This window comes from Tachysurus vachellii, chromosome 5, assembly GCF_030014155.1.
Source record: "Tachysurus vachellii isolate PV-2020 chromosome 5, HZAU_Pvac_v1, whole genome shotgun sequence".
NCBI classification, from domain to species: Eukaryota; Metazoa; Chordata; class Actinopteri; order Siluriformes; family Bagridae; genus Tachysurus; species Tachysurus vachellii.
In genome coordinates, this window is record NC_083464.1 from 22,987,101 (window position 1) to 23,127,500 (window position 140,400).

The 140,400-nt window shown below is 38.9% G+C and overlaps 4 protein-coding genes across 7 annotated transcripts in view; 3 read left to right on the forward strand and 1 right to left on the reverse strand.

Annotated features, from left to right (window-relative positions):
* si:dkeyp-69b9.3 (proline-rich protein 36) overlaps positions 1 to 6,153 on the forward strand; it is a 12,865-nt gene extending 6,712 nt beyond the window's left edge. For 3 of the 4 annotated variants that reach the window (XM_060870543.1, XM_060870545.1, XM_060870547.1), the window contains exons 8-15: positions 720 to 860; positions 1,710 to 2,014; positions 2,870 to 3,011; positions 3,092 to 3,517; positions 3,625 to 3,720; positions 3,896 to 4,039; positions 4,154 to 4,208; positions 4,378 to 6,153. In XM_060870543.1, the coding sequence (XP_060726526.1) occupies positions 720 to 860; positions 1,710 to 2,014; positions 2,870 to 3,011; positions 3,092 to 3,517; positions 3,625 to 3,720; positions 3,896 to 4,039; positions 4,154 to 4,208; positions 4,378 to 4,799 (1,731 nt within the window). In that variant the 3' untranslated portion in view covers positions 4,800 to 6,153. The remainder of the gene's footprint in view (positions 1 to 719; positions 861 to 1,709; positions 2,015 to 2,869; positions 3,012 to 3,091; positions 3,518 to 3,624; positions 3,721 to 3,895; positions 4,040 to 4,153; positions 4,209 to 4,377) is intronic. The other variant, XM_060870544.1, reaches the window with a different exon arrangement.
* A 13,244-nt stretch (positions 6,154 to 19,397) lies between these two features.
* pitpnc1b (phosphatidylinositol transfer protein cytoplasmic 1b) lies at positions 19,398 to 30,892 on the reverse strand. The gene is made up of 10 exons (XM_060870548.1): positions 30,391 to 30,892; positions 28,727 to 28,875; positions 27,159 to 27,247; positions 26,306 to 26,313; positions 26,078 to 26,149; positions 24,621 to 24,713; positions 22,372 to 22,527; positions 22,205 to 22,268; positions 21,692 to 21,778; positions 19,398 to 20,902 (listed from the first exon to the last, which is right to left on the reverse strand). Exons 1-10 carry the CDS (start codon positions 30,436 to 30,438, stop codon positions 20,739 to 20,741), a joined length of 930 nt encoding a protein of 309 aa, XP_060726531.1. The 5' UTR covers positions 30,439 to 30,892; the 3' UTR covers positions 19,398 to 20,738.
* A 19,658-nt stretch (positions 30,893 to 50,550) lies between these two features.
* On the forward strand, positions 50,551 to 121,550 carry LOC132846037 (glutamate receptor ionotropic, NMDA 2D). The gene is made up of 15 exons (XM_060870549.1): positions 50,551 to 50,663; positions 67,318 to 67,664; positions 68,662 to 68,868; positions 69,861 to 70,127; positions 74,792 to 75,120; positions 77,409 to 77,523; positions 87,435 to 87,640; positions 91,210 to 91,378; positions 102,051 to 102,204; positions 102,591 to 102,716; positions 103,206 to 103,435; positions 109,017 to 109,177; positions 112,109 to 112,296; positions 115,711 to 115,952; positions 116,304 to 121,550. Exons 2-15 carry the CDS (start codon positions 67,377 to 67,379, stop codon positions 119,463 to 119,465), a joined length of 5,844 nt encoding a protein of 1,947 aa, XP_060726532.1. The 5' UTR covers positions 50,551 to 50,663; positions 67,318 to 67,376; the 3' UTR covers positions 119,466 to 121,550.
* Positions 121,551 to 139,327: 17,777 nt separating this feature from the next.
* prkcg (protein kinase C, gamma) overlaps positions 139,328 to 140,400 on the forward strand; it is a 24,893-nt gene continuing 23,820 nt past the window's right edge. The window contains exons 1-2 of the mRNA XM_060869307.1: positions 139,328 to 139,444; positions 140,280 to 140,400. The exon at positions 140,280 to 140,400 is cut by the window's right edge and continues 303 nt beyond it. The gene's annotated coding sequence lies outside the window, so the exon portion shown is untranslated. The remainder of the gene's footprint in view (positions 139,445 to 140,279) is intronic.

A 140,400-nucleotide genomic window follows, 5' to 3' on the forward strand; every position in this document is an offset into this window, starting at 1 on the left:
GTGCCTCGGGGGTTTCCTCCGGGTACTCCGGTTTCCTCCCCCGGTCCAAAGACATGCATGGTAGGTTGATTGGCATCTCTGGAAAAATTGTCCCTAGTGTGTGATTGCGTGAGTGAATGTGTGTGTGTGTGCCCTGCGATGGGTTGGCACTCCGTCCAGGGTGTATCCTGTCTTGATGCCCGATGACGCCTGAGATAGGCACAGGCTCCCCGTGACCCGAGGTAGTTCGGATAAGCGGTAGAAGATGAATGAATGATAACGTAAATGTTCTGAAATCAAAAATTTTGACCAAGTGTAAACACGTTCATTTTTAACATGCCGTGATAGAATCGTTGCAACTTAAAAATCTAAACGCCTCTGGAAAGAAAGGTTTTAAAGATATCATTTCATTCTATTTGTCTATTATTGCATATTATTTTTAGCATAATAAGGATTTAAGGATTAATCACAACACACAACACATACTATGATAGGAAAATAATTAACAATTGAATTGTGTAATTCAGCAAGATATACATTTATTCAGTGAATTAGGATATTGTTGATTTATATATCATGTAAAAAAAACATCATTTAACAAAATGGTTTTAGTTTATTTTTTTATTCGTATTTCTTGATCTCAAGTGGGATTCAGACCTTTGATCCTTGTTTTGAAGAGGAAAAATGAAAACAAGTGAAACTCAATTATAGTTTAAAAACTAATTTTGTTCCTCTTGCAGCAGTGTGGTTCAGCTTTGCTCCCAGGAACTGAGGGCATCACGGAGTCAGTGACCATGACAGTGGCAGGGTCAAACTCCATGGCAATGACTGGAAGACCCAAAGGAGTGTATGTGTCCTCTCAGACTTCGCTGCTGCCAAAGGTACAGACTCACATCATGATTGGAGCAGGGATATGAAATGCTTGAATGCCCTGGAAATGTGGATTGAGAAAAACGTGTACTAAGCACTTGAATGTGTTTAATTTTGGATCAATAAATGACACATTAGTTTATTAAGTAAATGTTATGTAAGCAAATCTTAAAATGTTGTGTTGTTACTAACTCCAAAAAACAAAAAAATGAATTTTGCCACTAAAATGGAATTTTGTCACTCCACAGAAGTGGTTCACGGCTCATTTGATAATAGACACTCAGGGCTTTAAACAATTTGTTGTTTTTCATAAGTACTTCTGTTTGTACCATCATAGAAAAGCTTTTGAGAAAAAAAAAAAGTTTTTTCAACACTGATATTACTATCTTCAAAGTAAATAATGATATAAAACTGTTAAGCTGTTGTTTTACCACTAAAAATCTGTGTACGGTTATCCAGCAGAGGTAAAAACATCTCACACTGAAAGCCAACAGTGTTCTGACTAATTTTATATCATACTTGCAGCGATAATTCATAAATAATTAATTTGTTTATACTGATTGAAAATTTTTAATGGAAGTTGATTTCCATTCAAATGAAACACCAGTGCACTGGCAAAAAGGGTTAAAGGTTATAATTATTATTAGTTGTTCAGATCAGATCTGATTTAACTGCAGCCTGACTAAATACAACTCAATTGATTTTTTTTTTTACAATTGCATGGAAGTATAAAGTTGTTTTCTTGTTTTGTTCCAATTGGCCTGTTTACGTTTTTCTCCATTTAATATTACCAATAATTATGTATTTCCTTTCTTCCTTTCGGCTTTCTTTCTATTCTTTCGGCTGTGTTGCTCTATCAGACAGCTCAGTGCCTAACCCCAACTACTCATTCCATTCTCGGAGGGTCTTTATCCTCACCACGTCCTCCACGGCCACGGAAACCTCGTGACTGTAAGCCTAAAATGAGGAAGCTGAAGTACCACCAGTACATACCCCCAGACCAACGGGGCAACACTGGAGGCAATTCTGGGAACAATTCCCAAAAGAACAGCACCACTCAAGCTCAGCCAATTGATCCTGCATACTCTCGCCTCCTACACCAACAGCAGGTTTTCCTGCAACTGCAGATACTAAACCAGCAACAACAGCTCGCTGTGACAACCAGGTACATAAAACCGCACATCATCTTACTCTGACAACCTTTATTAGTAGATCATGATGTTCATTAGGGATGGTATATTATATAAATCAAGGTTTCTCCAGTGACTCTGTTTTAGGGGCCCAGATTTTCTATTATATTTGATACTATAAAGAACCAAACAAACCAAAGACATTAAGATAACTTATTTAATTTTAACTAGATCGTAAAAAAATCTGTTGTGTTGATATTATTGCTAGTCATCACAATTATCATACAACAGTAAGGGTGTTATCATATATGGGAACGTTTTCATATGTGTTTCTTCACATTTGTTCACACAGGGCACTAAACAATGTTTCAGACAAAAGTGCTAGTAAATGATATCAACAGTAGGGATTGCCAGTTTAGCCATAGTTACTCTGTGTAATAAAATTTAACATGTAAGTGATGCCTGAGTTTCCATTGCTGCACTACTATATAATGCCAGAAATATAGCCCCTGTTCTGTGAATGTTAAATTCATGAACACGAATACTGTATTTAGTCTCCCATTAGAAATCATTTGAAATGAATGTGTCTGGTAGCATTAAATAGATAGTAAGCTTTGTATGTGTATCAACTGATCCAGTATTTAAAATACTTTTCTGTTCTTAAAAATCCTGTCTGTTGTGCAAGTGAGGAAGTGGCCTACAGTCTAGTGGCAAAACATAACAAGTTAGTAACTGAGGACTTTTAGCTAACTTGCTATTTCTAGTCAGTAGTTGCTAGTAACCAGACTGTTATACATCAATCTACAATAATTATTTGTTTACAATGTAGATTTTGATCTACACAATCATTGTGGTATTATTGATATCCACATCATTTCTTGAATTAACAGTGAGAATCAGGTAGTGACGATTTCCGGAGCTGGACCACAAAGTTGCCTTCAGCCTGCTCCTCCGCAAACAAATGGCACCCTCCTGGAAACAAACTCTGTTCACAAGCTAGATTTACTTCCCCCGAACCTTGACGATCTAACGGTAATAATCTTACCAACTCTCCACCCAAATAAAGAATAGATTATTTCTGAATTATTAAGTGTTTTACTGGTTTCTCACAGGTGTCAGAACTCCGACAGCAGTTACGCAAACGTGGACTCCCGGTCTCTGGCACCAAACCTGCTCTGTTAGAGAGGCTTCGCCCCTTTCAAATGCCCCGTCCCCAGCTAACACCAGCTCCACTTTGCCAGTTAGAAGGGACCCTAGAACCACCTCCACCCCCTAATTTAAGCCCGTCTAGTAGCCCGTCACAAATTTACATCCAACCATCAGCAGTGGTAGAGGAAAGTTTAGCTGGTTCCACTTACTTGACATCCCTGTCTTCTTCTGCGAGCTCAAGTCCAAACCTGCAATCCCCCTCACCTCCAGTTCCTTCCAGTGCTCTCTGGAGGTCAGAGCAGGCAGCAGAGGAGCTGACTGTGGAACTGGAGATGAGAGAGAGGATTCGGAGCAGACCCAGAGGAAAATCTCTCAGAGCAGTCACACCGGCAAGAACAAACACAACTTTCCGCATACATATATCATTTATATATATATAAAATTACAAAGTAATTTTTTACTCATTTGGTGCCTTTGTATCTTATCTCAATTACAGACAAGTGGAGGTTCCCTACACCCCTTCCTGCAACAGGACCAAGGATGTGCCAGAGGGAAACCAGAAACAGAAAGACAGGAAGTGCTGTTTACACAGGTGAGAACAGACTGGCAATAAAATTGCTGAATGTAGAAAGTATATTTATTGCCCCATTTTAATAAAACACCTCTTCAAGCTAAGTTTCAAGCTATGCAACATAACAGTTTATCAGCTTTGGAGATATTCCAGGTATAATTTAAACTGAAATCCCTTGTGCCGCATGGTGTCTCAGCAGGTGTTTTCCTGTCAGCCGTGTGATACAATCTCCCAGGATTTTGAGCTACCGATGCAAATCACAGCTAGCCCAGAGCAAGCTCCACCCCACACTGAACGCAGTCTCGAGGAACTACTGCAGGAGGCCATTCAAAGAGTACAGGTTTGTCCGAGAGAGAGAGAAAGAGAGAGAGAGAGAGAGAGAGAGAGAGAGAGAATGAATAAGAATAATGTGAGAATCTTTTAGTAAAAGCCTGTTATCATCGTTCCATTTCAGATGGATCCCCATGAGTCCATAGATGACATTTTAGAGGAACCTGTTAGCTGTTCTGGTTAGTTTTGCAGCATCTTCTTGGCTTTTAGACATCATATATCACCATGCGGTGCTCCTGAATATCATGGAAATGTTATTTCCATTAATCAAAATATAGTGGAAATGTTATTTCCATTACAATCAACGATTCCTGCAGTTATTCCTGCTGTCATGCTTGTTTTTTTCAGGTAACACAGGTATCACTTCAGAACTCCAGTCATCCATCACCACGCTCTCAGGCTCCTCCCCTGCCCCATCGCCTGACCAACTACAACCTACCCAGCTCAGCTCAAAAGGCGAAAGTGGTCGCTCATCTCCGCTTTGCTCTTCACTTCTATTGGAACTTCCACCCTCCCCTGCCCATTCCCTGCCCCTTGCATCTAACCCTGCCCCTCCCCCTCCCCTCTGCACGACACCTCCTCTAAGTGCGCGTTCCAGAAAGAGGAGGTCAGATGTGCCTGCGTTTGATGCTGCTGATTGGCTGGAATCCCTGTCATCTGGCCTGCACCCTCTCACACCTCCAGTGGCACCTTTCGTGGAAAGCGACTTTGCCCTCGATTCAGACCTGAACATAAGCAGGGTCCTTGACCTGATGGTGGAGCAGTGGTGAGGGACGAGAAAGTGTGCATATGTGGGTGTCTCTGTGCGGGTGTCTGTGTGTGTGTGTGCGTGTGTGCGTGTGTGTGTGTGTGTGTGTGCGTGCGTGAATGCGTGTGTGCATGTGTGTGTAATTGGATGCTTGACGGGTAATTACCCACTGTTCAAATCTTGTCTCCCTGGAGAGGTGACCCCATCTCCATCCTTTCCTTTAATATCCATCCATCTCTGTCCAGTGATATGACCAAACAGATTCTGACTGCTGTTGACTGCAACTCTCTACTCCACGCAATGTCGGGAGAGAGAGAGAGAGAGAGAGAGAGAGAGAGAGAGAGAGAGACCAAGTGAGAGAGAATGCAATGAAGACATTACACACATGTGCATGTGCACACATGCACCATACACTTGTATATATCAAACGAAATAATTCCTGCAGACATATCTACTCCCTCAGCGCCAGACAAACTGTCGGCATGGAGAGGGTGAGTGTCTGCAGGCTCTTTATACATGTTGTGTGTCTTCACAGGGAAGGGCATGCACTCCCTGTGTGTATGCTTTTCTTTGCTGCTTTCTTGTGTGTGTGTATATGGGTTCATGCATACACGTACATGTTCTTTATCCTTTCTGCACACTGTACGGTGCCTTAAGCGACCCCAATGCACTCGTTTCTAGCCATGTCTGCTATTGTACAGTTCTTTCCCTGATTGAAAAATTATCTTTCCATGTTTCTTAATGTATGCATTAATATAGCTGTAATCATTTTAAGGTCTGGCACAGAGTCAAGAAACTCAGTGCAACAATAGCTCCCATAGAGACACTGGGTTAGTATGGAAATGTCTTTAAATACTGTGTTGCTCATTATACTAGGATGTAAAACACCTAAATCTCTCTCCCTTTATTTTTAAAAAAAATCCTATTATAAATAAGGTTGTGAGCTATGAACTCTGAGCTTTGTTCAACTAATTTCTATTTAGAGAACGTATCTAGAAGTCTAGCTCTACCGAGCAACACGATGTAATTAAGGAGAATATTTTCAAATGTTCTATCATCCACAATAGTGTTAATTTTTCAGCAGCCTTTTGCTTAATGTAGTGTGACTTATTCACACTATTACACTTCATAGCAAAGGTTCAATCTGTTTCCCGAAAACCATATTAGCCCTGGGTGTTTCTGTTCCTTTGCTCCTGTTGCTGCTTTCAACAGCAAAGAGTTTTAACCAAACAAATATGAATATAATTTTCAATTTTAATTTATCAGCATATTTATTGAGTAAATTATTCAATCTACACCTTTTTCCTGGTTAACTATTCAGCTGTGTTGTAAATGTTAAGGAAAAAAATTAAAGTCTTAATTGATTTTCCCATCCAGTCCTTTTTGTCTTTTGGATTTTGTTCACAGTAAGCAGAACCACAGAATATGAATATGATAAATATGCCCTAAATAGATGATATTTAACTCATACATCATTGTTTAGAAGCTTACATTTTTCTGGATGCACTTAAAACTTCCAGAACTTAACGTTGCGATAGATTTTTTGAGATGCCCATTATGCATAGATCTACGCTCAAAATCCAATCAGTTTGGCTGGTCTGAAATGAGCCAAGGTAGTCAAGATCACTGAGCTTTCATCTTCCATTCCTGCCCCTCAGGCTCTCAATAATAATTTCACAGCCCATAATATTGCTCTAGAACTTTGGAGTGTCAGCAGCAGGATCTGTCTTTTTATTCACCGTACTTCACATTCTATCAGATTTTACACCCTCTTTCAGTATGGGGGATGAGGTTCTGCCGGCACTTTGCCTCATGTCCACGAAGTTTAATTACATTGGCCAGACTATTTCCTGCAATCACTTTATCTGAGCCTTACATTTCTTGTAGGGTTAAGTTTGCTGTAGTCAGCACTGAAATGTACTTCATCACACTGGTGTCTGGAGATCCAGTTATCATCAACTCATATAGTTAAAATCAAACATTTGGATAAACACGCATAAGTATAAATCCTTCCTAATTTTACACACATTCTGTACATTCCAACATTTATTCAGACCGAGGGCTTAAGTACTTGATAATACTAATTATCCACAGTTTAGCTATTCATACATTATTCATATCTGTCTCCATCATCTTGATAGAGAGGTTCCACCATCTGCATGGATTAATTGAGTTAAAATGTTAATTAGATCCCACTTAACAAAATATGACAAACAAAATCAATATTGTTGAAATCTATACACAAATCTTTCAGGTCGTTAAATACTCATATGGGATCTCAGCCTAAATATTATTGAGATATTGATTCAGCTTGTCCTGTTTACGGGTACAGCTCAGGGAAAATTATATCAAGTACTGTGCATAATTAAATTAAAAAAATAAAATAGAAAAATAAAAATGCAACCATTGCTTTTAGGTTAGGAGAACTATTGGTAAGTTGGTCCAAGCATCTTGTAGAATAGATCACTGTACACTTTAGCTAACTTACTATAGTGTCTGCTGGTAATAGTCTTTAAATATATAGTATTATATTATATTATATATTATACAGTAATCTGTAGACCCATCTGTAGATATATCAACTTTTTGTTTCTATGTGTGTCTCTAAATTTAATCATTTTGGAATGTCTTACAGTCTATATATAGGTGAAATATTAAATAATGCTACCTCTAATACTGACACAGTACAATGTATGCATTTAATGAACTTGCACTTGGCCTCTACCAATAAACAACATGAATTAATCTACCAATTTGGTGCCACTCAGTCTGGTTTTGTAAAGCAACAAAAGTGGCTCCTGCCAATTTCGGCTTTATCCACCCAAATCCTTTCAAACATAACATTTCTATACAATTTAATTAAAGCAGATTTCATTTCCTCACATCTTGCAACTGTTAATAACAAATATATTAGGTCATTTATATTTACATATCCGGCATTTGTCAGATACCCATATCTAGAGCGACTTACAGAAGTGCTTTGAAGTCTCTGTCAATGAATACATCGATACTGGTTCACTAGGTCATGGACTAAGAATACCATCAGTCTAAACTCTGTTGGGAGGTAAGACAGCAAGAAAAACGCAGACTTTTTTCCTTTTTTTTTAATTTTACAAGTGCTAGTTTAAGTACTTCAGAAAGGTCTTTACATGTTGTTTGAAGGCAGTCAGTAACTCAGCTGTTCGGATATCTAAGGGAAGTTCATTCCACACACCTAAGTACCAGAACAGAAGAGTCTTGATGTGGACCTTCCTTGTACCCTGAAAGATGGATCAATTTTTCAAGCTTCAGAGCTCTTGGGTTTAGTTGGTAGAATTCCTTAAATCGGTCTTCTCCAAAATTCCCATTACAAATACAAGTAAATCCCAGAGTGTAAAAATACAAACCAAACAGGATGAATAATCTCAAACACTAGGCGCTTTCAAGAATAACACTCTTACTCCGGTGGAGCTGACATACTCAATAGGGAATAGAAATGAGGCACGGTTTAAAAAAAGTAAGAGTTTTTCGAGTACAAAAGAAAGAAATCAAAATAAGTCAAGCATTTCTCCATCTCAAGGTAGCAGACCATGAGCACTACAATCCAAATGTACTGAAAACGACGGCTTACAAGGTTCTGTGTAATGAAAATCTCAACACCTTCACTTTGCCACTTTATAGAAACGAATACTAAAAAGACACACTTCATGTGTAAAGCAGTAAGAAAGGTGTATGTGTGTATGTGTGTGTGTGTGTGCCTGCAGGCATGTGTCCTTTCCCAGCCTCCCACTGCAGGGAATCTGCTGGGGAACGCACTTTCACTTTGATCGCTGGCAGAAGGTCAGCTTCGTTCGATATTTTCACAGCACATCATGTGCCTGTTTCTCTGCTCCTGTAGCAGGGTGTGTAAGGGGAAGGGGGCCGAGTGTTAATTGCTCCTGCATGATCAGAGACTTAACCGATCTGATCCTGTAAAAACGGACACCGCGGGGTCATATTGTAGCCACTGTGTGTGAATGCTTTGGTATAAAAAAGATCTTAGGCTAATCAACTTTGACACCTTGACATCCAGACATGGAGACAAGAAAAAAAAGCTGGCAAAGTGTGAAAAGATTTTGTTCTTCTAACCTTCAAACTGAGATTTTTCTATTACCTTGAATGATATTAATTTCTACACTGCCCTGGTTATAGTCAGGCACTGAAGAGAGACCACATATCAATGTTTCTCTATCATCTCCTTCTCATTATTGTATCTGATCATGGAGCCTTTAAAGTTTCTGTTGAATCTCACCTGAATACTGAAGAATTGTACCTTCTAAGAACTGCCTCATGAACACCCATAAATTAACCTTCAACACACTTTAGCTACGTTAACACATACGTTTACTATAAAGTCGCAAGTGGGCCTTGCTTCTACTGGTTGCCATAGTAATAATGTTTCTTAGTGGGTGGCGCAATTAGCATTCCGCTCAACAACAGTGAAACATTCTGTAAGTTGAATTGTTGTTTGTATATAAAAATTAGGAGTGTGTATATGCATCATATCATACAAGAGAAAGGAGAAGCTGTGTGTGTTCTTTGCCCTGGATCTCTTTGAAAAGCTATACAGTAGTAGTGATATTAGATATTTTATCATATGCATTTTTAAATTCTAAATTGAATTTTAAATCTCAATTTCTACTTCCAAACTACATGCAACATCTGGCTTCATGTAAAACTGATACTGTGTATGCAGTTACAGGATTCATTTTGATGATTTCTTTGTCGATTGTTATGAAGGGTTCTCATCATGATCGACTCACTGAACCTGATCTTTATTTACGTCATCAATGCATCAGTCTTCTTTTTAAATGAAATTTGAAAGTGTTTTATATCCTTGAAATTCCACCCCATGTGACTCATAATATAACGGTTGAACAGTGGACTGTAAATTTTAATTGGATCGCATTCACCATCTGTCAGATTTCCATCAATTGCTAAACTGCAGAATAAAGACTTCAGTCACTATAATATCTACCAGCAGCCAACTCTCTGAAATAGCACAGCTTGTTATAACACATTTATGCCCCAGTGCTGATGAAGGTTTTATTCTGATTGGACAGAAAGCACTGATTCATCAACAGCTCTGTCAATAGCGCTGGCAGTTATTCAAATCACAGGTTTACATCAAATATGTTATAGTTTCTATGGTAACAGCTTATACAAATGGACTTGAATGATTAAGAGTCAGAGGACAGAGGTGTTGTTAACTTCAAGAGAGAGAAACAATAAAACAGCAGACAAGAAAAACAAGTTAACAAAACAAAAAACAGAGCTTGGTTGTTTGTAGGTGGTGTAATGTGAGTGATAACCGGTACTAACTTGGCTAAATATTTGAATTGTAAATGTTCAGGGTTGGGGGTTCGATTCCCACCTCCACCTTGTGTGTGTGGAGTTTGCATGTTCTCCCCGTGCCTCAGGGGTTTCCTCCGGGTACTCCGGTTTCCTCCCCCGGTCCAAAGACATGCATGGTAGGTGGATGGTGGCATCTCTGGAAAAAAAAATTGTCCGTAGTGTGTGATTGCGTGAGTGAATGTGAGTGTGTGTGTGTGTGCCCTGCGATGGGTTGGCACTCCGTCCAGGGTGTATCCTGCCTTGATGCCCGATGACGCCTGAGATAGGCACAGGCTCCCCGTGACCCGAGAGTTCGGATAAGCGGTAGAAAATGAATGAATGAATGAATGAATGTTGGCAAACAGCTGTGTTATAAGAGGAATAAAGTGAAGTTATTGGAAAACTATCAGCATCTTACTGGTGACAGTAACTCATATTTGTGGCTTCATCGTACCACTCTGTTGTCAGTTTATTTTCTTTGAACAGCATTATTTCATTTCCGTATTATTAAAGAATTTTAGTGAACAATATAGAAAGTCACAAAATGGACATAGGTACATAGGTACACATTGTTACCCAGCATTCATGGGACAAAATGGCACAACTGTGAGCGCTATAGATTTCATTTTTTTCCTCCCCTTCCTTTTTCTTTCTACGTTCCTTTGCCATGCTCTTTTGTTCCTATGCATTCACCCTCTTTATGCAGAGCTTCATTAGCACAAAGGTCAAAGTGTGAAATCAAAATGCATGAATGCGGGCTTTACACCGGAACGCGAGTGTTAGCTGAGCAGAAGCACATTGAACCAGATCTGTTGTCTCTGCTGGGTGCTTGTTTGTACAGGTGGAACCGTGGGAGCCAAATGGACCCAGAGAAAATGAATACATAACGATCATTACTCTACATATGTCAACAGCAGCAAACACCCAAGGTCATTACCACACTTCTGGTCTTATTCTGTTCCTGTCGCCTGGCTCAGTTCTTTTTTTTTTTTTTAGTCTGTCCTAATCCGTTGAATTCAACTGATACAACCCATCCCTTCCTCTTGAGTAGGCTTGAGTTTAATTTGCTGATGCTTCCCGTGGCCTTCTTTAACAATTTTTATAGACCAGACAAAGAGCACTGATATGTATTGAAGAGCAGAGAGGATCAGAGGCAGCAGGAATTTTAGGTTAGATTTAGAGAAGTCACTTGAGTTAATGATAATAAGCTCTTGCAGTATGTAGATTGCAATCTGAATGACATGGTGAGAGAGAGTAATTACAGCCTCAATTAAACAAGAGAATCTCAGATTCAGGTCAAAAGCTCTACAGAAGCATATCTCTGACACACTGTCACTTCATTACTCTCTTGTTTTCTCTCTCTCTCTCTCTCTCTCTCTCTCTCTCTCTCTCTCTCTCTCTCTCTCTCTCTCTCTCTCTCTCCATTCCCTCCTTATTTGTTTCTGTTAGTAAGCTATCTTGCACATCTCTTTCTTCAGTTCTATTTAATGTTTTTATTTTATAGTCCAGACTATCTTGTAGTTTATGGTCCAGTTTAATCTTCCTTCATGCAGCATATATGCTTTCCTCCTCATTGACCTCATTACCTGGTCCTGGTCTGAAGTCATGTTAGGCTGATGGTGAAGACCTTACAGGCGATGTTATAGAGATGAGTATTTGGCCGATGGGGATACAGGTTGTGAATATTTATAGATGCGTAGCTAAAGGAATCTTCTGAAGGTTAGTCTCGCTGGGCTGCAGCATAGGTGCTTGTGGAAAATCTGAACTTTTGCAATGTACACTATGTTTAACCCTTAAATGCATGGATGGCCACACATCAGCATTTCTACACACCAGGGTTAATCAGTAAACCAGCAGTTCAATAATATCACTCACTCACTCACTCACTCACTCATTTTCTACCGCTTATCCAAACTACCTCGGGTCACGGGGAGCCTGTGCCTATCTCAGACATCATCGGGCATCAAGGCAGGATACACCCTGGACGGAGTGCCAACCCATCGCAGGGCACAAACACACACACTCTCATTCACTCACGCAGTCACACACTACGGACAATTTTCCAGAGATGCCAATCAATGCATGTCTTTGGACCGGAGGAAACTGGAGTACCTGGAGGAAACCCCTGAGGCACGGGGAGAACATGCAAACTCCACACACACAAGGCGGAGGTGGGAATCGAACCCCCAACCCTGGAGGTGTGGGCCACTAAGCCACCGTGCCCCCCCCTCAATAATATCAAACAAACAATACAATAATACTGTAAAAAGAATTTACTGACAAGGACCCAAATCTACTTTTATTTTCTTTGACACATTTTTAATGCAAACTGTGTTAAAAAATATATACATGAATACAAATATAGACAGGTTCTTACAATACACTAATATATTTGAGCAATATTGCATGAGCAAAAGTGTGGTGATGTGATGCGTGGCAGTCATGAGCCCATATTCATAAGCCAAAAATTAATATTGAGTAAATGACATTCCCAAATGTTCTGTTTATTCTTTCTCCGCTAGCGTAAAAAGATCACTCACTTTATAGCACATCGGCTACCTTGTAGCACATTGCCTAACTCACTTACGTTGGTTTACATTTGGGTTCTTTAACAGGAATGAATGGTTCTTTAACAGGAATGAATGGTGTCCTGCCTTCTATTTCATCTTCAACTAAATAGGTATTATCTATTAAAGACAAAAGTTACATTAATAAACAGTATTGTTTGCTACGTCTGCTGATGATATGGCTAACTATGCTGTAGTAAATGTTTTGAACACTGAAGTGAAATCTTATATGGTGAACATGAGGTGAAGACGAGCAAAGTGAAACACAGTGGAAGTCTTAGTGAGGTTATAGAAAACAAGTGCTCTTAAAGCTGCTCGCCCAATCAGATTACTGAACTGGAATCTACTGTTATATAATATCACATTGAGTGAAATATAATAATAAATAAGGTTCAATAATTGTTTGTCTATCACATTTAACAGACAGTAATCGGTAAACCTTTTAAAACAGAAAGTTTCAAGAATAAACTGATGAGTCCTAACTGAAAAAAAGAAGAGGTGGAACAGGGAAATTAAGTCATGTGTTTAAGGGAAAACATATGTAGGTATTTAAGGTATTCAAATCATTGAATTGATTTTAAACCACTGTTTATACACACACACAAACACACACACTTTTTATTAGCTTTATTGTAGTTACTGAATAATCCATTGATTTGCTTCAAAAAAAACAAAATAAAGTATAAACTGGAGGCACAGAGGAGCAGTAGCTACTGATGCCTCATAGCTCCAGGCTCCTAAAGCTCCTGCACTCGGCTTACTGTCTGTGCTGAGTTACCCACATTCTCCCTGCGTTCAAAAGGTTTTGTCTCGATTTATCAGGGTTATAAGGTTAAAATTTTTAACATTTGAAAATTAAATTTTTTAAATTAAATTAAATAAAATTTTCCCGCCTCCGCCTTGTGTGTGTGGAGTTTGCATGTTCTCCCTGTGCCTCAGGGGTTTCCACCGGGTACTCCGGTTTCCTCCCCCGGTCCAAAGACATGCATGGTAGGTTGATTGGCATCTCTGGAAAATTGTCCGTAGTGTGTGTGAGTGAGTGAATGAGAGTGTGTGTGTGTGTGTATGTGTGTGTGTGTGTGTGCCCTGCGATGGGTTGGCACTCCGTCCAGGGTGTATCCTGCCTTGATGCCCAATGACGCCTGAGATAGGCACAGGCTCCCCGTGACCCGAGGTAGTTCGGATAAGCGGTAGAAGATGAGTGATGAGTGAGTAAATTTTCCCGCCTCTGCCTTGTGTGTGTGGAGTTTGCATGTTCTCCCTGTGACTCAGGGGTTTCCACCGGGTACTCCGGTTTCCTCCCCCGGTCCAAAGACATGCATGGTAGGTTGATTGGCATCTCTGGAAAATTGTCCGTAGTGTGTGATTGCGTGAGTGAATGAGAGTGTGTGTGTGTGCCCTGCGATGGGTTGGCACTCCGTCCAGGGTGTATCCTGCCTTGATGCCTGATGACGCCTGAGATTGGCACAGGCTCCCTGTGACCCGAGGTAGTTCGGATAAGTGGTAGAAAATGAATGAGTGAGAAAATTAAATTTTTTTTTTTAAAAGTTTGTGTTAAATTGCTGCAAAGTGTGAATGCGCTCAGTGTTCCTGGGATTGGCTCAGGATCCACCATGACCCTGACCACTATAAAGAAGCATTATCAAGATACATAAATGAACCGAGACTTCAGGGGGTTTGGTTTGTTTCAAATTTGTGTCATTTACATCCTTAGATACTGGCTTGTAGTCAATGTTAACATCATAGCAGGAAGCAAGGGACGATAACTTTGCTTATTTTATATATAAGAAAAAAAAAATCACCATTCCTCTTTAGGAGAAAACAAAAAAACACGTTTACATGTGCCTTTTTTTTTTCATTTTAATCGGCCTGTAACAAATAAGCTTGTGCAAATGACTGTGGGACTGATTTGGGTCAGCTTGCAGCATCACCTGTTTCTCTTTCTCTCAGATTTTAATCAACTCTGCTATGGATCATACCACAAGGGCATTAACACAGAGTCAGTGGCTTGTTTACTCGTGGTCATTCTCAGCCTCAGTGCTGAGAGCAGGCCCTCATTAATATGTATGATGTGGGAGTGCAACATGATGTGCATCTGTTAGTATGTGTGCATGCGCCACTTGCATAGGTTACGCATTTGGCTACTTTCCTGAAAGCATAATTCATTCTAATAATAGCGCAAGAGTTCAGCACTAGGTACGGCCTGTGGCAGATTAGGAAACTGATCTTCATCTAGTGAAACCAATTTGCAAATTCATCTAAACCGAGGGAGATTTAACGAGAAAGGATGTGAGATGAAACCAGATCTGATGAAAAAGAATTCTCTCTGCACTTCAGAAGGCAAATACTGGAGCTGGGAGGTGTGAATCTGAATGCAAGAGCTAAGTGTAGGTGATGAAAGGAAAACTGTAAAGGAAATAAAATACAGGACAAAAAAGAAGTGAGAAAAAGATTCTGAAGCAGCTAGCTGATGTCGTTACAGAAGTGCAGGGTGAAAAAAAAGAGGGATGCATGATTGAGCCTTTACAGATAGAACAGTGTGGCATGGGGAAGATTGCATGGGCTGGACGTTTCTTTTCTCTGGCACTCATTACTATTCCTCTCATGTGTGGGGAGGAGAGGCTTTTTGGCTGTTTGTCATAGGGTGAAGTCTCTGTAATGATGCATAATAACTCTCGTGTGGGATTCTGTATGTGTATCTGTGAGTGTGTGTTATGGTGGTTTTGTACGTGTGTACAACAGCATGTGTGTTACTTCTCTCGGTTGCACCCTCATGACCCTACATGCCCATGTGGAGGCATTTAGGTTGTGATGTGCAGCATTGTTGCCTAGCTAAGAGAGACTGTAATTCCGGCTTTGTGGATCAATAAAATGTGTCCTATTAGGAAGCATTGGGATTCATTAGGGAGCATATGTTGCTCTGCAGTGCAGCACTAACTGTGGAATTAATGCCCTGGGTGGGCCAATTAAATTTGGATCCTTTATGGTTGCACTGATTGCCATATTTAGGTTCTGAATTTCAATGAATGCCTTCCAAACATCCCGTCTCTCAGAGGAGTGTGTGAGCTAGTGCTGCCGTGTGTGTGGGGAGCTTGGTTTGCCTACATGTGGAAGTGTGTAAATATGTGGATTTATGCATGATTGAAGAGACGAGATCGGTAATCTAATCTTAAATCATAATTGACCTTTGCAAATGAGCCCACCTGGACTTTTAGAATAATAACAACAATGTTTTTGAAAGATGTCTGCTAGGTCTGGTCCTTAATCATCCATTCTAATATTCACTATTTGAACTCGTAAGTAGAACAACTAGGGCTGTCACTATTAATTGTAGTTGCTAGTAAGTAAATTACGCAGTGCCAGTCAAAAGTTTTTGAGCACCTGGAACTGTGGAATTTATTAACCGGTCACTCATAGATGCTAATGACACTCTAAATGGGTACTTTATAAAAGATTTGAACCATTACAGCATAGATATCAAACTTTAAAACATAAATATGTAATCTTGCTATGGATACATATTTATAATGTGCTCTTTAAAGTAAATCTGCAAAATTTAAATGACTTACTTTAAGGATCCAATCAAAATAAAGTCTACACTTGAAAGCACACACGACGGTAGCGGCAATGAGAGAGATGGAGAGAGATGAGCAGTGTGATAGTGATCGGCATATTATGCAAGACATAAAATGCTATCAGCATTTCACATCTCAACATCCAACCTGAGGAAACATGCACAGGTAATCTGTTAGCTAGCTGAGTTAGCTCGACTACCGGATTGTTTGATGGTTTGAAACTCTAAAATATCAATTAAGATGTTTAGTAGCGATTGCTTATTTTATTAAATACGCATATAGAATAAGTGATATTGCTAGTCATATAACTGCATGAATTACCATGAGCTAGCTAGCTAACTAATGAACCTTGCAAGCTATTTTAACACTGACAGTATTTAGCTAGCTAGCTGAAGCTTATTTTGTATACATACACCTTTATTTATATACAGTTGATAAACAAGGTGGCATTTACTTCAGCATAATAAAAAAGTAAAATATATTAATAATATTAATAAGCTTCATTACTTTTGTCATTTGTGACAGTATAGATAAATTAATTACTCAGGTAGTTTTTCACCTTTACTCAAATAAACTATAACTATAGTAGCAGTATGCTTTCTACTCTTTCCAACACTGATTATATATTAGTGAGCAAAATCCAACCATGCTTGCAGACTTCCTTAAATGCACTGAATTAAAGCACCTGCTTGTTAGCAAACCTTATCCGCAAACCGCCAGTGATGCTGAATGTCTGAAGTGACAAATGACGCCATTTCGTTTCGAATAACATCAATTGAACTCATTAGGGTTGTTTGGTCATTTGGGGTTCTGGCAATATTGGCTTACGGGCATAGCAGAAGTATTTAATTCCCTCCCAACAGCCTTTTTCACCTTAATTTATTTGGCATACAGGTGATCCAGCGATTGCAGTGAACGTGTGTTGGTAAGATGGCAAGTCAATGTGGCAGTGTTTACGCAAATCTCTTTAATTAATCTCATTTATAAACCTGCTGTGAAAGGCTTTTGCAGTGGGGCATCCTTCCTTTGCGGAAGAAGGAAAATGAGGGGGGGAAAAAGCATGTACAGTAGCACAAACATCAGAATACATTTTTAAACATTAGAACATTATAACTAATCAGACACTATACTGTAGCTAATAATGTAGATCAAATTCATGTTAAATCTGCTCTTCTAACCTAGGAAATCACACACTATGTCCGCATGCGGTATCATTTCTCAGGAATTGTAGCTTGTTGAAAGATCGGCCTTCTCTCTATGAATTCCATGTAGCACTGGATACATTTTGCTTTAAGGAACTAGAGAGAGCAGAAAAAGAATTGATGTCTACAGTGAGATGAGATGATACAGATACCGAAGCTGAAAAAAAGCCACCCTGAGATAAAAGAGACAGCTGTAACCGAACTGCATAGACGTGTCTCTATTTCACTTCTGAGGTTTGAAATGACACTGGTGAAACATCAGTTGCCCATTTCCTTTTAATTTAACCTCCGCTTACACACCAAAAAACACATTATTGTTATACATTTAAAAGTAAAAGCACATCTTTGATAAACATGCTCTTCACGTCATATATTTCAGGTATATGATTTCTTCCAAAGGAGAAAGGAGAGGTTTTTTGACACTTTTTACGAGTATATTGTCTTTCAACATCAGTCATTTTCAATCACTATAAACAAATAAATCATTTGATCGCTGGCTTTGAGTGTGAGATGTTTTTATTTCTGTCAGGATAACCTCACATAGAATTTAAGTGGTTGAATTTAAAGCCTTCAAATTTTACATGGGTTTGACATCACCATTTTCTTTCAAGATATAATTTATGTGAATTTTTGTTTTTATATAACTTTTCTATAAATCATTTTCACAAGTAAGTTTAATAAAAAACAGAAATACTCCTGAAAAAATACAAATAATTAAAGCTCTGAGTGTCAACTTTTCATATTTACTCATTTCTAATTTCATAGCCATTAACCACCACTGTGGAGTGGGACATGACAAAGAAATTCATATTCTATTATATTGTAAAAGTCTATATGGTTTAGCTAAGAAAAATATATGGTTTTCTTTTTAAATCAGGGTGAAATAAACAGTAATCGTTCTACATTACTCAAGCATTATTTTAAATATATTTTATTATTATTATTATTATTATTATTATTATTATTATTATTATTATTATTTTTGTTGTTGTTGTATACTCTTACATAATTAAATCTGAAAAAAAAAAACCATACTTTTTTATTTAAAGTTTCAAAACTCAGTCTCTTCTTCTCTCATCTTCTCATCAGTTGAACGAGATTTGGTGCATTTTATTTCCATTTCAGTTTGAAGCATCAGTCAAGTTCCTCAGTGTGGAAAAAAATAATCAAGAATCTTGTCCATTTGTCGCCTGAGGAAACCTGCTCATGCTACACAATGTAGTTAGCGCTATACCTCTCCATGTGATGGATAAGTCACCGGACTGCTGTGTTTAAACTGAGACTCTACATCAGTAAAATATTTCAGTATGCTGAAATATTATTAAGAAAGGAAAGCCTTACATAAAATGTGTCTTCATTGCCTCTCTGGAAGCCAGGAACACCATCTACTTTGAAAAAGCATGTTAAAAAAGGAAGTTTGCTAATTTGCTAAAATTTAGCTGCGATAGCTTGAAAAGTTTTACAAACTAGCAGAGATTCTGGTAGAAACATTTGTAACTGGCAAGGCACTTAGTCAAATGTTAATTAATGGTATATATCGAATATTTTTTTACTTATGTCTAATGTATTAGCAAACTATATAGAGTTTGTCATGAATATGTATATAGGTTCTTTCTAACAGGTTTTTACAGGTTTTACTTTTAATACTTACTTTCAAATAAAAGCAACAATTTTAATTTCACTTGAGTCATTTTTTGGCTGGATATCCATTCATTTGTCTCCAGGAACCACTTTATTGAATGAAGGTCGCACTGGACTCGAGATGGGAGACATCACTCTGGATGAGACAGTCGCAGTTTGGATACTTGCACTTTAATTTGATTAAGATTTCTACACATTACCTTCACTTATTTCTCAATCCTTTCCCAATCCTGTTTAAAAGAATCAGCATAACATAAAGACAAACACAAGTGTTATCCCTGAGTTTCGTTTAGTTTTTTTATTCACATTACAATATTTTTTTTAGATTCACCTACAGCCCGGCCTCATCTACATATCCTAAACATCTTATTTCATATTTGTTTATGTCAGTAGTAAATCAATCACCTAGGCAGCAGATTGTGTAATGTAGGAGTCTCTGTGATTTTTGGCCACTTGATCTTAGGACCAGAATGCAAGGCCCAACACTGTAATTCTTTCCAGGCAGGAACAGCTGGCTAGAGCGCACCCGCATACACATTTGATCTATCACTATAATATTAGAGCTCATACATAAGTCAGAAACTAAGGTGTATTTTTAAAGAACCAATATATTAATCTAGTATTTCCCACTCAACCTAAAGCCATCAATATATAAAAAAATGGTGCAATATTCCTACAAAGAAATTCAGGGAAATGAACGGAACACATACTCCAAAGTGCTTAATATAATTGTCAACTATCTGACTGACACATTATTGTGCATTACTTGTGCAAGTTCAGGAATTGTTATGCAAATCTGTTTACATTGTACACTGCATTTTACATACATTGTACATTTGTACAACAACTAAACTTAGAGCTAATTGTAGGTACTGGGGAAAAATTCTCTCTGCAAAAGCCTTGCACAGGTTAACTGATCATGAAACGAAATGTGTAGGAAGCTGACCGATGTCACCTTCAAACAGATCTAAAGCAGACCTTCCTGGTGCATTGCTGAGTCTCTGCACTGCTATAAGATCTGCTATGTGCACATACATGCAGTGTTACAGAAGGTGTATGACACAAAGTGTCTGTCTAGGTCAATAGAGAAGTGCATGGGAAGGTGTTAGGTTGTGTAAACAGGATAGAACGCTAGCGGGGTTTAGTGTAAAGAACATATGCTTGTCTAAGGTTTTGACCTATTTTTTTTCATAGTCATTCATAGCTGGGAGTCTTAAAGAGAGTAATTGGCCCTGCTTGCTGGACAAGAACGATGGTGATGTCCATCAGAACAACCCCAGCTGCCCTAAGGCATGGATACAGAATAGCTAATGTAGCTAGGAAGCACTGTTCTTGCTGCCATGCTGCCAGTCTGCGTAGTTTCATGTACTGTAGCAGCAGGCCAAACAGATGTGTTTGATCTAGAGGTTTGTCCACACTTTCTCTGATAACTATCATACAATAAGAGAGAACTAGGATCTAGCTAGTTATCATGCTTTGGCAACAGTTAAAAAAAAAAAAAAAACAGATCCCCGACCCACATCTGTGCATAGTATTTTTTTCCCACAATATATCGCTAATGAATAGCTTCAAAAAGGAATAGTATTTGGCTGGACATTTAATTTTAACAGGGAGGACTGTGTGGTTAGTCTGGTGTGGAATTTAATCTCATAGAGCTCCTGAACTTTGAGGAACATGATGATGAAGGGTCTGTAATATCCTCAGTGTTCACCCCCATCTTCTTCAGTGACGACGCATCCATGACCGAGACAGAGCGGGAGAATGAAGGACGCACGCGAGCGACTGAGCCTGCGAATTAGGTGGAGGAGGGAGGAACAAGGGTGTGGAGAAAAATCGACAGAAAAGAGAGTTTTTTTTACAGAGATACTCAAACATTTGCTGCCAAAATGAGAGTGTAACATTCTCTTTAACCCTAATAATGTTCTGCTGCAGTAGTTCTGCTTTTTTTTTAATGCAAAGATGAAAAATGCAGATGCTGGTGTCACACATGGTAGAGAGTGTGTGCAAAAATGGAGTGAAGGGATTTCTCAGTAGTATGGTTAGAGAAAGTTGCAATGGAACTGCTTGACCTAAAGGGGCAGTAGAGGTACAGGCTGCATTCAGTGCTGTCTGCTGATGGTTTTTCATCATGAGCTCAAAGTCAGGGGATATCACCCACTGGACTGTAATTACTGTCAGGATTATCATTAGCACTGCGCGCTGTTGCTCTTTTGCCAACAGAAGGCAGTGGGAGGCTTTGAATGACCCTACACACACACACACACACACACACACTCCAGTAGTGTCATTAGTGTAGCATATCATGAGTTAGATGATTTATGTTGCTTGGATAAAGACCGGGTGAGTTCAGGATCACACTCTTTAGGATCATCACTGCTAAACAAACCCCTCTCCATCATCACTTGCTCTCCGTCCTCCAGTGTCGGCCCTTCCCTCCATCTTGCACACATTCTTCTCTCTGCCTATTTTCTCTGAATCTTCTCCCTTATCCTCAGGCACTCTCCTCATTTCTCTATCACTGTCACTCTTAATCACTCCCCCTCCCCAAATCCTTTTTCCCTTGCTTTGAGATGCTACCTGAGCCACTCATGTCGTTCTTCATCTTCTCGTTCGTCTCTTGCTGCAGCTGCTTCTCGAACTCCCTCACTTCCTCCAGGCTCATCCCTGCCACAACACAAATGCGTAGTCGTGTTAGCCAGACACATACCAGTCCATACCAGCACTTTATATGCAGGCTACACAGCATGAATAAGCTGCATCGTAATGATCTGGACCGCTCATATTAGAGAAAGCTTGTTAAGAAAACGCAGTGTAATTAACCCAAGGGTTAAAATGACCCGCTGAATTTTTTTTTACTTAAAGTATAGTAAGAAAATGTTTTTTTTTTTAAATCAAATTGAAAAACCAATTTAAAAGATAATATTTATATTACTGAATTACAGGTAATGCTTAGGTCATTTTGACCTGTGAGTAGCAAAGAGAAATGAAAGTGGAGATATTAGATAATACATTTTATAAATTGAAAGGGACAGCCTTTGTGAGTGGGAGATCCTGAACATATGGGTTAATAATAGAAAGCTTTATCCTAACCGTGCCACTCGTCTATCCATGCCACTGCCTGTCTGTGTCCCACCAGCAGGATGTCGCGTATATTCTACAGGGAACAAGGAAACATCTTTACACACTGTGATCGCTTATGATAACTGTGCCACATAGACGAGTCGTTAGAAGTAGCTCGGGTTAGCTCAGGTTCCCACCCTGTGGATGAACTCTTCTGTCCGGCCTTGGAACCCGTAGACCTCGAAGCTGCACTGAACTCTCTTGTAGGAGCACATGATGGGATTGGTGCTTTGTCTCCAGCCCTCCAGCAGGGGGCCACGCCCTGTCCTGTCTGACATCCAGATGCTCAGGTCCTGCATGGGTTAGTCAGTCACATACGTGTTACGCACATACACGTGTGCATGCTGTTAGTGTGTCTTTGTCAGATTACAATACAAGGATAGTTTTCTTGTCTAATCTAATAAGAAGGTATGCCCTATGGCCTCATGGTAATTATTCAGACCACCTATGATGCCGTGCCACTCTGTTATAATTAGCTGAATGACTGAGGCTTGTTACTCTGTCTTAACTACCCCTAACTAATTGACAAGATGATTTTGCTTGGGAGATTTATGGCAGTTAAGCACAAGAATAAATCAGAAAGTCTGGTATCACAACACTGTCTGCTGATTTACTTCTCCACATGTCCTCGCAACCTCTACAGTGTGTATGTGCGTTAGTATGTATTTAGCACTTTATGGAGTCCAAATGTCCCTGTAATAATAGGGTTACATGACAGATTTGACCTTGGGTAGACATTGCGATGGTCAGCATGAAGAAAAATGCCTTCCTGTAAAAATTAGAGTTAGGGGTGGGCATAGATTTTTTTAAGAGAAAATCAATTAAAATAAATCATAAAGATAGTAATATAAAGTGTGTGTGTGTGTGTGTGTGTGTGTGTGTGTGCAGGCAGGCTAGAATTGACTTTAGTGTCTGGATTTTAGATCTGTCTCATGGCTCAACAGATTATAGCAGGTTGAACTGCTATGTTTGTGTTTTTGTGTCAGTTTGTGCAGGGACAATATGGCCTGGGACCCAATGTCTATACAAGGATGGGAATTTTATTTACCTTTATTTTACCAGGAAGTCTCATTGAGATCAAAAATCTCTTTTACAAGAGAGACCTGGCCAAGGAATACACTTAAGCACTTTGTTAAAAACACCTACTCATTTGCAATTATCTAATCAGCCAATCATGTATCAGCAGTTTACTACATAAAGTCATGCAGATACGGATCAGCAGCTCTGGGTAATGTTCATATCAACCATCAGAATGAGACAAATACAATCTCAGTGGTTTTGACTGTGGCATGATTGTTGGTGGCTGATATGACTGGTTTGCGTATTTCTATAACTGATGATCTCCTGGGATTTTCACAGACAGCAGACTTTAGAGTTTAGAATGGTGCAATAAATAAAAATACCTTCAGAGAGCAGCTCTGAGGACAGAAATGCCTTGTTGGTGAGAGACGTTAATAGAGAATGACGAGACTGGTTGGAACTGACAGAAAAACAACAGTAACTCAGATAATCAGTCTACTGAACTGTACACGTGTGGTGAGCAGAAAAGCATCTTAGAATAACGCTTAAAACCTTGAGGCAGACGCGCTAAAAAGCAGACGATCACGTCATGTTCCATTTCTTTAATGCGAGAACAGAAAGCTGAGGCTGCATTGGACGCAGACTCACCAAAACTGGACATAAAAACATGGTCTGATGAATCTCAAATTCAGAATCAGAATTTGGCACCAACAGCATGAATCCATGGATCCAACCTGCCTTGTATCTATAGCCCAGGCAGTTGGAGGTGGTGTAATGGTGTGGGGAAAGTTTTCTTGGCACACTTTTGGTTGTTAATACTAATCGATCAATCAATCAATCAAACGTCTCTCAAACTGGCTTCATAAACATGACAATGAGTTCAATGTTCTTCAGAGACATTCACCGTCACTGGATCTAAATCCAGTAGAACACCGTTGGGATGTGTTAGAACAGAAGATTCACAGCATGAAGTTACACCTGAAAAATCTGCAGTGACCGCATGCTGCAATCATATCAACATGGTTTCCAACATCATCTGGAATCTATGCCAAAAAGAATTGAGGCTGTTTTTAGAGCAGAGGGAGCCCCTATTCAGTATTAGTATAGTGTTCCTAATTAGGTGCAGAAGGAGTATATGTGACTGTTTTTACTCTGTAGGGACGTTTGGATGCAGTGTTTATGTAAAAAATACGTAAAGGCAAAAGATTTCCCTCTGGTTATTGAGGATAAGGTTAGGGTTAGACAGCTGTTGGCATGTTGCGTTAATAATTGTGTTCAAGTTCCTTATAAGGGTGGCAAGACAGGTGTGTGTGTGTCTTTGTGTGTGTGTGTGTGTGTGTGTGCGTGTGCGTGCGTGCGTATGTACCTCATCCTTTTTGTAGTATTTTTCAGGAATCGGGTCACTCAATATATCCAAGAACGAGACACTGTCTTTGGGTGTGGGTTTGTCTTCAAACACCTGTACAGATGACATTAGAGAACATGGGCACATGATCTTTGAAATGGCAAAGCGGCAGCATAGCATGACAGGGGTGAGAGTGAAAGCCACACTCATTTAACACCCTCACAAGGGGTCTGTGAACTGAAACCCAGCATCCAAATGTGCTGGAGCGTTTGTTTTTACTGGGTCATGCCAAAATTGTAAAGCAAAATGCAAACATGGACAAACTGGAAGTTAGACGAAACAGAAGAATGGTGTGCAGACATGCAGAACCACACCATAATAACTTGAAATGAAACGATCACTAGTCTCGTTGTAACACCTAAGCCAAAAGATCAACTGTAGAACTGTTCTCTAACACACCCTTTGGCATGACACTGTGTGAAAAACATACGATGACAAAAGGCAGCCTGCTGCAGTCAAAGCCAGTGATTTATGCAAACTACTGCAGGCGAAGGGAACTTTGCCCAAGTCTGCTCACCTTGCAATTGAGAGCGAGCCACAGAGGGAGCAAAGGAGGAGCGGCCTCGGCTCTGCAGCGCAGCAGGTGCCTTTTACAGCAGCCAGGATGAAAGCGAGGAGAGCTGGACAGGATAAAAACAAGCAGCGTGGGATTCTGTCATCAGTGACTACTGCAATATGAGTCCCTGTGTACAAGACTCTGACCTGCCTCCTCCTCTTTTAATTCATTTTTTATTCTGCCTTCTGCCTAGACTCTCTCTCTCTTTCTCTCTCTCTGACTGTCTCACTGTCTGTGTCTCTCTCCTGCTGGAGTGTTGATTCAGTGTTTGCTCTTGCTCTTGTCGGCTGTGTTGACATTTTTCATGTGTGTTGTTTCCCATTATCCTGTCTCAAGCATTTGTGAACTTGTGTGTTTATCTGCTGGAGCATTTTTGTAAGCGGGCTGAGGGAACGTCTGGGTGTGTCTATTTGTGGGAAGATCTGGAGTGATGGCATGGTGGCAGGCTGGGACTTGTACAGCCCTAATTTACATGGCTTAATAAGAGAGGGTACTTTGAAGCCGAGCCAACTTCTTGTCAGTCACAGACTGCATCCAGACAAACGTCAATACTATCCAAACCTGCTTTACTCCCCTACCACACACATGAGCTGCCTTATATTCTAAACAGCAACCTGTGCTTTTCAAGGGAAAATTCTCTTCTAGTAAAACACCTTGATACCTTCCAATCCCACTTGTTCTAGCATCTTCATGATGAAGGTCAGAAGCAGAAATGCTCTTACAAGGACAGCGAGGGTGCAGCGTGGGTTTAAATAGGTAGATGTGCTTTAAAAAAATTGTCACTCACACACACACACACACACACACACACACACACACACACACACACACACACAATGCATATTGTCACCACTGTTCTTACATTATCATTGCTGCCATTGTTGTTCTCGAAGTGTGTCTCGATTTTGATTATCAGCTTGGGAAGGAAGGAGCACTGGGCACAGATATGCAGAGAGAGAGAGAAAGAGAGAGAGAGATAGAGAGAGGGAAGAGAGAAAGACAGAGGGTGTTGGTTATAGTGTAAATTCAGATGGTCAGTGAGTGCATCAGGACTGCATCAGTGTTAAAGTCAGTGTATGAGGCTACTTACTGTGTACTCTGCAGTAAAAACACCAACAGATGCCGGTGGAATAGGAACGAGTGAGGGGAGAAAGGGACAGAGCATTAAGGATTTCTCTGGTGAAGGATAAACACTCTATACACTCAAATCATGCATTTCTTGCAGCGTATATACAGTATAATAAAAATATACAGAGATAAATATACATAGAAACTACTATTATGAATTCCTTAGCCTTGCAGGAGAGAGTTTTATCATAGACACAAAATTATTGCACGCACACACACACACACACACACACACACACACGCTCAAAAACCCATTCAATAAAAGACAAACAGGCAACATCATTCATAATTGCATTTTGGCAAGTATTTTATATCATGCTCTGTCTCTATGATTTAACAAATAGAAAGCACGGTAAACAGAAAAGCTGTGTTTTCCATTAATGAGTTTTTTCATTCAAACTACACACTTGTCTCTTCAAAGACAGTTGAACATTTACTGGAAAATATTAATTCTTGGTGTGTTATGGACATGCAGAAGAGGGTTTAAATAAATTAGCCCCAGTGCACACAAAGTTTCAAGCTGTGTAAACATTTGACATGATTTGTCTGAGCAAGGAAGAAATCAGCCACAGCCTCTACTCCATACTACTGTGTAGATTGTATCACAGCTGTTGGTGGGTCAGTTGTTTTTACATAATCCATAATACGGTCCATGTTAAGCTGTTTGTATACAGCTGCCAAACATTGAGTTAAACTTTTTTTTATGTTTTTCTTCTCTCTGAAGAGAAGGAGTGTTTAACCGTGTCAGCCAATATATCTGTGTATTAAGAGCTATTAACATATGTACATGTATCCCTTGGGTTATTGTTACTAACCTGTGATAGTATATGGGTAGAAATTCCAGGCTTTTTCAGTGACATAGAAGATCAAAGGGACAAACTTCTTCATCCAGGAGGGCAATTTACTAAGATTTAGTGGTTAAAAGGGTTACATGAATGTCATGATTATCAGGTACTTTTATCAGTATTATCATGTTCAAGTTGTCATAGTGGTACAGAGTGTTAAGTACATTAAGGTTGTTAAATGCTGACATACCTTTGACACATAAAACTTTGTAGGCTATAAAATGAACCTTTCACAATAACAGAAAGCAACCCAGAGAGAGAGAGAGAGCGCGAGAGAGAGAGAGAGAGAGAGAGAGAGAGAGAGAGAGAGAGAGAGAGAGAGAGAGAGAGAGAGAGAGCTGTACTCTAATAAATGACAACAGGACAGCTTTGTTACCGCAGGAACAGAGTGATAGATGTAGGAACAGATGTGAGGTGGAGTGAGTGGCATGAAGAAGAAATCTACATGTGGACTGTCATGTCCAAAGCATACTGTTCACTCTTGCACTGATTCTTAAGGGACACACCAACACAACATTTTCTAAAGCCTGAACCGTTCCCATTTCCTAATTATTTCTGCAGTAAAAATAAACACAAGAATTTTTATTCGCTCATTAAGAACATAACGCTTCTGCCTTTTCTAGCACACTGATGGTTTGAAAAGTGTATTCTACTTCTGCCAGTAAAGTCATTTATGTTTTATACTCTCAGCCCCTCGGGACTGTGTGCATGCAGGTTGTGTTTTGTGTGTCCGTGTAGTTCATGTGCAACAGTACTGTTACACTCGGAGTAGGATTACTGTTATATCCTGTAGTCCGGATAAGAGCAGAGTCGAAATATTCTCAAACTGATCGAGCTAAAGTACTTTGCTACACAAATATGTGGCTCTGCAATTATTCACTCATTCTTCACTTACTCCTGATTCAGCATGCATAATCTAAATGCTAATGCCGCTGAAAATGTAGCACTGATTTAATTAGATTTGAAGCCTGAAAAAAAAAAAAACATCATCATCATACGTAGAACTTTAAAAACTGCCGGAATTCAGAGCGATGTTCAATACATGGAGCTGAACTCAGTTTACAGTTGTATTTAATATTGAATTTCATTCAACTGCTACTCAAGCATCCCTGATGAATGATATTTCAAAAAAAAAAAAAGCAAATAAAGTAAAAACACGATTGCAGCAGCTTCCTCCGGCTTTAAGCGCGAGAGGAAATGAGAGTATGAGGTTTGGCTTTAAGACAGCTGCAGATCGCATACCAATTAAACGTGAAAGCTGAATCATTAGGCTTGTGTGCATGTTAAAAACAGGAAGGACCCTATGTTCAGCCTTTATGCTACCTGACAGACCTGATTAAGGCGAGGAAGGAAGGGGTAGAAGAAGGAGCTTTAGCCAGGAAATTTTAAGTGCTGTTAGACCGACACCTCCTCATCTAAGAGATTTGTTTGTTCTTCTAGACACACTGAATGTCATTTTTTTTTTTTACTTGAGGATAAAAAGAAAGTTCATTCAGGAAAGAGGTGATGGCTGAACATCGTGTGTCGTCTTACAGTACCTGGTGAGGTAAATACGCTTCTCTGTGACTTGCCCGGCTCCGTATTTAGGGTGGGTATCAAGCTCGTTCCGGATGACCTCCACACCATCCCCTCCCTCGCTCTGCTCTAGGCTGTGCTTATTGATCATGTACAGCTGACCAATTCTATACTGTATTAAAGACAACACAGACAGAATATATCATTAATTTTACCACTAATATATCATTTCATTTTTTGTGTCATTTTCGTTTCTTCTCTTCTTTCTGCTAATTGCTGGTACTATTCATTTCCCACACAATACTCACACATTACATAGCAAGTCATGGAAATTGTACACCTTACCAATTGTATACCGTATTACACAGAAAAGATATCAATTAACTTTTATGTCTCCTACATCTTGTTTTTCTTCTTTTTTCTCATTATCATTAGTATTGTCTTTCTCGGTAAATACTTACACATTACATAACAAGCTTAGCAATACAAATGATACAGCTGAACAATCCTATACTGTATGAGAGAAACAGAATGTAATTTATAATTTATTTGTGTCATTTTCCATTTTCTGTCTCCCCTTCTTCTTCTTCTTTTTCTTCATGCCAGTTATCATTAGTATTTTCTTTCTAACACAGTACTCACCCATTATATAACAAGTCTTGCCAACACAAATGTGCTATTATTTGTTATGCTAATAAACTTGAACGTGGCTGAATAAAGATACAGTGAGAAAGATTTAAAATTCCTCATTATCCTTCATAGTGTCACGTGATGACAAAAAAAGTGAGCTGTTTTTGTGCTTACAGGAAATGCCCTGACATTTCTGCATAACATACAGTATCTCTTTCATTAATCGAAATCCTCTGCTTACATCATTAAAAACCAGTCTGTCTGCTCTGGAAACACTTTCTTTTTCTTTCATTTGTGCACCTGTACATATTTGGTGCATTGCTGAAGTGTCCTGAATGCTGAAGTGTTTGTCACACTTTGATACTTTCATTTTGATTCCAGCCTTTACACATTCATCGAAATGAAAGAGGGAAGCCCTCTGATTTATCACTTGACTATTTGTTCTGAATCCTTCTCTTAAAAAGCACTCATTAATCATCCTTCCTTCATCAGTCAGCCTCAGTGATGACTACAACAATGCATCAGAGAAGCAATCTTTGCATTTATCTGATACATTGGAACTAAAACCAACCAAACCACCTCTTAGAGCTCCTCTGGATGCCACAGTTGTTTTTAAGCGTGAGCATGAAGCTGGCAGACTTGTTCATCTGGGTGGATGTTCCTATAAAAGCCTGATAGTATCACATAGTGTCCTTTGTTGGTTTGTGGGATTTCTGCTTATAGCCTCTAGTGTTAAACATTTTAACCTGTCGAACTTGTTTAATGAAAGGAAAACACACACACACACACACATACACACACACAGAGCAAAGTAAACTGGTGCTGTTCTTATACAACCTTCCTGGTTTAAAGTTTTACATGTTTCTGGTCAAAGGCTAAAGCTGTTCACTCAGGTCAAGTTACTAACACTGAGTTCATCCTGAGTGAGCAACAAGTACAAAAATATCTTGGCCATTTCTGTGAGTTTACCATGCAAACACACAACGAATTTTGAACTACTGTGCTCGCTCACACACATACATTTCCCACCACGCTCACAACACACTCACACACTTACCTCGTCCACAGTAAGAGGCATGCATATTCTGTACTCTTTCATCAACATGGTGGCGTTACGTTACGTCTGCTTTTGCTGCTGTCTGTCTCGCACTTGCTCTGTTGTGTGCCTGTTTTACCTGCAAACTTTTGTTTGCAGTTGCATCTCAAACAACCACGCTGTGTATTCTAGCTTGCTGTTCAACTCCTCAGTTCTCTCTTCTTTTGTTTCACTTTGTCACTTTATCCAGTTTCTAACATTAATCCTCCCACTCCCCCAGTCAGCTAGCAGCTCTGTACTTCCTTCTTCTGTGTTTCTCATTCAGCAGACACTGAATGAGAATTAAACGTAACAAGACTGTAACTTAACCCCTTTCACCTTATCCTTATCTCCTGCACTCCTTTTTTCACATGCGCCTTTTCAGTGTCTCTCTTCTGCCACATCTACCTGTGGGATCGTGTTTTGATTTACAACTGCGCTCTGTTCTTTGCTCCACCCATTGGCTCCACAGTGCTTTTAAAGCCCTCTGTATTCCCTTTTTTACTTACTCTACTTCTGAGCTTCCCCTTTTTCCCTCTTCTCCACCCCTCCCCCATTCCTCCACCCCCACCTCGTTTACGTGACTCTTTTACCTGAGGCACAGCATTTTCATATTAACCCACTGACTCGTTCTAAGCTCAACTCCACACACACACACACACACACACACACACATTCCTCAGATTCTCTTGAGTATTTAATCTCTCTTTGTCAGCGTAGATTTTCTATTACCTCCTGAGATCACTCAAAAAGAGTTTGGAAGATGTAACAATTAGTTCTGGTCTTGGAATCTACCTTTTTCTGCTGCACTTACCAAATGAATATAACATAATCGAGGTCTACTTTACCTGCACTTATGTGAATGAACTTACCCAGAAGCAGAATGTTACTAGGTGGCCAGGGCACTAGGGAGATTAACAGCTACTTCAGGTGCAAAAAAAAATAAAAAAACGGTTGGGGGTATATCTGCTGCTTAATGCAGAGGACCCTTATTTTCCACAGCAAACCCATGTGCATACTGTACTCTGGCTGTGTTTGCACTGACACTAAAATGGGGTTTAGGTAAATATTCAGCCCCCTGGGTCGATGCTTGTAACCCCCTTGTAAAACTGCAACCCCTGGTGTTATGCAATATTAATCTCACTATTTGAACTCTATCTTTGTCTGAGATTTACACCAAGATGCATTTTTTTTTCTTTTCTGTTTCTTTTCAATGTCACATGGATAAAGAAACAGTCCTACAGACCTGCTGAGATGGTTATGTAAAATGCACTTTTTCATCAGTACTTCAGATTTCTTAATGGTGCTGTGCCACAGTTTTAACCATCAAAAAAAACAAAAAAAAAACAAAGCAATCTATGGACTATTTTAAGCACAAAAGAATAGAAAGAAAGAAAAAATAATAAATGAAACTTCATGTCTTCATTCAGCACTTGTGTACTTGCTTCACTTTAACAATAGGCATTTTAGAATAATTAAATAACACTTATTTTACTTTTAGGTGAGTGAAAATCAGCCCTGGAGCATTTCACAGCTCAACATCTAACCTACAGAAATATGAACATTAGCTAGCTGTGTGAGCTGGACTAGCTCTAGCCCAGGGGTCGGCAACCCGCGGCTCCGGAGCCGCAAGTGGCTCTTTCATACCACTGCTGCGGCTCCCTGTAGATTTGGAAAATAAATATTTCATTTAAATTTATTTTATTTTAGTTAGTTTAAAAAAAATGAAATTCTAAGATTATGCTCTTGTAACATTAAAATAAACCGTGTTTAATTTTTTTTGTCGCTCAAAATATGCGTCATATTTTGTTTTTCTCAAAATCAGCTTTCCTCCGTGGTGGACAAAATACACAAGTCTCTATGTGCGAACACCTAAGAGACAGATTCCAAGGGACCGTCTGTAAAGTGCAAAACCCGAAAAGCGAATACAAAAAAACCAGTCAATAACTTCACTGTAATGTCACCAAATTCAGATCACACATCACTGATGTCCTGATAGTTATACTACAACACTTATTTGGGAGAAATGTGTTTTTGTATCATTTTTTATGATTTTTCATAATAAAAAAAAAATCAATGACTTCACAGTACAGTGTATTACAGTGAAGTTATTGACTGTTTTTTAGTTTTCGCTTTTCGGGTTTTTGCACTTTGCAGACGGTCCCTTGGAATCTGTTTCTCAGCCGTTTGCACATAGAGACTTATGTATTTTGTCCACCGCGGAGGAAAGCTGATTTTGAGGAAAAACTGGGTTGTAGCTGTTTCTCTACATTACTACTATAAAAAAAAGAGGTGTTATTTGTGTAGTAACAGCGTTTAGTTCAGAAGTTATTGACTCGGGAAACTCCAATCTGTGAATATGCGGCCAACTTTACTTAAGAGTTAAAATTTTGATGTTATGAATACGAAGAGGACTCAATTAGACATTGAACATTTTATTTGAAAGTAACCTTCAACCCAGCGTCTTTTTGTTAAGGTTCAAACTGTTCAAAATATTTTTGTTTGCTTGCAGAAATAAAATTTCGTTTACTCGGTAGCAGTTCATTGATTTCATAAATGCAACACACTACAGTTTTTTCTATACTTTCCATAAAGGTAAAAAACGATATATGCAGTGTTATCTTCATTTTAGATGTCAAAAGGGTTTTGTGGCTCCCTGTGATTTTTTTTTTTCTGTGGGAAACAGGTCCAAATGGCTCTTTGGGTGTTTAAGGTTGCCGATCCCTGATCTAGCCAAAATGAACTATTAATAATACTTCAACGCACGGCTCTCAAGTGTCACACATTGAGCGTGACAGTCCCTCATTTCGGTCTTTTGTCACGCTCTCCCGCCACACATCGTATTTGTCACGCAGAAAAACTTACTATTTATCATATATTTAATATGCCGCAGCGCCCAAAATGTATCAGTCCGCACCGCTGTCTCTATCTCTATGGAACCGGGCAAGAATCAAGCGCGTCTCCCCTGGAGTTCTTAATCGAGCCTGACACTTATCAGCCAATCAAAAAAGAGGCTACACAATAGCCAATCAGAAAATAGCACTATTGTATCTGGGTAAGATTTAACGCAACAACCAATGAAAATGGCTGGGCTTGAGCCGAACTGTTTTAAATGGGAGCCAATTTAAAAACACACACACACAAATTATTCATTCATTCATTCATCTTCTACCGCTTATCCGAACTACCTCGGGTCACGGGGAGCCTGTGCCTATCTCAGGCGTCATTGGGCATCAAGGCAGGATACACCCTGGACGGAGTGCCAACCCATCACAGGGCACACACACACACTCATTCACTCACGCATTCACACACTACAGACAATTTTCCAGAGATGCCAATAAACCTACCATGCATGTCTTTGGACCGGGGGAGGAAACCGGAGAACCCGGAGGAAACCCCCGAGGCACAGGGAGAACATGCAAACTCCACACACACAAAGTGGAGGTGGGAATCGAACCCCGACCCTGGAGGTGTGAGGCAAACGTGCTAACCACTAAGCCACCATGCCCCCCCCACACACACAAATTAATAAATTGAAATTGAACAAATACTTTGTATTTTGGTTAAAATGTGGTCAGTGATCCTGGTGAAACACAGTTTCCTTTTTCTTTTCTTTTTTTTTTTTTTTTTTGGGGGGGGGGGGGGGGGTGTCAGTGGTCGCTGGGGGTTGGAGATGTCACTCTTGCCTGTCTTCAAAACTTGAGAACCCTGTCAATGTTTGTCAGCTACTGTCTGTTGTGTTCAAGATATCTAAGTTATCTAAAGTTAAGATATCTAAATCATTAGGATCATGCGAAGCTGTAATTTTTGCTAGGCTGCTAATCATGTAGATAGAAACATATCCAAATGAACACGAGCTAGTTAGTTAATGATCCTAGAAAGCTACTGAAAATTGGCTGTTCATTGAATTTCATGTCACTTGTAGTCATTTAGTCAAAGTGACAGCTTCAGTCATTTGATGAATTTTCCTGGTGTCTGTTTACTTTTACTCAAGTAAATTATTATCACACTAGCAGCACTCATGGGAGTTTTTTTTAATTTGTTTGCTTTCCATCAGCATTTCCAGGCAATCTGAGTTTAAATATATTGTTCGCTACTGATATTAATGGAATATCTAACTACACAATACGATAAATCTTAACACTGATAACACTGTTAGGCCTACTGTATATACAGTAGGCTGGTTTCCTAATTTCATTTCAATCGATGATAGCCTTTCTAAATGCTTAAGTAATTGTTAGCCCTTGATCACAGGAAGAAGTTTTCCATTGCAGTTATACCTGAATTTTATATACAATATATGTCATACAAACAATAGGAGTGTGCCACATTTGCCAGCTCCACTCCTACTTCTATCCTGATATGCACTGTTTTCATACTGTTTCAATAGATTCTTCCAGAGTAAGGAGAATGAATAGTGACAAAGGACATCACATGGGACATTGCTTTGCTGCTTTGCCGTCAGTATTAAAAACCTATTCTAAGAAATTTCCATCGGGGGCCCAGCATGATCTCCTCAAGGGTTCCAGTTTAGGGAGCCAAGTTACAGTACAATGTATACACACACACAAATACACATGCACGCACGGATGCACACACTGTGTAGTCGCAATGCAGATGAAAAAATAGCATAAGCCACTGAGGGAAAGTGATTTGAGCAATGTATGATTTCATTGGAAATCTTGCCTCCAATATTCCGACTCCTCTGCAGTTGATACTCTACTTTGTTTCCACCTGTTCAAAGCTGTACTGTAGCTCTCAGAGAGAGAGAGAGAGAGAGAGACAGTCAGAAAAGACTAGTTTTTAGTTCGAACATTGATATGCCATCATGATCAAGCTGGAGAAAAACGATTGATTAAACATCAAGTAAAATATGTCGAAAATAGCAAATCATTTTGCAACTGTATATGAACCTTCTGTAGCTTCTAAAACAATTAAGGTTATCATCAAATATTCATCTGATCCTCTTCATAGCGTAATGAGTAGTTCATCCTTCACTGGATATATGTTTACATTTACAGCATTTGGCAGATGGCCTCATCCAAAACAGCTTACATAAATTTCATGTTTTTTTTATATTATGGTTTTCTGCTTCAGTTTGCTTTGTTTCACTGGACAGAGAAACAAGGGGACATTTGAAACTTGAACGTGTGTTTGCATAGAATGGCATTCAAATGCTTATTCAAATGGAAGGCATGCTGATCATTTTGTGTGACTATACCTGTGCAGGAAGTCTACAGGGTGAAAGCTTGTGGTCCTATAGTGATAAGTTCATTTGTTATGATATCTCTGTGATTTCTGTGTGTTTTTTATCGTCCTTTAAAGGCATAACACTGATAAATGTTGTAACATTTATGTTGTCACACAGTCATTTTTTTCCTTGACTGACGTTATAAATATATCACATGTGCTCAAGCAAATTTGACCGTTAGATCAGAAAAGTATCCAAACTTGCTTAATCTAAAATGATGAATGCTCCATGAACGTCTTTAGTGCCAAGGTGCCATTAGCGATGGTAATTTTACACTAATGAGTTTCCTGTGTATTTGATCGTTAGCTGTCATCAAGACGAGTCAGTAATCAAGGTGCAATAGCTGAACAGAGTGAAGACTTGCAAAGTTTGAAGGGCACGACTATAGAGTGTCCAATGGACTTTTGTTAACTTTCAAACAAACAGGACAACGGTGCAGACATAACAGAGGCCAATTTTAATGTTCAATGAAAAATCCCTTTTTGGCATTGAAAAAGCTACCAAGTACAAATGAAAGAAGATTGAAAGAAGGTGCTTCCAACAGTCATTAACAATATAAAATTTTTTTAGCTGTATTTCATTCCATTTGCACAAGTTCCCATGATGATGATAACAGCTTTCAGTTTCTATCGAGCATATTTCACACTGGTCAAATCAATCCTCTTATCGTTTTAAATACATTTATGTTATTGACATAACAAGGCTCCAGCATGCATTTATTATATGATACAAGTTTAACACAGTCAAACAACCTTTAATGTAATTGTTAAAGTGGCAGCCAGAGGCAATTCTGCTGTATGTGGAATGTAATTTTGTGGCACCTCACAGCTGATCTGATTATTCAGTGTAATTTATCTCTCTGCAGTGCTCCATCCTCCCCTTGTCCCATTCTTGATTAAGGGCTACTTCTAGTCTCTTCTAGTCTCTACCACATCAGGCCACAGAATGAGGCACACTTCTTCTGTGACTGAAATAAAGTATATCAGAGAGACAAGGAAATATTCTGTGCAGCTAAATATTCTGTAGGTTACAAGCAATTAATGAAGTTTATATGAGCTAACTGACTTTTAGTGCATGACAACCACAGAGAGATTAATTACCCCTTCCCTCACATTAGCCGTTGACCAAGACTTGCCTCAGCCATTACTCCTAGGATAGCTAATTTAACTTCGCAAGTGCCAGATGTCCTAATATCCTGCTTAATCCATGAAATGTGTTTAAACTTTAAAAAGCCACTCAAGTCACACGTGTGCTGTTAACAACTCTCAATCAGCCAGATGGCATACAATTTATTTCCATGTAGAATATGTTAAATCACTTAAAACAGGTTAGATAGCAAAAACAAACAAATCAAACAACAAGAAATGTGACCTGCCTTGTCTTGCATAAAAAAATTTCCTGTACCGGATGCATTACTGAGCCTTTGATAAAGTATAACAGTACACGTGTATACTATACAGTATACTGAACTTGCATCTATAAAAAATGTACAACAAAGGTTGTTCCTCATAGTAGCATAAATAAAACATGACAGGGCATGCTGTTATAGGAAAATAATCACAGTGATTTGTTTGTGTTCGCAACTGCTGTTTGCGATGCAGCTTTAAAGCCGTTGTACCTTTTCATGTAAAGGACATCCATCTGATTATGTAGAAAAGAGAAGAAGCTACAGAAAAATCTGTCAAATCGGGGAATTGGGTGAGCATTTACAATGCAATGTCAAATATCTGCAAACATAAAACAGATTTGGTAAGCGCAATTTTTAAGCTGCCATATGCGCATGCAATGTTAGCTCAGTGTAACAAGGTACAGGTCAGTCTTATCAGCTAGGGCTGGGCAGCTTAGTAGCTTAACTTTAAGCACCTGCCCTTCTTAAGATCTCTGTGCAGCCTAGGTAATAGCCCCATCAGACCCTCACGTTGTAATTGTTTCTGACTCCACTGGATTGGTCATCTCCAGACTCTTCCTGGCAACTGATGCTTTCTTTCTTTCTTTCTTTCTTTCTTTCTTTCTTTCTTTCTTTCTTTCTTTCTTTCTTTCTTTCTTTCTGTCATTTTTTTTATCCATTGATCTCAGTCTTCACTACACTGTTGATGATGATCTTCCTCTGGTCTCTTGTGCATTTAGCATTTCATCTCTGGACTTTGCTGACCCTGTCCCTGATGTAATCATGAAAAAGGTGAGACCAGCTTTCCCAGGAAAAAGCTATGGACCCTACAGCTCATATAATAATCTGAAGGCTAACACATTGTGACCTCAAAGGCAGTTTCCTTAGTCTTCTACCTATTGGTTGGTATACAGTAGAGTTCTTTTCTTCCATCTCTAGTTAAGGAGTGTTGAACAGGTGTCTGTAGTCGCTGCTAACACATCTATACCCAATTTTCTTTGAGGTTTTTTTGAGCTTCTTTATTTGCTCGTGGTTCTGCCTGGTTCTTCAGGTTTTATCCTACTAGTGGTTATAATGTACTGATCCATTATTTTCTGAATCTCAAAGTGTATTCACATAGTAGTGCTATGTGTTCCATAATTTTTTTAGCGGCGAATATATTGTTATTGTTGTTGTTGTTGCTGTTGCCCTAGGGTTACCGGTTCTGCATATTTAATACCATGTTGCAAATTCCTAAAATTCACTACATAAGCTTCAGAATTATTCTATAAACAGTTTCCTTTTTGCTGCTTAACATTTTACTTTAAAACATTTTGGTTAACAAATATGACCTTCACACTCATATGTGGTTGTACTTTATTCTATTGCCACAAAGTTGCCACCAAAACATTTTATAGAATTTCTTCTATAATATAAGAGTTTCCCTTCACTGGAACTAAGAGGTCCGAACCTGTTCCAGCATGACAAAAATCAAGGTCCATGAAGGCATGGTTTGTCAAGCTTGGAGTAGAAGAACTCAAGTGGCCTGCACAGATCTCTGATCTCAACCCCAATGAACAGACCTCCTCGTCTGACATCAGTGCTTGACCTCACTAATGCTTTTCTGGCTGAATGCACAAATCCGCACAGCTGTGGTACAACATCTAGTGGAAAACCTTCGCAAAAGAGTGGAAGTTATTATAACTGCAAAAGGGGACTAAATCAGGACTGGAATATTAAGCACATATGGGTGTGATGGCAAAGTGCTCCTGCTTCTGCAGTTATTTATGTATGTAGCCACTCACAATATTTTCTTATAAACTTGTTAAAGTCGACATTACAGTGAACTTTATAGCAGTCAGGGTCGTTTTGGATCGAGACATGGCACACAGTGAGAATATATCCTGAATGGAAGACTGACCCATTGCTAGGCACCATGCACACACATTCATCGAGTTTCAATTTACAGTAAACAATTCAACTACCAGCATGTTTTGATAGGTAGGAAAAAAACAGAGGTGATTCATTTGGACACATGGAAAACATGCAAATCACAGACAGTAACCTGAGCTCAAGATCAAATCCGCACCTACTGTATGGAGCTATGAGGTGGCAATATTACCTGCTGCTGCTGTGTTGTCTTGGCCTTAGCTGGTCCTATTTCAGGGTTCCCACTCTTTTTCAGAGATCATTTTCCAGGACTTTTCCAGGACATTTCAAATTTAGGAAAAAAAGACAAGGATCACAGATTCACGGCCTAAAGTAGTATGTTCTTCTCTCCAGAAGTCTTAAAAACAACGTACACTTTATGGCTATTACTTAACTATAAAATTAGAAAAACACCAGATACCCACACACAGAGCTCTTTCAAACGAGTCATTCAAAATACGTATTCATTTAGGAATAAAGAAAATGACGGTATTTATGATGATATTCACTTTCACGAACCATTCGTTAATAAATGCCTACTCAAAGAAACGCCATTGTATGTTGCTAAAAAGGAAGTGACAGGAGTGATCCTATGGTTAGTGAAGGATAGAAAGGAAGTCACTTAACTTCTTGTTTAGTGAACTGTTGCAAAAATCAATATCACATTTGCAAACGTGTTTTTAAGTTTATATAAGTAAACCTATTATAGGTTACCAGCCTTCGCCTTACTGTATATGTTTACAACACTAGTCTGTGCTGCACTTTGAGCATGCAAATAATTGTTCAATGTATGCTTCACTGTGCATCCCGTCAGTAGAATATCTAATTTTGACTTCTTACAGTATATCGCCCATAAAACAGGTTTCGGGGACTGTGTGGATGGATTACTTTTAAAGACAATTTGTCATGTGAATGAAATTTCAACAGTTATAAAATAAAAAGGCCGCACATATTAATACCCTTTCCTTTCTCAGGCCAATGCCGTCATGCATGCTTTAGTTTGCTGTGCATTCCCCTTGCACATGATATTCAGATTAACAAGGTTGATATAACATGCTTACCCGTCACCATTTGCTGAAAACATTCGAGCACTTAAACCATTCCTAGCACCTGAAACCGCCAACACAAGACAGCGTCATCCGTCACAGCGAGATTAAACAGCATAACAAAAAAACGTCAAAACTCAGCGTCCCTGAACAGAGCGCTTTCTGTTACTAACGTTAATTGTTTCGACCAGTTGTAAACTGTTCTTTAAATGATCAAGAACATTTATAATAATAATTTAATAATTAAGATAATAAAGTAAATAAAAATAAATAAAAATAAAATAATAGTTTTCCAGGACAACAAGATTTTTTCCAGGACAATTTATGTTTTCTCTCATTTTCCATGTGTTTTCCAGGACTGGAACATTGGTCATTCATTTTCCAGGATTTCCAGGTTTTCCAGGACGCGTGGGAACCCTGTATTTACTAAAATACAATCAAATAAATAATCCAGAACGATTTACTCATCTTTTAACCTGAAGTGTGTTGACCTTTTTTTGTACGTATACTGGATTCATGCTGACAATTTGTCTCTGTTGCTAAATATTTTCAGCAAAACAATAATACTATTGCGATTATACAAGAGCTTTAATCATGCTATATTAAAAGTAATGATTCTGGTTTAATTTAAATTCAAGTTGTTGTCAGTTTTACTTCAGTACCAGAGTTAAAGTAATTTATATTAAATATAATTTGTATTTTCAGATAGAATCCAGTATATCAGATTTTTATTCTTGTATTTTTATATTTTAACAAAAAAAACCCAACTTTTTCTATGAATTGCTTTTATACAGTATAAAAAAAGTTAGTTAGGCAAGCATATATGTAAAGATTAAATCAAAGGAAATGGAAATGTACAGATGGAAAAATATACAGATGACAGATGGCTTACATTTCAATCCAGGATGTTCTTTATCAGATCCAAATGATATCATTTCTCGTGAGTCATTCTACTTTTGTAAGTGTGTGAATGTTTTTAAAGAGACAGAAACTCTTACAGTAACATGATAGAAAAGTACATCCTATTCCGAATGACTTAACTGTATGTTAGAAATTTCTTGATTGTTATATTTTAATTAGGATTCAAATAAAAGTTTACCTTGGAATAAATTGATTGGATTTAAACCCACTTCAGCAAATGTATAGTAAATAAGAAATGCCTTGAAAAAAGCTTCCAACATAATTTACTGTATGGCACTATAGATTTTTATATAATTTATTTTATAATTGTACTTTTTTTTCAGTACAGTACATGAATTTTACTGACTTTGCCTTTTACTTCTTACAGTAAGGATTGTTGCATTTTTGACATACAGAAGATGCTGCTGAATATATAGTTTCTTGTTTTTACCTCATATTTACTTTCCCGATGTTTGGAATTTTGAAGTCCTTCTGGGAACAATTTCATGGTGCTGCAATAGCTATACACAAGTTACAGAAAAGATTTATTAGCATAAGATCTTCCAGCATACATATGAATCTCGATCAACAGAATAACCTGATTTTATTCCAAATATCCCTGTCCTCATTTTCATATACTACAGAAGTATTTTGTTTAGCAGTATGTGGTCTAAACTTTACGTGATCCATCATAGCAACAGCAAAAATACATGGGCATGCATACACAGTACAATATATTCAGATGTTTACAGATGTCCTTGTCGGTGTAGATACCAAGGTGTGTGCAGAGATTAAACATTAGCAGTACAGTAGCATCTGTTGGAGACTTTCGATGTGGCATCAAAGTGGCATTGTCTTTCGGAAAAGTTTCTAGTTTCTGCATTGCCGTAGCTCATCTGTAGTAATTTGCTACAGCACAGAACAGCATATTGCTCAAGTGTATAGTGTGTAAAAATAATCTGGCTTCGGGCTGGATTTATTGCTATCATGTTGCAGACTGCCTCTGGACGCAATGCTAGCACAAGAATTTCATGGGTTTTCCAGAAGCAGCTGCACTTGAGCCTTGAATCTCCATCCAAATTTCTAAACCGTGGCTAGATTAGTGGAAATCTCACCACCAATGGACTCTAAACCATTTTGGTGGACAAGGTTTGGTGGATGCTTGGGGACCATTACTTCTCCACATGGGCCATCTAACACTTAAATGTCATGATTAAGAAATGAATGAATGCACCAGTGCACATTGCATCACATTCTGGAGAATTCCGCTTTTCTATTTTGTGGCAACTTTGGGGAAGACACTTGTTTTAGTTTTGCCCCAAAAGCGGATGTGTTCCCTTTTGATACTGGTTTCTCTCAAGGTTTCTTCCTTCTGCTGTTTCAGGGAGTTTTTTCTTGTCACTCTTGCCCCTGGCTTTCTCATTAGTGATCTGGATGTAGACCTGGATTGCTATACAATTAAAATTTAATGTAATTGAATGGAACTTGTTTGAGAATTGCATACTTTCAGTGAATGACGCAAAGTCTTTATACTTTAAACGCTTTGTTAATGGAGGCGTGGGAGAACTTGAATAGCTTGTAGCCTAGTATTCATCCCCAAGTAATGAATGCACTGTGTTAAATTTGTGTTCCTTATATAGACTGAGATTGACTGGCATACCTACCAGACGATAGTGTTCACAGAATGGGAGGAGCTGGAGTCACCACAATCCTGACCTGAATGAAGCAGTTTCTGAAGATGGTTAAATGAATTGAACTTGTTTGACAATTGCATACTTTCTGTAAATGATGGAAAGCCTTTACTTTAATTGCTCGTTAATGTAGAAGCGGAAGAACTTGAATAGCTTGTAGCCTTAAGTCCACGTAATGCCTTGGAGTAAATTTGTGTCTCCTAAGTCAGACTGAGTACCCAGTGTAACCAGGATAGGAGGATCTGGATTCAACACAACCCTGACATAATCCTGCATAAAGTAGTTCTTGAAAATTGATTGAATAAATGAAAAAAAGAATGAATGACATGTTTGCAAGCCAGACTTTATTGCCCAACATTAGTGCATGAGCTCATAAATGCTCTTATGGAACAGACTCAAACTAAATCAGCACTGAAATCTAATATTATTAAATATTATCAAATTAAATTGTATAGTGTTCTTGAACTTTGCTTTATGGGATCACTTACTGAGGAATGCTAAAACTATTATGTCCTGAAGGAACAAAGACAGACTCTCCCAAATCCTCTGAAAAACTTTTTTTTATTTCCTTTCCTTATATCATGTCCAGTGAGACAGTATTCCCACCTGTTTTTAAAAAGAATAATTTATGCATGTATCCTAGTTTCATGAATATGAATAATTATTAGCCTGATATGCATGTATTATATTGGTTCACTTAAGAGATACATTATGAATGTAGTTTTGCCATGGTGATGCACTTTGTTGCTCGTTTGTGAATCATCGGGGATAATGCCGGCTTCTTTTTATGCTTGTAAAGAATCCAAATGAGGCTTGCTTTTAGCATTCCCTGTTCATTTAGTAAAAACAGTAAGTCTGGTGGTTGAAGAGAAAAGGTTCATCATCAGCGCTCTAAGGGACATAAAGTTCATGATCCAGTGTATGCAAAAAAAGGTTTGGAAAAGTTAATTTATTCGAGACAGGGAATAAAGGACACCATAATAGATTAGCTACATTCTGGGCTGAGGCCTACTTTATTTCCTTCTCTAACTGCAATGGAATAAATTCCATTGTCACTGCATCTACGTGTGAGAGACGAGAACCTATGGGGTGGCAGCTCACAGCTCACTCTCTCTCCATCTCCCTCTTGTTTCTCCCTTACTTCATTATTAGCTTCCCTCTGTGTTCACCAAGATCCTGTCACTTTTATCCATTACTAATGCAAGATGCTATATCCTGGTCTGCATAACTAATCATCCAAAGGTCTGTGCTTTTAAAACAATTCCACTGAGAAATGTGTCAACTAAAAGGAAATCCAGTTTAGAATTTTCCCTGTTTGATTAGAATGGCATCGTGGGATTGGGGGACAATGAAGTTTCATATAATCCCTTTAACTGCTCAGGAGTGTATAACATACATCCAGTGTCTCCACCTGTAAAGTGTCACTGTTACAGCAGAAATGTTTTGCCATTGGTTTCAACCAGGGAAATGGCATCAGTCTGCACCTTGAGCATTTGTCACACTTGCAGCATTGGGGGAAATAGGCAAGTAGATTTATCAGTCAGGATGCACTTGTTCTTGGCAGAAACACATGGCAGCTCACTCTAAAGTATGGAAGTTACATCAGTTGTTATACACTCACTGGCTACTTTCATAAAGGTCTGTGCCCATGCTCATTCACACAATTATCCAATCAGCCATTCATGGAGTGGCAGCACTAGTCAAGAGCTTCTGTTAATGTTCATATCAACATCAGAATGAGTAAAGAAAATGTCATCTCAGGAACTGTGGCATGGTCGTTGGTGCCAGACGGGCCGGTTCTCCTGGGATTTTCAAATCCAATACTCTCAAGAGTTTACAGAGAATGGTGTGAGGAAAAAAACACTATCCATTGAGTGGCAGTTCTGAAAAGGGAAAAGTCTTGTTGATGAAAGAGTTCAGGGGAAAATGTGAAGCCTGGGTTGAGTTTACAAAAGGTCTATGGTCACTTACGTAGATAACCACTCCTTACAACTGTTTTAAGCAGAAAAGCAAGTAAGAACATGCAAAATGTAGAACTATAAAGCACATAAGATACAACAGCAAAAGACCACATTGTATTCCACTTCGGTTAGCCAAGAACATGAATCTGAGGCTATAATGGGCACAGAAGCTTGAAACTGAAACATGACAGATTGCTTTTTTTGTAGGTTTTTGTAAGGCATTGTGTATCTTTTAGTGGCATTACACACGATTGTTCTTTCTAACACCCTACTAATGTACTATTTAGTCTTTTAGATGGTACTCTATCATCTATTTGATTAATTTACATAATCTTTAGTAGATAGTGCATATATTTAGTATTTGGTGCATTTCACAGATACAGGTACAATTACTCATAGTTACTCATTCATTACACTTACAAGGCATTATCGAGACTCATATAAATTCATCATCTAATGACAGGAAAAAAAAAATAGTTGTCATATCAGAATGACCAAAAATGCACATTATTGTGCATAAGCATAATCTGTGTGCTTAAATTGAAATATTAAATTTTTCTGCATGCTTGCAAGTCTAGTCTGTAGGCTAGGATATTTATAGCATGAATTCTAAGCAAAGCAGGAAGCTGTGTTTACGAAGTTTCATTGAGTACCTGGCTAAAAAGTGAATTTATATTTTTTTATTACATGATTTTGTAATTGACAGGTTCATTTGAATACACGCTGTAGGCGTGCGAAGTTAGAGGCTCATACTGTGTGCAGTGTAACCTTAGGATGAATGTGAAAATGGCTGTGCTCTTATAAACCCCAGTTATGTCTCAAGTTCAGCCATTCTGTTTAAAATAGGGTACATTTAATTTTGTGAGACTTTTTCAATCTTTCTTTGTTTCTTGCTCTCTTTTACTACCTAAGCAAGCCTTGCTCTGTATCTGTATACACTCCCAAAGCAAAATGGATCTTTCACTATCAGTATTGACTCATCTGTTGTGCTTTGAGCAGTTCCTCAAACAGCAGAAAACACACACACACACACACACACACACACACACACACACACACACACACACACACACACACACACAGGGCAGTATTATTGAAATGCGTATTAACATGTGCTTTGCCTAATAAGCAGTGCAATATCAGAATCTACTACAATGTGCTGTTCTTGTGGTCTGTAGGCAGGTGGAGGTGTAAGGGGTGGGTATTAATGTTTGGGGTCCTCGGGATACTTGAGGTGGTGTAGTGTGATGAATTCTTGAATGAAGCCCAATGTTAAGAGTCGGTAAAAGACCAATCTGTCAAAAAAACATCGAGCGAAGAATTCTCTAACTGAATATCTAAATATCAGCCAAGCTTATATGGGTATCACTATATCCACTAATGATAATGGATCAGAAGTGTCTTCTCGAATTATGCTTCCCACCTTTCAGAGGTAAACTGGGGACTTTGGGAAAGCAAATTTTGGTTGAAGGGAAGGTGAACACAGCAATTAAACAATACCGTGGCTGTTGATTGCTCATCCAGCCATTCTCTCTTTTTTGCTCTATCTTTCTCTCTCTCTTTCTCTCTCTCCTCCACACACACACACTAGTGATGTCTAATGGATTTGTTCAGTGAAAGAGACAGGGAAAATGTAAAGGTCCATTATGCGACAGGCTTGGCCGAATTTCGTCAGCTGGGCTGCATCACAGAGCATGTGAAATACCTCAGTAACAGAAGACCTTCTGAAAAACATTGATTGTTCATGTTGATAGGAATCTGTGATCTGGAATACAGTGTCAGGAGCTCTAGATTTGTTGTCGTTTAATTATTGATTTTTAGATCCCACATTGTGCCTATAAAAACAAGAGGAAATGAAAATCCTTTGAACTTTACAGTTAAAAAAGGGAGGGATTTTTTTATACAGTCCTAATAAATAAAACTGTGCTATATCGACCTTCACAGTGTTTCCAGTTGTAAACAAACACTGCAGGAATTCATTAGTTTACTGTATTAACACTTGGTGTTTATTCATTTCTTGATTTTATTCATTTTTTTCTGTAGAGTCTGTAGATTTTTTTTTCCACACTGAAACACAACACAGAGCCTCATGCACAGAACAGCTGCATCCTTTACAATTTGCTTTACAATAAGGACTATTTTATTGATTGCATTGTGCTTCTCATTGCATAGCCTGTTATTTGGAAACTTTGATTTCTGTAGTTTTATGCTTTAGAATTTATTCGACAACTACTTAATTAGCTAGTTTTAAAGTTTTAAACTAGGCTACAAAACAACAAGATGCACACTTGAGGTGGAAAACATCTTTTGTTAATAACAAGAACGGCATTTTGATATACAAATGCCATGATGCATAAGGCATTTGTAATAAAGAATGAATAGCTATCAACTGCTGTGGACAATTGGCCATTTTCAGCCATACAATATTTTCAAGTGAAATTGGAAAAAAGGTCCACTTCAACAACTAACATTCCCACCTAGTATCATCTACACATTTTGACATTAGACTTCTTAAGAAGTCTAAAATTTAGCTTTTTGTGCATTTCTGAACATCATTCCAGTTGGTACCTAATACTGTTGTCCAGTCCACCAGTACCCGGTCCTCCAAGGCCTTCACTGTCCCAATCCGTAAGCAAAGTCTTGGGCTGGTCCTGATCCAAACAAATAGTAAAATCCAACACACCTCTCTGTTCCTGTTGACTGCTTATGCTTACAACCACTTTTTTTTATCCGTGAATTCTAAGTGAATTCCTCTAATCCCAAGCTAGCACTGGCCTGTGCTTCTGCTCCTTACATGGCCCTATTTCTAATCTGCAGAGATAAAAGTATTCAGTGGTATTTTTGGCTTTGCTGGTCCAGAGTTTCAACTTGCTCTTTTAACGAAGACATTCCTTCCCCTGCTTTCTTTGGTTGCATGCCATACCACCCAAGGGTTTCATAAAACTCAGTTTCATCACATTACTGGCATATAGTCTGACAGCTCACTTCTATATTATCTGCCTGTAAGTTTAGTTCCATTTCTGAATCCTCTGTACTGTCTGTCCCAGAGTTCACCACCAGTTCACCACCTGGAGTCCTGGACTGATCTATGGGGGTGCTGCTTACTCTGATCACAAGCCTACTCAACTGGCCTGTGGCACTTTAGTCTTCCAAGCCTCCATTGCTAGTATAATCTGTTCACCTTGCAGGAACTTTGTCCAAAGCACAGCCTAGCCTTGTCTTCTTCTGGCACCTCCAGGTTTGGGCGTTCATTTCCTGCCTCTGCCTTGTCTGTGTGGAGTTTGTATGTCCTCCCTGTGCTTCAGAGATTTTTTTTCCATGTACTCTGGTTTCCTTCCCCAGTCCAAAGAAATCTGTGATGTGAGAGTGTGTGTGAATTTGTGCCATGTGATGGGCTGACACCCCATCCAGCATATTCCAAGTCCTCTGGGATAGGCTCCAGGCTCCCCACAACCCTGTGTAGGATAAATGGGAAAGAAAATGAATGGATGGATGGATATATAGTCAAGGTTGATACAAAGCTTATCCTTGGAACAGTGGATAAGAGGCTGGAACACACAATGCACACACATTGGAACACTAATTCACACCTAATTTCATTTTTGAGTAGCCAGTCCCCCCACCTGCATGTTTTTTAAAGATGGAGATTTGGAGGAAACCAAAGAGCCCAGAGGAAATCCTCACAGATACTTAAAGGAAATGTAAAAGTCTGCTCATACACATTGTCCAGGAGAATATAAATTTGTCTTAGATGGGACCAGGGGGAAGTGCATCAACCTGCCAGGTAGCTAAGAATTTTTTCTTGTTTGGTTAAGTGCATTTGTGTTTTGAGCTGTTGTGTGAGCAAACGTCTGGAATGCCTACACTCTCAGAAATAAAGGTACAAAACTGTACTTTTCCTTTTTACTGTAATGGTACCATCAAGGGTACATTATTTGTTTCTTTCACCTATAAATGTGTATGTAGTGTGCCTTTAAAAATAATTCCTGAAACATAATTGTAACTTTAAGAACAGTGATTAAACCTTTAAAATTTTTCTATAAAAGCCAAATTAAAAGACACACCACATCAGATTTTCATGTAAGATATATACTACAGAAACAAAAAATGTTCCCTTGACTGTATCACACCAGCCACAAGAGAAAATACGGGAAAAGTCACAAGTAAACTATCTTTCTTTTTAAGAGTGTAAAATTCCCCGTGGACTGTTTGGAATGATTTGAAATTAAAATAAATTTTTAGATTATCTCAAATTATAACACAGGCAAATACTGTAGCATCATTGTAGCCTATATACTGTAAGCTTTATAGTTTGAACAGTCTGTAACCCTTGCATTTTTTTTTTTTTAACAAAGTGGTAAAATCAAAGATATTTACACTCCACTCCACTTAATTAGGAAACTTTGTACACATGCTCATTTATGCAATCACGTGGAAGCACCATAATACATAAAGCCATGTCAATACAGGCCAAGAGCTACAGGTAATGTTCACATTAAACATCAGAACGGAGGAAAATATGATCTCTTTGACTTTAACTGTGACATGGTGGCAGCTAGATGAGCTGGTTGGAGTATTTCAGAAACTGCTCATCTCCTGGGATTTTCACACACAACAGTCTCTTGAATCTTCACAGAAATCCTGCAAAATGCAAAAAAAAATAAAAAAAATAAATCCTGTGAGTGGAGCATCCGCAGTCTGAAACATCTTGATGATGAGAGAGATCAGGGGAAAATGACCAGAATGGTCTGAGCTGTCAGGAAATCTATAGTAACTGAAATACAGTAAGCAAGCTTTACAACTGTGCTGAGCAGAAAAGCAACACATCAATCTGTGTGGTGGATGAACTACAACAGCAGGATACTATGAGGGTTTTCATGCCTGTTCTCCAAGAACATTGATCTGAGGCTATCATGGGCAAAGACTCACACAAATTGTAGAGCTGAAGTCTGCAAAAAAGATTTGGTGATTTGTTTCGACAAGCCTGTTCTCATGATCACCTCAGATTCCTGTAGACTCTGAAGCCTGTTGTGGTCTTCTTCAATACGATCATAAAGATAAATAATTAAAAAATAGAAAATAATATAAATAATTATATGAGTTATTATACCCTTGAACCAATATGGCTGAATTCTTCTGACCTCGTTTATCAGCAAGGTATTTCCACCCCACAGAATGTTTTTTTTATTTTTCTCACCTTTCTGTGTAAACTCTAAAAACTGTTGTTTGTAAGTCCCAGGCGATGATCAGTTACTGATATAATCAAAAACAGCACACCTGGCATCAACATCTATGCCTCGATCAAAGTCACAGAGATCCCACTTTCTCCCCATTATGTTGATTGATGTGACATTACCTGAAGCTCTTGACCTGTATCTGTTTGACTTTTTGTGCATTTTTGCTGCTTGCCACATGATTGGCTGACTAGATAACTGATTAACTAAGCAGGTGTAGAGGTGGTCATATGAAAATGAATGGTGGATGTGGTGGAGATGCACTTCTCAAACAATTAACGTTTAACTCGCCAAAAAAATGGTCGGTCGATTCAATCTGGCAACCCTGCAGGAGAGTGTCTGCGCAGAGGGGACGAGACGGATGAGGGGGTGATGGAGAAGGCTGAGGGTTTCTAGTAAATATTTATATTGTTTTATGATACACGAAGGCGAACGGTGATGGTGAAGCAGTGAGAAAGGGGGAAAGAACGCCAGCCAACCGGTTAGTATTATTACTGCACGCCGCTAAGTTTAGCATTCAACACGTGTCGCTTGTGATGGAGAGAGAGAGAGAGAGAGAGAGAGAGAGAGAGAGAGAGAGAGAGGTTTGATGGTTGCTAGGTGACCGGGTGCATATACTGAATTTTAACAAAAGAGCTGGGAAAAGAGAGAGAGAGAGAGAGGGGAGAGAGGAGAGAGAGGAGAGGATAGGGGGAGCGAGAGAGAGGGAGAGAGTAAGTGAGCTCGCGAAAATTGAATCCATGTAGAATCTGTGTGTAGATGCATTTGCCGGGGGAGAACACGCCAAAAGGGATATAGCCCGAGGAAGATGATGTGAAGAGAACGGAGGGCCGAGAGGAGAGAGAGAGAGGGGGACAGGCGCGTGAAAACCGCAGTAAGTAGCCCACATCTGTAACAAACACAACGTCGCTCTGCGGGATGAGGTGTTTTTTAAGCGTCTTTGCGCGCGCTGGAAACGGGCGCACGGCGCGTCTTTGACGGACACTGTTGCGGTATTTGATGGGAATGCGCGTGCGGGTGCGGGAACACGTATGTCTGAAAGAGACGTGAGAGGTTGACTGGTGCGGGATGGAGTGGTGGAAGAGAGCCGGCTCGCGTGGGGCTTTGACCCTTATGTCATTGCCGTGCGCTCGCTCATAGGCCATAAGAACTATGACTTTTTTTTTTTTTTTTACACATCTCTCGTAGCACACACATGGGCATGCACCAGCCGCGCGCGCGCATGTTTGCAGCATGTTTGCAGGAGACACTGAGACAAGCAGAGACACTCAGTCTGTGAGCTCAATTGATGAATGCATGAAAGAAAACAGCATATGTATAACAATATCCATGGAATATTGAAGACTGTTTTAAAATTCTGCCTCTCTGGCCGTTTGAACATTAGCAGCAAGAGCAAGAGCAGAAGCAACAGCAGCACGCAGCCTTTGGTCGTAGTGCGCTGTCAGCCCGCATCTCTCCAGTCTCCAGTCGCGTAAACTGCGGCTTTATCAATTTCACGGAACGCAGCTGTCGATAAAGCTCTCACTTGTGCGCTGCACACAGCAGGGTTTCTAACACCAAGAAGAATTTGATATACTTACACTTGACCATAAATAATATACATCCAGACTGTTCAAGTGCATACAAATGTGATCATCTCCAGTGTCCATGGCTGCATGATTTGGATTGGAATTGCAGAACACTGAGCCAGATTCATTAGACTATATGTCCATGCTGATTAGTTGATAGGCCAACGTTTCTTCTTGTCACGTGATTTGAGAGAACCGCAGCAAGTGGATTAACTAAAATCATTGGAGTGAAGGCCTTCATCATTCTATCATCCTCAGTAACTTTGCATCTCTCCACTCCGAGCTTGGGTTATACAAAATGAAAATATTGATTTTTTTAAGGACATTTTTAATCAAAAGAAAACGAATGCTCAGTCTCTCAGCAGGCTTGACATACAACAGGTCTGTACTGTACTCAGCCACTTGTACTGTGGAGCCCTTGCAGTGGCCTCCTTTAGGAGATTAGTGTTACTGCAGAGTTTAATCATTCCACAATCCTAACCACTTCATCAACTCTATCAGATGTTGTATATTGATTGGAACTAAACTCTACACTTTGGAACTAAACTCTACACTGGCAGATATCCAGGAGGAGGTTTGTTTCCTCATCGGTGTATATAATGTCTATACACAGGTTAAAAAATTGTACGCTGGTTATAAGGTCTCAAAGCATGCCAATATAATTAGCATATATGGCCTTTGATCTAAAATATAATTTGCCAAGGAACTCTATATACTCTTCGGCAAGTGAACAAATCACTGTTGTTTGTTACATCTCACTCAAATACACCAGAAATAAATCTGTATTTGTTCTTTAAAAGCAAATCTTTTAAATAAAAGTAAGCGATACACACAGGCATTGCTGCATTAATATTATGCAGCTATTGCCGCTCATGTGTTGCCATCCGTGTCAATAGAGCGTCTCTCCGTCAGTCTCTCAGCTGTTTTTCCAGGAGCAAGAACAGAGAGAGTAAAAGGAGACAATGAGAGTGGTGTAGTGATGGTGTAGAATGTAAAAATGTAAAAATCGAATACACATATAATCAGGGAGATGTGGCAGTAGCATAGTGAGGTTCGGATGCAGTCTTATAGCTAGGGGAAGGGGGGAAGAGTGGATGGAGTAAATGGCAGGATGGAGAACAGTGTGAAAGAAATCAACAGTGGAGAAACAGAAAGAATGAGAGAGGAGTAAGCGAGAGGAAGATGAGGGAAAATGGGAAGCGGGGGGAAGAAGGGACAGCTGGAATTGAGTGTCTGAGGCCAAACATGGTTGGAGGGCTCAGATTGTGAGATGAGAGAAAGTGGATTCACTGTTTCTGTTTGTCTTTGCCTTCCTACCTTCTTTTCACCTCTCTTTTTTTAAATATTTTTTTTTACGGTCTGCCTTTTTTTCCTCTGTAATGCTTATCCTCCTTTATATCTATCTCCTTTATTCTCTCCTCTCCTATTCTTCCAGCACCTCACTGCCTGTCTCTTTCAATCCCCATCATATATCTATCTATCTATCTATCTATCTATCTATCTATCTATCTATCTATCTATCTATCTATCTATCTATCTATCTATCTATCAGTCTGTCTACTCAAGTCTGTGCACACTTTGATCGAATAACACTGCTAATATTTCCAGCCCACCCCAAACTCCATTGGCTTTCTTGTTTCCCTCCTTCTGTATCCCCTGTTCACTTAAATGTGACTAATTAAGGTAAAGCTCGTTAACACTGTACATCAATTAGTCTTTAACGAGATCAGAGACCAGTGTTTGAAGGAGATTACAGTGCTCCCTTCTCTGCCGGCTCCTGTGTGGTTTTGGTCAGGGCCGCAATGATAAACACGGTGCTAATTCACATTAGACCACGGACACACACACAAAACCCTAAGCACGTTTGCACAGTGACACTGTTTTTGGCAGTACATAGTATTCTTAGAGAGAAAGGCAGTGAGAAGAAAAGAGAAAATTGGGAGAGGAAATGTGTGGTGTCATTTGATGATGAATGGGATCTGAAAATGGAAACATAAAGTGTTAATTTAAAAATGAGCTGCAAATGTTTGCTTTGGGAGAGAGTGACACTTGACGGCATCCTGCTCTCCTCAGCCATGAGTTTCTACAGGAAGCCGTCTCTCCCCCATCTCCACGGTTACCGTAACCACGGATATTTCTGTCCATGTCCACTACGGTCATGTACGTACAGTAACCAGGGAAAACCCTCTTAGAGTCCCTTCGCTTCTAAAAACACTTTATGCGATTGAATCGGAAGGGATTTAATTAAAAACGAGCTCATCATTTCCTTACATTCCATCGAAACCTACAGCTGCAGGCTCTTTACACACGCCAATAACCACGGTGTGATTTAAATTGTATGAGTACACCTCTGTCTAATTAGATTAGTTGTCATGAGTGCATGTATTTGATTCGATGCAGATACAAGTTGTATGTTTAATGAACATTGCATTGCAGCCTAAAGGGGCCTTTATCATTTTTTTATTTATGGATTTGATTTCACTGACAGGTAAAGGCTAGACGTGAACATGACAGGCCCTGTGTTATGAGGTGTTTTCTTTCTTTCTTTCTTTCTTTCTTTCTTTCTTTCTTTCTTTCTTTCTTTCTTTCTTTCTTTCTTTCCTTTTTAACTCAAAAAAAAAAAAAAATAATAATAACCAGTATGCCTTAATAAGGACTAAGAAAAAAAAAAAGAACATTTATCTACATTTATGTAACAAAAAAAAAAATACTAGGCTGCTAGTTATGTATTTCAGATGTAAGCAATATGTATTTCATATGAGTCAATCTTTCAGAAGGAAGATATAGCATGCTTTAAACAAGTGCATCAGTACATGGGTCTTGCAGGATTCATCCAAAAAAAAAGCAACTCAATTGACATTCATTGCCATATAAGTGTTTTCATTCAGTCATGATTAGTAACTACCTGGTCAGCGTTGTAGGGGTTTAAATTACTAGCTACTAGTTAGTTTTTAATATGGGAAATGAAACCCAATTTTTTGTTTTAGGGAATACTGCGGGCAAGTGCATACACAAATGCTGACTGCACAAGCTGAACAAAATCATCCGCACATCAATAACTGAGACTAATTATGAACGCGATTTGTACAGATGAAGTTGAGGAATGGTCAGACCCAGCAATGACAAACCATGCTGACAGTGCTGGCATTTCTATTCGTTTCTTTTTTCTTTTTTTAATTTTTCCTATATTTTCTTTCCAATTTAGTTTTGCCTGTCCCCTGCTTGAGAACTCTCCCTTATCACATTGACAACTACAGTACCAACTGGGGAGGGTGGGGCAAACACGTGCTTTCTTCAAGACATGCAAAGCTAAATGGCACATTTTTTTTTTGCTGCTTATGCTGTGTTACAGGGCAGTAAAACGCCATCGGAGGAATATTCCGAATCTTCTGTGCTCAAGAGTATCTGCCTGGTTGGAACACTGTATTTTGAACATCTGTACATAATGGGGATCATCCATGAGAATGGGGAAAAATGTTATCTCGGTGATGTAAGACCCAATAATTGTTACTGCCAGGCTGGTTTGAGTATTTCTTTAAATTTTAATTTCCTTGGATTTTCATTTGCAACAGTTTTTAGGGTTTACTCAGAGTGGCACTATAGAGAAAAAAATCCAGACAGCACTGGTACTGCATATGGAAATGCCTTGTTGAGGATAGAGCTAAATAGCCAGGTAGATAGAGTTCATGCTGACATAAAGGCTACAGTAAAGCAGATATCCACTCTGTACATTTCTGTTGAGCAGAAAAGCATCTCAGAATGCATGACATATCGCAGATGAGCTACAGTACAACAACAGAAGACCACGTCATGTTCCACGTCTGTGAAAACCCGTTTGAGTGTTGTAGCTGATCTTGTGCATCCCTTCACGATCACAACTCACCATCTTCTAATGGTTACTTCCAGCATGATAAAGCACCATGTCACAAAGCAAAAATAATCTCAAACTGGTCTCATGAATATGATAATGCGTTCAGTGATCTTCAGTCACTTTCTCAGTAGAATCCAATACAACACCTTAGCGGTAGAACAGGAGCTTCACAGCATAAAATATATGCAGGAATTGTGTGATGTAGTTATGTCAACATGGACCAGAATCTCAAAGGAACGTTTCTAGCATCTTGTGGAATTCATGTCATGAAGAGTAGAGTCTGTTTCGAGAGGCTCGATAGATTTCTGCAAATGGCTAGTGTCTCCCTGATTGACAGAGGAGACAGTGTATACCTATTTATAACTAAGTATACGTATTTATACTCTTTATAAACACCTACACGCCTGTTCATTACTTCCATCATCCATGCTGTTTATCAGCCAATCATGTGACAGCTAGAGATTAGAGATAAGAGATTCAGTTGCCTCTGTGACTTTGACCATGGCTTGGATGTTGGCTCCAGATGGGCTTGTTTAAATATTTTAGAAGCTGCTGATCTTCTGGGATTTTCACACACACACACAACAGTCTCCAGAGTTTATACAGAATGGTGCAGGAAAAAAAAAGAATCCAGAGAGTGGCAGTTCTGGGGGTGGAAACGCTGTTGAAATGAAACATCAGAATAGAATGGGAAGACCTGTTGAGTTGACAGGATGTCTACAGTAACTCAAATAAACACTCACAGCCACGGTGAACAGTAAAGTGTCTCACATGGCACAAGTCAGACCCATGCATATGGTCTACAACAGAAGAAGAGCACATCGTCTCAGAGAAAAGTGAAGCTGCAGTGAGCACAGTTTCACCTTAACTGAACACGAAACTGAACTAGTCTTAGTGGATTAAGAAAATCCTTTATTGTTGAGCACTGATCAGGTCACGTTGTGCACTGATCTGGTCAAGCTTGTGAGTCTTGTCCTCAGTGAAAAGCTGTAGTCACTCACTCATCTTCTACCGCTTATCCGAACTACCTCGGGTCACGGGGAGCCTGTGACTATCTCAGGCATCATCGGGCAGCAAGGCAGGATACACCCTGGACGGAGTGCCAACCCATCGCAGGGCACACACACACACACACACACACACACACACACTCATTCACTCACGCAATCACACACTACGGACAATTTTCCAGAGATGCCAATCAACCTACCATGCATGTCTTTGGACCGGGGGAGGAAACCGGAGTACCCGGAGGAAACCCCCGAGGCACGGGGAGAACATGCAAACTCCACACACACAAGGCGGAGGTGGGAATTGAACCCCAAACCTTGGAGGTGTGAGGCGAACGTGCTAACCACTAAGTCACCGTGCCCCCCAAAAGCTGTAGTATGAGATTGAAAATGAATTTGCACCCAACATTTTTTAAACTAACTTTGCGACATTGCTATTGACGTCCAATAACTATAAATATTTAACTACTTGCATCCTGGAAATTGTGTGGGATTCCATTCTCTTGTTTGTACTTAAGCAGTTATACATAGTCATGGGTGAAAATGGTCCATTACCTCATTTTATGGTTTGTATGATTTAGTGGCTGTGTAAGTTAATAATAACGATACTACTACAAATAATGGAAGTTTAGGTTTAGCAGCTTAACTCATAAATGGACCCGAGTGGGAACATTTCTTACTGGAAAACTGAAGCCTTTAATGTGTTTCATGAATCTTCTTTATTCCATTGTTGTTGTTTTTTTGCCTAGTGATATTAATAGCTACTCTCCTTTATGTGCATACGCAGGACTTGTCACTTTCTTACATTCCCTTTCATCTGGCAGTTATGCTACACCTTTAACAATTCTTTTCAAATATGCAGATCAATTGTACACGTCTGGAAACCTGTGAGCCAGATTGCTCGCAAGAATGAATAACATAGCGAGGTTGGAGTGCAGGGTATTCAGTCTCCTGTGTGTCAGAATGTTAATCGCAGTTGTCAGAAATGCGCGTGTCGGACCAAAGGTTCCCGTGACGGTTTCCTTGTTATGATAATGACACCAGTGTGCGGACATTGACCTTTAATAATGACCGTGTCTGACAAAGTGTTGGATTTCCTTGGAGCACCATACTAACACAAACTAGGCTATATGTCATAAGCTTCGTTTGAGTGTGTGTTTGGAGTGTGTGTGACTCCACTACTACTACAGCATGTGTCTGTATCACACTAAATTGAAGTTCCTATACCTACAGTAGGTCTGTCACTTAATACATGTTGAAATTTGTCTGCTGAGTAAAGTTTATGCTGCCATTTTGTTCGTAGAGCTCCAGACTCGTGTGAAAGTCTGGGTGTTTACATATGCATGGTTTTGTGTACATGTACATCTAAATCATATATTACATGCTGATGGGAGCCTCCATCTGTTCATCTGTGCAGGTGTATTGGTATTTGTGGGTGCATGCCATGGAAGGTACAGGGTAAGATGACAGCTGTGTGTGTGTGTGTGTATGTGTGTTCAGGTATGCATGTGTGTGCTAGTGCCCATGAAGTGTGTGTCGACGTGCACAGTGTGAATCCAGTCTTGTTTTTTGCCACACGGTGTGCGTAAGGATTTGGCAGATGTGTGAAAGCATGAGTGTGTATGGATACATGACTGAATTTTGAGTAGTCGCTTTATACCAGTGGTCACCACTGATAATGTACAAAGAGGATCCGCAAATGGATCCAGTTTACTTGAGGGATTTCCCCAGACGTCCTGCTTCTTTGTGAAGTGTGTGTGGTGCGCCGAATACAAAAATACGCACAGGGTTTTGGTGCTTTGTGTGTTTTGACCCAAGGGGAAAATGTGTGTGTTTACCATATGCTCACGATCCATCTCCTCAGTTAATCCTAACATTCTTCTAAAGCTGTGGTGTACAGATGTGTTCGAAATCAGACATATGCTCTAAAGGTAATAAATGAAATATAGATTTCTATGTGATTATCAATGTCTTGAATTCCTTCTCTACAAAGTAAACGTTTCAAAATGGCCCAGAATAATGGAAAAGCTTCATTTAATAGAACATTAACCATAAAACATTTTCACTTGACTAGACCGTTGTCGGTGCATGATAAACATTTAAATATAGTCTGATTTCTGACTCCTCATCAAACCAAATTACTTTCTTGGGATTGGAAAGCTTACAAAGCATCGTGACTCTTCTAAAGGGACTCATTCCATAACTGTTAAACAAATATCTCCTAGCTATCTCCTTTTTTAAACACATATTATGCAGTTATACAAAAACAATACACACCTTCTGTTCATTCAGATTTGACCATTCAATTGTGCTTTGGAATAGCAGTAATTAACTAAGGATAATGTTTTTTTAATAGATAATACAAGCTCATCATCGCTCTAGGAAGTTCTGTTGTTCTGTTGTCATCTCTCAGGGTAAGAGGCAAGTATACTACAAGACTCTTCTCTGTTCTGGCACCAAGGTGGTGGAATGAACTTCCTCTAGAGGTCCAGACAGCTGAGTCACTGGCTATTTTCAAGCGGCGGTTGAAGACCTACTTATTCAGGGAACACTTCAACTAGCACTTCTTTCCCTATCTTTTGCATTTAAAAAAAAATAAACAAACAAACAAAAAAAAACACCTTTGACACTTTTTCATTGAAACTTTGAACAAATGTTTTAAACTCATGGTATCTTAAGTATGTAACTTAGCATTAATGTATTCAATGCTAGAGATTTAAGCACTTATGTACGTCGCTCTGGATAAGGGCATCTGCCAAATGCTGTAAATGTAAATGTAAATATATTGAGCCTCGATGTTCTGTAAATAACCCACAAGGAAGGGTTTCCAAACAAAGTATGCTCTTTAATGCCAAATGAGTCTATAAACCTTTATGTAGATGGAACCAGACTAATGCGGTTCAACATTTTAATGCAATATCACTATTTTATCACAAATTATGAATGAGATTTGATCAGAACTGGAGATAAACAGTATCGCAGCATTGCAAGGATTTAAGTGCTAACTCGTTTCTGTAGTTTCTGTTCTTTCTATTCCCTCAAAGTTTGAATACCACTGAGTCAAAACAACTGCAAATTCATTTCTAGCCACAGATGACCTGGAGCATATTGTTTAAATGATCTATCTCTTTGGATACTATATATATATATATATATATATATATATATATATATATATATATATATATATATATATATATATATATATATTTAAGCACTCTTCTTAACCTTATATATTTTAAAGAAAACATTTATGACTTTATTTTGTAAGCTTTTTGTTTGTAACTCGTTATCAGTCTGGACATCTAGATCTTTAACTGTTTAAGAATATGTAAGACTTTTTCTGTAAAGGCATGTTTCAATGTGTTTTATTCCTCTTATACTTTATTTTATATATACTTTTTATACTATATTTCATTTTTAATTCCACTTCATGTTACAGGACATCTGCAAGACAAGTTATTTCTTCTTACTCACGTTAGAGAGCCAGGAATATTCGCTTCTTCTCATCAGCTTCTGTATTTTTCTCTCAAATGCAGCTTGATATGTTTCCACGATACTGAAAAGCCTTGTGTCTGAGAAAGGTACAGCTACAGATACAGCTAGAAAAAGCACATTAAAATAAACCTGTTGCTTTGCAACTGGAACTACTGTCTGTGACTTTAAAGGAAACGATTTAACATCTACAGAGTCAGGAATTCAACAATACTATGCTATAATATTCAGTTATTCATCTTAAACCACATTAGTCAGTCATTGTTCTAAATGATTCTGTAACTTATAGGAAAGGTGTGAAGCTTGAAGAGTGAGAGATGTAAGTCTGGATAAAGAAATTGATCCCAAGAGGGGATTAAATGGGTTAAAATGTGTTTATACTACAGACCGACCCGCTCCTGCAGCATGCAGTACCGACCTGTGAACTTGCAAGCCGGACCAGCTGCGTTCATTTTTGCCCACAAGCTCAGCACATAGTCTAGCACCCAGCACCTACTGCCAAATAGCTGCGTAGTGCAGATCTGCCCCGTCGAAGCTTCTACAGAGCCAACTACCCGCTAATAGAGGTGTTCGGGAAGCCATTCATCATCGCTGCGCTTCTGAAAAGCAGCCAGCTTTGTAAGAATGGAGTAGAAAATGGGACGCAGCCATGGATGTTTGTGAATGGGGCTAAGCAGAGGTGGATATGCAGCTGGCAATAGTGAAATACGCTACAGTGAAATTTGTGCTGTAATTGGAGGTCAAATGAAAAGACTCTATACCTTTAAATGGAACAGAATGGTGATTAGATCAAACCAAATAGAAAAGTAAATTAAAGAAAATTAAATTAGAGTCAATGGATGGCTTAGGAGAGTGAAGGGAGAAGAGGTTTTTTTTTTTAATGGAGGTTTGCAAATTTTTTTTTTTTATTTATGTGAGTGGAAAACTTGATATTTTTAAAGGTTTTGTGCTTTTCCTAATGAGACTATTTTAATATGTTTTTGTAAATGGGTCAAAGCAACCAGTTGGATTAGATGGACTCTGTGAGACACAGAGAGACAGGAACAGCATGTTAAGATTCTGGCCTTTACTGTACATTTGTTCACTCAAGTAGCTTTTAGAGTTAGTGCTAAAGAGACAGATGAGAAAAGAAAAACAGAGCAAAGAGACTCTTTGTAAATGGGTTGAGCATGAAGTGTCCTCAACTCTGCTAGCGAATATAATCTGAAGAAGATGATGAAATGAGAGTGACGAAATTTTTATATTTTGACCCTAAAACAAAGCAGCTATGATTCTTAGTATAGTTCATCATTGTTTGTTTCAAAAAAGTTGCACAAAATGAAATGTTTTTCCCACGTAAATAAAGGTAAGTTTAAAAAAAAAAAAGTAATACCTAAAATAAAAACAGGGCTGCAGGTTGGTTTAATTGAGTAACTTACTGTATTTTGCTCTGCAGTACTTTCATGCAAATTCATACATTTCCAGAAAAATGTAATCAAAACCAGAAGCTCTGATAAAAATCCGTTCAGTCTTTGTTACTCGCTTCTGATCCCACTGGACAGAGCGTGATTAATTTGACTTTGATCCAGAACCATTTAATGGCATGGTGCAGTATGCAAACATCTTAGAATAATAATTCCATCGTGCACCTCACATACGCTTTAAAATCAGCCTGGAAACCTAGTTCTTAAAGAAACAAGCAAACATCAGCCTAATCACTACGGTGTAATAAGGTCCGAGCGAATGAAAGGATTTCTGAGGTAGTTTACTTCCTCATATCAAATTCTGTCACATCTGTTAATTTCATAGTTATTCAATGTCATTCATTCATTCATCTTCTACCGCTTATCCGAACTACCTCGGGTCACGGGGAGCCTGTGCCTATCTCAGGCGTCATCGGGCATCAAGGCAGGATACACCCTGGACGGAGTGCCAACCCATCACAGGGCACACACACACACACACACACTCATTCACTCACACAATCACACAATCACACACTAGGGACAATTTTCCAGAGATGCCAATCAACCTACCATGCATGTCTTTGGACCGGAGGAGGAAACCGGAGTACCCGGAGGAAACCCCCAAGGCACGGGGAGAACATGCAAACTCCACACACACAAGGTGGAGGCGGGAATCGAACCCCAACCCTGGAGGTGTGAGGCGAACGTGCTAACCACTAAGCCACCGTGACCCCCTTATTCAATGTCTTCAATCTAAATTTCTTAGAAGAATCTTTTAAGTGTCACGATAATAGGTTACAGCTCCATAATTGCACCGAAATGTACTGATGTCAAATGTATGAATTTCATTATTTTATCCAATGGCTGTTGAGTAATTCAGTAATCTTTCAGAGCTCAGAGAGGGAAAAAAGCAGTACGAATATAAGAGGCATTTATTAGTAAGGCTCCAGGACCAGTTCACTGTGCTAGCGAGTGAAGCAAGTGTCTGGGTAAGAGCACTACAGACGAAAGGAGGGAGACCGTATATTCATCCCTGTTACACCACTGCAATTATGTAATTCACTGGAGGTGATAAGATTACAACCGAGAGCTGTGTATACAGTATACGGGCTGGCTTGCCAAAGCGTATTTGCTTTTAATATTTAAATGTCTCATGTTACCTCTGTTGGCTGTTGTGTGAGGGCTGCCTCTTAATGATCGTTACTGAAATGCACTCGGAAGCACATCTGCACTAAGCTGGACGGTGCTTCTTACTGAATAATGTATGAATGAATGATTTTGAAGTGTCTTACATAGTCTTAGCCTTTGCTGAAACCACACATGAGAAGTGGTCTCTGAGATACTATGACAACAGACATCAGTGGCGAGGTGATTTTACACCGTGAAAAGAAGTAAAAAAAAAAGAAAAAAAGGAAGCAATAATATAGCTTTGGCTTTGTTGCTAAGATTACAGCTCCTGCTTTGTGCGCTGTGCTGTAATTGAAGTTCACTCCAGCTCTGCATCATGCTAGTCCCCTTATATTTCTGATAATAGATTGAACAGTGTATAAATAGTGCATGCAAGTTTCATGTACAGCGGGGCAGAACAATGATTTTTCTTTAACGCTGTCTGAGCACATAATTGATGGCATGGTCGTTTGTCAGATGAAGTAGTCGAGATGAGGCGGTCATCAGGGTGTGGGCGCGATGCTTTATGACAGGTGTTTACACCCGCACAGTGGGGAGAAACACAAGTACTGCTGCACCCTGGCAGTCGTGTGCTGCTGAAGATCCGCTCGTGCTGCCAGCCATAACGAGCACCAGGCGAATCAAGATCCAGACGGCCTGAGTGTGTTTGATTGTGTGTGTGCGCTTTCAGGTGTTTTACATTTGCATAATGCACATCAGCTTGAGTCTGTACAGTATGCATGAGATTATGAGTGTGTGTGTGTGTGTGTGTGTGTGTGTGCATGAGTGCCTGTGCGTCTGTATAAGCTCATGCATGCATAATGTGTTTGTACAAGTGTATGTGTGTGTGTGTTTGTGTGTGTGTGTTTGTGTGTGTGTGTTTGTGTGTGTGTGTGTGTGTGTGTGTGTGTGTGTGTGTGTGTGTGTGTGTGTGTGTGTGAGCCATATTTCTGCACTGGACTGTGATATATACACACCACTTCAAAAATCAGTGTGATCCATCCAGGCTATGTGTGTTTCACTGAATACTGAATATGATCAAAGTAAGAAGCAATTAGCTCCAAACTAGCCATGGAAAATGAATCAGAATTCAGGGTGTTATATTGCAGCGCTGGCTGGCTGTGGGTGGCTTCAAGCATCATGCAGCAATATGAAAGCATGCATTATTGATCATATTGTACAAATAATGATGTGGACTTTCTAACCTTTATTGCTGGGACTATCATGCTATGCAGCGCTTTAGATTTCTGTGGAGTTTTGCCATTTAACAACTACGACAACAACAAATTGTCCAGGTATTGAGGCCTTAATCTTTGTTAGGGATCTAACTATAATAGGATGCAGCTTGGAAACTGTTAGATAATTGTATCATAAATGCCACGAATGGGTCCTGAATGACAATGATGTAGAATGACATTGGAAAGTGTCACAAGCCACATTACATGATTAGAATTGATATTATGTTGGTCATTCACCAAGAGTGGAAATGACACAGAACAAATGAACACAAGCTATTTAACTTCCTATATGGCCTGTTGTTCAGAAATGTAGAGGGGACTCCTCATAAGGATGTAATGCAGAATATGATCATTAAAGGTCTAAAATGGCCTTACATTTGCACGTACTTTGTCACCTACTGTATATATTTTTTTATTGCCAGCAACAAGTCTGTATATGTTACTGAGCTGAATTAAAAAACTAAAAATCTGATACTCTGCATACGTAGCCTGAAGTATGTCTGATATCATCTGTACACTTCTTTCCACCGGTCACAAGTATCCGTACCTTGTACAGTAGGTGGCAATTTGAGTGGCTATTCATACTTATACTATGAATAAGTGATCTTTAAATAAGTTATAGTCTCTTGATGAAAAATGGTGTCCCGACATAAAAAGAAATATTTTTTTATTCTTAAAGTTTTGTTTGAAACAGTGTTGGATAAATGAGACATCCATTCATATTTGCCAACCGTTTGGTTTCTGATTATTTCTGCTTTGTGAGGTTGATTTTGGTTTGAATTTCCTTTCAGTTCAATCAGTTCAACGTTTTGTGATACAAATGTACAGTATGCATTGCTCAGGGGAACATCAAAGTTGAACACACAACAAACACTCGTTTAATATTTAAACACGTAACATTTACTATTTAAATTGCTTTAATATTACCCTATTGCTCATTCGTGATATTATTTCTATTAAACATCAAAATAGAGAAAAATTCATTTAGAACTCATCAATGACTGAGTGTTACATGGTGGTTGGTGCCACTTGCCCTAGTTAGAGTTTTTCAGAACCTGCTGATGTTCTGGGATTTTAGTGATTTTTAAACAAAAACAACTAAAAAAAAACAATAACGAACAACATTTTAGCATACAGAACTACCTTGTTGATAAGAAAGGTCTAAAGAGAATGGTCCGATTGGTTTTAGCTGAATGGAAGGTGATGGTGAATCAATCAATCAATCAATCAATCATCAATTACTCATTATTTACAACTGTGGTAAGCAGAAAAGCATCTTTACATGCACAAAGCATCGAACTTTCAGGTGGATAGACAGCAGCAGCAGAAGGCCATATCACGGTCCACTCTGGTCAGCCATGAACGGGTATCTGGGGCTACTGAGGGCACAGACTCCTTGAAAGTGCACAGTTGTAGATTGTAAAAAAGGCCAGACAACATGTTTCAGTCTGCACTTGTCCAGTTTCAGTTAGTCTGGATCCACGATAGCCTCAGATTCCTGTTCTTGGCTAACAGGACTAGAACCTGTTGTGGTTTTCTGCAGTTGAAGTCAGTCCACCTTCAGTTTCATTGGCATGGTTGTACAGATTAACTGTAGAAATCCTCTGTTAACTCAAACCAGCTCCCCTGTTATCAACAAAGCTTTTCCACCTATAGAAATAGCACTCTTTTTTTCCCCCAGGGTTACTCACATTTTTCTCTTTTCAGATGATTGAACTGAAGCTCTTGAGCATTGCTTTACATGTTGCACTGATTGGATAACTGTGTGAATGGGCAGGTATTCATATTAAAATGGTCAGCATTTGTGTATGGGTAATGTACAGTAGTCACAGTATTGAGCTTTTTGGAAGTCCATCAGTACATGTATTAACCTGTTTTTACTGGAGGTCAAGAAATGTACACGTTTCTTGATGAAGAGTTACTGCCACATGCTTCTGTTTGTTACACATTTATATCGCTGTATATCTGATTCATTTTCTTAGTGACTAACCAAAAGGAAAATTCAATTCAAATTTCAGTTCAAATTTATTTGTATTAGTGTTTTTAACAATGGACATTGTCTCCAAGCAGCTTTACTGAACATAAGAAACATAATATAAAAAGTAGATATATTTAGTATAATATATACTTAATATATTAGACTTGTATTTAAATGTGTTTGTATTTATCCCCAATGAACAAGCCTGAGGTGACTGGGGTGACTGTGGCAAGGAAAAACTCCCTTAGAGGGAAAAGGAAGAAACCTTGAGAAGAACCAGACTCCCATCAGGGATCCCATTCTTATTTGGGGGACACTGGAGGGTGTGATTATAAATATACAGTCTGACAATTGTGTATTGATGAGGAGGTTGTTGTCCTCAAAGACCACATGTAGTTGGCAATACTTCTTGTCCGAACACTTCAAGAAGCAGAGTCCAACTGGAGCTACAATTCATTCCCAAAACCAATTTTTAATTTATTTATTTATTCATATATTTATTTGTTTGTTTGTTTGTTTGTTTATTTATTTATGCTGGAAAGATAATTCTAAAAACTCTGAGATAATTTATAAAAAAATCACTTTTATTATTTTTTATTATACATTGATTATAATACAGTACTTCTAAAACGATTCTTTCAAAATATAAGTAAAGGAAACTTCATTTTAATTCTATTTCTCTTTATGATTACTTACACGGGTTGAAATTTCATTACATTTGAGTTCTCTGACATCACTCACGTTTACTGTAGAAGGCGTCAGTGCTATTTTAAAGGGAAATGGTGTATCTACAGTTTTTTAAAGTACCATTTACCAACTGCTCGATGTGTCTCTTCAACCCGCACCAACCAGCCTCGTATTGCCAGTCACAAACTGCCTAGCCAAAAACTATAGGATTGCTAGTTTGTGTAAGCCAAACATGTTCATTTTTTCTCTAAAGTCATTTCCTCAAAGAAATCAGTAGGTTTAAGCTGAAAAAGAGAGCAAGCAAAGCAAGCAGTGATACAGAGAATACAGAAAATTTGTGGGAATGTTATTTTACTGAGCTCAGTGACCCCAAATGATTGCATTTATACCAAAAGTCATGAGAAACAGAAAGGAAGAGTGTGAAGTGTAGGATAAAACCAAGAGCGGGGGGTGGATGCTGGGCTCAAATTTCAGCACTTTATTTAAATTCAAAACTGATTTGTTAGAGAGTGTGTGTGTATATTTGTGCATACGTATTTGTTTATGAGTCTGTAATATTAACTCCATTTCTTTCTATAAATCAGGTTGCATGTTGTGTAAGTGTGCCACTGAATGTGTGTGTGTGTGTGTGTGTGTGTGTGTGTGTGTGTGTGTGTGTGCAAATATACACGTATTAATATTATTTTAATTAATATTATTTGTTTGCCATAATAACCACAGGTATAATCTATCTGCTACATGCACACAAACACACACATGCACACACATTCATCTCCTTCCAGCACAGCTATATCTGTCTATCAATTTTGGTCTCTTTCTCCATTTCTATTTTTTCCACAGTATTGCTCTATTTCATCCAGTGGCCTGAATAAAAAAGTTAATTTAGCTTTTTTTTTTTTTTTTTATTATTATTCTGGATTATCTTGTACGCACGTTTATCTTGTACGCACACCTCTTTTTTGTTTGTTTTCATACCCAGTCTTTCTGGCTCTTCACCAACCCTTTGGCTGCTAGATCTGACTCTAATCATTTTTTTCTCTCTCCATTTTGCTATTTCTCTCTTTCTTAGGCATTCTCTATTTGCGCCCCCTGCTGCTCCGCTTCTCCTGCCCTCTTTTTTTTGTTGCCATGGTCACAGTACCTGCCCTGCCTCTCCTGTTGGCCCTGGTGGAATGGGTAGGGCCAGCTGTCTCCTCCCCTCACCTCTTGCTCCGCCCCCGAGAGCGTGAGCGAGACCAGGTGGCACCGATGCACTTCAACATTGCAGTGATCCACGCAGGCTCCGTGGCTCAGGACGAGGCGGGAGTGACAGCGGCCGGAGGCAGGGTCCTGTATCCAGGCTTTGGCCGAGTGCACAGCAGCTTCGGAGAGAGTGTTGTCACCAAGTGGGGCTATGTTAATGTCATCTGGCTTCAGGTGGGCTAGGACCTGAAATAGTTTTCTATTATGTGAACAGAAGTACAGTCTCAGCCCAATTTGGAGTTCAGTTGAAAGTTTGAATGTGAATTTGAACAAGGATTTTAATAAAGTTTTCTTTATTGTAGTCAAATTGAAAAAGTTGACCATTTGACATAATGAGGTGTATTGGATCAAATGGTTTCAGATCACAGTGTATACACAGCAGTACATATGTTACTGTATTGCTGTACTGTACTGATATCAGACTCGTTCTGTATGTGCATTAGCTTCCATAATATGCTAATATAGTATAGTTAATATAGGATCGAATAATTATAGTACTGAATATATCGTCGCTGTCAGGCGGAATCCTCGTATCTCCAAAACCGTTATTTTTCAGGAAATTAAAAAAATGCCGTACCGTATCTGCAGTGCACAGGGTTTAGTCCGCGTTGCAGTGGATTGTCTTGCGCTCAATTCCTGTCCTCAGACGAGCACCAGAACTAGCGGGGGTCAAGATTTTTTTTTCTTTGAGCCCAGTGTTTTGAAGACATTTACCTCAGAAGACGTGTTGATTCGTTGCGACTCTTATTAAGGAGAAATATGCCGCGAAGCTCTCCCGCGGAGTGAGGAAGAGGTGGACAGTTGAAGTGTCCAAAGGAGTTATGAGATTTGCACTCAAGCTATTTTCAAGACTTTAGATTGGTTAATAACTTGTAAAAATAACAGACCCACGTGGGGACTGACCAATAGCATCGATATGTGAAAAAATATGAATTTGACCAAATTTGGACATACGAGGTTTCCGCCCGACAGCGACGATATGCAATATCTTTCACTATGCCACTTTATGACTGCACACACTGTTTACTTTTTTTGCACTATGTCTGGTTAGGAGTGTTCTAATATATCGTAAGAAATTGCTTACGAACTCTTTATGCACATAATAATACAAATTGAAACTTGCAAGGTGAATTTAACTATGTACATTAATCTGAAACTGATCTGTTTGCAGGTAAATGACAGTAGTCCCAGGAGCCTTCTCTCCCAACTGTGTGACCTACTGGCATCCAGACCTGTGCAGGGGCTGGTGTACGAGGATGAGAGACCCCTCCCACTGGCTTCGGGCCCACTGTCCCCCATGCTGGAATTCGTCTCGGCCCAGACTGGCCTTCCTATTGTGGCTGTCGGAGGGGGAGCAGGACTGGGCAGAGTGCCACAGGTATGACGAGGGTTATTACTCTAATGGCTAAGAATGTGCTCACAGCAGAATGAAATGATGGGGCTCGCTCCCTAGAGGCTATTTGGATTTTGAAATGAAAATCAACTTCACACAACTCATTGGCTTGAATGAAGTCTTTGTAAATTGAAGTAATCTGGCGAATTGGCTACAGCCACCAATAGTTTGACTGACTTGCTGAACCCTTGCTGTAACATTTAAATGTCTGATGTGGGACTATTTGGCATCGTGTCCGTTGTCGAAAATAAAAACAGTCCCAATAATGATATTGCAAGAGTGACATTGCTTAAAAGCTGATGATATTTGATGGCTGTTGTCTTTTGCATGTGCTAGACCAGCGGAAAAAGATCAATGTTAGATTCGGGTGTGAAGAAACATGTAGAGCTACAATTGTCTATTAGGCTATTTGTCTACAGAGCCACGGAAAATACAATGTGGGACATGCGCTCTCTCATTCTTCTCATCTTAACTACGTTTAAAAACAATCCATACGACTTCTTTAACTTATATTTGAAAAGAATTTTTATTCTTACAAAATATGTATTTTAAAATGATTTAATCTGGAGAAATAGCAAGTTGTAAGGTTTTCCTAACACAGGCCCTGCATGTCACCAGAAATGATATTTAAATCTGTGGGAGATTTGCCCAGCAGCCATTTGAAACCCATTCACAGTTACATTCCCCTTGTTGCTACCTCTCCTTGCTGCAGTGGACTCCTATTTCCGAAACACTTGATGAGAAATTCAATTTCCATGATGATGCAAACTGAAAATGAAGAGACCGTAGTCATGGGAAATGTAGTTCCCCCCTTAATTACTCTGCCAGAGGCTCTATCACCCTGGAGTTAATTGTAGTTAGTGTTATGTAAGAAACACTGTATAAGAAATTCAGTCCCCATGATGCCTTATAGAGGGAATGAATAGAGTGAAGACATGGAAAAGAGTTAGTCATTTTCTCATTTCATCATATTGCAGGAGAGCGGCTCTATCTTCCTGCAGTTTAGCACCTCTACTGCTCTCCAATTAGAAGTGATCTTTGAGGTGCTCGAGGAGTACGATTGGACAGCATTTTCTGTGGTTTCCACACGTCACCATGGCTACCAAGACTTCCTGTCTATGGTCGAAGGTTTGACAGATGGCTCCTTTATTGGCTGGGAGAAGAAGAGTGTGGTGATGCTGAATTTAACCGATGACCCAGGCGGAGTTCGCACACGCAGACTGCTGAAGGAGAACGAGGCGCAGGTAAGAATAAGTGAGAGACATGTTTCCTTCCATTACTTTCTTTCTCACTCACACAGCAGCTAATTCTCCCCCTCTTTATAATATTTTTCCTGTCATTTTGTGACAGTCTATCTATCTATCTGTCTATTCCCCTGTCTCTTTTTCTACTCTGTTTCATTACTTTTCTCCTGTGTCTATTTCTCTTCTACATAGCCTCATCTCGAATTGTGTCTCCTTCTGACCTGGTATCTCTGCTGCCCTTCTCCCATTCTCTGAATCCCGGTCTCTCTAATTCCTTTCTTCTTCATCCTTCATCATTATTGGTTTCCATCAGCCATGCTTCCTGGTTTTGCCCTTTTCCTCTCTGACCTCTCTCTGTCCTTCCTGAGTGCACTCTCTTTCATTTTCTATTTTTCCCCCAATTGTGACCATGGGTTGTTATTGTGTGTCTGTGTGTGTGTATGGTGTGTGAGAGATGTGTGTGTGTGTGTGTGTGTTGTGGGGGGGGTTGCTCACAGGGTTGTTATTGTACTGTGTGGGTCCTGGTACACTGGTGTCAGTGTTAATATAGCTCTGAGCTAGTGGCTCTGCAGCCCAGTGCCTTGTGCATTAGCCTCAGCCAGACCTGCCCGATTTCTTTGGCAGACAGGAGCAGCCAGTGGTCCTCCTCAATTACAGCCATGTGTGTCCTGAACTCACGATTAGACACGCACACACAGTATACATCTGCACAGATATAGACAAGCGAACTAGAGTGTTAAGGATTATAATAGATGCACTTTCCACAGTCTCGAATGCATACCAGCTGCATAACAAGTCTGTATTATACATAAAAAGAATGTATACAAAAGTAGACTTTCTTCCTTTTCGTTATGATTACATGGGTCTGTCTCTGGCTACTTCACTTAGTCCTTATAACTCCAAAACCAATAAAAGATTAACAGTTCAGAATCTTAACTCCTCATTCAATCTCTCCTCCTGTCTCCTCTCTTCTTTCTACAGTCTTTCTGTTGTTCCACTTCTAATCACTCTCCATGGCATTAACTTACTGCCAGAAATTGAGCTCGCCAGAGCTTAATATATTATCAGATTTCCTTCTGCTTTCACACAGACTTCCTTTGCGTGCATGTCCACACTACAGTCTATATCCGTCGCACACTTTGTACACATCCAGTATTGCACACACTCGAACTCATTATGCTCTCGTGTGAGTGTGTCCTGCTGGCATTCGGAACGAGGGCATGCATGTTCAAATCCATTTAGCTTGTTTGCGAGCCTTTTTTACATTTAATTAATTAAATAAAAAAATACAATTAAAAAATAGAAAAATAGAATAGACTTAGAAATAGAAGTAAAATAGAAATAGAATTTACTCACACTCATTCATCTTCTACCGCTTATCCAAACCACCTCGGGTCACGGGGAGCCTGTGCCTATCTCAGGCGTCATTGGGCATCAAGGCAGGATACACCCTGGATGGAGTGCCAACCCATCACAGGGCACACACACACTCTCATTCACTCACGCAATCACACACTACGAACAACTTTCCAGAGATGCCAATCAACCTACCATGCATGTCTTTGGACCGGGGGAGGAAACCGGAGTACCCGGAGGAAACCCCCGAGGCACGGGGAGAACATGCAAACTCCACACACACAAGGTGGAGGTGGGAATCGAACCCCCAACCCTGGAGGTGTGAGGCGAACATGCTAACCACTAAGCCACCGTGCCCCCTAAATAGAATTTAAATAGACTTAAAAAAAAAAAAAAAAGTCTGCAATCAGAATGCGTTCTGGGTAATTACTAAGAAAAAAGTTGTTACTCCCTTACGCTTGCATTAGTAGATTAAGCATCTCAATCTTAAAAGATTAGTTTAATTTGCTGAGAAATTTCTAGTGCTTTTAAACAGAACCTGTTAAGTTCTTATTTCTTGCCATGGAAAAAAAGAACACACTGTTCAGGTGAGTAAAGTGAGGAGATGACTGCTGCTTGTGACAGGGAAATTCTGATACGCAGGATACGCAGGATACGCTAATAAACGTTTAACTTGTCAGATTGTGTATATCACAAGAGTTGACCATTTTCCTGGAAATCTCTTGTAAAGCTTAATTAAGCAAGGAACTATTAAACCCACTCGGTTCCTGGAGGTGATAAATACATGAATCTTATCATTAACATGAATTGGTCTCCCTCCTCTTTATATTCTGAGTCCGTGGGTGTCTGAGACATACTGGGAAGTTCATTTTCCTAAAGTTCACCCTGTCGTTCAGTGATCACTCTTTCAGCTCTAGCCTTTTACTTTCCTTTTCACTTTTTTTGTGTGCCATTACACATTTTAATTACTGACCTGCTGATGATTCTTTTTACTCTGTGTGTACTTTTCAGTGAAGAAAACTTTGATTTGTATTTTTGTTTTTTTAAATCCGTCATAGTTCATAACACCTAGTATTACTTTTCATCTTGGGCGACTTTTAAACTCAAACACTTTCTGGTATTTTTAAACTCATCAGAATGGTAATTGGGGGGCATGGTGGCTTAGTGGTTAGCACGTTCGTCTCACACCTCCAGGGTTGGGGGTTCGATTCCCACCTCCGCCTTGTGTGTGTGGAGTTTGCATGTTCTCCCCGTGCCTCAGGGGTTTCCTCCGGGTACTCCGGTTTCCTCCCCCGGTCCAAAGATATGCATTGATTGGCATCTCTGGAAAATTGTCCGTAGTGTGTGATTGCGTGAGTGAATGAGAGTGTGTGTGTGTGTGTGCCCTGCGATGGGTTGGCACTCCGTCCAGGGTGTATCCTGCCTTGATGCCCGATGACGCCTGAGATAGGCACAGGCTCCCCGTGACCCGAGGTAGTTCGGATAAGCGGTAGAAAATGAGTGAGTGAATGAGAATGGTAATTGGATAATTAATGTGTAACCAGTCATGTTTACTGAGAGCAGCAAAATACTATAATTACCTAGTAGTATAGTATGTAGGACAATAAAGATTATAGCAAAATAGCATAGTTATTGTTTCATTATCCTATTTTTTATTTTCAAATATGTATAATGCAATGGTGATTATTTGTGCAAGCTGGAATCTTACCATACGTCCCATACCCTTGACAACACATTAGCTTACTGTTAATCTCTCAAGTTATCTTGATAGTACATTTGCAAAAAGGTTAGAATAGTTATTCAGTGTGTTGACTGGTGGAATACATTATTTACGTTTGTATAAGACTGAGCATTAGTAAGATTGTTAAAGTTACAGCTGTAATCAGATCTCTGCTGGGAATGCCCTAATCAACACCTGGATGCTGCCATGCTGTCTAGACATGGTCTCTTATAGAGTTGCTATTCTAAGAAAGAAACGAGTATTTAACACTTACATGTGGTACCTCAGTAGTGTCAGCAAATCAAAACTACATGCAAATTATCTTGACATGCCAATCAACCTGATATGGGTTTGGCCTTGTGTAATCAATATGGTAGTTATGTGTCATTTGTAAACGTGCCGGCTCTTTAATGAACGTCTTTTATATAAAGAGCCAGCTGCGTATATACGAGCCAGCGATGGCGTTACTCTTGCAATGTAATTCAATCAAACTGCTTCCATGGAAACGTCTTTTCAACATCTATCCGATTGTGTGTATAAGGGCAGCATGACAGGAGGAGAAAGAGCCGCTGCACTGCCGTTTGTGGAAGATGTACAGTACTTCATAGGGAAACGTGTGTTACAGGTTGATTTCAGTTATCAGAATGAATGCAAATGAATCTGCTTAATGAAGTACAAACTGACAGGCAGGATAACATTAATGCAGGGATGCAAACTGTATTTTTCAGGGCATGTTTATAGTCGGAATTAATTGTTTTCTGATTTAGCAATTATTTACATCAATTCTTAAAGTATTGTTATTTTATTCATTGGACAGCAGAGTAAGATTTCATGGACCAATTTCAGTCATAATTAAGCAAAGAAGAACATTTTTAGAGCATGATTAAAAATGGCAATGAGGCATTAGGGAGCTAAAAGAGTTGGCTGTTATTGGTGAGCTATGCTGAGTGATGTGACTCACTGAAAACAGCTGGAATTCCCATCTCTTCTGTCTGGTTTATTTTGTCAACCAGTCAGAATGCCAGGAGTGATGACTATTTCATTTCTGAAGCTCGTAACCCATGAGAACATCCATATAAAATTTAGCGTTGAGGCTAAGCACTCTTGTGTGAGATCAGGATATGTTCGAAAGCACTTGTATTTTTTTATATGAAAGCTCTGTTGATAACTGGTAACTATGCTAGAGAATCTATTATCTGGATGAAACTGTTATGCTTTGGAAATATGGCAGTAAAGTAATGACATATTCCTCTTATTCCCCACTGGGTCTGTTTTGATTCTCACCATCTTTCTCCCCAGGCACATGCCACCCCCTTTTATGGGCATAATTATTCGTGAGCTGTGACACATGTATGCAAATATCTTCACCCAGCGTTGTTCTTCTTCTCTCATGTTCTGTCTGCTTTTTAAGTCTTTTCTAATTTCCCGAAATCTCTGACCTATTTCTGATCTTCTGTCCTTCCACCACAAATGATCTCTTCCTCACTTCGCTTTGTCTCTGTATTCAATCTGAGTCTCGGTGTATTGACCTCTATGCTCTAACTATTTCTAAATCGCTTACGCTCTTTCTCTTTTCCTCTTCCCCCAGGTCCGACTGCTGTACTGCTCCCAGGAGGAGGCTGAGCAGGTGTTTCACGCAGCGTGGGCTGCTGGGCAGGCTGGTGCATCTCATATGTGGTTTGCTGTCGGCCCGGCGCTGTCTGAGTTGGGTGTGAATGGCCTGCCCAGCCGCCTTTTTGCCGTGAAGCCTCAGGGCTGGAGAGATGAACCACGCAAGCGTATTGCCCGGGGTGTTTCTGTCCTTATTCATGGAGCCATGGCCCTGCGCCAAGACTACGGTGCTACCAGTGGGCCGCACTTTGTCACAAACTGCCAGACAGATGGCAACAGAACTCAGAGGATTCGAGGAAGAATGAAGTAAGGAATAGTTCTGGAAATTACTGATAATTTGAATTTAAGAATGAGCAGTAATTAATAACATTCAGCCAATAGGCTCATATGGCTAACAGTGCATGGTATTTACTCAGATTTCTGGAATTTGTGCCATACATTGCTGGCTTGGTTGCTGTTTTTTGACTGAATTATCCATGTAATCTAAACCAATCTGTTCATCTCTCTCTCTCTCTCTCTCTCTCTCTCTCTCTCTCTCTCTCTCTCTCTCTCTCTCTCTCTCTCTCTCTCTCTCTCTCTCTCTCTCTCTTTACAGATTGTCTGTAAAATTTTACATTATCAAAGCTTTCCTTGAGTAGGCAAATTACTTCCTTTGCCTATAATATCCCTGGGCACATCTTTTAAATATCATCTTGTTTAGCTCAAGGTTCTGTTTAGCATTCAGTTTTGCATGTTTTGTTGCAGTTATAAAAAGAGCTTGTATGGCATATTTAGTAATTAGAGTCTACATAGGATATCCCTGGGCTGCATTACGTCCTCTCTTCTTTCTTTGAAAGAGAGACCAGGGGCAAGAAAACAGTCTGTTCTGACTTTCAACCAGGTCACAGAAACGGAAGACAAGAAACTTGCTCATAGAAGTGAAAACAACACGGGACAGGTGTTAAAGTATAAGTATAGCTCATAAAACTCATGAATATTTTGCATATGGCTGTGATTACAATAAAGATCTACTTGACTTTACTTAACTTGATACGTGAACCTTCTCCAAACTATTGCTGCAAAGTTTGTTGCACACACTTCTACAGAATGCCTTTGTATGCTGTAGCATTACAGATTCCTGTCACTGGTACTGCTAATGTTCCAGCATGACGGTTCCCCAGTGCACAAAGCAAGCTCCATGAAGACATGCTTTGCCAGAGTGGAACACCTTTGAAATAAACTAGATCACTGCCTGCACACCAGGCCTCCTCACCTAACATCACCTCACTCGTGCTCTTGTGGAATGAGCACAAATCCCTACAGACACACTCCAAAATCTATTGGCAAACCTTCGAGGAATAGTGAAGTTTATTATCACATTACAAAGATGGGACACACGATGTCCACAATAAGCATATCGTCGCTGTCGTTCGGAATCCTCGTATCTCCAAAACCGTTATTTTTCAGGAAATGAAAAAAACACTGTACCTTATCTGCAGTGCACAGGGTTTAGTCCGCATTGCAGTGGATTGTCTTGTGCTAAATTCCTGTCCTCAGACGAGCACCAGAACTAGCGGGGGTCAAGATTTTTTTATCTTTGAGCCCAGTGTTTTGAAGACATTTACCTCAGAAGACGTGTTGATTCGTTGCGACTCTTCTTGAGGAGAAATATGCCGCGAAGCTCTCCCGCGGAGTGAGGAAGAGGTGGACAGTTGAAGTGTCCAATGGAGTTGAGTGGAGTCCAATGAGATTTGCGCTCAAGCTATTTTCAAGACTTTAGATTGGTTAATAACTTGTAAAAATAACAGACCCACGTGGGGACTGACCAATAGCATCGATATGTGAAAAAATATGAAATTGACAAAATTTGGGCATACGAGGTTTCCGCCCGACAGCGACGATATGCGACTTTGATGGACAGGTATCCACATACAGATGGCCATATGTTATAACTTGAAATTTGAAATTTGGCCAGTAAATTTATTGTCATTTACTGTAAAAGATAAAAAGGACATATGTTTTAAATCACCCCTAGAAAGACTTGTGTTTAAGGGGAAAATATATATTTAATGATAATATTATTATTAATTATAATATAATTTTAATATGTTTTTTCCATTCTCACTCTTGCTTAAAATATTAGCAATTCCACTATGCATTGTATTTAATGTTTTTTAAATATTCCATTATTTTATTTTATTTTATTTTATTGTACAGCAATGCACTTCTCTAAATGTCCAATTTGCAGTACTATTCTGTAAAATAATAAAACAGCATAAATGCTGTAAATTTGCAGCAATTTCTTTTCACAGTGCAATGCAATGACTCATGACTCCAAGATAGAATTGGACTTGCTTCTGCACATAATACAAATACATAAAGCACTGTAACGTACAATAGCATTTCAGGAAAAGATTCATGCTTAAAGATATACTCTGAAAAATGTTGGATTGGTATGAAAAAGATTAATTTGAGGCAATTATAGAAAATATCACCTTTTATATTTCAGCCTCCGTGAATCCCATTTTAGTGCTGAGGACAGTGTGAATGCAGATCTCCACTACCTCTCTGTTTCTCATTTCCTTCTCTTATTCCCTATCATTTCTCATTTGCAGGTATTTCAGTAACATCACCATGAGTGGGAAGGATTACTCTTTTAATAACGAGGGCTATCTGGCCAACCCCTTTCTGGACGTCATCTCCTACACACCTGGCAGTGGCTGGGAAGACGTAAGAAATAACAAGGGTTTTGTTTTTATATAATCAGCTCAGATCTGTCATAGTACACTGTGGTTTTGGGGTGTTTTATTCTGTGGCTAATTTGTCTTGTGATGCAGTATTCAATGAAGGTTTTTTTTTGAATGTTAAAAGAATTCTGCATACAGTATGATGGTATAAAGAGATGTTCTTTAACTATAATACCTGCCAACAGTGTATCATTAGATTCCTTCTTTGTTCTCAAGCCGAAGTGTTGTGCTGTTGTTGGATAAGTGGGTTTTGCTAGTGATTCTGTGCTGTCAAGGTAAAAAAGGTCCTGATGATTTGAAAGCAACTGTCACCAATGGGGACTGCTGTGAATTTTTTTCCACCAAATAACTGATAAAATCCTCTTGGATATATATTGATCTGTTTTATAAAACAACATCAGGTTTGAATCCTGATGATGAGCCAGCCATCTGCGCCCAGAAATCAAGAGACCGATACTGGCCATGGAATTCTCGCTTTGTCTCTCGCCTGTCACTCACAATACTAATCAATCCCAAGCATTTGTGAGCTAATGCATAGAGAATAGGGAAGATAGTGCTTTCCTCCTATCATGTGATCCTGCACAATTAGCAGGATCCAAAAAGATGGCAAGGTTGACTTCACATGTCTAGACATCAGGTCTCATCCACAAGTGGAGCATCAAGACCAATTTGTTTGTTTATGCTGAGATCAAATCACAAATGAAATATCAGCTTTTATTTCCGAGTATTTATATGTTCATTTGTTAAATAGCATTACTGTATGTATCAGACCACTAAAGTAAAAAGTACTTTTTAAGCAAGTAATATTATTGGAACATGTGACTGACTGAGTGTTATTTACTAACACGTGTGGCCTGTTAGATTGATCGTTTAAACAATTAAAAGCTCTGAAGAGCTACATTCTGCCAATTTAAAGAGAACTGCAACCAAATGTATTGGGAGAAACTTTATCATGTAGCAAGACAGTGATTCAAAACACACTCTTAACTCAACAAAGAAGTTCATCAGGTGGGAAAAGTGAAAGGCTTTAGACTGGCCGAGTCAAGCACCAGGACATTTCACCTCCTGAAGAGAAGAATGAAGGGAGAAACATCCTGAAACAAACAACAAATAAAAGAGGGTGCTGTAAAAGCCTGGAAAACCACCACAAAAAAAAAAAAAAAAACGACAATTCGGCGATGTTAATGACTTGTGCAGTTATCGTAAGCAAGGGACATGCAACCAAATATTGTGTTGCTGTAAGTGTCATTTAATTTATAGCACAAGCAAATGAACTGGCCGTATCATTTTTATAGGTTCATAAGGGACTAAATAGAAACACCAAGAGAGTAGTTTATATTGAAATAGTGTATATGATTTACTCTGTCCTGGTTGTGAAGTAAAAGCATTATTGCACAGAAAGTGAAACCATTGTGCAGTGATGTTTTAGACAATACACTCATTAAAAAGAGAGAGAGAGAAAAAAAAACAAAACACTGTTTCCCAGGGCTCTGAGGCACTCATCAAAAGAGAAACCCATTACAATTAACTGAGAGCAATGCATCATGTATGCTTTGAGCACAAGTGCTGACTGTGTACAGTTGTAATGGAGGCGTACCGATATATTGATCCGTATCAGTGCGTTCTCCATTAGTGTGTATCAATATATGGTATTACTGCAGTCACTTTAAATAACTAAAAAGAAACAAGAAGATCTTTAAGAGAAAACATGCAATGTTAGCAAATCCGAAGCCCTGGTCTTGACTGGTCTTGAGTGCCTGAATGATGACATTTTGTTATTACAGAGGAACTGTAAATACCATCCAGAACGAAAGGAAAACAAAACTTACACCCATCACGTACACCTTGTACAGCGGGATCCAAAAGTCTTAGAGCACATTTTTAAAAAAAATAATACTGGAAAAATAAAACGAAGATTTTTGAATTTTTATATATTTAAAAGAGTGAAAGTAAACATTCGATATTTTATATTCAAGATTCTGCACTATTTTTAAGTCCCCATTTAAATTTCTGGTTAGGATTTAGTGACGTGACATACGACTAAGTATGGTGACCCATACTCAGAATTCGTTCACTGCATTTAACCCATCCAAAGTGCACACACTCAGCAGTGAACACACACACACCATGAACACACACCCGGAGCAGTGGACAGCCATTTATGCTGCGCCGCCCGGGGAGCAGTTGGGGAGGTTCGGTGCCTTGCTCAAGGGCACCTCAGTCATGGCAAGCCCGAGACTCCTGACCTTAGGGTTAGGAGTCAAACTCTCTAACCATTAGGCCGTGTCTAATTAAAAAGGGGACGACCCGAATACTAAGAAACTCTGAGATTCATGTAAATATTTCAAAGATTCTACATTTCTCTCAAGTTGTCAATAATAGAATTCGTAAATTTGTAGAATAATGTAAAATTAGTGGTCTCAGACGTTTCGGACCCTGTTGTATGTGGGTTATACACTATATGTATATATTCTGCAGAATTACTTAGAGAGATTGTCACTGTTGATTCTTACTGTTGGTTGAAAGAATCGTCGTTAAATTCGTCATGATCATGTCATAAATGTATCATAGCAGATGTCACACTCTGTCAGGATGTGTAATGGCACTTTATGTCCAGCTGTCGAGCTGTGTCATGCTATCATTATGTTGATAGGTGACATATTCATTGTCATGACAGCTTACACTACGTCATTATTGTTTTTGAAAAGAATAAAATGTTTACATCATTTGGCAGAAGGCCTAATCCAGAGCAACTTACATACATTTTATTTATACAGCTGAGCAGTTGAGGGTTAGATCTTAGTATTTGTAGCTAACGTCCTTAGCACTGAGCTACCACGTCCTCATTTGAAATTGTTGACCCTTGGCCATTTTAAACATCGTGCAAATCGAATCCTGGCTTATAGTGGGGTTTTTGGCACTATGTTAAAACCGGGTTATCATCGCTCTAAACCTCGCTTTTAACCCCTGATCAAGGAACATTCCATGCTTGTAATTTAGAAGCAGGGTTAGCATGGCTAACATGTGTCAAACATGTACAGTGTGAAACAACACAGTAGTAGAGTGCTACAACTAGATGCTCAGCAATAAACACCCAAACAGAAATTGAACAGTTTTGGCACATATAATGGGAAAACCAGGACGTGGACGGTGAACATCACAGAATTGTGCACCGCACCGTAGGGGAAATATCTTGTTCTGAAAAATTAGCGGAAGTTTTCAGAGAATGCTTGTTCAACTACACAACAAAATAAAAAAAGGCAAAAACAGATTAGAAAGCTGTGAAAGGTAACAATACCTGCTCGGGCACAGAAAGGCAGATCTGTCTTTTTTTCCTCACATCCAAAAGCACGAGACAGGCCTTTATTTAAAGTGGTCGTACACTGCATTTATTCAATCATGGTTGTTGACACCTCAAATATGCAAATTAGACCATTAACCCAGCATTTAGGATTGTACAGCATGAAACATCAGACTGTGAATAGCCAGGGTTTATGGTCTTCTGAAATGCAAGTATGCTGAAGTGTTTAACAAAAACAGGTAAAATAGAGAAAGTGCAGAAAAGTACACAACTCACTTAAAAGTCATTCAAAAAAATCCTTCAGGTTTGAGAGACGAATGAAATGATGAATAAAAGGTGAAGGAAAAACCTACACTCACAATGACTAAATGTGGTTCAATTATTTAATGCTTGATGAAAACTTTTGGCATTTTGGCCTTAAGCCTCAGTGAGCTGAATATAGCAGTCATGTGTAATATGTCAGGTGCTACCTGCAGAGCACATCTCATGGGAGGCAAAGGCAGTAATAACAAATATAGCTAGGAAATTGTCACAAACATTGCAATGTCACTCAGTACAAGATAAAACAGAATGATAAAGTTATAGAGCGGCTGCCATACAGACAAACAAAGACAAAAAAATGTGCATGAAATTCTGGCAACATCTTTACCGTTCAGTAATGTGGTAAACAATACTGCAGCTGGTTTCCACACCCCAAAACACAACTAGAAGTAATATAGAAAAAAATGCAGAAAACAAGAAAAAAAAAATAATTATTTATGCATGCATATTGAATATCTCCTGGTGGCAACAGAAATTTACATTTGATTATGAGACATAAATTCATTTAGATCTTTTTATAAGATCAGACACAGAAGTTTGTCTCTTGTTGATAGAAAAGCTATGCTAATTTGCACTGAGTCCATGTTTACAGACATGAAATTGTATAATTGCACAGTGGAAAGAGCAAATGTAAACACAAGAGCAGTTGTACAAATGACGCAGGTCATACAGTAGGTGGTGCAGTTCTTAATCTCAAGTAAAGATGAGCGCTAAGTGACAAACAGGCACAAACCTCAAGAAAAGCAAGGCTTCCAAGTATAAGCTTTGCTTTTGTAACTTTAATATTAACCTTCGTTCAATAGAACAAACCTGTTCCAGCATGACAATGCCTCTCTGCACAAAGCAAGGTCATTAAGGATATAGTTTGTAGACTTTGGAGTGGATGAACTCAGTTGGCTTGCACGTAGCCCTGACCTCAACCCCATTGAACACCAAAGCTATAATAGAGAGGGTTAAGGTTCTTTCTCAAGGGTCCAGCAGGGGCAGCTTGGCTGTGCTGGGGCTTGTACCCCTGACCTTCCAAGCAACAACCCAGAGTCTGAACAGTCTGAGCCACCACTAGCACTGAACTACTGTAATGCTCTTGTATCTTACAGGACAGAAATTCCTACAGCCACATTCCAAAGTGTAGTGGAAAGGCTTTTAAGGAGAGTGAAGGCAGTTATTGCTGGGAGGGAGGTATAATAATTCACAATAACTGTCCACAAAATTTGATCCGTGTACTGTATATCTTATCTGTATTGACATGTTGGTAGAAATTTTATTAGATCTCTCTATTCTGAACAACAGCAATTTCTTTTTTGCAGAACTGTCAATTACTGGATTCTATTTGTTTTGACATTCTGTGTAAACTCTAGACTCTAAAATCCCATGTGATCTAGAGTTTCTGGAATATTCCCGAGTCCATCTGTTTGTAACAACCATGTCACTACCAGTCACTGAGATCACAAATTTCAAATTCTGAAGTTTCAAGTTAACACCACTGTTGTTCTGCTGCCAAATGACTGGCAAATTGCATCAATGAGAGAGTTGTACAGTTTCCAATATACAGTAGCATTCGATGAGTACATCCTAAAGTGAAAGTGAATCCTAGTGAATAATAGTTAAAACACATATCTTTTTGTGTGCTTGGATGAACCTTGGTCACTTCATTTTACCTTATGTGTGGATTTCTGTTACAGAGTCTGGGTTTATATAGATGGAACCAGTGTGAATGAGACCCCCATTAGTTCAAGGCGTTTTTCACACTTGGCGTGTTTGCTGAGGTCTGAATCCGAGTGCGATTGCTCCTGCTGTCCCAACAGCGTTAGACTGGTTTCAGACTTATCTTATAGGACTCACTGTATTTTTTTTATTATTATTTGGTGCTATAATGCACAATATTGCTCCTTATCTTCTCTATGTTCCACAGCATTCCAATGTCACTCCTACTACACGTGTGCACATCATTGGCTAAAACACATGGAAGTTACTTTACTTCCTGAACACATGTATGAGACCCAAGTATGAGTTGCGCTCACGTTCATAGCAATTGTAGAATAGTTTTTGTGGAACCGAAACTCACACCATCTCCTAAAGGTAGTTTCCGGTCCGGGACTGAGCTGAACTTACCGATCCTCATGTCAGGTTTAACATTACCAATTTTTAATGCAAACTGTGCTCTGTTTTGGTTAAACTGCCAGTGAGAGAGCTCCCTAAGAAATGCCAGTCTAGTCCTTGAATAAGGCGGAACACTGGGTGACTGGAGAACGGTTATAAGCACTGGGTTGGCTTCAGTGGCAAGCCCCAAAGCTAAAGAATGAAGGAACGTGGTGGCTCCTACTGGCCCCAGGCATGCCAAGAGGTCACATATTGATCTCTCACTGTTGCTCATGTACTTCTTGTCAGCTTAGTTTAGATTCCCATGTCTCCAGCTGGTGAACTCAGCATTGATATCAGCCATTAGCCTTTGGCCTATTACAATCCACCCGGAAAATCTCTCCTCCCTGCTCCTTTTCTCTTCCAGCATCCAAAATCATGCCCTGCACTGATTTGAGTACTTTGTTCCAAAAAGCTGGACAAAAGAGCAGACTGGCCCTTCAGATTCTAGGGTTTTGGAGTCTTGAGATTGCCAAAGACAAACTGAATATATCAAGACGTTAACAAACTGATGCAACAGTTGGGCGAGGGTTACATGCTATGTCTCTACAGAGAGTTGTGTTTTATGCTTGAGATTTATTTTAAGATAAGATCTGCAGAGCTCAAGAGCTTCAGATTAGACACCTTAGTGGGAACTCTGGCTCTGAGGTTTTCTATCTCCAACGATCAGTCTTTCTATTTCTAATTCTCATCAAATATTTAGGAAAGTGCTGTAATGTCGGTTTACGAGGGTGTGCTGAGTATAGATGTTTTTCCCTTTCCAATTGTTTTCAGTGCTCTGGTAAAAGTCAAAAGGCCTGCAAACGTTCCTAAATGATTTCCGTAAAATGTATTGTTGATCCTTAGCATAGCCAGTGGTAGCCCTGACACAAATAGGACATTTGTATGCTCTTAACATAGAGCATTAATTCTCTTCTTGTTAGATCTATTCACTAAAGTAGTGTTCAGCCTACTTAGGCAATTATTCTGTCACATAGAGTGTATTCTTAAAACAAAACTGTTCATCAAATTAAAGGATAAAATGTGTAGCTATAAATGGATTTGTCCTTCTCTAGCTCCAAAGCTCATTATGGTAGATCAAATCTGCTGTGGTTGTATTTAGTTTGTTTAAATGCTGTCAGTTTGATTTGTAAGGACTGTTGTGTCTTAAGCATGCCCTGTTTTATCCCCACCATTCCTGGCTCTAAAAGGTGTCGCTCAGAGGGATGGGTGTGTACGGCAGAATGTGTGTATGTGTGTGTGTGTGTGTGTGTGTGTGTGTGTGTGTGCGCTTCACTCTGTGAAAGCATTAGCTATTCCCCAGGGAGAGAGTGTTTGATCATAGCCTGTCTTTTACAACTCTCCCTCCACCTAGGCATAGAGTGAGATTTCTGCAGAGCCACCACTTTGCTGAAATGTGACAGAAAAGTTACAACATCTAATTTTTTCTCTTCCAGATATTAGAACTGAACGATAGAAAGAACGAAAGAAAGAGGAAGAAGCTGTACCGGTAGAAATTATTGAAGAGGTCCACCAAGACATGACACTTCTCATCAGACATATCCACCTCTTGCAGCAGTTTCTTAAATATAAAATGCCTTATACATACACCTCTGCCTTTTCTTACTCAGTGGAACACTCAGCTGAGTGTTAACTGAATGGACGTGAGTCTTGAACTCTTCCTACACAAGATTTTTAAGACGTCTCTCCTTGTCACATTTGCAGACGAAGTCAGAGTCCTACAGTGTTCTGCTTTTTTTGCAGGGTAAACAGAGTTCGAGTAAGACAATTGAATCGGAGAAGACAAGCTGGAATGTATGATCAGACTGACCTGCAGAGAAAGGTTGATGACAGAAGTAAGCAATGGAGGCGTGAAGGTGACAAGCAGGCTGTCAGAAAAAGCTGTTGCTGGGAAATATGGTCTTTCTGTACTGTACCAGGTTTATGTCTGAGGCATTTTTAAATAAGCGGTCACATGTCAGCGCTAAGGCTACAGAATGGCTGTAAGTAAGCAGGACAGTAATGCCCACGCCTACATGCTGGGTTGCTACCGTTTCCCTTTCAATTAACTGTCTCGGCTCTAAGCCCACGCCGTCTTGTACTGAATCCCAAGCAGCAACTGGCCGCCAGGATCTCGTCTACAAATTACACACAACCAACAGTGTTGTGTGCACACCGTCTTAGCTGTGATAGATATATAATAGAGCAGAAGTGCAATTTCAGTGTCAGGGGCAGGTGAATAGCTCTATGGGGATTAAGTGGGGAGCTGCAGAATTACTGATAGCTGTCACTGTGTGTGTAAGTGTCAAGGATAAACCCAGAGGCCAGAGTCAGTCTTCCGGGCTGCGTATGTTGCATTTACGAACAAAACTGCACAAAATATGCTAATTACAAGATGCTGCAAGTGCACAACAAGGCGAATGTAATGAGACATCTGCGATCTCGTTCAGACTAAACGGAACCAAAGCAGAGTTGTTAGAAGTCTTTACTGTTCAGTCTGACTTGCAGTCGACAGCATATTTGACCCATCTTTTTCTGCGAGTGTGATTTACTGAAGGATTGCACTCACTGATGCAAGGTGATGTGCCCCTTCTGCACATCACTGTCACTGATAAGACCCAGCAGTGTGGTGTCATTGGCAGATCTGAGCAATATGACGGCTGCGCTGGTGGAGGTGCAGAGGCTGGAGCGTGAGGCCTGAAGTAATGAGGAAAGCGTGGAGCGTGCAGCATTCACAGCCTGACAGTTTGAAGAGCCTGCATGCCCACACAGTTCCTTCTGGCGCTATAGCATTGTGCTAGCCCACTCATTACCATTGTAATGTTTTTTTGTGTGTAATTGGCCGAGTTGACATTTTACGGCAACCTTCTTGTGAGATTTTTATTTCATAAAATGTTTATTTCACTGCCTAATGATGTTTCAGTATTACACATTTCCTGCATTCATTTGATTTGGACAGTGTTTACAGAAAATTGTTTGGCTAAGGCTTTTTACTGTCTCAAATACATATGCATATACATATAATGAATGCATTATATGTTTTAAAATAATTTAAGTTTGGTTTTATGCAAATTTGCTTTTAGATTGGATTTTTAATAAGATGTCTGGCTTTCTGGGGCAACCATTCAAAGGCTTTTATAAAGCTAATAGTTCTGCATGGAGATCTGTAGGCCAATCAGTCTGTATAGAGATGTGACATTTGTTTGCTGTGCGAATACAAAAGGCTAATTATTATCTAATTAAAATCCAACTGCGCCGAATGGTTATAATATATCTGAGCCTAAATAGATGTCCCATAGGACAGGCAGACCAATCAATACAGACTCTTAGTTGGCTTGTGTGTCTGTTTTTTTATTCCTGTGTGTATATAGTTTATTTGTATAGTGCTTTTAACAATGTGTGTGTGTGCGTGTGTGTTGTTTGCATTGACCATTAAGATGATCATAATGGGAATTAATAAAGCAAACTTAATATAGAGAGGTTCATTAGACTGTAGAAATGAGAATACTCTTAACAACACTGTTGTCTTTAGTAATTGTTACCAGATCACAATCACATGGAAGACAAATTGAAAGTGCTACACTACTTTATTTTGTCTCTGCAAGCAAATGAAATGGCCTTAATGGCACACTTAGTAAATAAAGCCCTCAAGTGTCTCCCTGACCTTTTCCTCTGTTGGCCAGCTCTTAGCTAAAGGCTCCATCTTGCTTCTCAGTGAAAAGCCCCATGCTGCTTCTGCACTAAAGGTCCAAGCCTCTCAGTGAGAGAAGTATGGAGGAGGCAGGGAGTCATTTTTCACTGCCTCAACACGCTCGGCAGGCTTCCCAACATAGAGTGAAGTCATTCTCCTCAATCAACCTGCCTCAATGACACACCAAAATGAGGCAGTTTATAGTAAGGTGTAATGGGGTGGGATGACCTCTGATGTTCATATGAAGGAAAAGTGAATAAAAAGAGTGTTCAAGTCTAGAGCAGGCATTTTTGACGTTTTTGAAAAAAAAAATGCCACTTTGTTCCCAGACAATGAAAAATCTAGAGTTTTGCTTTCTGTCAGCAGATGAACCATGAGTCAAGGCACTAACCAAAGACCTTCTTTTTTACTCATTATCACCTGGTCCTTGACCTTACCTTGTGTTCTCTGTGTGTGGTCTCAGGTAGGATGGTGGGAAAACGGTGTGCTGCGTTTGCGATACCCAGCCTGGTCTCGATACGGTCCCTTCCTGCAGCCTCCTGATGATGCACAGCACCTGAGGGTGGTGACCCTGGAGGAGAGGCCATTCGTCATTGTGGAGCTGGCTGACCCCTCCTCAGGAACCTGCATCAGGGATTCTGTGCCCTGCCGACGACCTCTCAATGCCACGTCAGTATGATACTCAGTCTAACACACCATTACACCATTACTCTTTCCCTAAAAAGCAAGTTTTAGGAGTATTAGTTCCACCAAGAACTGCTTCATCATTTCAACAGTGATCAATTTAGATTTCAAATTACACAAATTACAAATCCTTGCCTTGCTGAAATGTGTAATATTATCCAGTTCATTCCAGCATACATTTTTATAATAGTAAGATATTTTTGTTGTATAATTAGCAAACAGTTAACATGTTAACGTCCACAAAAAATAAACTCAGATTCATTCAATTAATAAAATAAGATGGAAAAATATTTTTAGGTTTCCCATATAAAAATGGTTCAGTAATTTGTATTGTACAAACATGCCTGCCTGTCATTTATTTGCAGAAACTGCTCTGTTTATTTGCTGATTTCTGCATCACATAGCATAAGTTTGTATATATATATATATATAAAATTTTATTTATTTATTTATTTTATTATTCCCTGATGGGAAAGTCGGCATCAACCAAGATTCCAAATTCTATATTTTTATTGTTAAATGCATCACATGCCTATTTTGTTTTTACCTCACAAGAACAAAGGGTAGGGTTAGGGTTAGGGTTAGGGCAACAAACCTGATATGATAAAAATGAAAAACATCAGAAAAAGTAAAGAAATTGCAATAAAAAGTAAGTAAGAATGAAGTAAGTTTTGCAAAACAAAAAAGTAAGAAGTACAATAAAAAGTAAAATACAAATAATACAAAAACAGTTTACAATGTAAGAGAACCCGTATTCAGTATAAACGATTTTTAACAACCGGTTCCATAGTACGCTGTAGTGCAAGTATGCAATTAAAGTGATGAGTATACAATTAAAGTGACAACAATTTTAAAGTGAAAAGTGAGAATTTAGTGTAATTTAATGGGTAAGATTGTCAGAGTTTCTTAGTCCAGTTAATATGAAGTTGGGTAAGGCAGTCTGTTGGAGGATATAGACTGTTCTGAAGTCTGGATGTTCTGACTGTAGTGCTCTGGTACCGCTTGCCAGACTTCATGAGGATAAAGAAATTGTGAATGGGATGGATGGGGACACTGAAGATGTTCCTGGCCCACTTGTATGTCCTGCTATTGAAAATGACCAGTCTGATCATTCATAGCCAAAAACCTTCTCGACCTTCCTTTATTCTGAGTCTTCTTGTTTTTGGTTTGTGGTTAGATGGAGATGTTTGGTGTACTTTAAATAAATTCTATTAATATTCTGCTAGTGTCAGTTTACAGGTGAAATATTATTACAGTAGAAATGAAGTAAGATGAGTACAGGATGAGTTTCTAATGGATAGGAATAGTGAATAATAATGCGGATGCATTCAGGAGCCCACAAGCCCATTAAGAAGCCTTTAAAGCACTGCTTAGAGTCAGGGCTCTTAGTGAGGCAGATATTAACAGGTAAACAACCACAGCAACTGAACAACCATTGCAAAACAGTTTTTTTCCTGCTCACCCAGTCAAAAACAGTAACTGAAAACAATAGCCATATTAATGAATACTGTGAATATTGCTGAATAGTAATGAAATGGAGATTTGATTTATAATGCTGATGTATTTCCTTTTGATACAGTGATAGCTAATAATGTTGGCTAAATCTAAAAAAACAGAAGTTTAGCAAACTGGTTCACAGTTGTCTGATACAGACGCAGTGAAAAAAAGCCATTCGTGAATTGAATAGCATGAATCTGTGCGAAATGTAGTAAAAAAAAAATCGACTATACATCTATCATGTGATCTTATCGATCGTGTTCTTATGCAGCCAAAATTCTGCAAATTATGCAGCAAAAATCTGTAAATGTCTGCAGCTAAAACACAGTGTTCTTGCAACTCCTAATATTAATACTATTAATACTCTGCCACTATTTATTACACGAGTGTTTTCAGTAAATAATAATGGTTGTAGGAAAAAAAGCTGTTTTTCTGTATTCCTTGTACCTGTACTGTAAATATCTGCCTCACTAAGAGCCCTGAGTATCTCAGCTCCCTCTAAGCGGTGCTTTAAAGGCTTCTTAATGGGCTTGTGAGCTCCTGAATGCATCCACATTATTATTCTCTATTCCTATCCATCAGAAACTCATCGTGTAGCTGGAGATTAGGTACTGTAGGTTTTAGCCATGGACAAAACATGAGCAAAGGCAAAGGAACATTGGGCCTGTGCTTTAAAATAATTGAGTGGGGTTGTACGTCTTTTATGACAGTATTCTGAATAGGCTTATGGGTTTGTAAATACATTTGAAGGTAAAACCAGACAGGATTTTCATGAGAATTTTATGTGTCATGATTGCTACAGGAATACGTCAGATCAATCTTCAATAACAGCTAAAAGAAAATAGCTGAGAATGGTAGCAGAGTGGTTAAGTTCGTGTGCTGAGAACCGGATGATTCAAATCCTGTCACTACCGCTGAGCCGTGAATGCTAGATTCCTGCAATACATTCTTCTTTATTTGTAATTTGCTTCAGATATACAGTAAGTGAATGGGTGTAAATAGAAATTGGCTGGCCATTCATGCGCAAAAAAAAAAAAAAATGTAAAAAAATCCCTGGTAAAAATAATTAGGAAATACCAGAAACATTCGTTTTTGCTTTATTCGTTCACGATCAAACTGATTTCCGCAATCTCTTCATTTTAATGAAAAGCCGATCAGAGAAATTATACAAATATGAGTTTCATCCATTGATACAGCATAAGACCAGCAAGCGTTCCTGCAGGGGCAAGTTAAAAAACCTCAAAAGTGGATAATGGCTGGATGTGGCATTTTTTCTTTTCAGACCTGCCACTTCTCCACCGTCGCAGTCAGAATATGATCTCCTCGTTAACCCATTTGTCACCTTTATTTCATTTGTCTCTCATTCTACAGTATCTGTTTCTCACTGTCTTTGGTAGGTAAGAACCAGGCAGGGCTGCACAAGTCCAGGGGCTACATTCACTGCTACTGTTTATCCATCGATCTGTCGCTCTTGTTCCTTCCCTCGTTTTTTTGTATGTTTGCCTTATGGCTGTCCCTACACACCCTCGCTCATCATGTAGCCTGTCAATCTGCTTGAGTGCTTGAGGTATTAATGTGTCTCATGTGGATACTGCCTTATTGCAGGCACACTGACCTGGGGTGTGCGTGCGTGTGTGTGTGTGTGTGTGTGTGTGTGTGTGTGTGTGTGTCCTTGTGAGTGAGTAAACCAGGTTTGCTTATGCATGCTTTCTGCTACTCACTGCTTAATGCCTTTTCATCTCATTATCCTCACCTTCTACTCACCTCTCACTCCATCAGACTTAAACTCCCACCCCCACCTCACCCCACCCACACCAGCCCCAACTCACACCCACCCCACTCGCTCCCTCTCTCTCACGGTCTTGTTTTCTCACATCTTCTTTCTCTCAGTTTCATCCTTCATTTTCCTTTTCCGCTTCTTGGCACTTGGCACAGAAATAATTATTACTGATACGTTTGTGGTTCCTGCAGTACAGTAAAATAATTCAGCCTACTTCCTCTCCGTTTTTCTCACATTTCTCCTGTCTCTTTCTGTTTTTTTTTTTCTGTCGTTACAGGGCTCATCAGGAAGGGGTGACTCCTGTGAAACAGTGCTGCAAAGGCTTCTGCATCGACATCCTCAAGCGTTTGGCCAAGATTGTGGGCTTCACTTATGACCTCTACCTGGTCACCAATGGAAAGCATGGGAAAAAGATTGATGGTGTGTGGAACGGCATGGTTGGAGAGGTAAGGTGTCAGATGGCCCTTGAGTAAATGTTGCGTCTGTAATATTCACCCTGACTGATGTTCTTTTTCACTCAGCTGATGAGAGCTTCTGTTAGGAGACTTTCTAACACTCCTCAGTGGTGTAGTGATGGTACTGTATACTGTGAGGAAGAAATCTAAAATAACTACAATAACTGCACTACCTATCACTATACCTGCGATGTAACAATGGCACCAAAATGTCATGCCCTGGCACCTTGAAACTGGCTGTGAACATTTTAAAACACGATTTAAAATAACTCAAAATATAACCTTGTCTTATACCATACTATCATGAACTTTTATGGCTAAATACATGAAAAAAAGATACTAGACAGAAGATATTATTTATTATATAATCCGACATTTAAAATAGTGTACATACTGTTCATTCCACAGGTAGCACAGATAAAACGGTTCGAATGAAATAATATTTGCATCTACTAAAAAAAAACTTTATGGTAAAATGAAAGGGAAGGAAAGAAAGAAGTGGTGTAATGTGGTCCAACATGAAAGAGAGTTACTGCAACTCCCCCCCCAACCCCCTCCTCCCGTGTTGATTATTTAATGAGAACTGCACACAGTGATGTGTTTTTTTTCTGACAGATATTTACAGCAATTACAATTGATTCATTAATGAACAGCACATTTTGATTTTTAGCTATTTATAGTTATGTGTAATGTTGTGGAACATCCAGAAAACAAGTTCATTTCTGTTATTATTTATAACAGCTATAAATGGTTGCTGCCTCCACTTTCTCTCTCTCTTTCTCTCTCTCTCTCTCTCTCTCTCTCTCTCTCTCTCTCTCTCTCTCTCTCTCTCACTCTCTCACACGCTCTCACATAATATAACAAAAAAAGAAAAAAAAAGAAAAAAAAAAACAGCTTGTCACAAATAATATGCTCCCGAATTTAGAACTTAATGATAAGCTTTAGGGGGTTATAACTTACACAAAAAAGCAGTGAGGTACTGTGAATTTAGTAAAAAGACAAAATTTATTTCTGCCTATAATTTGCGTGAGTAATAATGCATTATAAACGAATGCAATACAGTTCAACAGCCAATTATATGTTTGTTTTAAGAGTCACTGTTGCAATCGTATTAAAATATCAACGATACCCTTTAATAATTAGATGCAACTACAAAGATTTCTATGTTATATATTTTATATATTTATTTTCTATATTTTTAATATATACAAAGGCAAGTGTTGTGTCTTACTGTTTATTTGTGGATAGTAAACGTGAAGCGTATGCACTGTGTACAAGTTGTAGGGCTCTGAGAATGCAACCCTCACACTGTCTGATCAAGTTGATGTGTGCATTTGCGGCTGTGGGTGGGTGATGCTCTGACTTGTTGTGTGTAACGTCTGGAGCTGTGAAGTGTTTAATGCCTGGATTCTCAGCCTGTCACTCTGAAACTGCCACTGAAACACTGTGTCCCCCTTTTAACACACCATGCAGAAGTGTGAACGATGGCTAACACACACAGTCACACACATATACACACACATCTCATTTTTGAACAATTTCGGGATTTGCTTATGCCTACACTTGTTGCGTGCGTGTGAGGAAGATGTAGACGGCTGTTGTTTTGAGAGAGAAGCCCTGCTGCGGTGCTCACACCCCCAAGGGAGGCCTGTTCAAGATGGTTGCTAAGGAATCAGAGCCTTATTTTCCATTTCCTCTGTCACTTTATCTATACTTCTATTTCTCTCTCTCTCTCTCTCTCTCTCTCTCTCTCTTTCTCTCTCTCTCTCTCTCTCTCTCTCTCCCTCTCGGCCTGTCTTCCTTTCTCACATTCTTCACACACCTTTGTTTTCGTATCCAATTTGACTGCTGTTTATCTTTTCCTTCTCTTCCCTAATTTCCCTCTGGCTCTTAATAACAGTCACACAACTGATTCATCACTCTTTCTGCCTCTGGTTAGTCTTATTTGTATTTGAGCAAGACACCAGCATATCAGCTTTTCTTTGCTTACAAAGGTTAAAGGTTATTTTCACTAGCCAGCAGATATTTATGCTCGTGTGTCTGTGTGTGTGTGTGTGTGTGTGTGTGAGAGAGAGAGAGAGAGAGAGAGTCTGTATGCATGATTCGTTGACCTGGAAAGCTCTTCCACGGGGCCTGTATTCTGATCTATTCCTTTTGTATATGCGTATATATTTCACTATACTTTTATTTGAAACATACAGTGGAATATAATTATCTTTCATGATCAGTTGTAAACCAAGTTAAACCAATGATACACTCCTCTATGTTATACGCTATCAAGAAGTTCATGTTTTGAAGCACTTTGTGTTATATCTTTACTGGAGAAAGATTAGAAGGAAAAAAAGTAAAGTGTGCCATCGTACAGGCTGATTAATTTGGCCATTATAATGACATTTGGTTGGTTTGAAGCCTCATACTTTATATTCGCTTGTGTCCCAGTGTCATGACTGTAGTTTTCTTGAAATAAATGGCAGGGGAAGAACTGATCTATATGCTCATGCTGTTAATTAATAGCTCTCTGATGCAAGGGATTTTTCACAGAGAAGATATTTTTTTTAAAGATTTCAGCCTAAAAACTGGGAGTGAGTGGAAATAAAAGATTTTAGAATACAGTACACTTTATATTAGGGACTGAGGGAAAGATTACAACCTGTTATGTCATTTTTCTAGAAACATAACTGAACATACTGCTACTTACTGATAACCTGTCAGCATTTCCCTGAAGGCAGGTTGACACACAGTACCTTAGATACATGCAAGATACAGTCATCTTCTTGGAGGACAGCACGTGAGTCCATCTCTGTGTCTATGTGCACCACGCTTACAATCAATGGCGTAAGTTTGATTTTGACATTGGTGGGGACAACATTCACCGTATTTTGTGCATAAAACTGTTGTTATAAGAATACTTTCTTACTCACATACCGGTAGCCTGAATAATCACGTTGCATATTGCTTCGTACAACGGAATATAGCTGCAGCCTCCTACCTCAACGCATTAGCGAGAAAGACAAAACCAATCAAACAGCGACGTGGGTTAGAGAGGCAGGACTCAAAAAAGACAAAGGCCAATCCTTTTAGAGAGGTGAGTTACAGAGGCGGGATTCATTGCAGGGGGTAGATCTGTTAACCGTCTGTGTTGCACAAGTTGCGCAATTTTTTACAGAACGCCGTTGTAAAATATTTTTCATCTTCTTTAATGATTCTTGGATAAATGTTAAATGAATAAGTAAAAATGCACAAGACACAGACGGACATCAGTGGTTATGTATAAATATATATATATATATATATATATATATATATATATATATATATATATATATATATATATATATATATATATATATATTTATAGGCTTGGTTGAATTATTGCTAGGGACAATTGAGTGTTCCCTGGATATTGGTAGGGACAGGTCCCTACCGTCCCTACCGTCCCTACACAAATCAACGCCCTTGCTTACAATACAAAAAACACAGCACGTTTTAACAATGAATTAGAAATCAACTCTGAGACCTATGGGGTATTTCAAAATATAAAAAACTGACATATGGGTCTTAAAAACTGACATATATTTTCCATAATGTAACTTACAAAAATGCCACCCTCGTTTTCATAACTCCAAAAACTGATCTTTAAAAATCCAAAACTGATCTTTATTGTTTTGTTAGTGCATAACCTTTAGCATATTGTGAAAATTTCCAGTATTAATCACAAAAACTTTGACGATCTTCAAATAACCCCTTAAAATCAGTGACTCAAATAAGAAAGGTGTGTAGTGTGTGTGTCATTACATTTTACATCTCCCCATTCCCTCTTACAGTATGTAAGGTGCATTATGATGTCAGTATTATCACTATTAACTATTAATAATATCATAGTATTTTTGTGATTTACATCATATTTTAAGTCCCACATTGGTGCAGCAGGTAGCATTTCATGGTGTTCCATCTGGGTGTATTCCTCCTTTAATCAGTGTTCCCAGGATTAACTCGGATACTGATGATAAATGTTCAGGCAAAATGAACCTGTCATGCTTGCGTCTTTTTTGGAAAAATACACTTTGGTAGAGTGTTGAACAGTGAGTTTAAAAAGATATATTGAAAGCTTGTGGCTGATTTGGGTTTTTTCTTTGTGGGTTTTTTTCACCAATTTGTCACTGCTACATAATTCTGGTAGTAATTACACTTACTACATAATGCATACATGCAGCTATTGCATCATAAGTCCTCCTGTTAGTTTAGTATAGTTTATTGCATTTTTGTACCACTTATACAACCACTTGTATCGGCTAGGAGTGCCACTAAAAAAGACATGGACTCCACAAGACCTCTAAAGGTGTGCTGTGGTATCTAAGAAGTCTTTATCAGCAGATTTTCCAACACTTTTGTCCCAAAGATGCTCAGTCAGATCAAGGCCAAGTCAACACATGAATTCTTGGTCACGTTCAATTCAAACTATTCAGAATATTCTTTTTCTGTTTGGTAGGCTGCATTATCCAGATAAAAGAGAACACCGCTACTGCTGTTGCCATGATAGGGTGTACTTGGTCTACAACAATATTTATGTAAGTGGTACATGTCAACATAACATCTACAATTGCCAGGACCCAAGGTTTCCCAGCAGAAGAGTAAGAGCAGTAAATGGAGTAAAAGTCATCCACAGGTCTAGCAATATCCCTGGACAACTCGTTGATTGCCTCTTTGGCCACTGCGTGCAACATTGTGGTAACTATGGATATTCAACTGTACATTTCCTCACACATTGCTAATTTGATGCGCTCATTTCTCAAGGTATCTCCTTTACAACATCAGAAGGATTCAGCTATTTTTATTCACACAGGTCACACAGGTGACTACTGCATCTTGCTGTTGGCAGGTCTATTTCTGAGTACAGTTTGACCTTTGCAAATGATCCAAAATGCAGCTGCACGACTTGTTTTCAACTTTCGAAAGCTCTCCCACACCACCCCATTACTGCATTCCTTCCACTGCCTTCCGGTAGCTGCGTGCATCAGATACTGATGCTTGCCGACAAAGCCAAGAATGGACCTGCACCTACTTACCTAAAAGCACCTTATCACTCCAGTGATCGGGTCCTCCAGCACTCAAATGGTCCCACCATCTTTCAGGGTATAAGGTAGGTAGGCATCACGACTCTTCTCTGTTCTGGCATCTAGGTGGTGGAATGAATTTCCCATGACTGTCAGAATAGCTGTCACTAGCTGTCTTCAAATGACGGGTGAACACCTACTGCTTCCTGAAATACTTAAACTAGCGCTTATTTTTTTTAGTTTATATATTAAAAATTGTCTGTGTGCTACATTAGCTGCCAATAGTGTTTTAAACTTATAGTATTCTTAGTCTGTGACCTAGTTACCAATAATAATGTATTTGTGGATAGAGACTTCAAAGCACTTTTATATACATCGTACATTGTACATTGTACATCGCTTTGTATAAAGGAAACTGCCAAGTGCCATCAATGTAAATGTAAGAGTAAGCGGACTTGTAAGTGTGAACAGACTCTTCTGGTAAAAAAAAAAAAAAAAACTATTTGAGTAAAATACAGTACAAATCAGTACAATTTTTTACAAGTCTATAATTTGCAAAACTAACCAGAAATGTTCCATATCTGAGGAATGCATTTAGAAGTATTATATTAACTAACAAATTATATTGAAGTGAACACAACTGTGGTAATCAACAGTTTCTAAAGAAAAGAACTTTAGAACTTTTTAATAGCTTGCTTGCTTTATTTGGTAGCTATATATTTAGCTCTCTATATATATATATATTTATATATATATATATATATATATATATATATATATATATATATATATATATATATATATATATATATATAAGATAAGAGATAAGATAAGATATACCTTTAATTGTCCCACAATGGGGAAATTTCTCTGTTACAGCAGCAAAGAGAAAGAAATATAAATATATAAAAGAATAGAGACATAATATAATATACAGTATATACACAACACAATGTATAAATACAGAGAAGAAAAAAAGAGACCACGAGTAGTAGCAACAGATATATTGCACACAGGTAATATTGCACATTTTTCAAAATTTCTGTTATTGCACATGTTTAAAATGCTTTGTTATTGTTATTATTGCAGTTTGAACAGTAATCAAGTGTGTAATTATGGTGACTGGTTCACTGTGAGCAGCTTATATATATATATATATATATATATATATATATATATATATATATATATATATATATATATATATATAAGGTTCTGAGCTAGTTACTGTAACTTCTAAATGAACCAAGCAAGCTATTAAAACCTAAAGTTCTTTTCTTTATATACTGCTGATTACCACAGTCTAGCATAGAACAAATGTCCTTTTATTTGTAGCGTGGGGCAAAAGGAAAAGAGGTGCAGTCTGCTAAAGCAAGTGCAGGTAATGATGCATTTCCCAGTGACATAGCTGTGCAGTAGGTGCAGAAAGGCAATGAGGCAAACCCCATGAGTGTGGCTCAGGTTCAACAGGTGAGGGGAATCTAGTCTGGTTTGTTGTGCACAGATTCTGCAGCATTGAAACAGAAGGCATCAGTTAGACAAACCCAGAACTCAATACTTACCACTCCAGCTATTTTCTAATTGGCAATTCTCTAGTATTAGAAACGCTTCTGATTGGCTATTGTCCTTTTGGTGTGCTTTGGTCTGCCTCACTTCGTGTCTGTAATAGCGGTGGTTCTAGTATACTGTATACGTATATATATATATATATATATATATATATATATATATATATATATATATATATATATATATATATATATATATATTGGCTTTGCTGGAGCTACCATTGTAGGTAGGCTGTAAAGAGCAGATCATTGAAAACAATATGCTTAGAATTGTGATAGACAAAACAAAGAGTTTTTTTTAAACATTTTTTAACATCACAAGCCATGTTTTGAGATATGCAGGTAATGCAGCGTATACATATTTCAGCGGTTGTTTGTAGACACTCAAAAGTCAGCATATTAAGAGTTTGCATGCGATACAGCATGCTCATAACACAGCCGCTTAATAGTTTAAAGTGATTTCATTGTGCTAGTTTATGTATGCGTGTGAGATTGACAGTGCACTACTTTTATACTTGGTAATCCTGGCTGCATTGAGTCATTTTGTCCAATTCCATTTCCCAAAATTTCTACGCTTCCATAATTTCTACGCTGCTAGTTGAGCGAGTTGACAGGAAAGTGGCGCAGTATTTTCAAGTCATATCAGCGCAGGAGGAATGGAGGAATTCAATTCAAATCGGGTAGCAGTTAAATGTATGACCTCTTTTAAAATGGCCAGGAGAACAAATACAAAAGTGACACACACTCAGACACACACTGTTTATTTAGAGTTTTTATTTAGCGATGTGTGCTTACAGATCTGTTCTACTTCGATGTGTAATGTTGAGGTGTAAAAGTCCTTTTTTTTAGCATATGAAGAAATAACTGTGTAAAAACAAATTTTGATCATTTGTATTTTTTTGCACTTTTATTGGAACATCAATGCTTGTTTAAATGATGAACTCCATTACTTGTGTTTGTTTTCAGATATGAAACATAAAATACTTGTGCTACAACTGTTTGGCCTGTGCTACAAACCTCTGTGCTTTTAACTTCTGTAGCACCAGTGCTATGTGCAAAAAAGTGAACGTACAACTATGCGTAATATTAACATCACTCTGTGAATGCACGGAAATGGAAATTCATCAAGGTTGATTGTTGGCAAATGTATTTAAGTAAAAATTAAAAATACTCAGCTGTAGATATGTAAAGATTTTAGTGGGTTGCATAACTCATTCTACTCTCCCTTGTTTGGGAACATGAGAATTTTATAACCCCGATCAGTGCGTTTGTCAATAGCCCACTTAATGGCTGGAGATATCCTATATAAAGTGTCACACTTTTATTCAGCTGTATTGTGCTTTTAGATAACAGATATTGGCTATTCCTCACCTTAAGAGGCTTGCCCCATCAGCTTCCTGTTGATCTGTAGACCCCAGAACAGTTCTCCCCCGTTGGAATGGTGAGCCACTGTGCAACATGGTTAAAAAAAAAAAAAACACTTCACACAACTGCTGAGATAGAGCTCAACAGACAGTGCCATTTCAGCGCAAAATTTTGAGGACCACAGAAAAGCACATTGCTATGGGGTGGAACGCAGGAATAAAGCGCGGCTGGTGCTTTCTGATCACTGCAGCTGTTCACCCTTTCTGAGTCAGCTCACAAGGATAAAAGGATGGTGCCTGCAGAGAGTGCTGTGTAGTTATTGCTGTCACACTAATGCTGCTGCTTTCCTGTGTTTCTCATACAGAATCATACAACCACGATGGTCCCCCCTCCTGTTTCCAGCTGAGAAGCGAGCCTTGTGCTTTAATTCTAAGAGTTCCTAATTTTCCCACACTTTGTAGCAAATCCCATAGATGACCTCAACCACTGTCACTGACCAAAGGCTGCCATCCTCCTACAATTCTCTTTATTGTCCTCTTCTTGCAGTTTAAAAATATTGTTGAACTGTGCAGCTGCCTCCATGTGTCTCTCTGTTCTGCCTGTTGCGGTTATACCCTTAAGTACTGTATTAGAACATTTCTCCAGAAATTCTTGAATTGATCATTACTTACTTCCATTCTGTTAGGGAACTATCTTCATGTACCTGTACCTGGTGAAACAATTTAAAAAAAATGATTATTTAGTGAGGTGCTAATCTTCAGCTCTAGTGACAGTACTGTTATTCTCTCTGACCACCATTAGTAGTCAGTGATTGGTCCTTTGGGTCTAGGAGCTCCTACTGTACGTTCTGCATTGTGCCTTCTGTCATAAGAAAGTCTTTTCTACAAGCAAGGGCATAGGAGCTGTCTTGTGGCTTATTCAGGTTAAAAGGCCAAGTTTTATTCAGCAGCAGCAGCAGTTGGGGCCAGTCTAACCCTTCCAAAGATCCAGTTATTGGTGTTCTCTGCATTGAGAAATAAAGATGCTAGCTCAGCTTCCCCTGTTAGGAAGGAGGAGGGAAAGAATGTAGAAATTCCATCATCATTGTCTGTCATTAAATGGTAAGGTGATGCCTTTTGTTTTGCCAAGTGTTTTGAAACCTGTTGAGTTTCCTAGAAAATACCAGGTCCTCTATGACCTCCCACAGGCTTTTTACCCCTGGGTTATCTATTATTGTTGGAGAATGCCTTGGATGAGGATGTCCATTTTTTTTTGATGAGAACAGAAATGTTGGCGATTTCAACTGGAGGGAAATAAATAAGAAAGAAAAGTTGATTTTGAGTCAAAGTCTGGGATTTATAGCAGTGGAAGTGGCCAACTCAGGCAGCAGATTTGTGGTCCAAATCAGACATGCTGGCTAGCTCCAATGCTTGTGCCTGTGTTTTCAAGAATATGACCACAGCTCTAATTATGCTCATACAGAAATTGGATCACACAATATAGTGACCCAAAAAGCCCAAACTTCAGTGGTACCTCCAACAAAACAAATATCTAGGCAACTACTTTATGCCTCCCCCAAATCCAGGTTGACTGGATTAGTTTACACACATGACCCATTACAATGCAGTGCAAAAGTAAATGCCTTTGGCAGAATCCACATTGAATCCTTTCATATTGTGTAACAGAGTCTTCACTTCAGAACCATATTATTGCCTTTTCTGGGAGCCCGAGGAGTGGGATTCCCAGATATTTACAAACATACACATCGAGGAAGTGTGTTGACCATGTGAAACAATTTTTGTCCAGTGCCTAAAAACCTAAACATAGTCCTTGCCACAGTATTTTCAGCTGAAGACATGGACTCGAAAAACACCACTGACACTGCCTGTTAAGAGAGGGCTTTCCCACTGGGTTAAGGGGTTCCTCAAATTCTCCTTTCTTTTTTTTAAACATTTGATCTGTGTCTCAGTATAATCTCTAGAGCCAACTAGAAGTCTTTTGCTTGTCCTTTCCATGCTCAAACTTTGGTTTCAGAAACTGCTCTTACCACAAACCTACTGGCTCTACTTTACTGCTCAATCGAATAAGGGGAGTCCTCTGTGAGCACTACTTTGTAGGACGCCTTCTTCAACTTGAAAACCTTCCTCACTGCCGGTGGCTGCTTGTGTGCCCTATGGTTAACATCAAGAAAGGCACCAGGCAGACTTATGGCCTCTTAATGCCTTAAAAAGGCACTCTTTTTTCAATCTTGCACAGGCACTTAACGGCTCATATGTACTTGTGTACTATTATGGCATTTGTACAGAATAATTAATCACTTGTTTCAGGTTGAACTTATTATAAGAAAGACTGCTCTTTCCAGCCTTACTTATTTACCTTAAATTACAGTAAGCCTTGGCAACACAACTGGTATTCAGACATACAGTAGGTCTGTATGTGTTCTGAGCTGGAAAGAAAATACTGCACGAGTATACAGTAGCTTAGACTGGATTCCTTGTGACTGGTAGTATGGTTGTGTAAATTCATACATGAATAATGTATTAACTTTTCACAATTTTTTTGTCTGTCATACGTGTGTGGGCAGTGCAAAATAGTATTAAATAATAGTTATGGGGCTGAACAAATAGAGTGGCAGATGCCACACTGTGGGTCCATTCAGTTAGTCTGTAGGTGTTCAGTTATTCTCCTGTGCTCTAGGTGGTCGATAAGCGTGCGGACATGGCTATCGGCTCCCTCACCATCAATGAGGAGAGGTCAGAGGTCATTGACTTCTCAGTGCCCTTTGTGGAGACAGGAATCAGCGTCATGGTCTCCCGTAGTAATGGCACAGTCTCACCCTCTGCCTTCCTTGGTGAGTACATGTCTTATGATGAAAAACAGTTTTATCACTGCAGGCGTAAACCATTTTTAACACTGTGATGAATGAGTGTACGGATGGCGCATATTGTACAAATCAATCAGACTTAATGTTCCCTATCCTAACAAACTATTTATTTTACTTCAGAGAAATGCAGTAGATAAACATTCCCTTACCAAATGCTACAATTTGTTTTGTTATTAATGGATCTGCGTCTACTTTTACATTACAAGATGCTCTTTATAACCTAATGATCAATACAAATGCAGTTGTATAGATCGGATTCAATGTAGTTCGGCTCTATTTCTGTCCTTTTTTTTTTTGCCTGTTTTTCTCTTTTTCTGTCTCTCTGTCTTGTTTATCTTTCTCTCTCTTCTCAGAGCCATACAGTCCTGCAGTTTGGGTGATGATGTTCGTTATGTGCCTGACTGTGGTAGCAGTGACTGTCTTTATCTTTGAATTTTTTAGTCCAGTTGGATATAACCGCAGTCTGCAGAACGGCAAGAGTGAGTCAAACCCCTGGCTTGCTGGCAGCCATGTTGTTTTCCAGCTCACTCTGCCAGCACATAGACATCTCTATTGCTTTTTAATGGCCATATTTTACATGACTAGCATGCTGACTACGGAGATTAATGAATACATGTATTTGTGCAGCAGAGGAATTCCGAGAAAGACTAATAAGTAAACTCAACTAGCCTTAGCCCTTTTTTTTTTGATCTGTGTTTGATTGCTCTGCACTAGCCGCTGCTGACTTTTCACTCTTCCTCAACCATCATGTATAATAGAAGAGTACAGAAGCTCTGTATACATCCTACTGCTTCTCTGTTCACTTGCTTATTTTCCTTTTGGCAATGTGCAGCTCTTGTTTTATCATCTAATCTAGTGCCCTGCATCCACTTTCTTGCAGTTAAATTAAATAAAGAAGAATAGCAAAGAAATCCAAAAGCTTTTTAAATCTAAGACTTTCTCTAACATTCTCTCTCTCTGACTCCTAGAAGCAGGAGGTTCTAAGTTCACTATAGGAAAGTCCATCTGGCTGCTGTGGGCTTTGGTCTTCAATAATTCTGTGCCCGTGGAGAACCCCAAAGGAACCACCAGTAAGATCATGGTGCTCGTCTGGGCTTTCTTTGCTGTAATCTTTCTTGCCAGCTATACAGCTAACTTGGCGGCCTTCATGATCCAAGAGGAATACATTGACACTGTGTCTGGCCTCAGTGACAAGAAGGTACGTTTGAGTACATGGGTGTGTATGTGTGTGGGTAAAAGAAAAAGCCTTTGAAGGGAGAGTATGTGTGTGCGCGTGCTTGAGTTCATGCTGTTTTCATTATTCAGGGCAGCGCATGGATGTGGAGTGTAGAATCGATTTGGTTCATGCCTATAGAGACTTAAGCAGAAAGAGAAAGAGTGCACTCAATCAGGACAGAAGATTGATAATACCTTTGGGATTGTGTGGATCAAGCCACCTATTGGCACTCAGATAAAAAGGATGCATTCTTTTTTTTAGTAAGGCAAGATATAGTTGAGCTATTAAATAAGCTATATTTTAAGCTATTAAAGTGGTTTTACTGCTGCTGCTTGATGACATCAATTAGCAAATTGCACCAAAGCGATAGGGTTTGAGGTTAAGGTGTTATTTGTGTCTCAGGAAAAGTTGTGCTGTCTTATTTGACGAAGGTGATACGTCATGGGGTCATAACAGTTGATTTTATATTATAAATCCCACAACATAGAAGGCTACCAGTGGTGTATATACAGTAGTGTTTACTTGGGTATAATACATAATGAAAGTACACAAGACATTTGTTTGATATTAAGATATACAACTAAAATAATCTTTTAATTGTTGTTGTTTAAGTGGTGACAGAATGATCCAGGACTCATCTCAGTAGTGAGCAATTTTTTTCTGACCAGATGCATTTTTTTTGTAGCAGGATCCGCGAAATTTTAGAAAGTAGAAAAAAGGCAAATCTGAAAGCACCCTAAAGCATTTCTGAACCAATCTGTAACTAACAACACTATTGGAAGTAAAATCTGTGTTTGTGATTGGCACATTTACACCACTTCACCTCTACTCCAAGAAATACAAAAGATTTTTTTTGCATTTATTGGGTTTTCACTGTAAACACTATTTACTGTATTTTCCTAAGGACAGCTGTGTTAAAATCTGTTATTTACAAATGTTACGCTTTGTTTGTTCTACGAAAATCTTGTTTTATTTATTTATCATCTTTCCATTTCAATTTCAAGTTTTTCCTTACCTTATTTTTGTCTGCTTTTTTGAACGGTTTAGTTGTTTTGTTAAAATTGTCATTAACAATGATCATCTAATTTCATAACCATTTTATGGAAAAGTTTTGAAATTTCATGGTCCATTGTACATAATCTCTTAAGTGCTGACGGTGCAAATAAGCACATATTTGACGGCACTGAATAACATTCAAAAAATGTTTCTAACTCAGGAAACTGTATATAATACTGTATCAAAATGAGTGGTAATCTGATCACAATGGCTAAATCTAGTCCCTTAATTCCATCATACCCATATAACATACTCAAATGTACCTTTATATACATCAAACCTACACTATCTAATTTATGCAAACACTGCCATAATGAGCCAATGCAAGTAAATTATTCTGCAGGCAGTGATCCAAAATAAGAGACAGGAAAGGAAGGAACGAAAGGGATCTCAAAGGTAAAAATGCACAAAAAAAAAAACTTTAAATAATGTCAGCTGAAAATAATGGTCTGAGAGGTTAATTTTTTTAAATGTTTTTTTTTTTTTTTTTTTTTTTTAATTAAATAAGTGGTATATAGGCAGTGTTTGCCCAAAGGCCAAAATATGGTATAAAATTAAGCTCATTTCCAACTTTATTTGCAAATACTTTTTTGTTTATTTTTTTGTTTATAATTCAATGAACACAACCCAAAAGGAAATCAGTCAAAGATCCAAAACATACAATGGCATTCATGTACCTATTGCTCCATGGAAAGATTATACAGTATGAGTGTGATGCTCAGAGTAAGTGCGGTTGCCAAGACATACCAAAGAACAATGTCTGATGTTTGACTGTTTATATTTGTTAAAATTATAATTAAAATGACAGGCAAACCATATAAAATAAATGTACTCTCACAGTGCACTTTATTAGGAGCACAATAGTAATGCTGTGTAGGGCCCAATTTTTCTGTGTAGGGCCCATTTATTCTGCCTACTGTATGTGCAGAAAGTGATGCATATGATCATCATCAGTACTCAGCAACACTCCATAATACTCAACAATACTCAGTACTATTAACAGCCCAAAGTGCGCCAAGAAAACTTTCTTCTGGACTCTTGACAGAAGGCAGGCTGGGTCCATGGAGTCATGCTGTTGGCACCAAATTCTGTCCCCACCATCTGTGAGTCTCAGCAGAAATCAAAATTCATCAGACCAGTCTATATTTTTCCAGTCTTCACCTGTGCAGTTTTGCTGAATCTGTGTCCACTGCAGCCAAAGCTTTCTGTTCTTGATTGAAAGTAGTAGAACATGACATGATCTTCTGCTGGTGAAGCAGTTCCTGTTGCCTTTCTTCCATCTCTTACCATTCTCCTTTGATCTCTTTCATCAATAAGGTGTTACTGTTGGTAGAACTTCTACTTACTCCGTATTTATTTTTCCCTTTGCACCGTTGTGTGTGTGAAAATCCCAGGAAAATCAAAAAAATCACTGAGATCATATTTGTGTGCCATTTTGAGGGTTGATGAACATTACCCAAGGCTGTTGGTCTGTACCTGCATGATTTTATTCATTGCACTGCTGCTATAAAATTGACTGATTATTAAATTGCATGAATGAGTATGTGTACAAGTATTCCTAATAAAGTCCTCAGTGAGTGTATAGTCACAAGAAGGTAATGCCTATACATCTTCACTTGCAAAAGAATCGATCTAATATGTTGGTAGAGCTGAAGCAGAAAGTGAAAGGGGAGACTAGTCCAAAACCAGTATTGTATCAGTATTGTAGGCTGTATCAGTATTGTAGGCTGTAACAGACAGAAAGGAAGTCCTCTATCTTGAAACTAAGGTGACTGTCAAAAGAGACATTTACAATGTAAAGAGGCAGTGAGAAATGAAAATACCCTTATTGCAAGCTTTTGGTTCTAACCACAAACAGTCCAGTCACCAGCTAAAATGGCTGCATGTGCCCTTGTCTAGCCATTGTTTACTTTCTGTCTCAAGTTTATTCTATCTCTCTTACATCTAGAATTTGAAATCTAATTCTAAACTTTTAGAATCTAACAAAATATCCTGCATTAAACATTTCTAGTAATAGCGTCTTTTAATAAACACTATTCTACACATTTCACTCACATTGCTGATGATTTACAGCAGGTTATACAAAATGACATTTAAATCAGTGCAAATAAATTAAACGTATGACCTTATGTTTGTCCAGATCATGAACAAAGCTGATCTGGTCATGCCATGCTTATTGTTTAGGTTCAGCAACAATAGCAATTTTTAACTGACTGAAGGTAATAACTCTGTATAAATAGAAATAGAGATGATGACAGTCCTTTTCCTTAAGGGATCATTTTGGAACAGAGGTAGCTTATTGTCTGGCTGGAATAGAAGGTCTTTCTTGATAAAGACACACATCTTTCAATATGTCAATTTTCCTCTCTTTATGTGTTAACAACCCAAGAAACTGCTCTAAATAGTCTTTTATTGTCAACATTTATTGACGCTCTAACTGAGGCACACTACACTGCCACTTTAATCAATGCTTTTAAACCAGTTGCGTGTGTAAACCTTGCTCTTCCATATTTCACTTCAGTTGCATGCCTGTTGTGAAAACAAAAATATTCTTCATTCATATGAAAAAAAAAGAACAGCCTTAACTGTTAAATAAATTCATATTACAGTGAGATTTTAGACTGTTGGAATATTTCTGTTGAAATAAAATGGTAAATTTTTTTATTAAAACTTTTACATATTTGGTATTTGCATTTAAATAAATAAATAAATAAATAAATAAATAAATAAATAAATAACTCCATCCAGGGTGTATCCTGCCTTGATGCCCGATGACGCCTGAGATAGGCACAGGCTCCCCGTGACCCGAGGTAGTTCGGATAAGCGTTAGAAAATGAATGAATGAATGAATTAATAAATAAATAAATATTAAAAAAAAGAACAATTTGCTTTTGCACTCTGTGATCTCACCTTCCAAAAGAAGGCTCCCTAAGCATGTAAGTGTCTCTTTCCATTATTCACCCTAACCAGAGAGTGACTCATACAGATTATAGAAAAACTCTTATAATTTTCAGAATTGAGTCAACAGCTCATAGGCATACAGTATGTACCATCGCAGTCCTCCTTATCTTTTTACTCTTTAACATCCTTTTGTTTTTTAACCTCGGTAGTGTGAGAAATTGTCTTGTAATGTAACTTGTAATGTCTTGTACATTTCATACGCAGACATAATGGGAATCAGAGTGCGGGTCTTATCCTTTTTATCCTCTGCAGTGTGAGGAATTATGTTATTTTCTGTTTTCTATTTTCAAACACTATACACCTCATCGTGGGACGCATAGCAGGAAGGACAAAAAGATAAATAATTCTGCATCAGACTCTGGGTTCCTTCCAAAAAGAAAAAAGAAAAACCAGCTGTATGAGCAAATATGAGCAGTTTTTGGAGCTAATTCTGCAGGACATAGAGTCAGATAATGATTAAGGGGAGGAAGTGTCTCAACAAGGGAGCCATTTAATTCAATTCTCATCATGAATGGATTTTAAGATGAGCACTCTGAAGCTCAGCAAGTCTCAGCAGCCTTTCAGTTACAAGCAAGAGGGTTGTATACAACCAAGAATGGCCATTTTGAATGGTTCTTGACATGCTATATCATCATACCTGGCTTTGAGCTCCAGTTATTTTTGGTTGATGTAAAAAATAATTCCAGCAACAACCAGCCTTGAGGGGAATATTATTGTTAGGGAGAAGTGCAAAGATGAGACTTAAAACAATTTAGTACTGGGAATTTCTTTCATACTTTTTCAGGGAATCGCTTTCATATCTGAAGTCAACTCCAGACTCATTACCACATTTAATTACTTACACGGTTTAATTACTTAAAGGTCTACAATGGGAATATGACAGAAATCTGGCTTATAACTGCAGCAAATATATACAGTATTAAGAAACAACAGCATGGATTGTGTTCTTTTCTATAAAAACTTGTGTCCTCTGAAATGCTTTTCTGCTCACTGCAGTTGTATAGAGTACTTATTTGAGTTACTATAGACCTCCTGTCAGCTCAGACGAGTCTGATCCTTCTCCTCTGATCTTTCTCATCAAAAAGCTGTTTCAGACTTCAGACCCTCCATTTGCATGATATTTTTTGTTTTCTGTTTGAAGAAGATCAGCCGTTATAGAAATACTCAAAGCAGCCCATCTGATAACAATATCCATACTAGTAACAAAGACACAGAGATCATATTTTTTATACATGTTGATGCTTGATGTGAATATTATATAACAATATATGATTTTATCATTATCTGGTGTCACTTAGATGAAGATTGTTGCCCTATTGAGTCTGGTTCCTCCCAAGGATTTTTCCTAATATTGTCTCAGGCATAATGATTAATAGAAAAGTCCAAGCTCTGTGATTAGCTGACACACTTAACCTCACATAACTTTATAGTTCTCTTATGTTTTTGTGTGCAGTTTTGTTCACACTTATATCCAGTCATCCCTACTCTATATTTGAGCTAATACATACCTCAGTTTTTGTATTTCCTCATGTCTTATTTTCCTCAGTTTCAGCACCCTACTGAACAATATCCGCCCCTGAAGTTTGGAACGGTCCCGAATGGCAGCACAGAGAAGAACATTCGCAGTAATTACCCCGACATGCACCACTACATGATTAAATACAACCAGAAAGGAGTGGAAGAAGCCATCACCAACCTGAAGACGGGGTTTGTGCTGCATCTGTCTTGCTGACTCTTGATATCTTTTTTTCATTTCATCAAACATCCAAATCCATTTCACATCTCGACCTGGAATGCTCTGCAGTTTAAGGTTATTCATTTTGTGATGTGCTTGCACTTTTTCATACTTGTTGCCAGATTCTTTATCTCTTTTTCCTCAAATACCTATGATTTATGCATTCTTTCTCTGTGCGCTCTCTCTCTCTCTCTCTCTCTCTCTCTCTCTCTCTCTCTCTCTCTCTCTCTCTCTCTCATTCACTCATGCTCATAATGTAAAAGCTCTACTCTGTAAATGGCCACCAGTGAGCATCAGATCATGTGACTTTTCACTTTCATGGCCTCAGTTTGTAACAAACAAATTGTCATTTTTTTAAGTCATTGTTAAAATGGCTGGGAAGCTAATTTTGTTAGGCACTTACAAGTGAGACAGAATTGATACACTCCAACACAAAGAGTAACATCTTTACAAGCACACATTGTTCACATTCAGAAATGATTAATGGCAAGTTTCGTACTTAATTTATTTTTGGAGTAGCACCAAAAAAAAACAAATGAAACAACAGCAATGTTACACACACATATTCAAAACCAATAAAAATGTTAATATTTCAAGGCATTATTCATTGCATTTGAAATCATAGACAGGTAAGTAGCTTGGAGTCTTGTTGCTTTCTCCAAAAACAAAGAAAAAAAGAAGGTAAAAAGATCATTTGCACGTAAATGCACTTTATTCAATGTTTTCCTGTAAAAATATATTGCTTTACAGCTTCTCTTAATTATATTAATTATTGCTATAATTGCTGTTATATGAGCATCTTTGGTCTTGGCATTAAAAGAGAAGGTACAAATTTATACAGTAAGCTTGATGATCTAATGTTATACGTTTGGTTATAATTAGTTAAGTGGATAAACTGGTTATTTTGAAATTATAAATTAGTAGTTGATTATGTTAATGTGGTCATCACTTTTTCTGAGTGAAAACGGTACAGTACAAGAACAAACGTGAAGTATTAAAAATAAACCAAGAGCAGAGAGTTTCATACTGTATAGCAACCGTTGAACATCAGTGCAATGGTTAAGTCCTCCGTGCCCTTTTTGTGATGAAATTAAACTATTGGTGTTGCCAAATGTTGTTATTAATGCACTGCCCTCTTGATTGCTCTCAGTTGCACTGAGCTGCTTATTTCTTTTATTGAATGGAGGCTGTGAATGCTTGTACCTGATTATTGTAGAGACTTATTGAAGTGGTTTACAAAAAACACCGCCAGTTGTTCTCAACTTACACCCATGATTTAGTTTAGCTGTTATCAAGTGTGCATGCAGTGTGTTTGTGTGTGTTTGTGTCTGTGACTGTGTGTTCAATAAAGGCCTAATTCTAGAAACTAGAACCTCCCCTGGTTTCTAATGTTAAATAGTAATATTGATTGTATACTGTACACAAGTGGATCCATGTATGTGGATCCAGGGTGACTTGCCATTCCACCGTGACCGTGCAAGATATAAGGATAAAACAGCACTAATCATATGTTTTAAATATATGATCATTTATCCTCATATTCATACACATTTAACTGCTCAGTCCTGGTTGTGGCTTTGGTGGATTTTTAAAGTGGATTACCATTTGTAGCCATTTAATATAGTCAGTCTACTAATCATAACAGTAAACCAGAGAACCTGGTAGAAACCCACATGACAAGGCGAGAACATGTAAAATCTCCATACAAGACACTAACCTGAAAGTGACATAGGGCTAAGTATGGTGACCCATACTCAGAATTCGTTCTCTGCATTTAACCCATCCAAAGTGCACACACACAGCAGTGAACACACACACCATGAACACACACCCAGAGCAGTGGGCAGCCATTTATGCTGTGGCGGCTGGGGATCAGGTGCCTTGCGCAAGGGGACCTCAGTCGTGGCCGGCCCGAGACTTGAACCCACAACCTTAGGGTTAGGAGTAAATCTCTCTAACCATTAGTCCACGACTTCCCCATTGAACTGAGGACCAAACCATGTACAGTAAATATGAGGAAAGGTGTTGACCCATGTTTTACAAACTATTATTAAAACCTGTTTTAAAATATATACTTGAAAGGACACGTCAAAAGAGAAAGAGTTACTGAGTTAAGATAAATCCCTGTCACCTAAGACTGTACTTAAATCATATTGGACGTTTGACATTTACTCCTTGATTTATCATGAACAAAAAGCCCATAAATGATGAAACTTAGATTATGCCACTCTAGAAGTAAAGAGAGAACAAACCACAAGCAAGCACATTATGAAATATTCTCCATTACTCACAATGACTAAGGTGACCAGTACTAAATAATTAAGGAATCTTTTAAACCACTTAGGTGCATGAAATGGATGCCTATGTATGATTCAGTGCCAAGGAATTTGGCTAAAAGTATTCTGAAAGCAAAGTAATGCCAAATGCTGGAAATGTAATGAATAGTATGACTGCCAAGTGAATATCTGGTCAACGATAAAATGGCTAGGGCAAAAAGAAAAAAAGTCCTTGTGAGCCATGTGTTTACCCCCTTTGTGCAAAAGTTAACTACTGTGTTGGTGTGTATCATGTAATACTTCAATTATTACAGTTTATCTTTTGAAGGTGTTTTTTAGTTTATCTTTGCACTACTTACAGTATTTGCAATCAGCTCTCCTTTATGTGTTTAAGGGTCGTTTTTAAGGCCCTTTGCGACACATTTATTGTGTTTTATAATAGTTTAATATAAATGATTTAAATATTGTGAATTGTTAATCATGCTGTGTGGTTTTCCGATGTCCGCCATTTATTTACACTTTTTGTATTTGCTAATAAATCTGAGAAGCAGGAATTTTCACACTGCCTTCTCAGCATTTCCCTTTCTCTCTGTCTATTGCTTCCTCTCTCTCCCTTCCCCCCTGCAGTAAGCTAGATGCATTTATCTATGATGCCGCAGTGCTCAACTACATGGCTCGTAAGGACGAGGGCTGTAAAGTGATGACTATAGGCTCTGGTAAAGTGTTTGCCACTACAGGCTATGGCATTGCCCTCATTAAGAACTCCCGCTGGAAGCGACCACTGGACTTGGCACTGCTGCAGCTGGTGGGCGATGGTAAGAGCCTGACCTTGTGGTTGCACCCAAGTTGAGATAGTTAAAAGAGCTGAATGGATTTCATTCTATGTTGGATTTCATGAAGTTATTGGTTTGGTTTTTTACATAGTAATGCAGGGAAATTTATTATTATATTATTATGTGATCTATGCACTGTTTGTGTAGCTGTGTATGTCAGCGAAGGACCTCAAACTGGTTTATTGGTGTAGATGATTTAGTTGAACAAATCCTCACAGAAAACAAAAAATATATACAAAAAAGCAATAGCTAGCAGCTTATAAACGTAAAACCAAAAAATACAAATATAAAAAACAAAAAGGACGAAAGAGGAACATTGCTACTGCACCCCACTGTCCAGTACTGCTTTCATAGCAATAAGATAGCAATAAGATTTGGCCATTCTTATGGCTACTAAGAGGTTGATGGTTTGCTCACTGTTTTTAATCCTCACTGGCATTCAGTGTACACGTGTGTGTGTCTGTGTGTGTGGTTGTGTGTGTGGTTGTGTGTGTTTGCCAAGTCCCTGCTGTGAGAACATCTCACTGATGCCAGGTCCCATCAGCTAATGCCACAATTAAACAGCTAACCGTGTCATGACATTTCTATATACGAAACGAATTGTGCTGTTTGTATTTTTCTCTCCATTTGTTTATGTGTGATTTCTGTGGTTTTATTTTCTGTGAATCTGCACCCACTTCACTTTTGGAACATTAAAAAGCATGATGGTTTAGTGGTTGTTGACACTAATGACTTGCTTTGTAGGCTGATTAGTTTTTTTCCTGCTGCATTTCAAGAGCATTTCACAGGTGGTGATTCTGTGTATCTCTTCTATTCTTTCTACCCTCTCCAACCTGCTGACAGTAATCCTTCTCTTCTCGACATTCTCCTCTAATCTTTCACTCCTTCCGTCTACCTCTCAGACAGTAATGTCTTACTCGTTACGTCCTGTTAGAGCTTCATCACATAGGCCTAACAGCTATCAATACAGTACTTCTTCATGTGTAGTTTTTTTTTGTTTTTCTTGGTTTCTTTGATAGCAAGTGCTTTTCAAGCATTTAAATAGTTTCAAATGATTTCAAATGATTTTTGCTGGTTATCTATGGAGTGTCCTTACCTTGTTTGTTAAATATAACAAAAATACTGTTCACTGGAGAATGCAATCAATTCTAGACTATAAATTCCACACCATCATATTAGAATGTTCCACTTTCCACACACAACCTCATGAATTATATTGTATATATTATATTTTAGTAACACATTTCATCTAAAGCCACTATATTAAATATTTCCAGTGTTACATATTATGAAATACCAAGGTTATGTCTTAATATAGCAGTTCTAGTGTAGCCTAGTCCTATTGTTAAAGTAAAACAAAATGCTTTGTTGAAGTAATAAACTGTAGTAATAATCTGCCGGATATTTTTGGTGATATTCTCTTGGGTCTGACCCAGGTTTGTGGCTGGCATTAGACTGATGATAGTTAAGAGTCGGACTGGGACTGTAGGTCACACAGATGGTGTCATACCTGGCTATTATCTCAGATTAAATGGTGTTAAATAGTATTTGTAAAAAATAAATAAAAAAGACCACCTAACCGTGCCTATCAAGCAACATTTGTCATGCCAAGGAAAAATAAAAAGACCATCATTACCTCTAGACAGCTAAAGAGCTGAATAAAGTTTGGTTGTGATTAAATTTATGGCCCCTTTTATGGCCTAATTTGTATCTTGTGAAAACAAACTGATACTCGTCTGCTTATACCTAACAAACTTGTGGTAAACTGTCCATATCTACAGACCCTTGAAAGTATTGTAAAAGCAAGGCTGGTTCTTTAATTTTTGTTATACATTGAAGACATTTCGTGAGATTTGTGATCAAAGGATGACAATAAGTTATATTCTTAATATTTTCGTCTAGATATTTTTAGATAGTATAATACAATATCAGTACTGCCAAGTTTGCTCTCTTGGGCTCCCAGACACATATGGTTGCAACATCATCAGGATTCAAATTTGCATCCTCTGATCACTTTTTGTGTCACAATTAAGTAGTGTTAAATTCATCAAACAGCTGCTAACAGATCTGTCTTTTAAACTTTCCGCCACTGAGTGGATGAGACATTATGTTTTCCGGCTGTTTCAGGACTTCATACAAGAATAGAACATCATCAGTCCGGGCTTGATGACCTTTAAGAATTTATTTAGTTTTACTTTGTAATTTCCACTCATTTTATTCAGCAACAATATAATGCTAATAAAAAGATGAGAATAATCATGTAGCTATTATTTTTGAGCCCCTAGCCAGGGATAGAGTTTTATTGATGTGTTGCTGAAGATTTCAATTCAATTAAATTTGTGATAAAAATAATAAATTTCTGAAATGTATTATCTTCAAATTATCAATCACTTGCAATAGTCCCATGCCATTCCATTCATAAATGCATGCACTCAGGTTTTCTATCTTAATACTGCCACCATTTGCTTCTCTTTGTAATGTCTCTAAAGCATTGCTAAAATATTTTGGAAATAAATTTCCTGACTTCTAATTTTTTTTTAGACTTAAAACCAAAATTTGTCAGAGTGGTTTTATATTGGATCGGTAATTGTCTTTCTACCGATTGAAGCAGAATGTCAAACATTCTAGTGTTTGTAGTCTGCTCCTACAATCAGGATGTCCAAAATCTACCACGATTAAATGATTTTGATCTCACCCTTCAATCCATCTTCTCTATTTGTTATTGCTTTTATGACTTATTTTATTCTTCATTTCATTCCAGTAGGTTTTTGCTCTTTCACACTGTGAAACACATATACTTGTATAATGTCTATTGTTTTCACATTGTCCCTCTCTTGCTGTATCCTCATCTCTCTTTTTTATGTACAGTACTCCTCATGGAACTGAAAATATGCTCCTGCTGTTTGTCATTATGTCACAATCTTATCTACATTTTTGTCTTTTTCCATTTTGTCCGTTCTACTTTCCTGCACGTTTTCTCTGACACAATGGAGTGTCCAAATAAAGTCAAACATTTTTTTGCCTGTTTTGCTTCTTACTTTATTCTCTAACTTCACATTCACAAGGAATTGTCTAAACCTGACTCTCTCTCTCTCTCTCTCTCTCTCTCTCTCTCTCTCTCTCTCTCTCTCTCTCTCTCTGTCTCTCATTCAACACGGACATACTTTGTATAACACTGTAAATAGTACTCTTGATCAGATATTGTGGTCAGTATGCATGAGTGTATATATAATTAATGGTATCATTTGATTTAGTATGCAATTTAGAAAGTGAAGAATATATATCTGTTCTATATATATTTATTAACTTCCTGAATTTTATTCATATCTTTTATGTAGTATAAACAGTTTTTTTATGTAGTGTAAAGAGTAGCTAACTCTTCTCTTTTCTTCTCAGATGAAATTGAGATGCTGGAACGTCTCTGGCTTTCAGGGATATGCCACAATGATAAAATTGAAGTGATGAGCTCAAAGCTGGACATTGACAATATGGCTGGAGTCTTTTACATGTTGCTGGTGGCCATGGGCTTGAGTCTCCTGGTGTTTGCCTGGGAGCATCTTGTCTATTGGAGACTCCGCCATTGCATGAGCAGAATGGGCCAAGCTGGAAAACTGGACTTTCTACTTGCCTTCAGCAGGGTAAGAAGGGCAGCCAAATGCAGGCAGACAGATATAGCAAAATGGAGGAGATTATAGGAGACAAAAGATGAGAGAAAAGTGGATGAGTATATCATTATGACACATATATAGTGTGTTTTGCTGTTTACGAGATATTTCATGGTAGAATCAGAGTGATGCTAATCCTGTAAGGGTGATGTGTAAAACTTCAGGCTTAGTCTCTTTCCTAAATCAAATCCCCATACACCCCAGAATAGCTGAGCCTGCTGGAAAATCATATCAGACCAACAATCTTATTTCTTTGACAACTAACAAAATAACATCCTCTGTTGCCAAAATCTTTTTTTATTTTGCTCTCTATTTCTTTCTCAGGGAATGTATAGCTGTTGCAGTTTTGAGGATGAAACTGCCCAAGGTGGACCCAAAGTCATCATACCCACCCACCATCATCCCTCTGTGGTGTCAGCCCCTCCCTCATCCCATATTGTCACAGCAGGTGTCACCAATCAAGCCATTGCCATGGTGCCACAGCAACAGCAGCAGCAACAACAACACCCACCTCAGCCTCCACAGACCTATAAGACCCCCCTACCTGGGTCCCCTCCTTCGGTGGTACATTCTGGGGGATCTTTGGGGCCCTCTACCACGCCACTTCTAGGCGCTCCTCTCCCATGCTCCACATTTCTGCCCCGACCTGACCGCAGACTGGCTGTTGTGGACCGCTGGAGACTGCCCAAATCTGCCAGTGCCACCACGCCCATGAACCTCAGAGGGGGCCTATCTGACATGGGGACCTTCCCACAAAAGTTAGTTCCTACATGGGCAGGGAGTGGACCTGCTGGAAGCACTTTGGATGGATACAAGCGCTATTATGGCCCCATTGACCCTGAAGGCTTGGGACCATGTATGGACCAACAGGCAGGCACACAGACTCCAAAATCAGCTCCCAGGAACCATCAGCAACCCCCACCAGCTACCTTGGCTTTCTACCAGGAGAAGGGCATGGACCATGGGGTGGGGAAGAAGGTGGGAGTGTGTACTGGTGGAGGGGGTCAGGGGAAGGGGGTGAAGTCTTTGGGCACTCCTAGGCTACCACCTAAAAGTCAGACTCCAGCCCCACTGCCACCTAACCCCCCACTGCAGCACCCCTCTCCTCCTCTTCCCTCATCCCTTTGGAGGAAGCGGAGGCCCAAAAAAACAAAAGAGTCTGGTGGCCCACTGTATGAAAACATTCTGCCCCTAGGCCGGAGAGGAGGTGGAAGGGACATAGGTCGAAGGCCCAGACCTTCGCCCCCTCTTCCTATTCCAGTACCTGTAACACTTTCCCCATCATACACACCACCATCGCCATCACTCTCTCTTCCTTATACCTCTACGTCCTCCTCTACCTCTAGCACCAGTTCCTCTACCACATCCTCTGCCTCTTCTTCTCGATCCACCTCTCCCTCAACCACCTCCAGCACTACCTCACGCAGCACCAGGGATAGGGAGGAAGAGGAAGAAGACTTAGATGAGCTGACAGAGGAGTCCAGTCTTCTGCAGGGACACAACCGACATAACAATATGCCTGAGCGCTCCATCCTGTCCCCTAGATCTCTTACACATGGTCCACCACCACCCCCTGTACCCCCACGCAAGCCCCGTGGTTCATTTGGAGAGCGTGAGCGAGAGAGAGAAGGCAACAGATTGAGGGAGAGAGGTAGCAGTCAGCTTGCTCAGCTTCAAGAGTGGTGGGCAGGATGGGGGGAAAGAGAGAGAGAGCGAAACGGGGGAGGATCTGGTGACACTGAACGGAAAAGGGAGAAAAGGCACAGGAAAGAAAGAGAGAGAGAGAAAAAGAAAAAGAAAAAAAACAAAAAGAGGAAAAAGAGAGAAGAACGTGAAAGAGAGAGGGAGCGTAAGCGGCGGAAGGTGAAGAAGAAAAAGAAAAAGGTTATGAAGGCAAAGAAGAAGAAGAAGGCATCCACTGGAAAGCATTCAGAGCCAGATGAAGGTGATGTAGAGGTAGAGAGAGAGGGAGAGGGTGACGGAGAAAGAGAGGGAGAGTACGCCACCTTTTCAAACCAGTACCGGAGCACATTTGGAGAAAAGGGAAGTCTCTTAGGTTGGGAAGGAGAGAGAGAGCGAGAGAACAGAGATGGAGGGGAGGATGTGGGAGATGAACAAGATGAGGAGAGTGGTGGAGGTCGGAATAGAGTAAGGCGGGCAAAGAGTAGCCATTCACGCCACAGACCATCTAGCAAGAGATACCCAAATCTCCACAAACTTCCTACTTCTGTTAAATTCTGGGTCAGTGGAGGTGGTACAGAAGCATCTGGAGGCTCACCTCCTTCTTCATTACATAATATTCTTCCATCAACCAAGCGAAGGAGGAGCAGTGGAGCAGAGCGAGATATGGCTGGGAGGGGTGGTGAACGTCGACCATTGCTCCTACACTATGAGAGGGGCCGGGCACACACCCGAGAGGGGCTGTCCTTCCATGAATGGGACTCTGAGGATGAAGAGCAAGATGATGAAGTAGAGGAGGAACAGGAAAGGGAGCAAGAAAGAGTAAGAGTGGAGGGAAGATTGAGAAGGGCAGGGGGAAGAGGGGCTGTGTCTGAGTCTGAGAGGGATCGCATTAGGGCAGATGAGAGTTATTCTGATGATGGGTCATCAGGGGAGTTTGGTCAGTTTGAAAGGTATTGGGAGGGCAATGGGGCAGAAGGGGCAAGCGGAATTGGAGGTGGGGGTTGGTTTTTTGGCACCTACCCTGCCCGAGAGAAAGGGGGAAGTATTAACAGCAGGGATGATTCAGTATTAGGTCGAAATGAAGGTTGGAGTGGAGATTTTTGGGGTTCAGGAGCAGGGGTTGGGTGGGGCTCTGGGGGTGGAAGTGGGGGTCTTGGCTCACAGTGGCCACCTCCTCCAGCATCACTACCACCTCCTCGAAGGTACTGGTCAGTTGATAAGCTGCCAATGAAAAGTGAGAAACGAGGTCACAGTAGGTCAAAGAGCAAAGGGAAGAGGGCTCGAGAGAGGGAGCAGGATATGGGATCGTGTTCGTACTCACAGATTAGCCACAGTAGAGTGCCCTGTCGGTCTAAAAGGGGCAGTGCCACCTCCCACAGTCAGGAGGAACTGCTGCCCCACTGCCACAGTCTAAATGCAGGCTCCCGACCCAAACTTCCCCCCAAACCTGATGGTGCCAAATCTGGCAGTCAGTCCAACCTCAGCACCCAGCAAGCTCAACATCCAGAGCCAGCATCCTCCCCTACCCAATCCTTACTGCCCTCACTCCCTGCAAGCTCTGCACCTTCCTCTCTTCCTGTACCCATACCACAACCCCCTTCTTCTGCATCCATGTCTCCCCCACCGGTATTGTCACCTGGTACCACAAAAGGGGCTAGTGCTAGTGCTAAACTTCAATACCAGAGACTACGCTCTGTGCCCCAGCCCCGACGCTTCTACTCTCCGCACCTGCCCCTTAAAGCAAAAAGTCTGTGCTCACGACGTGGGTCTGCCCACTTTTCCAGCCTTGAAAGCGAAGTATGACACGAGGCTTCGTTGCTGCACATGTGTGTGAGCTCTATGGTGAGGTGCAAATGGACTGTGACACACATACACGCGCTGCATCAGGAACAAGGCAGTGACTACGACTGCCATGATGGCGCCAGAGTCTGGGACAGTGGTGGTGATATCACAACAGGAAATGAGATGGCAGAGGCTGTCTCCCTAACCACGGAAAGACCAGCTGTGCTCCACTTTCGCTCGGAACTGAGCATTACAATGTCGTCCGTAGTCCTGTCCTCCAATGAGAACAGTGGATCTAGAATCTGTGAATAATGATGTCATGTTTACACACACACTGTCATTCAAGAAAGACTCTTTTGCTTCAATGGGAATTTTATGGACTATGGAAACCATTAAGACTAAAGTTGCTTTATAGATTTTTAGTTTGCTTTTTCGGCACGCTGGCTGTGGCCAAAATCACTTCACTGGCTGACAACTGGCCTTGCATATTTTTCGCTGTGTTTCATCACAGTGATGCAGTGACATTTTTTCTGTTTGTGTTCAACTCTCAAGACCATATTGAACAGTGATGTCTGACCTTTGACCTAATTTGTTTAGAGTCAAGATTCCAGAGTACTTGCATTTCCTATGATGTAATGCAACAACATCAACCAATCAAATCCCATTAACAGAAATTTATTGGCGCTTGTCAGAACTCTGATGCCGTGGTGTCAAACAGGGATGTGACTATAGTCTGCGATGTATTTTAACAGGAAAACAACTAAGGACAAAAACAGAATACATGTAGCAGTTTTTCTGTATGGATTTCTTTTCTTACTCCAGGTTCCCACTACTCCTTTTTTATTCTATCTATTGCGCTCACTGTGTTAGTAAATGTAGAGTAGCTGTGTCTGAAGTTAAATAGTAGAACTTTAGTCTTGGATGCCAAATAACACAGAGAATTCAGATTTTTAGAGTGGACCCATGATATTTGATCTCTCTTGTTGGCTTAGAGTATTTAACACAAGCAATACGTAACTGTCTTAACCAAAATGAGGGTTGCAATATCTATAATTGGCACTAGATGGCTACATTATATTAAAATTAGTTAATAATACTGAATACTGAATCATGTCTTTTAAACTTAATTGTAATTCCATTATTTGTTCAATAGTTAAGTAATTTTGCAGATATAAGGTACTGAGTGTGTTCCCAGCTCTCTCCACCATCTTTTAATAATTATTTGGCAGACACTATTTCCAGTGCAAAAAGAAATAATTTTAGAAAGCACAAATGCTTTGGCTTATGCCAGTAAATGCATCATTTAATACATCAAGGGCAAATCAATAAGACCATCATTATTCATAAGAATGAACACTGGTGCCAACACACATAAACTGAGCACATATCAGGGCTTTAGGTCTTCTAGATTAGCTTACATCATGAAATGTTGCTGAAATTTATTTGACATCAGGCACAACTCTTTTGCCCTTGTTGTAGTTGAATGTAGCTTTAACATAATGTAGCAAATAGTAGAAATACCTTTAGACTTGTAGCATTTTGAATGCAGATATCATGAAAAAACACACTCATCAGGATGTGAAGTACTTGCACATGTTCTAGATTAAAACACCCTTTACCCGAGATTCCGCTTTTTAATAGGATCTGTGATGTCTTTCTGTACAACGTATTGCTTTAATGGGGACTTTTTTAAAACAAATTTGCTAATATTTGCAATATGATTAATTACTTTGCCCATTTATGAAAGGGTGCACATAATCGCATATGTTTGGGGATGAATATGCTCAGGTAATCAAGTGCGATTTGTGTAAATGAATTCTTTAAAACAGCTGCTAAGCCCATCTTGGTCAGCTTTCTGATGATGCTTGGGGAAGTCATGCTCGTGGTTACACCGTGGAGTGGGGCAAGGGCTGAGGGACAGTTGAATGGGTCCAGTGGGGTGTATGTACACTTGATCTTTCACTGACCCTTGAAAGGCACTAACACAGTACTCTTTGACTGCATGTACAGAACAGAATTTTTCCATGTAGCTTAATTTTGCTGAGAAAAATATATCACAATATATACCCTGTTTTTTGTTTGTTTGTTTGTTTGTTTATTTTTACTTTTTCCCCTAGAATGTATCATGTAATGCTGTGAATGAACTTTTATCATTGGAGGTCTCATTTGAATCATTTATATACAATATATATATGTACAAATATATATATACATAAATATTCTAACATATATATATATATATATATATATATATATATATATATATATATATATATATATATATATATATATAAATTATATTTGGTATTCTTGGAGGAAGTGTTAGAGAATAGTTTTAAATGTTTTAGCTTTGTAGCAATTCTAGATACTGGAAACATTTTTCAATTTTATTCCTCCTATATGACTGTGAAAACATTAGTGCCTGTGAATTAAGAAAAGACAAAAACCAAGTCTAATATTCTCATCTTTCTATACATTCATACATATACTATACACATTCATCCATCCAACCATATCTTACTCTAATCCCTGAGTATTTTTTTTATTATTGTTTAATACTGCTTTAATATGCTTTATTAATACTGCCTGAAGTAATTACAATTATTATTCTTTTCTTTCATGACAAGTCATCCAATCATCCATTCAGCCATCCATCTGTGGGTATTTGAAAGCATATTTGTTTCTCCATGTGATTCTTGTTATGCTTCACTCTAAATTAATGTTTGGTAACTATGCTTTACACTTATATTTAACTTTTTATTTTAGTTCTAAAACATTAACATTTACATGTATTTGCTTCACAATTTGAATTCATGGTTCACACTGCTTATACCTGTCAGTTCTCTCACTTAGCAAAAAACAGAGACCAGTAGCTACTGTGTTCTTGCTTCTGTTGACTGATTATTAAAGATGATGATCAATTTGATTCTAATCAAAATGTAATGCATTAATGAATTGACAGTATGATTGAAGAGGTGCATGTGATGACAATGAAGCAAGAGTCTGGGCTATACTGCACTCCGTGTACTGTTACTGTACTGAACAGTTGCATGATAGTAATGTATGTAACAAAGTAAAATGAACAAGCAGTCATTATTCCTACTACTTACAATGGTAAATGGCCTTCCTTAGTGCCCTATAGGATTTAGGATATTTTTGGAGAACCCACTGTAATGCATAGATTTAAAGGTATATTTCTGCCCCAGTTCTCTGATCAAATTTAGGAGATGGTTGAAATGGTTGCGCCAAGGTTGTTCGGTGTGGAAAATACTTGAATCATTTAAGCAGTGGTTTTCTAGTACCGGAGTTGAGATCCACTAGGTCATGAGATGCATTTAAAACATTGCTGTGAGATTTTTGTATGTGTGGGTTAAGGTCATGGTTTACTATGGTCTGAAATAACAAGCGCTAATTTGTGTGCGCATAGTGATAAATCATACACACCAATATTGGGCATGCTGCGGGTGATTTACAAAGAATAACTAAGTGAAGTACATCCATGAAAAAAATGGGAGGAAGCAATATATATAAAACAGATTTTTGTTTGCACTCAGTGTCCCCAGTAACCATAGCTAGTTCTCAGAGAGTAAAGTGATACATGAATCTTTAGTAAGATGCTGACAAAAACTAAAAAACTGTTCGGAATACAATATGAATAAATAAATAAAAGAATATAGACAAGAGTGTGCATTATGTTGACAAGGTATATGTGAATGAAAATCTTTTCAAAGGATGTCTGTATAAGAGTGGCAAATGTGCACAAATATCTCATATACAACAAACATTATCATGGTAATAACAGTGAATTATTAGGAAAAGTCCCTGATTGTTATGCCGTTGATTCTAAGGCATAATTTAGATAAACTTTCCCATCAGTTGGACTAAATGGTTTATACTATATGGTATAATTTTGTTTTCAAACAACATGCTTCTGCAAATTTAATAAGTGGTCTCTCCACAGAATAATTTGTGCTACAAGTGACTTTCAGGCTTAGTCAATCACAAGCACAAAATAAACACTGCCACCACCCTGTATTTTGCACATGTATAGAGAAATACCTCAAAATGCACAATCAATAAGCAGAACATGCAAAATGAACATCCCATGATAATATTTTTCTCATGTGAAAGACAAGGGTGGTGTGAATCACTTGTGATTCTTGTGCACATATGCTGAGACCTTTCAACACATTCGTGGAGTGAAGTATGACACCGTATTCACAATAAATACTGCTGTCATACAGTCATCTTTCCCTTTCTTCTTTTCACCTTGTACATATCTCAGACCGTTTATACACCCTATGGAGCCCTCTACATAAGTACTTAACTATGGTCGGAGCTACAGGTATCCTATCTCCAAAGAAGGCAATAGACTCCTATTCTATTCATTCATCACTTCTACCGTGGTGAGTAACTATTTTTTTACATTATAGCTTCTTTTGTGGAGAATACTAAAAGCTGTTACTTTGGAGCACCATTTTGGATTATCACATTAGCATTGCTAGCCTTGTTAGTTTTTTACTCACTATGCATGTGAGTAGCTACTAGTACTCTGGGTTGTTGCTCAGTGCCTTGGTGCATTCAGTGTCTTGGCACCAATTCCTCAGAACATTCACATCGCCCTCCATCCACCGACTAAATGGGGCCCCTGTATTTGTGCCATTAGCAGGTTTAGAGAGTCTCCCTTGCCATACTGCGTACGTTCCTGAGACTGAGACTGTCCCTGAGACTGAAGATTTGGCTTACTGGGGCTGGAATTGGATTTCCTTCATTCTCCTGTCATCTATTTGCCAAGTGAGTCCAGATTGTGACTGTATAGTGGCCATGGCACTGCCTGTAATTTTGTCACACAACATTAGTCATCATGGTATTCAGCCACAGTGCAAGGTTTTATTGAGATTTTATATGTTCTTAAGTATTAAGATGATGAAACATGTGCAGGTCAGCCTTGGCCACACATCTACTATTAATTAACTAGTTTTGCTTTACTGGTGGTACCTACCAGATAAAGCTTTATTCTCAGATGTAATATGCCAGAGCACAGAATTCAGATTTCTGGTGAGAACAAATCATCCTTGGTAGTTGGGCACTTAATGCAGGACAAGACCCAGCTTTCTACTAACCTGGTTTACATATAGTTCACTTTTCCCAGGCATGTTTAAATCTGCACAATCTGCCAGGGAGATTCTTTGCCCCAGCTATTCAAGGCCATTGAAAGGTGCAGGTTTTAGAATCACAAAACCAGCATGGCTAAACCAATCTACTGTGACCTAAACACATTTGCTCCCTTATGAGCAGAGTCACTATCAAAATAGTAAAAGCCATGTTTGTTTTCCATCCAAATGAGAGGGCTAAGTCACCCCCTTCTGCATATTACTGTTATCAGATACTTGCTGTTTTATTCATGCCATGCAGCCATATGAATGGATCACTTTGGTGGTCTGATCAACCCGTAGTTCTATTTTCCTTACCACAGATGTTTTTAGAACTTCTTATAGAATGTCAGCTATGCTGTGTTCCCCAACATGCATGGTACATTATTGCACTTGCCATTGCTCTACGATTGCTGACAGTGGCTGGAATTATTGAGACTGAGATTATCTGGGGTTCACAGAACCAGAGTTACATGGGAAAATAGTGTCTACCCTAGTAGATCAGCATGTTGTCATCAAGTTTGCACATTTTTACACTCACAAATTTTTAGTAAATCAGGACTTCGTATCAATATGTAGAAATGTTCATGGTAGTCAATATTTGTCTGAGTTTATCATGTAAATGTTGCCAGGTCAAGTATGGCTTTGTTTATGTGGGTCTGTGTACACTAATGAAACTAGCAAACACTGTATTATTTGTTGTACAGACTCCTGTTTCTGGGCATATCACAGAATGCCACATGGGTGTGCATATTTGTGTGTGTGTGGGTGTGTGCGTACATCTCTGCTATGCCTTTACTATCATTCACCTCATGCTGAGCTCAGTGATCAGGGCTGAGTTTTCTTGTGTGCAGCATGCTGAGACTCAGTCTCAGTCAGAATGAAGCATTTGCACAGTTTTTACTTATTTGCAGCTATGACCTTGAGCAAGTTTTGGTGACTTGAATTATTTTATCTGTGTAGAATTAGAGAGTGTGTGTGTCTGTGTGTGCATATGTGCATGAATTTTCATGAGTGAGTTGTCAGTATGCCTCTGGCAGTGCCGGTATGCCTGTTGCCGGGAGCAAATTCTTCTTCTACGATCCACTTCCTGATGTACACACACACACACATATATATATATAATTGACACCACCACCTCTCTTTCTTTCCTCTTTATTCTTTATCTCTTGTTCTAACGCATTCTTCACACATATTACCACATACAATTAGATGTCACTGGACTATTGCAAACATCCCAGCATTATAGCGAGAAGTTGTGCACATATGCAATGACACACAGGTATGTTTTCTCTCTCTCTCTCTCTCTCTCTCTCTCTCTCTCTCTCTCTCTCTCTCTCTCTCTCTCTCTCTCTCTCTCTCTCTCTCTCTCTTGCTCTCTCTCTTTCTTTCTCTCTATAGAGCTTAAGACACAGTCTAGCTTCAGGCACTCTGAAAGGTCTCACTTGAAGGACAGCATCACTGACATCTGAGTGTCTGGTTGTGTCCCTCACTGCTGAGCTGATCAGATGGTAGCCTTTATGCAGGAAATCAGGTCATCTCCTGTTGCAGGATTTACTTAGCCTAACTTATTTGCACAGTGTGTCACCTATGCACTCTCTTACGGTCACTGAGGTTGGCATGGATTAGTGTTGTAGTAATAGCTGATGCATCACCCCTTGTGAATGAAAGCTCAAGTGAGTGGGACTCACTTTATCAGATCTGTCTTTTGAATGCTAATAATGAATAAGTGATAAGCAGCACACGGTTAATACAGCACACTTAACTTTGTCTGACAGGTTTGTCTTCCATTTGAAGCCACCTCTTTGTGCAGCGCCACTATGTTTGCTGTTTCAGCAGCATCTCTATTTGATCTGATTGTCTGACTTGTTAATTTGTTAGCAGAGATTTTCTTTCCCAAAATATGTATCATTCTTAGTAAACGTTACTCTGCACGGCATTAACCTTTGACTGAGAAATCTAAGAGATTCTAGTCTAATCTGGTTGGACTTCAGAGACATCTCCTAGAAATAAAATTAAGCTAAAGATGCCACCAAATTATAATTAAAATGTTCTTTATAAGTTTTATAAATTTTTACATAGCAATGATAACCAGGTGTAGCATTTAGCAACTGGCATGTATGCAATATTCAAAACCTTTGCACTGTACAGTCCAAGCTTAATGGGTCACTCAGAGAATGAGGGGTCTGAATGGGTCAAACTGGTTCATAAATGTATACTACTGCAAAAACATAGACTATTGTTCTGCTTCTTTATCTGCTGAACCACGAGTGTTCACAATGTTACGATCCTTCCTTTGACCTTTCATTGCTCTGAGAACAAAATTAGCGACTGCTTTGAAAGGCAAAATAGACGACCAGCTTTTCATTGCACTGCAATCCTGTTGCATTCAAGGATTTATGTTCTGTATTGATCGGTATTAACACCACAGTGCTAATGTACAGTGAATCAGGTGTTACTCAGTCTTTTCACTTCTCATAAAAGGACCAGTGGGAAGCCATGTAAAAAAAAAAAAAAATATATATATATATATATATAAATGAACAGAATTTATTAGCGAGGTCCATTGACAGAGGGTATTTCCCATTAAAATCCTGCATATAGAAATAGAATAGAATTACTGCAATGAAAGTAACAGTGAAAAGAGATATCAGTATATCCAAATTCACGTTTATTTATTTACTGGTGATTACGTGATTACTTGATTGCTTACTAGATTCTATAATCATTCTGCTTTAAAATTAAAGCATTTTTTTCCAAGATAGCACTTGAGTAGAAGCTAAAATTAGTTGTTGTCCAGTAGGAAGCAAAATCTGTGTGTGTGTATGTGTAGAGAAAGATAAATTGCTTACAACCTGATGTCTTGGTGAGTCATATCGTAAATCATCTTATTATCATCTTATTCTTATTATCTTTTTCTTTTTCCGCAACTAATTCCAAAAACCACAATATTTTTGATGAATTTATAAATGTGAACATATTTGATATTAGTGTTTCCTGCGGTGAAGAAAATGTCCATTGTTATAGTTAATTTCCAAGTTTTAGAGCTCTTTTTTCTGTAGATGCTCCAGAAAGCACAGCAGCTCCCTGCAGCAAGCATGGACAGCTGAAAAACCTTCTCCAAAGTCCTAACACTATCTAAAGCATTCATCCATCTCTGGAAAGTAAATGATTATGAATTAGTAATCTACAGAATGAGCTGGAATATCTTATATCTGTGTATCTTAGTCACAAATATTATTAAAGCTAGTTCTCAGATTGGGATCCAAACTGCAATATTGGAGATCATTGTATCTGGTTGGTGGAAAGCAGAGCATGTTTGAATACAAGTCAGTCACTGTCTTTCAAAAACCAGACAGGCATGACGGACTGGTGCGTATTACTCAAAATCACACCTTTTTTTTGGAATTCATGGTCAGCGAGTCCTACAGTATGAGACATTTTCTACTTGCTTCTGCACAAGTCAAAACAAGCCAAAGCCTCACGCTGCTCCTGAATCCAAGGGCACTTTTACACCTGTTAGTCTGTTTGCAAAGTCTAAAGTCTTCGAGCGAGTTTAGAATTTATACTTTTTTCATTTGATATTTGGGTTGGTTTGGCTTCATACTGAAAGTAATTAAATGATCCAAAATGCAAAAACACTTTGGCTGAAGGTTATGTAGGACTGAAAATGTAAGACTCTTCCCTGGATCTTGTCGCATGTTAGCACACAAAATCACTTGGTCACAGAAAACATGAAGCAGGTAATAAATAAACGATTTGATAATTATAGAACTAGATAGTTCTTAGATAAGTAAAAAGTAAATTTTTTTATTAATTAAATCATATTTTGTTCTTTTTTGTTCCAAATATACAGTTGTCAACTTCAACAACAGTTCCCAAAACAGAAAAGGTGTACAGTTTGAGTGTGGTTGATTAATCTGGCCAATTCAGGCCATATCACATTCAGGATGCAGTTGGTTTAGGTTAGATTCTAGAGCTCTAGAACTGGTCTAAGACCACTTCTCTCAGTCAAATTCTTTTTTTTTTTCTTTTGATTAAAATTTTATGTAACATACAGAACCATACACAGTAGACATTTCTGCTGTCATAAAAAGTAGAATAAAAATCAAACTAAAAAACAGAAAAAAAATGACTGTAAAAATAGAATAAAATAGAAATAGAATGACCTGTACAAGCAAAGGGAACAAATATATAGAATATGTAACAATAGATACATGAATACTGATTGGTAGCAGAACAGTATGACTATTTCTCTATTGTCTCCATTGATTAGGTCTGTGTGATTGTGTCCTGAATGCAGAGACAATGTCATAAATCACATCATTTTTTAAATCACAAAATGTCAAAAAAAACGGGGTGTCTTCATGGATTAAAAAGACCCAAATGCAGGGTAGTTAAAAAAACAGAAACATTATGCTTATTAACATTGTGCTTATTAAACATAAACGAAACAAACAAAACCGAAATTCAAAAACCAAGACTGAGCCAGACGAAGACCATACAAAGACAAAACAAAAACAAGGCAAAGGCGACACAGCACGAATAAATAAGGAAGACAATTATACACATAAGAGACAGGTGTGGGGGCACGATGGGTGTGTATCCTCCAGGTACTCCGGTTTCCTCCCCCGGGTCAAAGACATGCATGGTAGGTTGTTTGGCATCTCTGGAAAAGTGTGTGTGTGTGTGTGTGTGTGTGTGTGTGTGCCCTGCGATGGGTTGGTGTATCCAGGGTGTATCCTGCCTTGATGCCTGATGTCGCCTGAGATAGTCACTGGCTCACCGTGACCCGAGGTAGTTCGGATAAGCGGTAGAAGATGAGTGAGTGAGAGTGAGACAGGTGTGCTGAGGCGGGAAGGAATAGACAAGGACAGGGCAGACACGTAAACACAAAACATAAACAAAAGGCACAAAAGATCCTGGGCTAGATCCTGACACAATTTGGAAGAGTTTAAATTAATAGTAATATGTTGAAACAAATAGAAACAAAAGTGAAACCAGACTTGGCAAACAATCTAACAGACATCTGGCAAAAAGCAGGGTCAAAACAGACACAGGTCAGTCAGACTATGAACTGGATCCTCTAACCCAAACATGCATGATGATAACACTGGTAAAAAAATTAGAAAGATAGTGACCGTGAGCGTGTGAGTTGAGGTGGCCGCCGGAAGCGACCATGTTTGTAGGCCGTGGTGAAGATCTTGTAATGTGTTGCGATGTGGCAAATTGCTGTGTTCTCACTTATAAACTGAAACAAAAAAGAAAAATGCACCAGATTTCAAGTGAACTACACTTTCGATCGATGACAAATTTTTAATAAAACATAGTTTTAAAAAAAATAAATAAATAAAGGTGAAACAGCGAAATACTAAACACATCAAAATTGACAATAAATCAGAAAGGGTAGGTTCTTTCTGAACATCACATGCTCATTACAGTGTGCGCCAGTCTGAGAAATCACAGAAAACTTATAGCTGGAGGATGTTTAAGTAAAAGTGAAAATATGAGTTGATCTGAATCTACTGATGCTTTAATTCATGCTTGTCTTTTGTTTTTGTTTTTTTTCATGTGATGATATTTTAGATATGCTGTCAACTTCACATGGCATTAATATGAAAAATGAAAAGCGGAAAAGCCGCTCTAATCACAGCGTGGTTATTCATTAGAAAGAATTACTACTTACTGGAATAACACAAGCAAATTCACTTTCAATTATTTTATCCAGGCTGAAAATATAACAGAGCGAAAGGCAGTGAAGTGTTGTTCCTTTTCCTTGTGTTAGTTCTATTTGTTATTTGTTATATTTGTGTATTTGTTCCCTTTTTTATTTGTAAGTGGACATGGTAAGCTTATTGAAATACTCATAAAATACTCCATTGCTTTGTATATTATAATGATTCCATGCTACATATTTCTAGAAAAAGGATCTACTTAGTGAAAGTCATATTCTGCTTAGTGCTAAATTATAGTGCTTTTATGATAATTAGCACAGCTGCCTGAGGTGCATATTATTGCAGGGATTTTCTTTTGATTGACAGATGCCAGTTGGACAGGAAGGTCTTAACTGTAACTTTGTACTTTGCTTTTCATGAAAAATCACTCGTTCCTTTCTCAGTGCATCACCATTTTGGAAACATTCAGAATGACCTGATGCACAGAGATGTTCAGTTACTTGCACTACGATACAATATGATGTCTTTTGAAAAAGCCAGATCCATAATGTCATCAGTTGTAACCTTGCTGTTGTTAAAGGTATCGATCGCTATGATGTTGAATCCCAATTGATAGCAGATGTCTTTTCGGAAACTTGATTCATTTCAGTGGGTTATTCAGTCTACAGTATTTATCTGAGACCAAATTGTCATGTTTTGGCTAATTTGCATGTCCAATCTGATAAAGAGTGCGTACAGTTAATGGGCATGTTGAAGGAATAAATGGGTAAATGACATCGCATACAGAATAAAGTGAGGAAACATTATGTTAAATCTTTTCACCAGAGGCCAAAAAATGTTTGCAGTTTTGTTGTGTCCCATGATCAGCACTGAATTTCTTTAACATGTCACGCTCTAAAAAGTGGTGCTTAATGGCTCATATGTAAGGAGCTTGTAGTATTTTAAAATATTTCTGTTTTGTTCCTAACAATATTTCATAGTAAAAAAAAAAAAAACACGAAAAAAAGCACAAAAAATGTATAGATTTTTTTTCTACACAAATGTTTATATCTTTAAAATAAATAGTGATATCAAACCCAGTTCTGCTCTCTGAGATGCCTCAAGCATCCCGGAATGTGAAAGCGTTATCTTCAACCACTAGAATTCAGTGTTAGATTATCCCATCATTTACATTTCTGACATTTAGCAGACACCCTTATCCAGAGAGACTTGAATTTATTTCAATTTATACAACTGAGGGTTAAGGGCCTTGCTCAGGGGCCCAGCAGTGGCAACTTGGGTGACCTGGGAACTCATGACCTTCTGGTTAGTAGTCAAACACCTTAACCACTAGGTTACCACATCCCCAACAGAGTCAACAGTGTCCTGAGTCATTTTATATCAGACTTACTGTATATCAATTAATTTCTATATAATGAATAAATACTGATATAGATTACTGACGTTCTATAGTTGTGATGAGTTCAGATCTTCAAGAGTTAAAGCTAAAACCTGCAGCATACCTGATACCTGTAACACACTAATAAAAATAAATGCATGAATGCAAACACACAATGTACAGTAACTAAAAACGATTGTAGGCATGTGTATATGTACAAGAGGTATTTTTAATGTTATTATATTGCCTAAATTGCATAAGTGGTAGTGATACATACATTGTGTAGGAAATATACAGTATACAGTAATGTGAGAGCGATTTCACCGCAATCATTTTTTTTGTAAGAAAATTTCCCGTTGTTTTGGGATACTGCAGTGTAACAGTGAGAAATGTTATTTAAACATTTGTTTTATTTTGTCTTCAGACGGATATTAATTTGCACGTGTAATTATTGTTCTCGAAATCACTTTCACAAGGTGGCGGCAAAATGAATCTATTTGCATAAACACCATGGTGGCTTTACAAACAAACACCCCCGGATTGCATATTCATTAGGAATAACATTTAGAAAGAACAACACATTTCCGTATTAGACACCGTCCTCCGTAGATCGTAAATAAATCAACATGCAGATTTTTTGCAGATTTCTGCATGTGCAACCAATCAACATAGATCAACACAGGGACAGGAAGATGTGCTTTTGTACTGTGGATCGTATACTGTGATGTCAGGAAGATGAGGAAAATGTAAAATGTATGTTATGTCAGTGGGTAAGACTGTATTATCAGTGGTGCTGGGGAGATATTTTAAGCCTCATCACAGGAGCGTCTGGGCCACAGTTGATCCCTCCCTTGGATGTGGAGCTTTTTCTCAATGATCAGCACTGAGCCATGTTTATGTCACTGTCCTGCTGCATGGAAGTGGAGTGAGAAAAATAGAACAGAAAGAGAGATGTAGAGCGTGGTTACTGCATCACACCAGACGCTGAGCTGCTACTTATCTTCTCACTGAAGACTCAAAGCCTAGATTAACACTGTATGTGTGCAAGGACGGTGAGGGCAGAGAGAAAAAGAGATACGATGAGCATGAAGTATTGGACTTATATACGGACACACACACACACACACACACACACACACACACACACACATGCAGCATATTCTACAAGCCTTACTGTTCGCTCTTTCATCATGGACACAGAGTACTGCAGGCTTCACAAGCACATAGACTAAATCTCCAAAGGGAAAAAAGGAAACACAGAAAAGCAACAGACTCAAGAAGCATCATGATGGGGGTTTTTTCATTCACTCAAAATTCTATCAGCACCTCTATACATTTTTTTTCTTTCTTTTTCTTTTTTACTCAGCATTGCAATGCAGTAGGGTCCAGTAACAAATTGCCTAGAATGCACAGTGACATGCTTTCTGTGATCATTTTTAACACTGGCATTTATTTTAATCAGTCTCACCGGATTTTCTTTCTCCCCCTTAAATCAATGAAAATGTGTAGGAGGGGGAAAAAAAAAGATTTTACAAATGATCGGAGGAGCAGACGTTCGCCTGACATTTTGCACAGGATCAAAAGCATTTTGTGTCCCTGCTACAGTTATTCATTCATGCATTCATCTTCAGAAACCGCTGTATCCTGGTCAGGGTCATGGTGAATCCGGAGTCTATTCCCAGGAACACTGAGTACGAGACAGGAATACACCATGAACAGAACAGCAGTCCATTACAGCCAACTACAGGGTCCTTTAAAATGTCTCTTGGAACCGCAGCTGGAAATCGGTCTCTGTGGCCGAAACAAAAGTAGACTAAAACACTAATGGGAGAAAGTAATATTCGATTAAGGAATAATTGAGGTGTATACTTGAAGTTGTTTCTGAAATGAAATTGTTCTGTAGAGTCAATTGAGAAAGGCTCATGATTCATGTGTTGTTATGTTCATTCAAACTAGAAAAAGAACAGAGAGGGAGATACAGTAAATTCTATCATTTGAAATGTGGAAGAATTTGGTGCTGTTCACAAAAGTAATAAATGAATAAATCAAGGTTATTGGGACAGATAAAGATGCTCAACACATGTTGCCTACTTAGTACTTTTACACTTTCTCTTCCTTTTCAGTCTTCAACGATGCAGTTATCACAAATTACACATGACAGTTTGCACTCCATTTTGCCGTCCGTGCAAATTTCCTTTCGTCTGCCACTGTATAAAGTACAATTTCATGATGTAAGAATTTACAGCTGTCTGATTTTTCTTTTTATAACTTCACTCTTTAGTTTGAGTGAAGGTAGTTCTATGTTTGGTTTTGCTGACTAAACATTTGAAGTTTTGTGGAAGAAGATTATGGGCCTTATTGGTGTATTTAAATATGCTGATTGAAGAACAGCAATGAAGTGAAGCTGAATATTTATTCCAAGTATATACTGCTGTATATACTGCTGTATATGTATGGACGTGTGTGTGTGTGTGTGTGTGTGTGTGTGTGTGTGTGTGTGTGTGTGTGTGTGTTTCATACTGAACTTAATGTGCATAGAAAAAGAAAACCAGTATACAGTAATTAATACCAGTGATTTGAGTTCACAATCCACATAAAATCTAACAGATACAAATACTTAAGATCAGGCTAAGGTTAAAAAATGAAATCGTCCATTGATTGTTCGTATGAAATATACAGAGGTAATGTTCAGGTTAGAGGATATTTTGTAATTTATTTTTCATTTAAACTCATAAATTTCATTTCCCCATTTCCCTACTACTAATCTGGAAGAGGCTACTGTTTATAGATTTCTTTAAAGCTTCGTTTGTATGAAATCAAATGAAATCACAATCTCTCTCTCTCTCTCTCTCTCTCTCTCTCTCTCTCTCTCTCTCTCTCTTCCCACCTTTCTCATTAGAATTCCTAATTCTAACAACTTCTTAAACAATAATGTTTAATATGGCATTTATTATTATAATAGATTTCATGCAGAAGAAACTTCAAACTATACTAGACAAGATTTCATGCAGAAGAAACTTCAGTCGTGTCTCACAACTAGGTACATAATCAGCTTAAGAGCTTCAGCACTGCTTTCTCCTTGTGCTTCTTTTGAAGCTCATTTATCTGGATATCTTGAGAGCTGCTTTGTGCTGGAGCTCATTTTACCTGATTGGATAATTGGCCAGTTTTTTCTAATTAGGGTGATTAGTTAGCCAGACAGTGGACTCAGCTGGGGTGGCAGAATTTCATCATGCGTGTCGAGCAGAAAAGTGCGTATAAAGCTCGTCCATGCGGAAATGATATGCTATGTGTATGAATGGTGTACAGTTGGCAAAGGGACCCATGACCCCCTTTTGTGGGCATATAATTCTGTCCTGTTATATGGGAGACAAACTGCATTTCACATAAAATGCAATTATTTGGAAAAGCGGTGCTACAACCCCTACGTAAATCAAGCCCAGATATAACTCCTCTATAAGTCAAGTAGACTTTATTGTCATTCTTCTGATCACGAACGGACAAAAATAATGTTTGACAGTGCTAAAACACATGCGACAATGACAGACTGAAAGATAGCAGCACACTAACAGTTTATAAAAGCAATAAATACAGCTAGTACACTATACAGTTCAAATATGGATAACAATGATAATATCTGCATGTTTACAATATAATATAACAGTAATATTTACAACGCTATAACCGAGTCATCTAGCAACTTCTGTAATTTGCTTCTGTAATTATCATCTTCTACTCTCCGTGAAACTCATATCAACATCGACACAGAAATTTCACTTTAGGCCTTTTTCTTCCCGTTTTTAAATTTAATTATCTATCATGCACCGTAAGTGTGAAATTAGCAAGAAATGACTGGAGAAATGGTGTGAGGAAAGAGCACAGCTTGGCTTATAGGGTAGGGTGATGCCAGAAGCGCTGAGGTCCTCCTAATCAAGACTCACTGCATTTAAGCATAGAATTTTTTTTTCTGACAAAAATGAGAGGGAGAAATGAGTTAGGAGGCTCTCAGATAAGAAGTCTTTGACAATGAGATTGGTCCAGTCAGCAGAATGAGAAAATAGCTCAGACAATTGAAAGAAGGAGTATTTTCCATGATTATTTGGCTGTGTGGATTCCGAATATAGCTTTTTAAAATCTGCATATGACATGGTACAATATAGCCGGTAACGTACGTTTGGAAACGATTTTGCACTCTTTGCCTTCTTCTTCTACCCCCCCTCTGTTTTCCTGCTGCATGCTAAATGCACTACTAATGTTTTGTTTGCTTTTATTTTGTCTCATCATTCCCTCTTTTCTTTTAGCAGCCTACCAACAAATCATTCCTTCACTTTCTCTAGCTTTTCCACGAAGTGTATCTATAAATGTTCGTGTTTTGAGGGTGGCCCGGTGCTTTATAGCTGTAATGTATTTCAGTGGGGTTATAGCTCATGTTTATGAGCTGAAGAAGTGCATTGCAGCTCAGCCAGAAACACATCCATGAAAAACACCTGCCTAAAATCTCAGCATGACAGAGTCCCCCACATTAAGATGGCCACAAAAATGACAAATGTAAAACATCTTAAGTCTATTTTAATGGGAGCTTTTTTCAATGAGATGATAGCCTATTTTTTTTTCCCTAAGAGAGTCGTTATGTTTAGTTATACAGCTTTCTGACTCTTCATAAATTCTGGCTGTTATAAATAGTTTTCACCCACAAAAATGACAGATATCAAAGCCTTTAAGTTTAACATATGCTGCTGATTTACATTGTGAAAATGGGTTTGTCCTCCTTTCCTCCTTTTACTCCTTCATCATCCTCTCATTCTGTTGGCATGGAGCATTTGTTTTCTGTGATGCAACACTAATCTCTCTTTTTTTATATATATACAGTATAGCCAAACCTCATCCATCTTCATCCTATATCCTGTACCGGTTATTTCTCTATTACGTATCTCCGTGCTGTTCAGAAGTCTGTACACAAATACACATTATGATAGTGGTCATGATTGTGGATTAATGCATGTGCTTTAAACAAAATGACTGATCTATAATTTGCTTTATGGTGTAAATAGAAAGTTTAGTTAGATTCGGATTCTCACCATGTCGGCAGTGGCTTTCAGCTGATAATCCATAGACTAGATCGGTTTTGTACTGTTGCTTTCACATTATGTAAATTTATTTTTGTTCACGTTTAATGTTTAATGAATAATCTGTAAACTATGCATTTGTCTCTAGCAATATCACAATGTGTATCTTGTTTGTTGAATGACATTTGGGGGAAAAAAAGGTAAACATCTTTTTGTTTCATGACAATGTTCATGCTTTATCTAAAGCAGATTTTCTTGTAGCCAAAATATCAAAGACGGCTCAATGCGGATATTTTAACGAAGATAATCCAACCTTTCAAATAATGTATTGAGTGCCAGCTGTGTGTGTGTGCATTGATTACCTGGGGGTGGCACAAGGATGCATTGGGGGGGCAACAGGATGCATTGGAAAGAAGGCAAGCCAGAAGAAGGCAGTGTGAGGCTTTGGGCAATGTTCTGCTGGGAAACCTTGGGTCTTGGCATTCATCTGTGTTACTTTGACACGAAATCATCTCTCAGCAATATGAGTCTACTTTGCAAAAATGATTCAGAAATCATTTGAGGAACATGACAGAAACTTCAAGGTGTTTACTTGGCCTCCAAATTCCCCCTGATCTCAATCCAATCGAGCATCTGTGACATACTGGACAAACAAGTCCGATCTTCTGAGGCATCACCTCACAACTTACAGAACTTATAGGATCTGTTCCAGACATCTTTGGTGCCAGATACCACAGCACACCTTTCAGAGGTGTTGTAGAGTCCATGCCTCAACAAGTCAGGGCTGTTTTGGTGCACAAGATAAACCTAGACGATATTAGCAGTAGCAGCTGTTGTGGTCTGTTCTCTGCTCATAAACAAATTGTTCATACAATGAACATGGTGTTGAGTGAATCTTGCCCCAGTGGGTCACCACTAGAGCTTGTGTCAGTTTCCTTTTATGATCATCAGATGTAGTAATAACTCTATAGAGCTTAAATGGGGCAATGTACAGTACATGCTGCTATATAATTACACAATATCTAAAAAGGTAAGTGAATCACTGGTTACTCAAAAGAGATCATTAGTATTTTAACAAATTAAAATACTGTCTGTTTGTTTTTGAGTTACTGTTTGATCAAACACTGTAATTCATCATGTATAACTTACATAAATGTATGTTGAGATTTCCACCACTCTAACTAAATTTATAGACCCCTGATCCTGCTTCAGAACCCCCCGAGGGTTCATGGGCCCCGCTTTCAGAAGCACTTCTCTAAGGTTAAATTTTAAGTGAAGTAGACTGGAGTTCTGCCTTTGATATAATACATGACAGACAAATTACGCATGATCTGAAATTCTACTGTTCCGTGTGCTCCTATGTGAAATTAAGGCATAAATCGTACTGACCTCCACACGCTCTCAATGACAATGACTCACACACAAGCTCCTCCACACAGGTACACACCCTGCCCCTGTACACATCTTTGCCCAATGACACCATTTTGCTCTCTAACAATCTTGCTAATTATAATTGTTAATTAATTTTTGCACAGTGTCCTCATCAGGAGACTAATAACCTACATTTTACATAATTAGACCTTCAACCTTTTACTCCCTCTATCTCTCGCTGCACACTCATCCCATCCCTCCCTTTCCCTTTGCCTGCTCTCTTTCTCTCGCTATCTGTGTTCCACACAGACACACATACACATACCATGTTGCTGACGGGTGTGAGGGTGTTTTTGTTCAGTCCAGACTTGTCCCTTCCCCACTGTCAAAGAGAGCAGCACATTGTCCTGATTTTTCACTGCACTTTTTCCCTTAGCCCCATTCGTCCTCCCTGCACAGCAGCCATCTTGCTATATTTTCTGAATCCTCCCACAGTGACCTGGATTGAGTCAGCCACCTGTGTGAGGGAGTTAGATATCACAGACTGTACCATTCCTGGGTTTCTTCTAATTCCAAATATATGACATTATATGACATGCTCCTTTTTTGGTGTCATCATGCTTGTCAGCCATATTGTTCGCTCCCAACCCACCCGATGAGCTCATTTTAAGGTAAGAACATGATACACACACAGGCTGACATATCAGATTGCAGATGAGGCTGTCTAAAGATCTGTGCTCTGGTCATCAGTTTTGACACACTTTTGACAAGCAGAGATGCAAGTTGACCAATCTGTCCAATGTGTCTCCCTCTCTGTCCTCTTTCTATCTCCCTCCATCCGTCTCTCTTTCATTCTCTGGAGAGACCTAACCCAGATTTTAAAAATGAACTGCTGCCTATCTCTCCTCATCTACTACCAGCTTCTCTCTCTCTTTCTCTCTCTCTCTCCCTCTCTCTCTCTCTCTACCGCTCTCTCTCTTTCTGTCACTTTCTCTCTTTTTGCCTCGCACACTCTTCCTGTTGGTAAAAACAGAATCAATCTTGGAAAGTGAAAATCGTCTCAGTGTCTCTGCCCCTCTTCATTGTCTATTGGATAAAGGAATACAGAGCCCTCTACTCCTCCTCCATCTTCGTGCGTTCCTGGAAAGCTTCACTCAACCTTCAACTTTCTTTCTCTCTTCTTTTTGCTTTTTTTTCTCTTTGGGGGCTGTTCAGAGGGTTTTCCCTATTTTTGGTTTTGGTTTCCTGCATGATCTCAATTCGACTTTTCATGAGTCAGGTTTAAAGAAGTTGTCATCCACCGAGAGGGAAGACGGAGAACAGTGAGTGACCATTTAACCAAAGCAACCACAAACAGGTAATTTCTTCACTTTTGTTTGTTCTTTCAGTCTTGCCTTGACCTTTGTTAACTTCTCTTAATGTACTCTTTTAACTCTAAAAATACTTTACTATTGATTTTTGGTTGCAGCTGATTTATTTTCTTCAGGTTGTCAAGGTTTCCTCATTTTCTCCTCTCTTCTTTTCCTACTCAATTTATCTGTCTCTTGTCTGAGGTACACTTCTGTTGGCCCCTCTCATCTCCTGTTGCTAGATTTGATCCTGCATGTGGCTCATCATTCACTAGCTGCACTGTATTGGCTCTGCTAAATAAATGTGTGTGAGATCGATCCTTTGTTTGTTGCACAAGGGTCTGACCCTGAATCTGCTAAAAGCAGTACAGATGTCAGATTTAAGATGTGGTATTCAGAAGAGGACAAACTGAGGAAAACTTTATGATATCAAATCATCTTATCAAATGTTCTTTATGAATATAATGAGTGTTGTGGTGGGAAAAGGAGTGTAAAACAGAGAGGGAGAGGAGAGGGAAAAGTGGAAAAGCAGGTGGTGGGCATGGTTGACATGGTGATATGGAGTGTGTGTGTGTGTGTGTGTGTGTGTGTGTGTGTGTGTGTGTGTGTGTGTGTGTGTGTGTGTGTCTGTGTGTGTTGTATGAAGAAGGAGAGGAGAAACACTAATCTCTATGTGCTTTGGTGTCCCAATGGAAGTGTGTGTGTTAACCTCCCTTCCACTCTGTTCTCTCTCTCTCTCTCTCTCTCTCTCTCTCTCTCTCTCTCTCTCTCTCTCTCTCTCTCTCTCTCTCTCTCTCTCTCTCTCTCTCTCTGTGTCTCTCTTTCTCCTCCTGATTTCGACAGGATCACAGACTGCCATCTGTACACACACAAACCTTATCAACATCTCCTTTCCCCCTTTTCCAACCATTTTTTTTCTTAATCCTAACTTCATCATTTCTTCTATTTCACCACTCGCACATCT

What these genes read in the sequence shown, in the direction of transcription:
- pitpnc1b (XM_060870548.1), bottom strand. Translation starts at nt 30,438, where the DNA reads ATGTTGATGAAAGAGTACAGAATATGCATGCCTCTTACTGTGGACGAG. An exon ending in AATACTACAAAAAGGATGAG is followed by an intron (nt 22,528 to 24,620) that starts GTACATACGCAC and finishes TAACCCATGCAG; the next exon opens with GACCTGAGCATCTGGATGTC. An exon ending in CAGAAGAGTTCATCCACAGG is followed by an intron (nt 22,269 to 22,371) that starts GTGGGAACCTGA and finishes TGTTCCCTGTAG; the next exon opens with AATATACGCGACATCCTGCT.
- LOC132846037 (XM_060870549.1), top strand. Translation starts at nt 67,377, where the DNA reads ATGGTCACAGTACCTGCCCTGCCTCTCCTGTTGGCCCTGGTGGAATGG. An exon ending in CTCACCCTCTGCCTTCCTTG is followed by an intron (nt 102,205 to 102,590) that starts GTGAGTACATGT and finishes CTCTCTTCTCAG; the next exon opens with AGCCATACAGTCCTGCAGTT. An exon ending in TTCTACTTGCCTTCAGCAGG is followed by an intron (nt 115,953 to 116,303) that starts GTAAGAAGGGCA and finishes TTTCTTTCTCAG; the next exon opens with GGAATGTATAGCTGTTGCAG.